Below are 119,471 nucleotides of genomic sequence, written 5' to 3' on the forward strand. Positions count from 1 at the left end.
GACAGGGTAAAAACATTTCAGAAAAACAGAACAGCCTGTTCAAATGCCAACAGAAGATCTGAGAAAGCAGAGTTTGAATGCCATGCTTTTACCAAATGTGTTTAGTGTGTGCCCCCAAAAGAAAATCAAAATCTCCCCTAGTCTCCACATAGAATACATATAAAAATTATTTTATTAAACCTACTGGTCAATTTTATCAATAAATAACTGGAGGCAAGTGGGAATAACCTAGACATTCATATTTGTTTTAACAATGAGCACAAATACCAGCTTTCCTCAAAAGTTTCCCCTGAATTACTCCAATCACAAAGAAGCTAGAGAAAGATCTTAGGGCACCTCTAGCAAACATGCAATCTCATTAGTGTCCTTTTTTTTTTTTTTTTTTTACTTTTTTGGTAAATATGCACATAAATTTTGCATTTGACCACATATCACTATCTGTTTTAATACAAAAGTTTGTAGTATTTTTGAAAAATCTTTTCTACACATTCTCATTTAGACTTCTGAATTTTACAGATGCATAATCAGAGGATCAGAGAGGTTTTGAGCTTGCCCAAAGTCATGCAGTTAATAAATTAAAGATCTGAATTTGTATGATCCAAGGTCTCTATCCTTCCCCATAGACTTTCCAATATTAATCTGGTCGTTAAAGGTAAGTAGCCACTTAATTGAGTCTCACAATTAGATTTTAGAAATAACTACAAAGAAAGTACTTGACATTCCCTGTGATGTATGATCTTAGTGAGATATGGAAGAAACACAGTGTCAATTGTCCAGAGAATCTCGTTAGTTGAGTTATATATCAGCATGTATCCTAAAGTACAATTCAAATTTAGAAATATATTTAAGATAACTATGTTGAGTATTTTTAAATCCAATTTTACAACCCACAATTTAAGGCAGATTTCCCACTTATTAACACCATTGTTTCTCTGTCAATCATGACAAGCTCCTCATTGCCCAAACCCCAATTTACCAAAGGGATAGAAATATTTGTTTAGAAATACACACACACACACACACACACACACACACACACACACACACACACACACACACACACACATGTTCTTTGTAAGTATGTCTTGTCAGTTACATTAAACTATAAGCTCCCAGAAATGCAAAATTGTGTAGTACATTTTTTTTTATAATCAAGCTGGTTCCAGGAAGTCTTAGCATGTTTAGAAAAGGTGAATTCAACCTAAAGGGGCCATTTTAACATCAATCTCAAATGTGCCTTGGAGTTAGTTTATTTAAAAATAAATTATTTTGTCTTGAGACCGAAACAAGTACCACTCCCCTGTCCAAATGCTAACCTGCAAGTTTAACTGCTTCATAGTCAGTTCTTTCTTCTTAAATGATCCCAAAACAGACACACTCATTTTTCTCACCATTTCTTCTTTACATAGGTACCAAGCCCCCCTTTTCCTATCGATTGCAGTTTTCTTTCCCAGTCCAACAGCCAGCAGCAGTCACAGGATGGGTGGAGCAAGTTCCCAGAGGTGTCCTGAGAAGATCTAGAAAGGCAGACAGAGCTACACCATTCCTCAAACTGAGTCACTGGCCGTGCCGTCTCTGTACCAGCTAAGTCACATAGCTTTAGGCTTCATTTCCTAAAGAAACTGAGAGGAGAGGAAGTCTAGACCTAGCTTATCAAAGATGCTCAGCATTTTCCTATTTCTTTAGTTAACACCCCCTGGAAAAATATATGTTGAAGACACTGAAGGCAGCAGTTGAAAGTACATACACACACACACAACTCACACACACAACACACACACAAAACACACACACACTTTCCTCACTACAGTCAGGCACATGTCCCAGCTACCAACTACTTTAAGGACTTAGCTCAGCCACTCCCTGAAACTCACATCCAGCTTCTTTCCCCCTTTCTTCCCTCCTCCTCCTTGTTCTACTTTCTCTCCTCCTTCTCCTTTTTTGTTTGATTTTTTAAATTCTACAAAAATCAAAGCAAGGATAGAGAAAATCTTGGGATGATTAGTTGGTCTTGAGACTCACTAAAATTATAATCCATCCACTCAAAAGTTTTGATCAGTGTGGACTAGAATCTAACACTGTACTAAAAAATTATCCTCCAAATGAGATTTAATGACCAATCAAAAATAAAACACTCAATGGAGAGCTCCTGTTCACCAGCAGTGCCATATGGAGAACCAGCACAATGAATCTCCCTCAAGGGTTTATGAAACACCTCATGCCCATTTTCCCTATATTTCTTTCTGTCACAGGCATCAAAAATCAGTCAGGTTGGAGAAAATTTGAATAACGCAATTAGAAACCTTTCTCTGATTGTTATTACACCTTAAAATTTGAAAATATTATTTTCAAATATTATTAATTTCAGTTTTCTCAAGCATAGAAAGAACATTTATGAAAACTAACCATATACTAAGTCATAAAACTAGTCTACAAAATTCAAAAAATTAATGTCTTACAGACCGTGTTTTCCAACAACGTGATCATAAAAAAAATAAGAAAATTAAAATTTCTTATATCTGGAATTCAATAAACCTACTTCTAAATAACTGAAGGGGTAAAAAGAATTAATATTAAATTAATTAAAGTATCTAAAACTAAATAACCCTAAACTATTCATTAAAATGTATGGAATTCATCTAAAATTATAATTCGAGAGACATTTATATCTTTAAATACTTAGAAAGAATTTAGAACGAAAATTAGTGAACTAAGCACCCAACTTAGCAAAAGAAATTAAAAGAAGAGCAATAGGGAAGAAAAGTTAAAAGAAGAACACATTTTAAAGAAAGTAAAGGAAGGAGATAATTAAGATTAAAATTTGTTGACATGTAGAAAAGAAGAAATGATCAATAAAGCCAAAACTAATTATTTGAAAATAATAATAGTTCAATGACACAAACCCAGGCAGGCACAGTGGAAGAAATAGCAAATGACGATGAAGGTGGTGGCAATGGGACTTTGGTGCTGATTATACCAGGAGGTGGGAAACTTGCTCAAAGATGACAACTTTACCATGACAAACTGAAAGTTATCACATTTTTGCAGACAATCTTATGGTTTCCATTTCTTTCTCCTATTGTAACAAACATGAACCATCTCAAGAAAACAGAACAGCTCAGGCCTTTTGGTCCCATGGTCTAGAATACTATTGGCAGTTTATTTATCAAATTCATATTTTACAGTGAAAAGCCACTCCTGCTCAAGATCAATGAGGAATAATGAGGTGGCGCCAGACAGGAAGCTCTGCCTCCACACATACCCCCGTTAGAGCAGGACCCAGGAGGCTGTTCAGCCTCCACACCCACCCTGAAACAGCAAAGCAATGTGGATTTGCTCTTTTTGTACTCTTCCAGGTGGCAGCCAGGCCCTGTGTGGAGATAAGTGTACCCTCCCATTAAGAGGAAACAAGGTAGTAGAAGTCATTGCCCCACTGACACCAGAAAGGTGTCCGAGGAACTGTGGGAGAAACCGAACTCCACCAATGCCACTATCTGCATGAAGGCAACATAATCCTGTGCTCTTTTTGCCAGAGTGGTGTCAGCAGGGCCCAGCAGCAAGCTAAAATACTCACCCAGCCCTCAAGCTACACCTCATCAAGGAGATGACCTGTTCAAAAAGCTTAGTAATACGATCCAGAGTCTCATAATATAATATTGAAAGTGTCCAAGATACAATAAAAAACCACCATCATACCAGGAGTCAGGAAAATCAAAGCTTGAATAAGAAACGACAATCAACTGATGCCAATATCAAGATGAATCTGATGTTAGAATTATCCGAGAAGAACTTTAAAAGCATCCATCATTAAAATGTTTTAACAAGCAATCGCATCTTCTCTTGAAACAAATAAAAAAAATAGAAAATCTGAGAAAAGAAACAGAAGTTATAAAAAAGGACCAAATGGAAATTGCAGAATGGAAAAATACAATAAAAGAATTTTAAAAATTTGTTCGTGGGTTCATTACAGTGGAGATGACGTAGGATAGAATCAGTGATCTTGAAGAGGGGTCAATGAAATTTACCCAATCTGAATAACACAGAGAGAAACTAGACTGAAAAACAACAGCAACAACACAGTTTTAGGGATTTGTGGGACAACACAAAAGAGCTAATTTTCATGTCATAGGAGGCAAAGAAGGATTGGAAAAAAGGTGGAACTGAAAAGGTATTCAAAGAAATAATGGCTAACAATCCCCAAATTTAGCAAAGGACATACACCTACTGATTGAAGAAGCTAAGCGAACCCCAAATAAGATTTTTAAAAAGCCATGCCAAGAAACATCATAATTAAACTTCTAAAAACAGAAAAAATATTGAAAGCATGGAAAAAACAACGTATAACTGGTAAAGGAACACCAATTTGTCATTTGAAGCTATAAAAGCGAGAGGAAGTGAAACATTTTTCTAGAACTAAAATTTTTTTAAAGAAATTGTCAATCATAAGTTCTAGATCCAGTGTAAATATTTTTTAGGAATGAAAAGGAAACAAGTATTGTCCAGTGAAAGAAAGTGAAGAGAATCTCTCACGAGCAAACCCATTCTTAACAAATAGAAAAGGAAATTCTCTAAAGAAAACAACAAACAGGTAAAGGAAATTCTCTAAAGAAAAAGGAAACGACTACAAAAGAAGGCTCGGAACTTCAGGAAAAAAAAAAAAGAAAATAGAATATTTTTTTATAAGCTTTTTAAGTCATGTTTGATAGTTGAAGCAAAATTTTTAACATCATTGATGTGGTGCTCAACATATAGAGGAAATATATATATAATATAGAGAGGAAATATTTAAGATAATTATAGCTATAGAAAAGAAGGAAATTCTACATTTGTAGCAACATGGATGAACCTGGAGAAAATTATTTTTAAGTGAAACAACCCAGGTACAGAAATAGAAATACCGCATGTTCTCACTCATAACCGGGAGCTGAATCCATAAAGAAACAAATGAACAATAAAGAGAGACAGAGAGAAAGAAAGAAAGAAACAACAATCACGGTAATACGTTGAACTTTCAGAAAACTAGAGTGGAAAAGGGGAGGGGGAGAGGGCAGGGGGCTGATGAGGAATCGGTCAATGGACACAAAGAATGGCTGAGTATTGTAATGATGAATAAGCTAACTATACTGATCTAACCACCACACATTGTACACAATTATTGAAAATCAACATTGTACCCCACATGTATGTATAATAAAAAAGCAATTAATCGTAAAAAAATAAAAATAAAAATTTTTAAAAAGCTGATATTTTACATGTGTTTGAAAACAAACCAGGGCAATATTTTTCTAGGAAAAGGCTTATTTGATTAAACAAATTTTGACCTTTAAGAAGTAAATAAAAAATAAAAGAAATTTTTGCATTTATTAAAAAAAAGATAATTATATTTCAAAGGTGGGGAGGACAAAGGTACCTAAGTAAAAATAAGGTGGTAAAATCTTGATACCAGTAGACTGTGATAAGTTCCATGTGTATTGCTATGATTTGAAAGTCCCCCAAATTTTATGTGTTGGAAACTTAATCCTCAAATTCATATAATCCTGATATTGGGAGGTGGGGCCTTTGGGAGATAGTTAGGATTAGATAATGTCATCAGGATGTGGCCCCTAGAATGGGACTGGTGGCTTTATCAGAAGAGGAAGAGAGACCTAGGCTGACTTGCTCTTGCCCTCTCACCATGTGATGATGCCTTCTCCCACGTTATCACATAATAAGTAGGCCCTCACCAGCTGCCAGTGCCATGCTCTTGGACTTCCCAGCCTTCAAAACCATGAGCCAAATAAATTTCTGTTCATTATAAATCACCCATAGTAACAGAAAATGAACTAAGACACGTATATTGCAATACCTAGAGCAATCACCAAGAAAACTGTCCATAATAATATACCCCCAAACACTATAAATAAATCAAAATGGAATCCTAAAAATGTTCTGGACTTTTGTAATTCACAAAAAGGTAAGAAAAAAGAAACAGGAGAATGACAAACAGAAGAAACATGAATATTTATAGCATAATCAAAAACTGGAAACAACCCAAATGTCCTTTGATGTGTTGAATGGTTAAGCAAACTGTGGTACAGCCATACCATGGATAACTATTAATAAAAGAACAAACTGTTGGTATATGGTTTCAAGGGAATTATGTGGAGTGAAAAAAAGCCTATCTCAGATGGTTACATACTGTATGATTCCATTTATGTAGGTCTTGAAATAAAACTGCAAAAGTAGGGAACAGTTAGTAGTTGCTAGGTTAAGGAGGAGGGTGGTATTGGGTGGGAAGGGATGGGTGTAGGGTAGGGCGGCAGTGAGAGGGAGGTGGGTGTGGTTATAAAAACGCAAGAAGGATCCTTGTGGTGATGGAATTCTGTATCTTGACTGTGATGGTAGACACAGAAATCTACACATGCTATAAATATTCACACACAAATGAGTGCATGTAAAACTGATGAAATATGAAGAATGGATTGTTTAACATCAATTTCCTGGTTCTGATATTACACTACACTATAATTATGCAAGATGTTACAATATGGGAAACCAGGCAAAGGCTATATGGGATCTCTCTGTATTATTTCCATCTACATATGCATCAACAATTTTTTCAAAATAAATAATTTAATAACTAGCTATTTTAGGAGACCTTTTAAAGGCCCAATGCCAATATGATTTTTCCCTCTCTTGGGAAAAGAATGGAAACAAATTGTGGACATAATAATTCAGTAGTTGCTATGGGCTGAATGTGTCCTCCCCAAATTCATGTGTTGGAAACTTGATCCCCCTTTTAATGGTGTTAAGAGGGTGGGAAATCTGATTATGGTATTTGAAAGGTGAGGCCTTTAGGAGGTGATCAGATCATGACGACTACACTCCCATGAATGGATTAATCACCCACTGGACTGCGGACTTCTTAGCCTCCAAAACTGTATGAAATAATTTCATTTTCTTACAAATTACCTAATTTCAGGTATTCTGTTATTAAAGACAGAAAACAGCCTAATAGAGCAGTAAATCTCACCAGGGTCTCTGCACATGTTTCTCAGAAAGAAAAAGTCCACATTATTACTATAAATGGAACATAAAATGCTTTCAGAGTTCTTATGTGTAAACTCACTCTTCCTAAGTTGTTCTAGGTTATCCTTAAAATTGTTGCTAAAAATCAAAAAGGAAGCTACCCATTGAGTCCTCCTCAAGGAGGATAGGCATAACTCCCCTCTTTTAAGAAGATTCCAGATTGCAAGAAATAGTCTTATTCTCCTCCTAAAAAATAGGAAGACTGGCTCAGTCATTTGGGGGAAAAAATCTGCATGTCATACTCAGACTCATGAAACTACAAGTAGGGAGTAGAATCAAATGTGACAATATCTTAATATTGTGTATCATTGTTGAGTAGAGATTAAGGGGCAGTAAAAACCACTTTAGTTACCAAGACACTTGGAAATGGAAATCAGTGTAGTATTTATTTTAAATAATGAAAATGGGCTTAGCCCAAAGAAAATACAGATCTTTAACATGGCACATGAAATGATGGGTTGGTTCCAAGGATCAGAACATTCTTCTGCATCTACACAAAATGAACCATGGGCGTTTTTCCAAATCAATGAAATCTATTTATAAATAATGTCATACAAAAGATCATTTTTCAGCAAGATGTCTGGGTAGTAGGAGAGAGCAGACCTTTTGCTCTGAGTATGAATGCTCTTTGTTCAAGTTTAGGGTGGAAAATAGATTCTAGAATTATGATCTGAGTCTGAGGCTAGAGAGTGAAAATGATTATATATAAACTATTACATATATATAGTGCATAAATGTATGCAAATAGATTGACAGATGCATGGATTTAACACAATGAAACCAAGTAAACAGATTAAACCATTTTATTTATTTGTGATTTTCCAGTCACTTATATACAATTAAACAAATACAACTCAAATAAAGCAAATCATGAGCAATATGTTTTCTTTTAAAGCATCACAAAAGTGATACCAAAGCTCTCATTTATATTTTCCTTTTATTTATTTATTTATTTTTATTGGTTATAAATATTCATGGGGTACAAAGCAATTGTCACCACTTGTGCTTAAGATGTGAAAGCCAGATCCATACTGGCAGCATGCCCATTACCACAAATTGTGGTTATACCCTGTGTCCCCCACCCAATTATCCCCGACCTCCTCCCATCCCCCTTTCCCCACTCCACTTTGTATCCCCGGGTATGTTCTCTCCCTCTGCAAGTCCAGCGCACCACTGTGGTCTTTCTTTCCTTCCTTCTTTCTCTCTTATCTCCCACATTTGAGTGAGTACATACAGTATTTATTCCTCTGTGCTTTGCTTACTAACTCAACATAAGTTTCTCCAAGTTCATCTATGTTGCTGCAAATGGGAGAATTTCATTCTTTTTTATAGCAGAGTAGTATCCGATGGTGTATGTGTACCACATTTTCCTTATCCAGTCGTCCATCAATGGACATTTAGCTTGGTTCCATGTCTTGGCTATTGTGAACAGAGCTGTGATGAACATGGGAGTGCAGGTATCTCTTCTACATGATGATTTCCATTCCTCTGGGTATATACCCAGAAGTGGGACTGCTGAATCGTCTAGAAGATTCATCTGTAGTTGTGTGAGAAAACTCCATATTGTTTTCCATTGTGGTTGTACCAATTTACACAATAGTGTAGGAGTGTTCCTTTCTCTCCATGTCCTCAACAGTATTTGTTATTCTCTGTCTTTTTTATTATAGCCAATCTAGCTGGGGAAAGATGATATCTCAATGTGGTTTTAATTTGCATTTCCCTGATGACTAGTGATGTTGAGCATTTTTTCATAGACATTTTTCATTTATATTTTCAAAAAGTAGTTTAAGTTTACTAGAAGGTAGTGTTTGAATAAGCATATATCTACATCATGTAATCACATTTATGTTAATTGGAGAGAATATATTTTTCCTTCAGGGTACCATAATAATTTTTTTAAGGCTTTTTACAAATCTTGACACTGAGAAGAAGAATATTAAGAATATAATATGTTTTTAGGCCTCACAGATTAAAAGTTGTTCTTCAGTCACATACATACAAAATGTTTGCATTTTCTTATTCAGTTCTCAAACTTACCAGAGGTGTAAGTGTAAATACTCAACTAAAAACAGAAACTAACATTCAAATATTGTAAACAATATGTCCAAGTGTACTTCTGATGGAACATGGCAGGTGTGACTGCAACTCTGTTTGAGTCCAAAGGGCTTGCTCTTTCCACTTCATCATAGATGCACAACACAGGAGAATCAAAAGTTGACACGTAAAACTCCTATGGTGATATTTTAAGTGTTTTTCATAGACTTTGTTTTTAGACTTTTTCAAGTTTTCCCATAAAGGTTTTACTAAGTTGTTCAAATGCTAAGACAACACTGTCACCTTCATCTTCACATAGTTCACGCAAGGAAACACTGCAAATGGGAAAAAAAATATATACAGCACCTATTTTAATGAGATTAAATATTATAAGAATGACTTTTTCTGGGTAGGCAGAGGTAAGTAAATCCAATTAGATGATGACGAATAATGATAAGAAATATATTCACTCTAAAAAAACTTATAAAAAGAAATTAAGGCCAACCCCCATGCAATTCCATGCCTATTACCAAGATGGTTTGAAAGGCTCTCAATTCCATGTAACTTGATCCTTCCTTCCTTCAATAGCACAACACAAATTACTTTTCCTTTCTCTATACATCTCTTATGGAGTCATTCTGTGTTTTTTCTGCTACTGTGTCCAGTACGTACTGAAACTCACAGGTAACTACCTCTATGAAGAGGAAAATATTCCTTTCTTTACCTAGATGTAGGAGAAAATTAGAAAAACGGGATGTGATAAGCAGAATAACGGCTCCCCAAAGATGTCCACATCCTAATTCCCAAAAAGTTATCAGTACGTTAGGTCACATAGCAAAGGGGAACTACAGTTGCAGAAGGAATAAGAGCTGTTAATTGGCTGACCTTGAGATGGGGAAATAATCATGGATTATCCAGGTAGGCCCAATGCAACCTTATAGTTCCCTATAAGTGGAGGAGGAAGGCAGGAGAGAGTCAGTGTCAGAGGGATACAATGTAAGGCTCCACCATCCATTTGGTGACAGAAGGGAGCCACAAGCCAAGGAATGCTGGCAGCCTCTAAAAGCTGGAAAAGACAACAAAACAGATTGTCCCCTAGAGCCTGCAGAAAGGAATGCAACCCTGCTAACACCTTGATTTTAGCCTAGTGAGACACATTTTGGACTTTTGACCTCCATAACTATAAGATAATAAATTTGTATTGGTTTAAGCCACTAAGTTTGGGGTAAGTTTGTGCAGGTGACAAGAAAGAAGAGAAGAGATCCACAAATGACCAGTAGAGCTGGGCTAACCAAGGACTGAAAGCAATCAGAATCTGACATCTTATTAGCCTTTTATTATTTGGACCTACCTTGTTTCCACTTGCATTTCAGTTTATTTCCTACTGTTTTCACTGACCTACTACAAAGAATGATCACACCTGTATCCACAACACTCAAACTCCTGAGCTACAGACTTGTAATTGTGACTACTGGGCATTTCCTCCTGAATGACATCCCCCAGATATCATGTGACAGGTGTAAATTCTAACTCACTGGTTTTGGTTTTCATTCCTAAATATCATCCTCGCCCCACATTTCTTCTGTATGACTAACTAAAACAGAAACCTTGGTTATGTTCACCACCTTCATGAAATTTATTACTGATTCCTTTGAATTTCACCTCATAAACATGTCTCTAACCACTGTTCTGCATCATGACTTCTGTTTCCTTTAATTCAGACTTTCACTCATTCTCACCTGCCTGCCTACTATAGCCTTTGAGTCAGTCCTACACATCTGCCACATATATAAACCATAGACCCGTGTCACACTTATGCTATGCACTGTCCATGCATTGCTCAAAATATTAAGCTCAAACCTCCACTGGGACAATTAAGATCCAAATTTCCTTTAAAGTCACTTACAGCAACTCAGCATCTTCTCTCATACCTATCAAAAGCCCCATGTTCTACATGTCAGCGTAGCAGGTTTGAAGACTGCCCCTGACATATCAGGCCCTTTTTTGTTTCTGTACTTTGGAAACATTACATCCTCTGCCCCGTTGCTATAGATTGGATCCCCAACAACCGCCCCCCACCCCCACCACGTCATTGAGGCTTAATTCTCACTGTAACTCTTGAGGGTGGGAAATACTGTTAGGGTAATTGAAAGGTGGGACCTTGAAGAGGTGATTAGATTGTAGGACCATGGTGTAGTGAATGAATTAATCATGATGGCCAGGGGCATGGCTCTGAGGGATTTAAAAGGAGAGCACATGAGAGGTTGGTCTCTCTCTGCTTCCACCGTCTTTCAGTGTGAGACCCCTGGCTCACTGTTGCCACTATCAGATGTGTTCCTTGGACTTCAGACTTCCCAGCCTCAGAAACTGTATGCGATAAATTTAATTTTCTTTATAAATCACCCAGTTTCAAGTATTTTGTTATAAACCACAGAAATGGACTAATACCCCCATCCTTCAAGTCTTGGTTAAAAAATTACTTTTTCTGAGACTCCTTCTCTGAATACAAATAGAGATAGTCACTCCCTTATCTGCCATCACAGCACTTAACTATGTTTGTAATGTCTCTAAGTTAATTTCTTTCACTGCACTAAGATTTTTTAAAGTAGAGATAGATTTAATGATTCTTTATATCTCAAATGCTCAGACGTGTCTCAAGCCAATAATACTTCAATACTTGTTAGATGAATACATGAATGAATGATTTTCATAAACTCAGCTTTTGAGATGGCTGCAAAGTCTCTGGAGTTTCTTGGGCTGCTCTGGAGATTAAAACTCTGGCAACTAGGAGCCACTCAAAAGAATACCCTACTAAAGATATTCCAGGCAGACAAAGCAGCTCTCTTCTGCTCTAGCATACTAAAAGTGTCACTCTCTGTATAATAAATCCAAACAGGCCTGAATCAGCTCAGATCAAAGAAATAAAAAACAATGACCTGATTGGCAAGAACACAATAATGAAGGGATTTGTTTCAAATTAAATGCATATGAGTATAAGTTAGTGAGAACAAAGGAGCATCCATAGAGTATTGAAGTGCATGCAGATTGGAGGCTTTAGGAAGATGGACATTTATCTAGGCAATATTAGATCGTCAATGGAGCCTAAGAACGGGAGTATCCATACAGAGCTTGGTATTGTGTATGTTCCTAGTGGGTTCTCTTAAAGATGAAAACAGGAAGCCAATATGAGAAATCAGAGTCAGATAAAGCCTGGAGAAAACACTGGATAAAGCAAGAGATTTAAGGGTATGTAAGTGGCTATAAACCAGAAACCTGATGGAGCCCTAAGGGTCCACCTGAAATAGCATGTATCTGACACATACCGCTTGTGGCAATTGAGAATACTAGGGTCTAGGGGTCACTGGGGCTTTGGAAAATTGCTGTCTGTTGGTGAACCGTGTCTGAGCCTGAGACTGTAGTCTGGATGGAGCTTAATCTCAAATGGATTTTGGAATTAATTCTATTATAGAAACAATGCAACATGGTGTTGAAGAGAAGTTCTCCAGAGCCTTTGGTGAGTTGAAATGCATAGCACCTAAGAGGCTCAATGGCACCTTCAAGTACCTGGCTCACAGTAAAAATGAAACATTTTCAAATTACAATTAAATTATTGAAAATCCTGAAATCAATATTTAAATATATAACACACCTGATAGCTTCAATGGTGAGTGCAAAATCTTTCAACAAAAGGTAAGCTTCTCCTTCATTCATCCTAAATAAAACAACATGTAAAAATTAATGGTACAAAAATAGTAAAGAGATTTTATATGTTAATGTTGGATTTCTCAATAATAGGTTACTTTCGTCTGTCAAGACATATTAACCAGAATCACTTCTGCCACAGACTCCCTGATGATGGTATTGATGATTCTATGGAAGTGATGATTCACCTTCAAAAGGTGAAATATCACAGCCACAAATAATCAATAAATACAGGAAGCTGACCATCTCAGGAGAAAACCAAAATAGAAAAGTAAAGCTCAGGAGAATGAATGGGAACTAGAGAATCAAAAAGGAAAAACCACATGTATTATTTACTAATGTCATGGCTACATTATTCACAATAATGAGTCAGATTTAAAAAACAAAAAACAGGAAAAAAAACCCAAAGCTCAACTTTCCCGGAGAATCAACATTTTTATATATGAGTACAGTCATATGCTGCATAATGATGCTGCAGTCAACAAACTGTATATACGACAGCGGTCCCATGAGATTATAATGGCTATACCACATTGCCTAGGTGTGTAATAGGCTATACCATCTAGGTCTGAGTAAGTACAGCTTACGATATTTGCGCAACAATGAAATCACCTGACAACTCATTTCTCAGGACCTATCCCACCGTTAAGGGATGCTTGACTGTATCTTAATCCAATACATATCACTGAAAATTTTATGTAAAATATAAATTAAATTCCTGCTTTGTTATGACAGAACACCCCTCAACACATCTACGTACTCAGTGCCCAAATCAATTTCTCTATTCCCAGGTAAATCCAAGTTTGTTTATCCCTGCTTACTATTTTTGAAAATAGTAATTCTCAAGTAATTGTCATGTACTCAGTCCTCAGATGTGTGAAGTATATACAGTCCTCCCATGGTATCCAAGGGGGATTGGTTCCAGGACCCTCCATTGATACCAAAATCTATGGATGCTCAAGTCCCCGATATAAAATAGCATTGTATTTGCATATAACCTAGGCACATGCCCTCGTATACTTTAAATTATTTCTAGATTATTTATAATACCTAAAACAATGCAAATGCTATGTACATAGTTGTTTTACTGTATTGTTCAGGAAATAATGACAAGAAAAAAGTATGTGCATGTTCAGTATGGACACAAGCATCCATATTTTTAAAAACATTTTCAATCCAAGGTTGTTTGAATCGAGAGATTCAAAACCTATGGATACAGAGGTCCGACTATACTCCTCTCAAACATTGGAGAGAATGGCATTATTTGTTATTATTTGTTACTTGGTTTTAAAATATCTAATAATGAATAAATAGGATGCCAATAAATAAAATTTATCTGTGAGCACATGCAAACATCTGTATCTTTAGAGTATATTTTTATTTCAAGTGAGCTGGCCTAAGCATCAAGATTTTGCTTGTAAACCACAAATGAAAATAATACAGTTTGTTATTCTCTCTTGCCGTTAGTCTCTAAGAAAAAAATCCATTATGTTTAGTATGATTAACCTATACTTGAAACTATAAAAAGGATTTTTTCTTAATATTCATTAAATTCATTGGTTATATATAGGGATGGAAATGGAGAGGAAGGGAGAGAGAAAGAGAAAGAAGGAAAGAGAGAGAAAACATACCTGTTATCCTGGACTAATCCTACCAATGAACCGTGTTTGTAGAAATCAAGCGCATAAGCATTAAGTGATAATCTTCTTCCACGGCTATCAAATTTCTGGGACTGCAGCACAGGAGCTTGAGTGTGATCAATACCAATTGTACGTAGAATGACCTGAAGAAATACAACTCTTCTTACTTTGTTGTTTATATGTAAAGAAAGTTTATAATTTCTTGTACAAGAGTATTTCAAAAAGTTCATGAAAAAATGGAATAAAAAGCTAATATGAATTTTTCCACAAACTTTTTGAAGGCCCCTTGTATTGTGTTTTGTAGTTACTCCCCTTATCAATGTTTTTAAAACCCATTCTTTATGGTGATGGAACAGGGTGTCTTTCACACACACTGGTGGTGCCACGCTAAGCAGGTCTAGAGAATAGCTTAGCTCCACCTATGAACATGTCGGCCTCCATGGCTTACTGATGGCAATTCTACCATCCAGCTCTAGAAAACAGCAAGACTCAGTAAGAAAGAAAAGCTAACAGAATTTTATCATTGTCTTTATAGGTGCAGGGAATTCCTTTATAAACAGAATATCACGGATCTAGAGGCTTGTATTTCACAAGAAAAAAAATTCAACTGAACACCTCTAAAAATCTTTGGAACTCAATTATCTGAATAAAAAGGAGCGGGAAGAGGGAGGGATGAAGAGAAGGAAAGTAAAAAGAGGAAGAAAGCAAATAAATAGTTTTCTATGTCTGCTAATGTTTTGAAACTATACTTTATGAGGCCAATTGGAACTCTAGCATACTGCTAGTGAGAGTGTAAATTAATACAACTACTTTCTAAAAGGAATTATTAGTAGCTTGGAAAGTTAAATATTTAAATATTCTTATGATCAAGAAAATCCTTTTAACCCAGAAAAGTTATCCCCAAGAGAAACGATTGACATGTGCACCAGGTGTTCATAGCGACCCTGTTAGTAACAGCGATGACTAGAAACAAACACAAACACTTATTAACAAGAGAATAAATAAACAGATTGTTTCATATTCACAGGATGAAATATTATCAAGCAGTAAACATAAAATAGGGTTTCACTTCACAACATGAATGAATCTTAGGAGCACAGCATTGAATCCAAAAAAAACCACAAAAAAACAAAACAAAAAAGAAACTTCCAAGAGACTGCAGTAAATACTCCTTCACTCTAAGTAAAATTCAAAAGCAAGCAAACAAACAAAAAAAAGTGATATTTGGAACACAAAAACTTTTAAGAGGAGATGAAAAACACAAAGTTTAAGATAGTTGATTAACCTGGGGAAAGAGGGGAGACAAGAAAATGAAGCAACGAAGGAACACGTGGGTCCTCAGTGCATGGGTGTTAATTTTAGTTTAATGCTTTCTAGCTTATCTATATACTATATAAAGATATATACGTATGCATATTTAGTATTACACTAAAATGTAATAAGTAATAAAAGTAAAATAGTTTTAAGAGATTATAATTTACACTAACTAGTAAAGTAGGTTTGTATAAAATGAGTTGGGAAAGGCAAAGGGCATGTTACCATCAAGCAACGTTCAGTAAATATTCACCAGTGCAAGATGCTTCAACATAGAACCAGCCCCTTCTCTCTAGAACACCATCAGAAGCAGCTGTGAGTCTGATTCAGTTCATGCCTTGTGAATTAAAGGTCTCTTCCAAATGATAATTGTGTAGCAATAAGATACAGACATTATGTCCTATTACAACCGTATCAGTGTCCCTTCAAAACCCCATGAAAAACTTACAGTGGAAAGGAAACAAAAGTCAATGGTATATACTGTCCATAATATGAATTAATTATACAATAAATAGAAAAGGAAATTATAATACTTAACAATTAATGTATTTTTTTCAGTGTGGTTAGCTACAAATCTCTTACATAAGTAATTAGTTGCTTGTAATCATAAAGATAAAATACAGAAAAAAGCTTCATAAAAATTACTGAGTCTATAAGCTAAAGTGCAGTGCTTTATTATTCATATGCCAGATTCCCACGATTCCACATTCTTCAAATGCAGTACATTGTAAGACACCACTCAGACTGGGGTAAACTACAGAACTAGTCTAATAGGATTCCAGACAGGATCTGGAGCAGTGGTCTTCATCTGTTTTTTAACCACACACCTTATTAATTTTTTTTTTTTAAAAGAAGCTTTATTCTAATAGCTATAGACCAAATGAATATTAGAAAAAGATGATATAAACAAATTATGCAATATTTAAAGTATGTTTTATTTCATATTATTAATAGTACAAAAACTTTTTCCACTCCAGTTGTTATTGTTATTATATTATTAATCTAAATATTAATTTAAAAACAATTAACAATTACCTTAATTGTTGTAGCTTCATACTATTGCTGGCTAATATATCAAGATAAAATGCATATTTACATGGGTCAAACATCACTTATAACAGTATATATAAACATAGATTTAAAATAATTGGATAATTCTTAGTTTGGAGGCTGACATCTCAGATCTGGTTAAATAGTCTTTTTAAAAACTTTAAAAGCTCTTGTAAGAGCTTCTTACAAGAAAATCTGTCATATTCATAGTGCTTATTTATACCTTCATGATTTGAATTAGTTTTAATCTACATTTACTTGTCAGTAATAATTTTATAGTAAACGTTCATTTTTTTTGAGAGTTAATTTAGTCAAATTACATATTGGTAAATGCCCTTGGTAGGCACACAAAAATTGTAATATATGTCAATAACCAAAAGTGAATAAGCAAGTGAATCTGTGCTATCAGCACCACCATATTATGCAACTCCCACTTTAACCCCAATGTGCTTTATAAGCTTTACATTAGGGTGCATGTACCCTGGAGGGTTGTAGGGGTGGCTAATGCGGAAATTTCCTAATGGGAATGCAGGCATGGATAATTGCACAAAGTCATCTCCAGATCTTCAACTTCCGTATGTATACTTTCCTAAAATTGATCTGCTTGGGAAGTTACCTAAGCTGAGAGGTCTTCTTTCATGTATGCTTTTTTCTCACTTTGTAAAACAAAAAGCCCTCTTCTCACTTACTATGTTACCTTTCTTGGGTCTTGAAGATGTACAGGGTAACAAAAAACATCAATATTGCTTTCCAATAAGAGAACTAATGACCCTAAAGACTGAGTAAAACAAACAAACAAAAAAAACTTTCCCAAATTAGGTTGTCTCCAATTATGTAATTTCAACAAAATCAAAGGTGGATCCCATCAAGTAGTTAATTAAGAGAACATTAAAAAATATATTTTGAAGATAGATTGCTAGGTGATTTGGGGCATGTAGCCCAGATGCAGTTCAAAGAATTGTGTAACAAATTTAAAAAGTATTACAAAAGTTTTCCCATTACCAGCTGTATTAGTCTGTTTTGTGTTGCTATAACAGAAATACCTGAAACTGGGTAATTTATAAAGAACGGAGGTTTATTTGGCTTATGATTCTAGGACAGCTGCATCTGGCATGGGCCTCAAGCTGCTTCTACTCATGGCAGAAAATGGCAGGGAGCCCATGGCAGGTACAAGCAGATCACATGGCAAGAGGAAGCAAGAGAGAGGTGCCAGGGTCCTATAAACAACCAGCTCTCGTGGGAATGAATAGAGTGAGAACTCACTCATTAATCCCCTCTCCCCCAGGGAAAGCATTAATCCATTCCTGAGGGATCCAGCCCCATGACTCAGTCAGTTTCCAACACTGCCACACTGGAGATCAAATTTCCATATGAGTTTTGGAGGGGACAACACATCCAGACTCCATCACCAGCCATATATCTATTTGAACAAGATTTCTCAGCACTCACATTAAGAATTGATTCTGAAACCCTGTCTCATTCTAGAAATAAGTAATATTCATCCATAGTTATAAAGACTACTTTTTTAAAAAAAATTCATCTCACTAAGATATGCATTTCCAATATATAATATTTATTTTTAGTAAGTTCTTACCAAAATTTGTATTTTACTTAAGTTGCTGTGATCAACAGGAAATAAACATTAAATTCAAACCAGATTGTTATTTTAGCTGTGTATGATACATGGAGTAACTGCATGGTAAAAATTTATTACCTTAAGATAAAATTATGTGGGGAAATGCAGGAAAAAAAAATGCTGGTTTGAGGAAGAGAACTATGCAAAATTTTAAATCCTAATTTTAAAAAAGTTTATTCCTGATTTATTTTAAAGTTGATGACCATGGGTATGAAAACACCTTGGTGTTTATGTTCCACTTTATACAATTATAAAAATGATGTAATTTTAACACATCAACATTCGTCAGAAACTGGAAACTGTATCATTAGAAGCTATTTAAATTTAGGGTAAAAAATGGATGTGTCCATTTAAAATGTACAAGGGTATATGCAGTTTTTCAAAATTATTTTAAGTGATATAGGGCTGCCTTACATGATAGAAGACTATTTGATTTTGGAATGAAATGGAGTTGAAACACCAGTGTCAATCCATAATACGAAGGTACATTCAGAAGTTCATGGAAATATTTATATTACCTTTCAATTCTATTTTTCCACAAACTGTCTGAAGTACCTTCATATCAAATGTAATAAAGCTTATTTTCTTTCTCAAATTTTGTATTAAAATGTATATTAAATTTCTATAAGTTTATTCCTACATTCAAATGGACCATCCAGGATCTTCCAAATGTTCTTTGCTCTCCACTTTAGACATTAATAAACCAACGCATAAATGATGTTTACAGTGTTTATAGCAGTGCTGAGAAAGCTTGATGATGGTTTTACATGCTATTCCCACAGCAAACTGGTGTCAATTTCTGTAGTCTTCAAAGGTGGAAGAAAAGTAGTGGTGCTTGGGCATTCTCTATAATAGAGCAAGGACCCTCAGGCCAAGTCTGAGAAACTGAAATCTTACTGGCCTCAGAGCACCTTTTCCTGGATATTTCTGCTGGTACACCTGTATGTTTGTTTGTCTTTTCAGTTTGGGATATTGAAGACCCTCCTAAGCTGCCTAGAAGTATAAATACATTTTTTCCTTAAACACCTTTCATTATTAAACCCCATTGTTCACTTACATGGTTTGGAGTATCTGGTTGAAGCAGATCACAGTCAGAGTTCCCAGAGAGACAAGCAAATGGTGAAACGGCTACTCTTCCTTCCTTGCAGTTCATCAAATGAGACACAAGCTGGGAGTCTTTACACTCATTACCTGTGAAATCTGACCATAATAGATTGGGATAGATTCATTTTTAAAAATCAGCGAAATTGTCAAATTTTACCTACTTCCTCTAGACCATGGTACAAGGGGCCTATATCACAATGAAGACTGCACGAGCTACATCACATAAAGTGAGTTGTACAGCCCAGCACAGAATCCATTCAATAAAAGTTAGCTATTAGTATTTGTATCACTATTATAAAAATTGGTATTATATTTTGGTTGCTTTGCTCAATAGGAAATAAAACACTAAATTTAAATTGCATACTTTTTAATAGAGAATTATTGTTACTACTTTAGTACTTTTTTCCACTGAACCCAGAGCTGGCCTCAGAGATTTTCTAGAAAGGGTGTTCCAATCATCCACTATTAGTAGGTTTGGAAAGGGGATATGAGAAGAATACATTTTCCATTCATGATCTTATAATACACGAGATTATACATTCACACTTGGCTCTAAGTTGTAATTGAGGCAGAATATTCACACAATCCCACTTCACCTCCCCTGTGATGTTCACAGTGCTCCACTCTTATTTTCTACTTTTGTTCATGCTGCTTCCTACTCTAATGGAGACCAAAAAAAGCTACAAGCTCAACCACCTTGAATTTTTCCTATTGAGGTTGTTACGGTATAGGAAATTACTACCCACAGCTCAACCATTTCCCTTTATTCTCAGTCACCTTTTCCTGTTTATTTCCCCTTAGAAAGCTTCTATCTTTTAGTTCGTGTAAAAGAAAAATAAGAACAAACACTAATAATAGTGTTTACCATGTGCTGACCACAATCTTAAAATATTCACATATATAAAGTTGACCATTATAGCTCACCAAAACTAGGTAGATAACGTTATTCCCTTTTAAATATATCTTTCGAAAAAACTAAGGCATAAATATGGAGTCGCTTGCCCCAGACTCACTGCTAGTAAGTAGCATAGCCAGAGTGTGGACCCAGGGAACGTGTTCGGAGTCTGTGCTCATGAACATTGAGCAAACTTACTCTCAAGAAAAACAACGACAATTAGTCTCTAGTTTCCCCTCATCTCATAAATATCCTTCCTCCATTTTCCAGGCTTGACTCCAAAGCAGGTTTTAATCAAGATGGCTTATAAATAACTCCATTTAGTTCCATCCTCCATTGCCCTTTTAATTTCTAATAAGCACAGTTTCTTTCGAGGGGGGAAGCAGAAGAGATCCTCAAAGGCAGGCTGACCTTTTGGGGACTCCACTACTCTTCTGGGATAAACTGTTCTTAAGCAAGATTATGTATTCTTTAAATTATTCCAAAATGGAGCTATAATATACTTACTGATTTTTGATAAAGGGAGTTGATATTCCTGTTTCATATCAGCCAGTTTGGAAACAATAAGTAGGAAAGAGGCAAAATCCTTTGTAACTGCCATGTTATACTCATGTAAAGCATCACTGAAATCCTCAGGGAGATCATCAAGGAACACCTAGAAGCCAAATATTTTTCAGAGATACCTATATATCTTCCTTGGAAACTGAATCTTTGGACAAAGAAAGGTAAAGAGCAATGCAATGTAATTCCATAGTTACCTCTTTATTCAATAATGCCACTGTTTCATTTCCTTATTGGTGAAATTGAGGTGAAATTCACTTTTGTTTCTTTTTTTGCACTCATGAAAATCTTACTCTTCACTCCTAAAATTTTTCTTTGACAATACATGCCACTTTTTAAACAGTAGCATGCCCTCAAATGACATTAGACTTGTGAATATTTCTGAAGAATCTACTGACACATTTAGAGAGAAAGCAACAAGATAAAATACACTTGCATGCCTAGAATAAACCTCACTTGGTTCTGAGACTATTTAATACCTCACTGGATTCATTTTTTTTTTCTTCAAAATTTTATTTTATTTTGTCAATACACAATGTGGTTGATTATTGTGGCCAATTACTGAAACCTCCCTCCTTCCTCCCTGTTCCCCATCCCTCCCAACACTGTCCTTTCTGTTTGCTTGTTGTATCACCTTCAAGGAATTGTAATTGTTATGTCTTGTTCGCTCCCCCCGCCCAAGTTTTTTGTGTATTTATTTATTTTTAGCTCCCACAAATAAATGAGAACACGTGCTATTTCTCCTTCTGTGCCTGACTTGTTTCACTTCATATAATTCTCTCTAGGTCCATGCATGTTGTTCCAAATCGCATTATTTCATTCTTTTTAATAGCTGAGTAGTATTCCACTGTGCAGATGTACCACATTTTCCATATCCACTCATCTGATGATGGACATCAGGGCTGGTTCCAACTCTTGGCTATTGTAAAGAGTGCTGCGATGAACATTGGGGAACAGGTATACCTTCGACTTGATGATTTCCATTCCTCTCGGTATATTCCCAACAGTGGGATAGCTGGGTCGTATGGTAGATCTATCTGCATTTGTTTGAGGAACCTCCATACCATCTTCCATAGAGGCTGCACCATTTTGCAGTCCCACCACAATGCGTGAGAGTTCCTTTTACTCCGAAACCTCACCAGCATTTATTGTTCACAGTCTTTTAGATATTAGCCATCCTAACTGGGGTTAGATGGTATCTCAGTGTGGTTTTGATTTGCATTTCCCGGATGCTGAGTGATGTTGAGCATTTTTTCATATGTCTGTTGGCCATTCATATATCTTCCTTTGAGAAATGCCTATTTAGCACTTTTACCCATTTTTAAATTGGGTTGCTTGTTTTTTTCTTGTAAAGTTGTTTGAGTTCTTGTATATTCTGGATATTAATCCTTTTTCACATGTATATTGTGCAAATATTTTCTCCCAAAAAACCAACTTTTTGATTCGTTGACCTTTTGTATCATTTTTTGGGTTTCAATTTCATTAAGTTCAGCTCTGATCTTAATGATTTCTTTCCGTCTGCTAACTTTGGGTTTGGATTCTTTTGTTTTCCTAGTTCTTTAAGGTGAAGTGTTAGGTTGTTCACATGCCATCTTTCCATTCTTCTGAAGTAAGCATTTAATGTGATAAATTTCCCCCTGAGTACTGCTTTTGCAGTATCCTTCAGGTTTTAGGATGATGTTTTCGTTAGTTTCAATAAATTTTTTGATTTCCTGCTTGATTTCTTCTTGGACCCATATGTCATTAAGTAGAATGCTGTTTAATTTCCATGTGTTTGTATAGTTTCCAGAGTTTCGTTTGTTATTGATTTCTAGTTTTAATCCATTGTGGTCTGAGAAAATACATGGGATAATTCCAATTTTTTTGAATTTGTTGAGACTTGATTTGTGACCTAATATGTGATCTATCCTGGAGAATGATCCATGTGCTGATGAGAATGAATATTCTGAGGTTGTTGGTTGGAATGTTCTGTAGATATTTGCCAAGTCCAATTGGTCTAGTATGTTGTTTAGATCTTGTGTTTCTCTGCTGATTCTTTGCCTAGATGATCTGTCTAATATTGGCAGTGGGGGGTTCAGGTCCCATGCTATTATGGTATTAGTGTCTATTTCCTTCTTTAGGTCTAATAGAGTTTGTTTTATAAATCTGGCTGCTCCAACATTGGGTGCATATACATTTATGATTGTTATGTCTTCTTGATGGATCAATCCTTTAATCATTTTGTCTTGGTCCTCATTATCTCTTTTAAAGGTTTTTAGTTTAAAGTCTATTTTATCAGATAAAAGAATAGCTATTCCAGCTCGTTTTTCATTTCTGTTTGCATGGTAAATCTTTCTCCATCCTTTCACTCTTAGGCTATGTGAGTCTTTATGGGTGAGGTGGGTCTCTTGAAGGCAGCATATAGTTGGGTCCTCCTTTTTAATCCAGTCAGCCAGTCTGTGTCTTTTGATTGGGGAATTTAATCCTTTTTCATTAAGAGTTGTTATTGAAAAGTGTTGATTTACACCTAGCATTTTGTTGATTATTGTTTGGATGTCTTATGTGTCTTTTGTTCCTTGCTTTCTGATTTACTGTTTGTTTTCGGTATTTGTTGGTTCCTTGGGTTATAGATAGCCTTTTTGTGTGTTTATTTTCTCTTCATGAATGCAATTTTTATTATACTAGTGGGTTTTGATTTTTCTTGGGTTTTTACGGCAGTGGTAGTTATTTTTCAGGTACCAAACCCAGTACTCCCTTGAGGATTTCTTGTAAGGGTGGTCGTGTGGTAGTGAACTCCCACAGTTTTTGTTTGTCTGAGAAATATACTATTTCCCCTTCATTTCTGAAGGATAGCCTTGCGGGGTAGAGTATTCTTGGCTGGCAATCTTTGTCTTTTAGTATTTTGACTATACCATCCCATTCCTTTCTGGCTTTTACGGTTTGAGATGAAAAGTCTGATATTAGTCTGATTGGGGCTCCCTTACAGGGGATTTGACGCTTCTCTCTTGCAGCTTTTAAGATTCTCTTTTTGTCTTTGAGTTTTGCCAATTTGACTATAACATGTCTTGGAGAAGGCCTTTTGGGTTGAATATGTTTGGGGATCTTTCAGCTCCTGAATCTGAAGATCTGTGTATTTTCCAATAACTGGGAAGTTTTCTGCCATTATTTTGTTGAATATGTTTTCAATGCAATCTCTTTTTTCCTCCGCTTCTGGAATACCCATGACTCGGATATTTGAGCGCTTAAGGTTGTCTAATATCGCTCCGATTTTATTCAATCCCTTTAATTCTTTTTTTATTTTTTGTCTGCCTGTGTTATTTCAAACAGCCCATCTTCAAGGTCAGAAGTTCTCTCTTCTACTTCTGCAAGGCTGCTGGTTAAACTCTCTGTTGTGTTTTATTTCATTGAATGAATTCTTCAGTTTTGCAAGCTCTGCTTCTGGTCAGTGTCTACCTAGCATATTTTTTTCCATCATTCTATTCTTAACCTTTCTGTGATCTTATAGCTAAGATGTGATTTGTATAAACAGCATATATGGTCGTGCATCACTTAACAAGAGGGACACATTCTGAGATGACATCATTAGTCAATTTCATCACTGTGTGAACATCATAGTGTGAATAACATTGTGTTAACTTACACAAAACTAGATGATGTAGCCTACTACACACTTAGTCTATATGGTATAGCCAATTTCTCCCAGGCTACAAACCTGTACAGCATGCTACTATATTGAATAATGTAGGCAATTGTAAAAAATGGTAAATATTTGTGTATCTAAACATATCTAAATAAAGAAAAGGTACAGTAAAAATATGGTAGTATAATCTTATGGGACCACCCTCATTTAAGCAGTCCATGGTTGACTGGAACATTATTATGTGGCACATGACTGTAGTCGTGTGCATTTTATTTATTTTGTTTTTTGGCAACTGGCTGGTTTGGGCATCTGAATGTAGTCGTGTGTATTTTAAAATACAATCTGAGAACCTTAGTATTTTACTTGATGTATTTAGTACATTTATATTTAATGTAACTTTATATAATTGAGTTTTCTATATTATTATTTGTTTTCTATTTGGGCCATCTGCTATATATTCTTTTCTCCTCCCTTCTTGTATTTTTTCACCCAATCTTTTTTCATTAACATATATTTGTGAGTTATTTTACTAGTGTTTCAGTTGTTATCCCAGAGATTACAAGATACATTTTTAATTTTACATCTCAATATTTCCTAAACTTTAAAACATTTAAGTCTATTTATCATTCTCAACTCTTGCATTATGATTGTCATGAATTTTAGTTCTACATATATTTCAAGTTTTATAATACATCACAATTTGGGGGTACAGTGTATATTCATTTATGTCTACTCAGACACTACCCTTTGAAGTGTACTTCACTTCATCTTGCATTTTCATGTTTCTAAATTTTGAATTTTTTCATCTGCTAAAGTTTATGATATTTCTGTTATTGCAGACCTGATAGCAGTGAGTAACCTCAGGTTTAATGTGTCTGAAAATGTTTTAACTTCATCTCTATTTTGAAGAATGTTTTCACTAAGTGTAGAATTCAGGGTTAGGAGTTATTTTATTGAGCACATTAACAATATTGTTCCATTGTCTTCTAGCTTCCATTATTTTGGTTAAAAAGTCAATTATTATTTATTATTGCTTTCTTTATGTGTGTGTCACTTTATTTTCATTTTAGCTGATCTATAATTTTCTCTGTGGTTTTTTATATAATAAATGTTACAAGAATTCAGGAATTTTTATTTATCCTTTAAAGTGTTTTGGTATAGCACCTCAACATTTCATGCAGATCTGTTACCCAACATCCTACGGTGAGAACATGCTACATGTTTGTAGTCTCTCAAGTTTCTCGTCCATGGAATCCACTGGGCTTTTTTAATCTCATGAAAGAAGCCCTCTGTGAATGCTAAATCCAGTTTTCAAGCCATGTCTGGAATTGACACATTCTTTCAGACAAAAACTATGGCTGGAGATTCCTATCATGCCTTGGAAAAGCTCTTGCCTCTGGACAGTTTTAGCACATCTACTTCTCATTGCATCCACAGTTCTCTATTGCAGTAGTAGTGGTGGCTGCCCACCATATCCTACCTGGAATGGACCAATTTCCAATAATCTTTAAGAGAAAAAGAGACAGCAGGCTTCCATTCAGAACTTTCTTGTGTTGTATTTATTTTTATGACAATATCTTCTTTATTAAAATAGAAATACTGACTTTTATAAGTTAAATATAAATTTATTTAAACAGAACAATTCAATAACATTTAAAGAATGTATATGTGAAAAAGTGCGAAGAGTATGGGTCAGTAATTAAAGTCATGTTCGCTGGTGTACAGGACATTCTGTGAGGGCATAGATTTGTAATTCAACATTGTGGAACTATTTTTTTGTTTCATAGCACCTCTTTTCTAAGATTATTTAGTATAAACCAGCCTATCCCACGTTCTCAGATTCTAGTGAAATACTGTAGTATTCAATGTTGATTTAACAATGGGGAATCATGACCATAGAAAATGTTTCAAATAAAATTGAAAAAGACCTTCTTTTGGTTTCTGTGAGTCGAAGCATGATTTCTTAGATGACAATTACAATAATCTCTCAGTGAAGACATTATAGTTCACAACATATACTTCCTGTCCTAGTCCTAACTCAAGGTGAAAAGGTGTAGATTTAGCAATGGGGATGGTAGTTTCACTTAAATGCATAATTACCTACATATATTATTTAATCACTTAATTCTGTAATTTGCTGCAGTCAAATTAAAAACATGAGTAAGACTGATCCCATTTTTTCCTCAAGACATTTAAGCTTTTGACAGATTTTTAGAGGAAGACTTAAGAATTACAGATTAAATATCACACTGATTACAAAAAGAACAAATTATTCTGCAAAACAAATGAACGATCCTATATTTAATAAAATCCTATTGCTGCTGAATCAGTTCTGGTAGGATCTATTTAATGATCCTAATTATCAAATTTTATCAGAATCATACACTTTACCTTTGATTGATAAAACTTGAGGTTAGCATCTTGGAACTTTGATGGAAAATGTTTCCTTCCAAAGAGATGTGCCAATACTAACACCAACTTTTCCATAACATCTTGAGAAAAATGTTTTGAACCTATACAAAACAAAGTTGTAAACATGAAAAAGTGTAATTCCAGTTTTTCATGTTTACATTGAATTTTATATTACATTTCATTTCATGGAACTAAAAATTTGAGACAAATATAGCAACTGAGGAATGACTATGTCAGCTGACAGCTTTCATCTATTCCTTCTTTTCCATTCTTGCTATCCACACCCTAGCTCAGATCCTAGTCATGCCAACCACAAATTGCTTTATCTCCTTACCTAGACTTTTCTGGATGATCATCTCTCCTAAATAATTTTATGATCATGTCTCATACCTACTCAAAAAATCTCTGATGCCATTTCAATGCCTTATAAACAAAATCTAACTTTCTTAGCTTAGAACTTAAAGCTTTCCAAAATTCAGAACATAAATAACCTCCCAGTCTTATCTCTCTGTCTTACCTTTCTACCATTTATACTAAGTTATTGTCAACTTGAGTTACTCTATTCTTCATAACACATGAGCAATATACTGTAGTGATTAAAAAGTTGCTACACTTGATAACTTGGGCTCTAGGGTCAGACTACCTATATTTGAGTTTTGGTTCTGACATATTGCAATTTATTTAACTTCTTTATGCCTCAGTTTCCTAATTTACAAAATAAGGCTAGTCCTATTATCTGCCTCATAAAGTTATCAAATTTTCTATACCCATGTTTAAAACCACATACACCTACCCACCCTCACATAAATTTTAAAAATACACTTCAGATCTAATGGCCTGAAATTATTTCTCCTTTTTACAGAACTTTTGAGAGACATAGAATTTTCTGAGTAACCTTGTTTCAGAACAAGGCATATTCAGAGCCTAGTAACTCAACCTATTGTGCAAAGTAAAGCATTCTTATCAATTAATAATAGAATATAAAGTAATATTGTGAAAGGCATTGAATTCACCAGGCATTAGGAAATATAATAACATTAGGCACAAATATTACAAGAGAAAAACATTTATTTTAGGTGCACTGTATAAGGGATTTATTATTTAAATGTACCAATCAAAGGCTTTTAATAAAAATTGTATTAAATGGAATTTATTTAAAATTTTACACAATATGTGCAAAAATTATGATATGTTTGGGGGAAAACAAGATTCTAGATTATACAATTAATATAATATCAGCTATGTAACTATATCCAAATAAAATATGATTGGAAGAAAATGTTCACAAATATTAACAATGATTATTTGTGGATAGTGGAATTATGGATAATTTTTTATTTCTAATGTAATGCTGTTATATATCATTTTTTACGATGAGCATAGATTATATTTAAGTAGAAGAAAATATTTTTTAAATTGTATATATTTTAATATGTTCTGAATCCTGAAAACAAAGAATCACTAAAGTTAATACTCTAGTGAAGTTGACATTTTAAAATAGTTATCACAAAATATGGCTGTCTCCCATATAATCTGTTATTAGGTATTTTATTTTATTTTACCTGGGAATCTACAAGTTGTCTACATATTAACTGTATTTTCTTTACAGAAAAAATATTCCTGAAGTGTTTACTTTCTATAAATTTGTTGCTATTTTTGGACTATATGTATATATTTCTATATACATTTATAGGAAACCTCAAGCTTACCTTTACTGGTTGGCTGACAAAGATTGTGAAAAAGGCCTTTTACAAGAAAACTGACAAAAACAAGATTAGAAGGTTCATGATAATGCAAATGTGATACAAGTCCAGCAAACCCCATAGGATTGGCTTCTTGATCTAAATAGCCCTAAAGAACAAAAACAATTTATTAGTTTGACACAACTTGCCACATAATTAATAAATGGCTTATTAAGTGCAAGTTTTAATAATTATATCAATTATAAGTAACATTAATCAATCAAAGATTACAATTAATTCGGTATGGTAAGAATCTAGATGGTAGCAATCTCATTTTACCAAAAAAAAAGCACAATCATACCTCCTTCACCAGGAACTGCAGAGTAAACAAGAAGTAAAGTTTTAACATGTGCACGGTTCTGGGGCGTTTGAAGGACAGCAATGAATGCTTTAGCACTGACAGCACCTTTAAAAAAGAGCACTGTTATCCACATAGTGTTAAGTGTTATGAAATACATTTGTAAATTATAATATAATATAGCTGTTAGCCATGTCTATTATTCCACACTGATATCAGCAGTACTTAAGATTCAGTTAGATTTTATAGTATGTGCTTTGATGCATTCTTCCAGGGCACATCCTTCCTTAAACAAAATAGAACACATAAAACATAATAGCAGAAATGAAAAATATTGCCAGACAATCTGATAATAAAAATCATTTCAGTTTAAGAGCTTATAGGTCTTGAATTGTTCTGGGAGAAAAATATATATATATATATTTACATATTATATATATATAGTATTCCATGTCCTACAGTATTGTTGCAAAAAATAATGGAACTAGGTTGATTAAAACCAAAGTAATAAAAATATTGCTTGGTATCTGGTGTAAAACAGTACTGAGGTTCACATATCTTTCAACTTCCCACTAACATGTCTATGAAGTCCCGAAAAGGAAAACTTCCCATTATCACCAGAAGTTAAAGGCCTGAGAGTTTATAGAACCTGGGAAGAATCTCAACTTACTATAAGGCCAATGGACTAGGAGGAAGGAAGGGAAGGTGTAAGGGAGGAAAAAAGGGGCGTGCTCTCCATCTCCTTTACCATGGAGGGATTCTTTTTGAGTGCACCAAAAATGGCCTGTCCTACAACCTCTTCTCTCTCATATGCCACATTTAGTCAGAGACAGCAATGTTTAGGAAACAGCAGAGTAAGGGGGTAAGTAAATAAGTAAGTAAGGGGGTGAGGAACTCATGGGTGGTTCACTGTAACCTTAGAGGTGTAAACCCAATAATTAAAGTCTTACTAAGATGGTTAAAATCCTGATAGAACTGCGTACTATAGTGTATAGTGATTAATGACATCCTTATGACCAATGTGTTGGTAAGACTGGCAAAAGTAGAAGATGACCTTTTAGTCCTACAAATCTACATAAAATGAAGATCTGCTAAGTACTGATATTTGGGTCAAAGCCTATTCATCCAGCCTCAGTTTTGAAAGGGTATTTGAGCAGCATTTAGGTGGACAGAGTGAAGCCAGAAGAAATTTCATACATCCTACTGCTGGGCCAACCATCAGATTTGGATGAATGTATCTTCCTTAAAAAGTGAGAAAATAGAAAAACATGCAACAAATCAATTCTTTGTATGAAAATTGATGACCCTCCTAAAATTATTCAATCATGCTGCAAATATTCCTACATAAGAACATTAGACAAACAAACATTATTGGCCTTAGGGTGCTTACATTCTAGTGGGAAATATAGAGAAAATGAATAAAAACATAATAGAGAGATAAATATAAAGATGGATGGTATATGGATACATAGTTAATAGATAGATAGATTTGATGTTATATTAGAAGGAATAAGTACTATGTATAACTGAAAAAGAAACATTGTCAATGCGGCAGAAAGGGGAAACATTTACAATTTAGAAGGGTGGTGAGGGTAGTGTTAGAGCAAAGAATTTAAAGGGAGAGAGGCCATGCATATATCTGAAAGAAGATCTCAGAAGCAGAAGAAATTATAAGAGCTGTGGTCTGCAGAGTGGAGTGTTCATTCAGCAAGTAGCGGGCCCATGTGGGAGAGTAGAAGGAGGTGAGTTCAACAGGTTAATCAGACATCAGATTATGTAGAAGCTCATAGACTATGACAAGAACATTGGCGCTTACTCTAAAGAAAGAGCTCACCTATGAAAATCGTCTTGTGTTTTCAGTAAAAAATTGCTTTGCAAAATTATATATTAACCCATGCCATATGATATGGCCTCTATGAGACAAGGCACAACAGCATATGGCATACGGACAATATAAATTGACATTTTAAAAGAATACATTATTATGATACAAAAGAGTGATGTAGGAAGTGGCAAAACTAAAAGTCCAGGAGCAGAATTAAAATCCACATTTAGTAGTAAAACTAGTAATCCACATTTTAGTAGTAAAACTACAAGTCCACTAGCAGAATTAAAATCCACCTTCGTATTTCTAAAGAGCAGAGCTGACATTTGGAGGTGTGGATGATAAATTTTATGTTCTATCATAATGAAAAAAAAAGATAACAAGGGAGAACAGAAAAGAGGGTTTCAATTTAAAAATTATGAGTCCTAGAAGAATGCTCACCTCAGAAACCAGTATTTCATTTAACTGGGCACACTAATCAATATACAAAAAGAGGGAAGAGTAGGGCCCTTTAATGAGGCATCTTCATAAAGATGAAAAAGACACTCAACAATAAAATGGAAGCAAATAAAGATAGAATTTAAGAAATCTTTTCTTAGTTTGGAAAATATCTGAGCATTGCACACCAGTGTGAATGTACTTAAAACTACTGAACCGTACACTAAAGATGGTAAATTTTATGTTATGTGCACTTTATCACAATAAAAAAATCCAAGCATAAAGATTAAAAGATCTCATCATATAATAACCAAAATATCAATTTTAGCAAGGACCTATACAATAAAAAAATCCTAGGAAAAACAATTTGAAATAGGATTTAAAAAATAAAATTCATATAATTACATAGGCAGAAAAAAGTCAAATTAACTGCAACAGAACAGATATTAACATGGCCCCTTCAGATGAGACTCCAAAAGGAGCCTGCTCCTTTATAACACTAAATTCAGAAGGCAAGAAAGCTTGATGTGATAACTGAAGAGCACATTCTAAGAATTTTATGCCCACACTTTAGTTCTATACATGTGAAGATTACAGATAGGTCTTCTTAAACATACAAAAGCAAAGAAAATGAGACACCCTCATAATCTTTTTGAGAAAATAATAAACCTTGTTAGAAGTACTCCTTTCTATAGAGAGGTAAAAATTAAGAACTCTCAATTTAAAAATAAACATTGATATAAGAAAATAAAAACTCAAAAATGGGGAGGTGTGGGTCTAAACTGATGTATGCCTGCTCCGTAGCACCAGCCAACTCATCACAAGAGTCCTTGAAGAATCCTCACTTCAGGAAACAGTATCACATTTAACTGGGAACACTAATCAATATAAAACAACAGGGAAGAATCGGCCCCTTTAACAAAGCATCTTCATAAAGATGAAAATCAAATTAATTATGAATTTTAAATCTCTCATTGTGGGATTGGACACAAAATAATTATCTGAGCAAAACACATCAAGAAAAGTATAGAATCCTATTCTGAAGTCCAATTACATGTAACTATATCAATGTTTAAAAACAAAATGCACATGCATGACTAGAAAAATGGCTGAAAAAATGTACCAAAATGATAACATGATTAATTATCTTTGAGTACATTTTTCCTCTTTTAACTTTCTACATTTCCCAAGTATTCTTTAATAAATTTGAGTTACTTTTTTAGAAAAAATAAACATTTTTATTACAAATTCATAAAAAACAAACCTTTTCATTTCTACATAGTAGAAACAGGAATCTAACCCAAATCTTTTTCAATCCATAGTTCATACCCTTTACTAGACAGCAATGCCTATCACACATGAAAACAGTAAGCCTGGGTGCTCTTCAATGCTCATCAGCCACAAATTCCATGTCTGATAGTGGAAACAAACAAAAGTAATTATATTCTTCTCAGCTATTCCTCATCCTCTTCTATTCAAGATATTACAATGCTCTAAAGGACTAATGAAACTGAAGAGTTACTGCTACAGACTTTTAAAAGAACAGCAGACCTGACTACGGCCAGGCCAGGGAAAAAGAACGTCGTCAGTGAACCTCAGACAGTGTCCAGCCCTGTACCTTTGCCATGGCATCCTCTGGGTCATCTCCTTTGGAGGCCAGTAGCATGAGTCGCAGGACCAGGGAAATGCTCAGAGGGAACTGTCCTCTCAGCTCAGGAACTTTAGATTTTATGAGTTTTCCTATTTTGGGCAATGGAATATCAAAGAAATATACATCTCCCAACAGGTCTTGACCTCGTCTTCCAGCACGACCAGACATCTGGAAACACAAGACAATCACCATGTAAAACCTCCCTAAATATTATTCCTATCAGTACATACAGGAATTAAGCCTTTTATATTGGTTTGGAGCAAGAAAATGGTGCATATGCCCATCCATTGATGAAGTGAAACTAATACTAATATGGGGCTTAGGAAATTTACCATGACTGAGACAGAGCTGGAAAATGAGACATTTATCATTATTATGTACTTATATCTTGCCATTAATTGTATCAGGCATTTGTATAATGATACACAGAAGAAACAAAGAACAACAACAAAAAAAGATTAGACCCTGAGGTCAAGTTCACTTGTAGCTGAACTCTATTATACCAACTTTCCCTCCCTCCTCACCTCCTCTCTCTCTCTCTCTCATCCTTTTCTCCCCTGCCCTCACATACACACACGTGTTGAGTTACAAATCACAAAATAAAAGCTGTCGACAAATGGAGGAAATAAAATTTACTGAGTGATAAAATTCAGAAATGTTATGTGTGAAAAGCAAGTTATGAACAAATTCTTTACAGAAGTTTTGTTAATTGGCATTTATTGAGTACTTAGAATGTGCTAAATCCCTTATACTTTTTTATACAGACCTCACAACCACATATCAGGTATATATCATCATTATCCCCACTGTATAATGTGGAACCTCAGGCGTGAGGAATATGAGAAAATTGCCCATAGTCAAAAAATCAGAAAGTAGAAGTTCCAGGATTCAAATCCTGGCATTTTGATTCCCCAGTCCATTGTCCCAAATATATCATATCATCCTAGCTCCAGAGCTGTGAATATGAGATTCCCAAAGATGTGACAGAAGATTTCATGTAGGATGTAGCAGCAGGAGTAGAAATAAAAAACACAGGGGTTGGTAAAGTGTGTATGTGTCTGTGTGTGTGTGTGTGTGTGTGTGTGTGTGTGTGTGTGTGTGTGTGTGAGAGAGAGAGAGAGAGAGAGAGAAATTATAAGTATGTCATATTGGGTAGGAACAAGGCCTATAAATAGATTAAAAAGTGTTTAGAGAGGAAGGGAGAGAGGCACTTTGATAAAAACTTGAATGTTGGCTGACATATCTAAATTTGATGCTGCCAGGAGAAAAAAAATCATCAAATGATCCTGAGCAGGGAAACCGTATGAAGACAAACTGTGCTGTCTGCAGGACATGGTAGAATAAGAAGTGAGAATCGAGGAAACTGTTCTAATAATACAAGGCCAAGAATGTACAATGAAAGATGGTGGATTCTGAAGATGCAAGCAAAAATCAAATACCACTATAGGGGAGTAATGAAGTAGGCTTGGTAATAGATTGTGTGTCAGGAGCAAAAACAAGGGAGGCATCAAAGATAACTTCACAGTGCCAAATCCTGTGGACAGTAAATAAATGAGTAAATGTTTATTGAGCACTTTTGATATGTATCTTTCTTACAAATCATTTTAATTCTTGCCAATGTCATGGGATAGTAATTATCACCAATAATCTGGAGATAGGAAAGAAAGATCAGTGTAGATATCTCATCCAAGGTCATACATCTGGTTAGTAGGAGTCACAAAATCCCAAACTCATGTGGCTTTCCACTATACCACAGCTAAAAATGACAGCCAGGCATGAATGGATGCCAAGGTATGTTACACTTCCCACTGTGTAACACAGACATAAAAAGGATTACTCAAAGCACCATGAACGCATTGAGAAGCCCAAAGTGTCTATATCCAAGAGAAAAACTGGGTTAAAGCACCCATTCAAAGTTAGCTTCTGTCTTTTATTGTAAAAACAAGAAAGTTTAACAAGAAAATTCAGTTTATTCAATTATTACAAAAATACTGAAGGACATGGGCAGGGTTACAAAAGTTATCTATGGCTAAGTATAGCTTAACAATGGAAACTAGTAACATCAGTAAAATAAACAAAGGGACATTCCAAAGTAGGATTAGTGAAAAGCTAAATTGGTCAAACTGGCTTATTATCTAAAGTATAACCTCTCCTTAAGCAAAAGTAACATTCTTATGGAAAAATCTAAATACAATTATCTCTAAAGTTTCCCCCAACAGACAGCCTGCCCCTAGCAAACATTTTTTCCCCAACTTTCCCTTCAGCAATTCTTAAAATCTCTTAACAGGATTGGTATGACAACCACCTGTTATCTCTAAAAACATTAAAGTATGCAATCTCATACCTAAACAGTGATTAGAGTTTATTAGATGGGCTTTTGCCACGCTATCTTTAGGCTGTGGCCCCCTACCTGAGGGCTTTTGCCTTATGCATGCATTTACCTAAAAACCCTATTCTAAAATCAAATGAGAATCAACATTATTTAACTTAGAATGGTTTAGATATGCTATCTGTGGGCTGTGACCCCCTACCCTTAGGGTTTTTGCCCCATACAGGAATTTACCTAAAAACCCTATTCTAAAATCAAATGAGAATCAAGATTTCTAACCCTTCAACAAAGGTATGCTAGACCATAAATTGCAGCATGTTTGTAAACTTAAAGTTTCTGGGGTTTTTTTTATTATTCTATGGTCATATTTTAACAATACAACAAGCACGCTTATGCATATTACAATACCTGTCTGTAATTTAAAGCATCCAGATAGACTGAGTTTTGAGCAAAAACCACAGATTTACAAGGCATGTTGACTCCTAAAGCAAGTGTCCCAGTAGCTGTCACCACCTGGAAAGAGAATAAAACAATTATTTTATAAAATAACACCGTGCTAGAATGCAGGTGTTCCCTGCCATATAATTTCTGAAAAACTCTTTGAATTTCAAGTAAACCATAGTGAGAAAGCTAGAGATGCTAGACACACTGGTATTCTTGCTGTTTCATGAATACAGCAAGCACATTCCCCAAACTGGGACATTACAGCTGTTTGCTTTGCACAGAACATTCTTCCCCCAAATATTCATTTCTCTGACTCCTTCAGTTATCTGCTGAAATGGCACAGAGGAATTTGTGGACCATCACATTTAAAATAAACACTCCCTACCATCATCACCTCTCTCTCTGTCCTGCATTATTTCTTTTCATAGTATTAATGACGACCTCAATAATATTAGTAGTTACTCTGCTTGTCCTATACCAGACTTCGACACCGTTCGCCATTGTATCTCTAGCACCAGGAAGAGTACCTGGCACATGATAGATGTCCAGTAAATATTTTTAAATAAATGGCTGAAAGGGGAAATTCCCTATGATAGGACAATAATATTTTTCCAAACCCATTGGGAAATTACCTACTTCATTTACAATAATTTTTTAAGATTATATCTATGGAAATATCATCTCAGTAATAACAGAAAAATACAGTTTCTTTCTTTCCCCTGAATGATCATGATAACTGACGAGGACAGGAGTAAGGCAAAGTTTAAAATTTATTTAGATAATTCACCTTTTTGCTCATTTTTTCTTATAATGCTGGATATTTCTAATTGTCCTCTATCTTTATATTGATTGTCATACATGCCATAGTTAGTGTTAGTGTTTAAGTATATGGAGGAATTTTTTCTAATTATTCATTACAGATGTATACATCTGTCAAAATGCAACACACCACTTATTAGCTATTTTTCTAAAGTTCCTTAATAAGAACAAAAATGGGGAAAGTAAGAACATTAAATTTAGAAAATACTACAATAAATACCTTTTTAAAAATGTGTTCTATAGAGCAAAGCTATCACTGTTTCCATAATACCTTTTCTAGAGTGACCTAGTTATTCATCCACTAAACTATTAGCAATTGAGCAACTACTGTTTAATAGATACTATTTTAGACACAGGATATGCTGATCAAAATAGGTGTGCCACTTTTCTCTCAATTCATATCATGTAGAAAAAGTTGTCTCTGGTTATTAACCTTTAAAATAAGTAAATAATTTGTTGTTTGTTAAGAGAAAAACTTAGCAAAGTTGTTAATGTATTTTGATTGTTTTTTCCAGAAAACAGAATTACTCTTTAACTGTGGTGTCAGATTTTCCTCAACATTTAGTTTATTAAGATTAAAAGATGGTACCTAGAGCAGCAGAACCAATCTCAATCTCTCTCTCTCTCTCTCTCTCTGTCAATCCCTCTTTTTTTCTTACATACAACCCACACACCCACACACCCACACACATGCACACATATGAATATAAGGTACGTCATACAAAATGTAATATGGATAATTTTTAAAAGTCAAGGTCTATTTTTATAGATATTTAATGGATATTTTTTATAATATTATTAAAGATCCAAATTTACTAGAAAATTACATAAATCCTCTTTGTGAATTTATCCAGGTGATCCCCATGCACCCTCATGGGACGTACTAAACAAAACCTAACAAGGATTTGGTTTGCATGTTTTTTAAGTTCATCTTTCTCTTGTCTACTATCAGTGACAGGAGGAGAACATTTAGGAGCAACACATCTAAAAATTCTGCTGAGATATGCAGTGGGCCCTAAGCAAGCAATACATTCTTGCTCTTATTTCAGCTATTACATTAGAAAAAGGCCTTACCAAAACTCTATTATAAATGTCCTCCAAACCCATGAAAGAATATCTGTAACCAAAATTATATGAAGAGCTGACAAAATTCCCTAGATACTATAAATGAAAAAAGAGGTTGTGCCAAGATCAGCATAGGTATATTTCATTATAAGAATATTTGGAAAAGTACCTGTTTAGGAAATATTTTTATTTTCATGACAAATAAATAAACGGAACGATACACTTTAAACTCCCTTCCCCAATTAAATGAAGGAATATACAGTCATATCATAGGTCGTTTAAAACCCAAAAGAGGCAGGGAGAGAGAGGGAGGAAAAGGAGGAATTGGTAAAGGGACATGAAAATCAACGACATTGTATATCGATAAATTAAAATTTAAAAAACCACAAAAGACATAAATACATGAGCAAAAATGAAAAAAAGTGGTTATAGTTTTTACTTTTCATAAACATTTAGTTTCATATAATCACGTCTTCGATTTTTAGAATGAAAAAATTTACCTACCCTGATAAATCCTTTTCTAAAGAGAATTTCAACTAACTGTTTTTCTTTGAAGCTCATAGATCTGTGATGGTATCCAATACCCCTTTCTGCCAAAGCTTTCAGTTCTGCACCTTTTCTTTGAAATTTTACTCGATCAAACACCATCTGCAAAGTCTAACAGAAGCAAGAAGTTTAGGGATTTTGATAATTTCTTATGTAATTTTAATTTAAATTATAACAGGAAAATGTTTAAATGAAAAGAAAATGCATACTATGTAATAATTTAGCTAAATAAGGCAACTGGTTGAAATCCACTCTACATAAATGCAAAAACCATTTTCTGGTAGCAGCAGTAACTACAGGATCTTCCCAATTCTTTGAACAGACTATCCAAACTGTCTTTCCACACTTCTGGGGTGAAAACTAGGACAAAGTAGTAGATAAAGCACCCCAGGGAGGTGTGAGTGTGTGACCTGCTCTTGCCTGAGGCAGCCGAACTCCTTCTGGAGACTTAGGAGTTCTCCCCAGAGAGAGAGGGACTTCTCCAGTAAGGCCGAGCAGGTTCCTTACCCTACATGGTCATGGAATGCTTACTTCCCACTGCAAATCAGTCACAAATGACCTTAAAAATATGCATGCCCTAAGGAGGAAATCCGATTGTGTCTAGAGCTATATGTACAAAGAAAAACACTGCTATGGGGGGAAGCATGGGGCACTAAGTATCCAAAAGCAAATGAGTGGTTGCTGGTTACTTCAGTTATCTCAATTATACCGTCATTCATACAATGGAATAGCAAGGATCCATTAAAATGATGATGTAAACACACAGTTATGAGAAAGGAAGAGACCACAACATTTATATAAGAAGGTATACGATAGAATAAACACACACACGTGTAGTCACAGATAAAAGAGATAAAAGTTTCATCTAGAAGGGCCATGATTACTTTTGAGTGATGACATTGCTTTTATCATTACTGATTTGTACTTTTGAATGTGTCTACCATAAGCATGAATAATGTACCTAGCAAAGAGTTTTCGAACCAGAAATGGCATACTATTTCTTGATATTCCCATGCCTGTATGGTGGAATGTTTTAGCTGTAGTATAGAAAGCCTCTGATTCTGACGAATTCTTTCAATATTATTTGAAGTGTATTGGACCACATGTACCCATTTTTTTTTAAATGAGGCATGTGAGATTGAAGTCTAGAATTCAGGCTGCAAAAAACAATATAATAGAAATGATGACAGGGCAGACACCCTCAGGGGTGAACTGGTAACAAGCTAGAAATAATCTACAAATCTTAATCATGTCCTTTTTAGATATATGCTGTAGAGCCGTCAGGAACTATGTGTAGCCAGAAGGTCCGACACGGAGATTTCTCTTCTGGCAGGGACTGAATTTAGTTAGCATGTTAAACACTGCCTATAACGGAGAAGCTGTGGCTGATGAATGAACTCAGCTTTTGGAGAACTGTTCCATTCAAGTGCTTACCTCAGCATCTATCACTTTTTGATCAGCATGGGTGCAGTCCTGAGGGATTTCCAGGTTCTTCTCTAGACTCTTCAGTAGATTATCATGTTCAGCTTCATGTATTAGGCTTTGGTCCATTTTTCTGGTTTTTTTCTGGCTTTTTTCATCTCTGTTCGTAAAGATAAAATTTTAAGTAATGAATATTCACGTTTGACCACCATAGGAAGCTCGTCTTCCCCAAACCCTCTGTCATCCAGACTTTCACGGCTCCGTACATCTGTAATATTGTAACTTAGTCTTGCTCCTCTAATGAACTTCCTCTTCGGCCTCTAAAACTTACGACCCCTCATGAAAAAATTCCTCTACGTATTCATATTTTCTATGATGTTCCCTTTCTTTCTTGTTGTAGCCTTCTTACCGAGTCCAGTTCTCCCCACATGTCCCTGCTTCTCCTTGATGAAGTGATGATCATTTCCTCTTCCTCAGCCCTCATGACACTAGGCTAAGGTAAGACAGGTGTTCTCTTTGCTCCACGTTGCCAATTCCAGGCCATTCTCCTGCCCTCCTTGTAGTGGATGCCCCAGCTGCTCTGGGTGTGGTTACTAAAGGCTCACAGCTGCACCATTCCCTACAGAATTTCCCTCAACCAACAGGAGCCTTCTAGAAATGCTTCAGAGGTTGCAACCTCTTCTGGCAGTGGAAAAGGCACACAGCCAATAACTGACTGATATGAGGTATAAAAATCAGCCCCCTTGACTCAAGATGAGACAAATCTGTGGTGCCCCAGATTTCCCAGTAGGGTCAGGTTCAGGCTATATTCTAGCAAAGCCCACGTCCTTGCTTATCTTATTCACCTTCCCTTTCCTGCCTCCCTCACTTTCTTACAGGTCCCTCATGAGTGCACCCCTTTAATAATTCAGTTACACAGATATCTTCATCTCAGTGGGTGCTACTGGAGAATCTCACCTAAGGACCCCTCCATAAACCCTGGCTCAGACTCTCGTGTCATCAGACTGTATTATCCGTTACCCTTCAGTGTAACAGCCTTTCACACATACCCAGATCACATCTCCTTTGATTTTTCAGTTTGTCTCTTCACTGTGCACATAAGACCATTCTAAATGAGAAGATGTGCTCACTTGTTAAGTGTTTTCACCTCCAACTAACATTACCCTTAACTCAGGAGACAATGCCATGACTATGGAAGCACCTGGCCCTAATGTTTGCAGAGGATGGGCAAAGCATTTACACAGGCCCACATATTGTTGTCTAAGTTTTTATTCAAGGTGAGAAAATGTCAAATAAAATACATTCTATCCTCCTACCTTGACAAATACAGCTCCATAACAACTGGGAATTTAAAAGGGTGAGAGTGGTCTCTGAGTGGGCATGTCTCCTTAGCTCCTGACTCCTCATTTTATGGAAATGGACACAGATGAAAGAGGGCCAGAGTGGTACTCTCCAAAGCACAGGGCCCAATGCAGGGCCGCCTCACCCTCAACATAATCATGGTCTGAATAAGATATTTAAAAACGCTTTATTTTTACAGCTTGAATTGTTGGTCACTAATTCAACTTAAAATGTGGCCCCTAGTGTCCTGAAAAAAAGTAGTCTGAGCTCTTCACTTCCCATACATCGACGGACACAGTAAAATGGCAGAAGGATCAGGAGCAAATTTTAGTCTGCTCTAGATTTTGAGAAATCTGAATCAGAGATGCTCCAACAGCTGTTTCAACTTGGAGGGAAATATATACCATTCATTCTAAAATAGGTATGCAACAATGATTACCTGCCAGTCAATATGCTAGGCACTGGAGATTAAAAGGGGAAAATGGATGCTTCCTGTGGTAAAGGAGCTTAAAATTTTAAATAAAAATAATGTATACAGACAGGCAACAACAATACATTATAATAATTGATCTACTAACTATTGAAAGTGTAGCAAAGTGAACCCAGGAGAAAGAATAATAAGTCTAACTGGGGGAATCAGGGCAATATTCAGAGAAGAGATTGCAAAAATTGTAAGTACAAGTTTTAGGGGCAATCAGGATGGAGGGCACTCCAGGAAGATAGGTCAGTTCATGGAAAGAAAGAGCTGGAAGAACAAGTCACAAGTCATGTGAGGAGAACCATAAATGTCGAGTATTGCTATAGGGGAGTGGTAGGAAGTGAGACTGAAAAAGTTAAGGCAAAGACCAAAATATGTAGGCATACCAACAGTAGTCAAGGAATTTAGACTTCAACAGCTTAAGAAGGAAGAATATTGAGTGTTTGATAATTCAATCAATTTGGATGTCTGCAACATCATTTTTTTTGGCTAGATTGGAAAGTGGTGAACCTCAAGGCTCTTGAAGTCCAAAAAGAAGACCTCTACAATCAAGACATGATATGATGAGCATCTAAAACCAGACAGTGACTAAAGATGGAGAGGATCATTGGGAGAGAATAAACATTTTGACCCTACAGTTGACAGAATTAGACATAGAGAGCAAAGGAAAGGAGTTACAATAGCAAAGTCCTTCCATGAATAAAATTGGCATTTTATTCCATTCTCAAACTCATTCTATGATCACTTATAATACTGTGATTGTATATCAGTGATACTTCTTTGTTGTGACCCAAGACAATGGGCATAGACTATGTTTAAGCTTTTTAAGGGCTGACTGAGAGTCAGAGTTTACACATGCCAAAGACGAGCTTATTTTGAGGGATGATTATGTCAGGTTACATAATCTACCAAGGCTGATAGACTGTGGTCCTGCCTTTCCAAAGTTTTAAATGAGGCTGATTTATGCACCTAAGGAATGTATGGTTATGGACATTTATCTTTTCCCACCCAAATTTATTCACTTTGCAAATAAGTCCAAGTACTACATAGAGCTTCCTTGTAGAGCACATTCAATGAATGCTTCCTTCCAGGACTTAGGAAGCACTTTAACCCTTTAATGACCAATTTGTTCAGTTCAATATTTACATTATCTTTTGTTTGTCCATGGACTTTTTAACTTTCCGAAGTTTGTTCGCTATGTCATGGGCTGCTTTATCAGCTTTGGGAGGCCTTTTTCTCTCCTGCTTTTCTTCCAGGAAAGTGCTCACACTTTTAGCTCTTTCTTCTACATCTCTTAGTTTGAATCTGGAAACAAATGAAAATAAGAGCAAAATCCTAAGGGGGTAGAAGTAAAATTTTGCTTCCCTTAAATATGTATGAGTATATGAATAATGAACAGTTATTTTGGCATTTATACTTCGAAGTTAGACTTTCAGAAACATCTCAGAGGTATATAATTTTTTTGATTTCTAACTGAAATCTTCAGCCGTACTGGAAAGCAAAGTAGGTGATCTGTGTAACTTCTTGGTGGTACAAAAATTTATTTTCCTTGCCCCAATAACAAAGACAAAAGGAACAATTTTATTGCAATGCCCAGAATTTTCAAATACAACCTTATATTCATCTATTATCATTATTTTAAATACATATCACCAATGGTGATACATTACTACATGTCCGTTTATACGTGAACAAGTTTAGTTAAACTTTACCACCTGAACAAGACTCCGTGGCTTTATTTATGAGCTTCCATTGTTTAAGTGTAGTTTAAAATTATCTAAGTAAATAAAGTATTATATTCTAATCCCAAACTATGTTACCAAGGTTAATCTAGGATATAGAGTGTTATCCATTGAAAAAATTATATTTTGGTGTCACTTTATCAAAACTGGACTATTATGTTAAATTTTAAGCTATTTTATAATATGACGAATAACATTTAGCAAGATATGAATGCCTCTATGTCATGGTTATCATTACTATAAATTAAAAATAATAAAATACCCTACCAATATATATTCTAGAATATTGTAAGGATACTCTAATTTTATGTGGGATACTTGCGTGCATATACATTCAATTTGTTTTGCAAAGAGCCTAGGTATGTACTAAAAATAACAAGATCTAAATAAAAAATAATAGTTTACTGTAAAAAAGAAAACCACAAATTGGAGTAGTGAACTAAACAAAGATGGTGAGTTTCTTTTTTTTTTTTTTTGTCGTTTTTTCGTGACTGGCACTCAGCCAGTGAGTGCACCGGTCAGTCCTATATAGGATCCGAACCCGAGGTGGGAGCGTCGCCGCGCTCCCAGCGCAGCACTCTACCAAGTGCGCCACGGGCTCGGCCCAAAGATGGTGAGTTTTAATAGCACAAGTAAAAATATTTTATAAGACCTGAACTAGAGAGGTGTTTTTTTAAAAAAATTAAAAAGGCATTTGAATAACAAATGGGCACCACACAAAACAGTAAAGTTTGCATAACTCTCCTCAACTTAAAGTGACTGGTCTAATGCAAATTATAAGCAAAAGCAAATTAAATTAAGTAACTTACAAAAAAAATAGTGCAGGTAACTTGTTCATTTTTCTTAGCTTTTCAACGAAAAATGGAAACATTTTTACCATATTTTCTGAACTAAAATCCAAATCAGGACTAAGATTTTCCAGTACCATTTTAACCTGCAGCAGTGAACCAAAAACAATTTGTTTTAAATTCTGCATAAGAAAGAAAGGGAATTACTACTTTTGCCTAAAATATTTTTATAGTTGTCTTATCTATGCTTCTGTGGTTTTTTAAAATAGTCATATGAAAGTTTATTATAAAACTATGTAAAGAACCATCAAAGAAATATGCAAATCAATATATATTTTGCAGTAATATATATACACACAAATATATGCAATTTAACATGCAATTTTTTAAGGCAACACAAATCAGTCAGGAAGAGAAGGATTGTTTCAGAAAATGATGCCTGTTCCACTATGACAAGAGGAGAGGAGTGACTCTGTTTCTATCCATGTCATGTAGAAAAATCACTCCCAATATGTTTTCAAAGTTTTTCAATAACAAAATAACTAGAAGAAAATGTAAATTAATTCTATTACATTTTTGAATGGGAAGAGATTGTTAGACTAAAATGGAAAAACTCAAATGAGAAAAGTAATATATGTCACTCCTAAAGAATCAGAAACCCAAGTTGTGACAATAAAGCAAACTTCAAAATATAATGACCATCAGCTTACTTAAAATAAATGCATAGCTTAGACAACAGCAGGTTAAGGTTTTAATACACAAACAGTTCATACTGCTTGAAATAAAAATCATTTTAAAAACCTCCAAGATGACAAAAGAAAGAGGAATAAAATATTCATCTCTGCTACTGTTACTGTGAGTTCAATCTCTACTGCTAAGGCATCAACACCACCACCACTACAGATCACGAACCCTCTATTCTTCTCTGTTATAACATGTCGGAGGAACGAGCAACCTCTGGCACATGTTTTAGGAGACAGTGAGGATAAGACAAAGATCAATTTCCTTTTCTCTTTTTATTATATCTCAGAATTACTAGACTTCATGTTCAACTTAACATTCTAAAATGAACGTTGAAGATTTAAAAAAGAAAATGATATTAACTGCATGATATAATTCAAGAAAATAATAACAAATACAGAGTGCTTTGCCAAAAATGTGTAAAAATTACCTCCTGTATATTGCCTTCTTTAGTCCATCTTGTTAATTCTTCCTTTAAGCTCTCTTCATATTTTCTGGCATCTAACTTTTTAATTACTAATTTATTCTTAAAATGAATGAAGTTCTCTGGACACAGTTCCTTGAAAACAAATATCACAAAATTAAATAAAATCATTCAAGAAAATCTAAAGATGTTTCTCTATTATACTGTACATCTCATTAATAGCATTATAAGCTTCTTAAGGGTAGAAATAGCTGAGCTTCTTAATACATAAAACTAAAACATAAAACTATTAGGGTAAATGAACTCTTCCAAGGAAAGGATGCAGAGCAAAGTCAGGCACAAGGTGGAAACAGAGAGCAGGACAGAGAAAGGAGGCTAGTGTAATGAACGAAAATAGAAGAAAATAAATCCAGGCATAAGAGGTGACTAAATATTATAATATCCCAGAAGCCAAAAGAAGAAATATTTTCAGGTATTAAAATAAAACACAATTTAAAACTCATTAAAATAAAACACAAAATGTTAGGAAGAAGAATATATGAGAAAGGTCAGTTTTATTTTGGAAACAGTCCACTAATTATTTTAGAAGATCCCATGCAAGTGATTAGAAAGGCTGAGAGTCTTTCGAAACAGCAATGTTACCATCCTATATAATAGCATTAATTCCATGATTATTATTTACCTGGGCCCGGGGCCAACTTTCCCAGGTTTGAAACATGGTATCATAAAGCTGGATGCTTTCTCGAGGTGAAAGAGTAAGATCAGAAGGGAATCCGTATTTTTCAATCTATGTTTAAAATAAAATTGAACTTTTTAATATTCCTTTTATTTTATCTTATCCTTTGCTTCATAGTCACTATCATGAACCCAAAGACATTGAAAGATATTAAACTAAGATGTTCAAATGCTGATAGGTGCTAAATGTTAACAGAATACTATCCATGAGTGTCTCTGAATTACTAAAGTAGAAAAAACCCAAAAGCCCACCAAAAGCTTTTATATTATTTCCTAAGACCTTTTAATTGGATTAATTTTCTTATGAACTGTCTTCATAATTCAAATCAGAGTACTGGGAAGCTGATAGATTTGTGGACTCAATTTAGACAAGAAGACAGAACTCTACACTGAAGCTGAAACTAAAATTGATTTAATTATGAATTGATTATTTACTTTAATGTGTACTAAGCCAGGCAAATCTTCTTTGCTTAAGTTCAAAGATAAGAACTGGGTCAATTTCAAGATAAAGTCTCTCAGACCACCGTTAAGGCACTCCAAGAAACTTCTCCCACAGTTTGCTGACGTAGGTCTGCTTTCAGTCTTCTGGATGTGCACATCGTTCTTTTTTTCCACAAATATGTGCAAATGGAAATAAAAAGTTCTTGCTTTCAGAAAATTTCACTGTAGTATTTTCTACTGGTTTTAACCACTATAGCCTACAAACCAATTGCATATAAAATCATGATCTCTGAGATGTTGATAGGTATTTGCTATGGACTGAATGTTTGTGTCCCCCAAATTCTTTTATGTTGAAACCCAATCCTCAATGTAATGGTATTTGGACATGAGGCATTTGGGAGGTCTTGAAGGTGAAACTCTCATGAAGAGGATTAATGCCATTATAAAAGAGATCCCAGATAGCTTCCTCACCCCTTCTGCCATGTAAAAACATAGCAAGAAGACAGCTATCTATGAACCACAAAGCAGGCCCTCATCACACTGCCAGTATCTTGATCCTGTACTTCCCAGCCCCCAGAACTGTAAAAAATAAATATTTGTTTTAAAGCTACCCAGTCTATGACATTTTTGTTATAAGCCTGTTGAACAGACTAAGACACTATTCTAGAAAAAGAAAGAAAGAAAGAAAGAAAGAAAGAAAGAAAGAAAGAAAGAAAGAAAGAAAGAAAGAAAGAAAGAAAGAAAGAGAGAGAGAGAGAGAGAAAGAGAGAGAGAAAGAAAAAAAGGAGAAAGGGGGGAATTTTATGTATTCTATTAAGTAGAATTACTTGAGATTCCTCATTAGAAATGTTAAATCCCAAAGAAGTGACTATAGTATGCATATTTCTCCAGAATAATTTGACAATAGGGTACTGAATTTAGTAAATAGCTGTTAACAGGAAATGAAACTCAGGTTTGTAAATTCTTGGCTGAAGGAGCTACTCTAAACACAATATAATTGAAAAAAACTGGAGATGATTTGGTAGAATGGAAAGTACAGAAGAGTTTGAATCAGAAGATCTAGTTTTAATTCCATCTCTAATGCCAGCTCTTCACCCATAATTTAGAAATGAAAAGGCAGTATTTGTACTTCCACCTTGCAGGCTGTGGTGAGATCAAACAAAGTAATATATCACCATATGTTCCTTAAACTTTTAAAACCATAGGATGCAAATATATGCCTGAAATCATCATTTAGCATCCCTCAGTTTGAGCATTGAAAGCTAGCTAAATATTAACAACTACATCATGCCAAAACACTAAATGAACATATTATTTTGAAGTGTTAGTATTTTGTTCTCTTACTGAGAGATAGACATTATTTGAAAGTGGTTAATTATTCTGCCCAACTAAACTAAAACATAAAATAGATCCAAGAATTATTATAATATTTTTTATTGGTTATGAATATTCATGGGGTACAAGGCTGACTGTCACCACTGGTGCCCAAGAGGTGATGGCCAGATCCACACTCGCAGCTTATCCATTATCACATATTGCCATTATACCCAGTGTCCCCCACCCAATTATCCCCGACCTCCCTCCCTCCTTCCTCCACTCCACTTTGTATCCCTGGTATGTTCTCTCCCTGTGCAAATCCAACACACCACTATGTTCTTTCTTTCCGTCCTTCTTTCTCTCTTAGCTCCCACTTATGAGTGAGGACATGTGGTATTTACCCCTCTGTGAATTGTATATCCACATGCAGAAGAATGAAACTAGACATGCACCTCTCACCATATATTAAAATCAACTCAAAATGGATTAAAGACTTAAGTATAAGACCTGAAACTGTAAAATTACTAAGGGAAAATACAGGGGAAACACTTCAGGAATTAGATCTGGGCACAGACTTTTTGAACATGAGCCTGAAAGCACAAGCAACAAAAGAAAATATAAACAAATGGGACTATATCAAACTACAATTTTTAAAATATAAATTTTCTGTTTTGGTCACTAGAATACTTATTATTTCTTAAGTCTCAACATTTCACAGAGGCCTGAGTTTCCTCATTTCTAAACTGGAGGATAATTCTACCTGTGTCATAGATTTGTTGTGAGAATTAAATTAGAGAAGGTACATAACAGGCCTGGTAAAATGCCTGGCATGTGATTGATGCCTCAGCTGCCAATGCGATTGATTAATAATCCACTTATAGGTCTTAATCTTTTCAGCTAGTTGAACACGCCTATGGCTAAAAGCTTACAATTCAATCCAGTTGTCCACTACACGGTAACTAATGAACAGGCAAAACCTGAGCCAGCCCAGGCAGAGAAAGAAGAGAAACAAAAGGTCATAGTTTTGTACCATCCTTTATTTATAAACACAAGAGTATTATACCATTATGCTATTTTTGTAAACCACATTGTCTCTAATACCCTCGGTGATGGTAAGCATTCACCATGCTGAGCAGACAGCAGTTCCTTCAAGGACTTCCTGGGGCTGACAGCTCTCCAGGAGTCAGCAGCTGTTCCTGTGTGGCACAGTAATTGGTGGCAAAGGCCAAACAACTCTGCTCTTAACCAGAAACAAGCCATATATGGATCGAAGGCAATCCCTCACTGCAGTTAGATTAAAGCCAGCTCTCCTGTCCTGCCCCACCCCTTCCCACCTCAAATTATTTTTATGATTCATCTACAGAGGAAAGGACCAAGGTGAATGGTTCTTCTCTTTATGTTACCACAATTTATTTTTTTTTTCTTGCCTCTCCCTTTTTTCATATTAATCTGAAGTATGCTGCACAAAATCAGGAATTATTTACTTATTTTGGAAGGTCTACTTGGTTTTTATCGTTACTAGTTTAGGAAATGTCCTATGTAAACACATGCTAGACAAATAGCTGTCAAAACATATTTAATAATGCCCAAGCAATGCGTTCATCCTGCATTTCTGCTACAAAAGTCTAAAAGTCTTAAGAAGACGCGCACATCATCACGACATTTGCAAAAGTCATATGGGGTCAGAGCACACTGCAGCAGTTCTATTGCTTTCCAGTTACTCCATTAATAGCTACTGAGAATAGAGGAAAGGCACTTGGACCAAAGTGACAATGTCAGCAAGTGCTCCAAACCACTACGCTCATTGCTGCTTAAAGATAACCTGCCTTGAAACACCCTACACAGAACAAATATTTTTTAAAAAACACTACGTTATTTTAAAAGTGCCCATTAATGATGAAAATGTCAGATAATCCCTGGATATCAGAAAGCAAGGGAGAGAAGGAGAGAATGAGAGAGGAAGGAAGGAAGGAAAGAAGGAAAGAAGGAACGAAGGAAGGAAGGAAGGAAGGAAGGAAGGAAGGAAGGAAGGAAGGAAGGAAGGAGGGAAGGAAGGAAAAGAGAAAGGAGTCATTTTTTACTTATGAGGGGCTCATGATCTACACTTAGGTTTGGGGTGTGAGTGAGGTTACAAGATTTTTGTCCATATTTTAGTTTTATTTAGAGTTTGAATTGGGCCATTGCCACACAAAAGAGAAGCTTCCATAATAAAATCCCATTAGAAAATTGCTATCATTCAGATTCATTCAGTTTCTTTTAGAAGCCACTTCATTGTGGCCCAAAGGCTACACAGTGATTCTCTTTCACTCAGGTATTTGTTCAACGGCACCTTCAGACAAGTGTGGGGACAGAGCAGGCTCTGGAGTCATCTGTCTGAGATTGCATTGTGGCCCCACCATCTACTTAGTGGTGCAACACTGAGCTATTTAGTTAAATTCTCTTTGCCTCATCTTCCTCATTTGTAAAATGGAAACAGTGACAGGACATTCATCATAACATTGTCATGATGAATAAAAGGGGTAAAACATGAAAAATTTTTAGAACACAGAGTAAGTGTTCAATTGAGGTTGGCTATCCTTATTTAACATATATTTAGTAAGTACCTTTTATATACGTAGCAATTTATTAGGATGATAAGGACACAAAATTTGCCTTCAAGGAGTTATTTTAGTAATATAAAGAATACATGCATGCAAACAACTTTAGCAGCAAGCTGTCTATGATTGTTTTGTTTTGTTTTTTTTGGCTAAACCCGTGAAAAGCTGACCGTGATTGATGCCGTATAAGAAACACAGACAAGGTGCTATGGAAATAAGAATATTCCATACAGGCAAGGAAGTTACAAAAAGTTTCTGAAAAGGTTTCACATTAGAAGAGTCATGAAAGATGAACAGGATCTGGACAACTGGCATTTGGCCCCTGGCATGAAATATTCCGGAAACAATGTATAGCATGAGGGTTTCCAGGTAAGATACACCCAGTGGATGAATGGAACGGACATCATAGAAGACCATGGTTGTCAAGCTAAGGAGTTAGTCTTTTAGCTTTTTCCACGGGACCTCATTAAGGACTGGAAAGACCAGAATTATGTTTAAGGAAAGATGTTTAATTATGTTTAAGTCAAATTATGTTTACTTTGTGCTCTAAAAATTTTACATATTTTACCTCTTCTAACCACCGCAGCAATTTTATGATGGAGGTCTTATTATGTTTAGTATGACAGCAGAATCTAGAAAATATTTAACTTTTCAGGTTTTATAAGGAAGGCAAACAATTGACTAATCACTTTGTGAGTCAATGGGAGGTTAAATGGGCCATTTGTGGGGATAGGATGAGAGAGGAAGAAAAATACGCAATTAAAAATTAAGAAATCAGCCGAGCCCGTGATGCACTTGGGAGAGTGCGGCGCTGGGAGCGCGGCGACGCTCCTGCCGCGGGTTCGGTGCACTCCCGGTCACGAAAAAGACAAAAAAAAAAAATTAAGAAATCTTTCCCCATTTGCATCCTAGTGCCCCAACTGAAATCCTCTTAAGGCCTCTACTTTATTGGTTCACCACCAGAAAATCATGTTGTGATTGCTTTGTTAGTGAAAAGTGTCTTTTCCTTCTTTAACCTAATTCATAGTGATCAGATTTTCACATGTACAATAGTCTGCCCACATAAAGTTGTAGCTGCACTGGGAGCAGAGTTGATTTCAGAGAGGTGGACAGAGACATGTTGAGAAGAAAAAAAACAGGCAAACATAATGTCCAAGAATAAATAAAATTAACAAAAATTCGGATTAAAATTTGTAGTAGTTTTTAAGCTTTGTGGATCCATACACCACTGAGGAACCAGTGAAAACTAGGAAAAACATTCTTGTTATTTTTTTAAATGAAGGTTAAAATATCTGTTATAAAGTATCTATTTTGTAATTTTGATAAGTATCAATTAGGCAGCTTTTCAGTTATGATGTATACAAATAATTTATATTACTCAGAACAAATCTGGCTAAAATATTACTTACATGGTCTGTCGTTAGTGCAGCACATGGGTGAAAATGATCAAAATGAATGTCACCATGTCTTACTGAACATATATGCTTCTCTAAATCATTGTACCTCTCTCCATAGAGCACTAAAAATAAAGAGCAAAAATTTCCAAATCAATGAAAATGTAATTACTGTAATAATTTTAAAATAATAGCTAAATTTCATATGAATAATTAAACATACCAAGTCTAACTTTATATGATTGTTTTAATTGCAGGTAGTCTTTGGGAACACTGGCATGATAGCCAGCATTTCTCTTAGAAGCAATATTTTTTTCCATTCTATTATTTTCTTGTCTCCAGTACTGTTTCACTGATTGTAGCCACCTTAAAAAATAAATTCACGTATTATTTAGACAGAATGTGGAACTACTTGCCATGAAATTTAACAGTTTAAAGAAAGTTTCATGTGCATTAAAAATTGCACTTAAGGAAATAGGATCTGAAACCAGACAACTTGAGATTGAATCCCAGCCTTCTTACTACTAACTGTGGCTCTTGGTTGAATCACTTAATCTTTCTGTGCCTCAGCTTCCACATTTTAAAATGTAAATAATTGTAGTAGTTGGAAGTGCTACTATTTAAAACCAGTAATGGAAATTATAATAAAACATAAGGGATGCTGAGCATTTCAAATAAGATATGCAAAGCACTTAGAACAGTACCTGGCAAATAATAGGTATTATAGGAGTCGTTGCTATAATTGTTATTAATGGGCAAAAATCAAACCCAATGACAAAATGATATAAGACTTTCAACTAATAGAGTTTCGCTATCTTTCTAAACATCTCTACAAAGTGGAACAAAGGATCTCAGGGTCCATGGCTGAGTGTGTCATTATATTATTTTACTTTTTATTTCTTGGGAAAGGACAAAAAAAAAAAAAAAGAATAAAAGTCTGTCATTTCTGATGATTCTTTTTTCTGATGTGGGTGCAAATTTCCTACTCCATTGCAGATCTGGGGGGCATTCTTGATTTTTCTTTCCTGAGGGTGGCTTTTCTCAACACCTGCCAAGAGGTGCTAAAGAGATGCTGTCCTTGAAGATCTAGAGGTAAGCCATTAAATTCACCAGAAAGTTATGAAACTCTTCAGAATCCATACAGAAAGTATGAAATTCAAAAATTCAAAATAAGTAAACATTCTGTCCAAACTGGAACCCAATGCCTACTCAGTGAGATGTTCAGGGTTACTTATGGTAGCTGAAAGAGCCAAAAAGGGACATCGGATCATGACAAGGATGTGTTCCCAGATTTCTGCTCCAATTTCTCCACCCAGACAATGGACCTATTAAAGAAAAAAAAATTCCCAATTGAAAAGTTGGTTTTAAAAATGGCAAATAAAAATAAGACATGGAATCTTGAAATTCTCATACATACTTTCCCATTACCTTTCATTGACGATGCCAAGTTTAAATAAATTCAAGCAATAGAAAATCTTGACACCTGAGTTTTCTTCAGTCTCCAAAACCAATCCACCAATAATTCCTCTTTATTTTACTTTCATAAAAGTCCTTTCAATCTGTGCATTTCTCTTCATGTCTACTGATAATCAAGCCACCATCACATCTCAGTTTCACTATCCTCCTGACTACTGTCCTCGCTTCTCTTCCCAGCCCTTACATTCTTCACATCATGGCTAACATGATATGTTCAAAAGATGAATTAAATTGTGCCATGTCCCTTATTAAGTTTCTTTGAAATCACATGGAACAAAATGTAAACTTCTTAATAGGGTGCATAAGGCCTGGCATAATTTGCCCATTGCTGCCTCTCCAGCTTCATCTCACCCTACTCTCCCCAACCTTTCCCACGCCCCACACATAATGACCTTTTCTTAGTTCCTTGAATACACACTTCCTAGCCAAGAGCTTTCACATATATCGTTTCTTCTGCTTAAAATAATCTTACCTCCTTTTATTCAACCTGTAGCATTTGGCTTAACATAACTCTGTAAGAAAGACTTCTCTGACCACCCATTCAAGATCTGTCCTCCTGCCACCACCCTTCCATTACTGCAGTCATGACAGCCTGTCCTTCTCTTCACTGTATGTACCATTGTGGACTGGCATGGTCTTTTGTGTGCTTACTTGTTTAATTCCCTTTTGTCAATTAAACTGTAACTTTAGACCTGAATATTCCTAGTACTGACACAATGCCTGGTGCTGAGGATGCACTCCCTAAATATTTTCTGAATAAATGAATGAATGTGTTTTGACCAAATAAAGCAAACTGAACTAGATTCAGGAAAGGTTCTCAAATATGGTCTTCATTAAACAAATTAAACTAGACACCTGGCAGTCAACCAAAAGGACATACTATCAGAGCCAGAAAATTTTATATATATATATTTTTTTTCCGCTGCCCATTTGGGTTTATCCTGGTCAGATGACATACCACTTCACCAAATATTAACTTGTTCTTTGTTCTAGATAGTACTTTTCCCTGACCTGCCAGAATAAAGATTAGCTTTCAAAATGTTGCAGTTTACCCTTATATAAAATTGAGAAAGCTGAAGTACCAAGTCCTCATGATGGAATATATAGAGATTAAACAAAAATAAATATGAGGGGCCTTCAAAAAGTTCATAGAAAGATTCGTATTTTCTTCTATTTTTCCACAAACTTTTAGAAGTTCTCTCATACAATAAATCAGTATCAAACAAATCAAAAACACAGCCGTTTTAGTAGCTCCAAGTTTACAACAAGGAAAAGGTAAGTTAACTATAACATGGTTATCTTTTTCCTGTTTAAATTGAAAATTCCTTGGAGCAAAAGAATATATCTCTTGGTAATGTTTTAAATTTCTTTGAAGAAATATTCCTAATAATGCTGTTTTATACCTTTGCTAAATATTTTCCAGTTGCCCCTATAAATCTACACTGTTTTTCTTCCTGCTCTCTCTGCCCAGGGAAACTGACCTATAGGGACTACCTCAAAAGGGCTCCCATGCTCTGCGGTACCACTGGATTTGGCTAATGAAGAGCCTTGGCAAGGGATCAGAAGAAGAGAAGAGACTGAGGTGGAGGTCATTGTTCCATGGGCTCCCTTCCAGCATGGTTACCTGGAACCAGCTATGTTCCTCGACTAAGGTAACTACTCTTTACAATGTGGCCAACTCAATCAGACTCTTCTTCAGAGTTCCACTAAATGCTTCCTCACCTTGTCCCTTTTAAGCCTTGGGGTAAACTACTAGCTCTGGATTACTGCACTAACCCTTATGGAGTCCCTCACATACAACCTTTGAAAAACACCCCTCTTGAATTACTGTATTTCTAAAGTGACTTTTGTAATTCCTTATGCAATTGACATCATTGTTAGAGCTGAAAATTCTTTGCTTTAGAGATCAAAGATTAGATTTTGAAATATCTGACCAGGGAAACTTATGCCATGGTATTTGAATTCTGTTCTCCCTGAAACAGTAGTCACCAACGAAAGATCCCTCTCCTATACAGAACTCTGCAGGGTGTATCAAAATACCCTACAGGAAAAGGGAGCCAAAAGATTGTGATTCACTGGGGAAACCATTCAGCAGGAATTGCCTTCTCAATCTGAACTCCATCCAAGCACTAAAGATCTTCGTTAGAGTGAAGTTTGATCTATAGGATTTACACACAGTAGGAAGTTAACCCAGAGAAATAATACCAAACCCACCTCATCAAATATAACATATCTGATCCTTTTTACCCAGTGTTGGCGATGAGGAGCTAGCAGCAGAATTTCAAAGCAGGCAGGAACTGTAATAAGCACCTAAAAATAATAATATCATGTGAACTAACAATTTCAGCACTTTCTATGTGCAAGCATAGTTATATAAATATATAAGATAGACTTATGAGTCCTGAATGTACCTGCTGATAATTAGGATGTAGTATTGTTTCTGATAATTAATTTTATTAAAATTATGATGTATTGGTTTGCACCATATGAAACTGTAATTTTTGTGGGCCCCAAATAATAGAATATCAGATCTGAAGTTTAAATTCTTGTTTATGAGGATTCAGGGTTTAAAAATAGAAATTGTTCATTGTCACAGGTTTGGTTTTTTAAAATCTGACCGTGACATGGAGTCTGGTTTGAAAGATGTTTATTAAGAATTAACTATGAAAGGAGAGGGGTAAGCAGGATTGGATAGAGGAAGAAGCCAAACTGCAAACTAGGCCTGATGGAGCCTCAGACAACCTGGCTCAGAATTCTGAAGTGAATATCACCTGTCAGTGTCTTCCACATTGAGCCAAAATGGCCCAGTGTTTATACCCCTACCTAGCTAAGTCACAGGATGTGGTCTACTATTCGATCTTCTATAATCATGTATTCACTTTTTGTTTAGTCCTAATTATTGATTTATGAGTTCAGTAAGGAGGAAAACTGTCTATGATTTAGTTAACACCAGATAATACTATCCATAATACAACATTTTTGAAATTTTAATGAGTATCCTTAATGGATACTTATCAAGAAAAAGTTTCTGATCAGAACTCGGTGGTTGTTAATTTTTTATAACTTATAGGGCTCCTTAGATCATTTTGAATTCGTTTATAAACCAAAATAATGCAATGAACTATAACTGAAATCTGAAATCAAAATATAAGTGTCCTTAGAGAAAGGTGAGTTCTACTTCTCACTCTTTGGACTATAACAACATCACATTTTATCTAAAGCTATTTTGTCTTTCATAAATTCAAGGAAATTATTTTCACAAAGCTTTGTGAAGATGTTGAATTTTTAGTCAAAGATACGTATACATACTGTTATATAATTTGATAGCAAGTTTAAAAATTAATGTGCCCTACCTGACAGTTTAGGGCATAATGACGGTAGTCCCTTGTAAAAACACCACATAGAGCTTCACCACCTGGCAGATTTTTGGTAAAACGATTCTGAACAGTTGCTGCCACTTGATTAACAAGAGCCTCATTGACAAGAAAAGAGATCCATTAGTGACATCATAAAGTACAGAGAGGTGAAATCTCAGAGCACAACAGGAGCTCTCTAAAAGTATGTCCTGCTATGAATGCAAAAAACTTAATAACCTCTTTCCTCTACCCATCTATTCTAAATGCACTAATGTGCTCTCTTTGAGATACTTGACTAAGCATACAAGCCTCATTGATAAACTTCACCCTAAAGTAAAATAGGAAAAAAGTCTTCATCAGAAGGAAAAAACAGGAAATGTTACCCACACATCAGAAAAAAATAGCTGAATACTGGATGACCAAGGCTTAGAAATAAGCTGTGAGTCTACCACAGAAGGAAGGTCAAACAAAGAATAGCTAAGATGGATTTGTGTTTCCTATATTCGATGACTTCTGCCAGCTTTCTAAAGTTTGAATAAATGCGTAAATGAATAGAACAATGCTCTGGATCAAGCGAGTAGCCTGTCCAGTGGAATCTGAGTGTGTGGAAACCTACAAACATCTATTTTGTACTTTATGCCAAAAAATTTTTTAAATCCACATAGATGAAAATGTAAATTTAAAAACATAACCATAAAGACTTTAGAAAGTAAACATATTGTATTTTCATACTTTTGAGCACACTTATGAAAACCCCAAATGAAAATATTGATAGATCTGACTATATAAAGATATTAATATTGTTATTAAAATGACCAGAATAATGTCAAATGACAAAGTGTCAAATGAAAGTATACATTATTATAATTTACGTCAGAAAAAGATTTAATATGTTTACCATATAAATTTTTTTATTAATTAATAAAAAGACAACCCTCCTCCAAAAGAAAAAGTAGGCAAATGCATCCATACATAGGTAGTTCACGAATAAATGTATGCCAATCCTCAAAATCATAAATAAAAGTGCCCAAATTACTAGTGATCATAGAAATACAAATTTTAATGTGAGATAGCAGTTTTCGCCTGCCAGTATGGCAAAAACTTTTAAAATGACAATAGCAATGTTAGAAAAGATAGGAGAATGTCTGAAAAACAAAAAAGCTGCAATCAAAAATAAAATGCTAATTTCAATTAATCATATTGCTCAGTTTGGTTCTGAGGCTAACCACAAGTCACTCAACACTACACATTTTCCTTGAAACTAAAATGCAGTCTGAGTCCATTGTAGTCTACAGAACTAGAGTCACCAAAACTAAATTTGTCTGTAAGAGTAACCACATTAAAACAAAGAGCTGCGAATGAGGATATGCAGACTTATATTTCCTATAAATCAAACTTTCTCCTAAATGACAAACATCATTCTGTCGAGGTCAAAATTAAGCAGTACTAGACATAAAAATAAATATGGTCAAATAGCCTGGCTTGAGAAGCAGGCCAGTCATTGATGACCAACAGCAGATCACACACATTCCATAAACCCTGCAGAGGCAATGCTAGGTACTTTAGATAACTTAACGTTGCCCAGCAAAGTGAGGATCTTTCTTTCAAGCCAAGCATTATGCCTCACAACAAGATTGCAAGACCAGACTTTTCTCTCAAAATGGTTCTACAGAAAGTGTTACTTGAGTCTCTGAACCTGGAATGTGAAAATGCAGGTTAAAAAATAAAGTAAACTAGATCTACCACATAACCACGTACATTATTTTTAAGGAGGAGGTTCAGAAATGAAAGAGAATGTTACATTCACTGGAGCTCTACCTTTGTGGGTGCAACATACACAACCACCCCTTCATCGCTCTCCTTCAGCACTTTCTCCATGCAGTAGTAGGAAGCATAGGTTTTGCCTGAGGACGTTGGGGCAACAATCACTGCTGACTCATAATTATCCACAACGTCGAGGAGCTCTCGCTGCAGGGTTCAGAGCAACATTTGTACCAATAACGTGAGCATGTTAGCAAACAATGTAGTATATTAATACACTGTCAATATGATTTTCTGAACCTCAAATGAAATGACTGGGAGTTATAAAACATAGAAAGATTTATAGGAAAATCTGAAGAATTCATGGCATCCTTTCAGAAGAGATCATTTTTATGCTTTTAAGCATAAGGAAGGTAGATTTTATGTGTGAAAAATTCAGAGTGAGTTTGAATAAAATATCTTGTTACTAGGAAGGTTTTTTTTTTGTAATTATTTGTCATCTAGTTAGTGCAGAATTGCTTTGAGAAAGTAAGTTCTAAGAAGCAACCGGTATGTATTTTTGTAATGAAGAAAAAATGGTTGAGGAGAAGAAATACAAAAGATTCTTGATGTTGCTACTTATCTTCTACTTTCTATAGAAGAAAATGCCAGGTGCCTACTCTGGAGGGAATGTGGGAGCTTTATCCCTTCAGCCTGTGCTTTAATTCATTAAAATGATGACTAGTCAAAGAATCATAAGCCTACATGATGGGCAGAAGATGGAAAAACACCTTACAACCTCACCCTTGGTCCATTCCCAGCCACACCTCAGAGTGAAGTGAGCATCAGAAGAATTACAATGTGCATGGAATTAATTTGGCTGTTTTATGTCTGCACTGAAGTAAGGAACTAATCCTCCTACTCGGAAAAAGGTGGCATGAATTTTTTAAGGTATCCCACCATCATTAGCATAAGAAAGGTAATGTCAGATTCTGAACGGGATAGTCTATTAGATTGAACCTATAAAAATTTTCAGAAACTTTATCAGAAACTTTTATATGACTCAATGTATGCAGAAATGCATTCTTTTCTTCCAATATTTATGTCCATCAATATTAATTTTACATACAATTATAGAAGAATAGCTACTATGGTGACAGGTGCCACGTGTAAATATCTAAACAATGGTCTCTACTATTTAAAGCACTCAAATTTCTCTGTGCACATTTGTATATTTACATATGAAATCCTATTGACACAGGAAACCTGGAGGCTGCTCCATAATGATACATCTGGATGATACGGACAAGGCTATATTCGTGAATTCATCAGAGTAACTTCAAGGAAATGGTCTATATATTAAACGAAAATTTTACTTTCTTTAAACATGAACAAATAGTCTACATTTGACATTTTCAATAACAAAATATCTTTAAATGACATGACTCAATATTAAGAATTTCACACCAAATATAATATGTAGACTCACAGTATTTGAAACTCTTGAGATCATATATAATAAGAAAATACAAGAATTTTTTGTCTCATTCACATTATTACCTGCCATGTGTCAGGAATAAAGTCCTGGACCCTGGGATCTGGATCATTTCTCTCATCTCGTATCAAATAATGGCCCATGTATTGTAGTTGAAACCTAGCTGGTCCAATGCCAATTGAATATTTATTCTTTTTCCTCTTCTTTATGTCATCTCCTGTATCCTACATTATTTTAAAAGTCCATTTTGAAAGTGATTTAAATTATAACATTATTTAAGTAATTAAAATATTTGTTACTGAGCTTCTATGTGAAAAGCATTTTACCACCTTTTAAATTTTATGAAGCCTTTAGCACTTAAATCATCATCTTAACTATGAATAAATTAGCAGACCTCAAGATTTTCAAATATACATCATGGTATATGTAGCTACAACCGGATATATTTACAGACAATTGAATAATCACACTGTAGTTTTGAGATGCCTTGCTAGAATTCAGGTTAGTGTTAAGGGTCTGCAGAGATTATCTAGCATTTAATCTGTTTGTCCACGCAAGCAGTTGTACAAATTTTCTAATTCCGGATTACTTCAAGATTAGGCAGCTGGATTACTACTACTAATAATATTTTCAGTAAAAGCAATACAGAGGAAATGACTGTACATGCAAGATACTTTATGTTTGCCTCACAATTATTCTATTAAAATGGAGCTATTCTGCAAATATTACCTGGGTTGGATATAAAGAACTTGCCAACTCATCAAATCCTAAATACTTAAGGCATCTGACTATGAGATGCCGATCTGCTTCTTGCAAAAGTTCTGGGTATTTTTCCATCAAGGAATGGATCCTTTTCATCATTTGAACAGCTATACCTAAATCCTTTGTGGTTTCACCTTGGTAAAAAAAAAACAACAACAGTAAAATTGTGATAAAGGCCACCAAAAATAATAAATTTTGATTATCCAAAATTAATCATCTGATCTATTAATCTTAAACTCATTATCTTACTTGGCACTAATGGAGGTTTTGGAGTAGAGAGGACTAAATTAAACAAAATTAAAGTTCAACTATCCTCACTTCATTATCTCCATGGATTATTGAGAAGTAGCTGTGTCAATGTTGGGGAAAAGAGAAAAATCTTGTAGTTCATGATAGAAATAAAATCATTAAAGCCCAAGTTTGTAGAAGTTTATGGATAATAAATCTTTTCTCCACCTATTATTTTCATGTCTCTTTTACTAGGTTCAAAATGAAATCTGTATGAGTCAATATCTGATTAAAAACTTAGCCATGTTTATTGAGCCCTACTGTTGACCATAGATATGTATTTGGAATAATCATTGTAGCCCTTTAATTCAATTCATCTATTCCACCTGCGAAATTCAGACTTCACTAATCCCTCTCCATTTCTTTACAGTCGTACATGTTCTTTTTATTCCTCTCCTGTGTTACTCTTTTCATACTTACTACATCAGGGCTGTTTTGACTCCACCTTTCTTCTAATCAACCTATGTGTGATCTTTTTAACAAATATTACCAAACACCTACTAAATGCTTATAAGAGGCTACAAAAACATTTAACAGAGTTCTTACCCTTGAGAAGCTTCCAGTTCACTATGAAGACAATGCATAACACTTGATCAGCCCAAATTGAGCAATAGAAACAGCAGGTGTTCTGTGAGCTGGATTACTTAAGGAAGGTTTTATGGGAAGATATTTCATGAAATAAATTTGAAGGAGATAGGTAGAATTTAAGTAGGTGAAAAACAAGGATGAAGATATCTGTGGCAAATACTACTAGTTGTCTACTCGACAAGTATCACTCCAAATTTCTTATTTATCTCTCAATAGTATTGAAAGCTACGGTGTTCCCAGGTTAAAGTCTACACTTACCAGCACCTCTTGTGGCTAGATGTGGCCTTCTGACTAAGTTCTGACTAATATTTAAGCAGTTGTTGATGGCAAGGAAAGCTCCTTAAAGGAGAGACACAGAGCTGGAATGAGACAATTTTGCCTTCCTCTCTTTTTCCCAGTATCTGCTAGAATGTAGTCATCTAAGAATAGAAGGCAACTTGAAGAATGGAAGCCATGTGCCAAGGATAACGAAATACAAAGAAGGAGGAACCTAGGTCACTGAGGACACTGGGGAACTGTCACAGCAGCCCTGGACATGTGAACTTCAGTTAAATGAGTGAAATATACTTTTATATTCTTTAAGCCACTGTTAATTCTGATCTCTATTAATAGTAGCTGAATGTAAATCCTGATTCAACATCTTGGTTGGCAAGTAAAAAACAAGTTAAGTCTTATGCCCCCCACTGGGATGGACTGCACAGTCAGAGGCCGGCTTTGCTAGAGCAAGTTGAAGGTAGTAGAATGAAAGGCAGGCAGGAGAGCAGGGGGAGAGAAGAACCTGGTGATCATGTGTTAAATGGACTCTAGGGTGGATGGAGATGCTCAAGACTGACAGATCAACTAGGTTTACTCAGAAGAATTGTTTGTTTGGAGGTATTATGGAACATAACCACTTCACCTGCTATTAATTTACACATCTCTACCTAGTCCCATTCCACCCTTATCTTCCTCTTATTGTCTCTTCTTTTCCTTTCTACTACCTGCTGTAGAAATTGTAAAGTAGAGCACATGCAATCCACAACAATTTTGGAAGAACTCAGCATGCGAGGCAAGCATAAATACAGCTTCTCCCAGGGGAAAAAAAAATGTTTACTCTTCGGATCACAAAGGTGAATGACAGATTCTTCCTGGGTGCCTCACCATCTTTATTGGTTCCCTTAACCACGCCCACAACTTTGTAAGTAGTTATTTTTAAACCTATCTTTGATTGTGCTTATGAATGTGCTGTCTATTTGCTACTGGTATCCTCTCTAAGATTTCATAGCTCATTGATAAAATACACTAGTCCACTCTCTTCTGCAGTTTCAGTTACTGGCAATTAACCACAATCTGAAAATATTAAATGGAAGACTCCAGAAATAAACAATTCATAAGTTTTAAGCGGTATGCTGTTCTGAGTAGCATGATAAAATCTCATGCTGTCCCATTCTCTCCCGCCTGTTTCATCCCTTTTGTCTGGTGTGTCCAGGCTGTATATGCTACCCCTTTACTCACTCAGTAGCCTTCTCCATTATGAGATCGACTGGTTACTACAGTGTTTGTGTTCAAGTAAACCTTATTTTACTAAATACTCATAATAGCCCCAAAGTGCAAGAGTAGTGATGTTGCCATATTGTTATGATTGTTCTATTTTATTATTAGTTATTGTTTTTAACCTATTAATGTGCTTAATTAATAAGTTAAACTTTATTATAGGAATGTATGTATAGGAAAAAACAGTATATATAACAATTTGGTACTATCGGTGATTTCAGGCATCCACTACGGATCTTGGATAACGGGGGGATACTGCAGAGGTAATAATACTTACATAAAATTAGATAATGCGTGTAAGTCTCCAACACACATTTCCAGTTAATAAATGACACCATCATCATTACATTTGTATTAACTCTCCAATTCACCAAAACAGGAAAACACAGAATCACATACCTTCACCTCGGCAATGTTCTTTCCACGCTTTCAAGCAGGCAGCTAACCCTACCATTTCAACTTGAAATTTCACTGAATTACTTTTACATGATTTCAAAAAATCTTCCAAGTTCTTTATTCCAGAGTTTAAATTGTTTTCCATTTCCTCTTCAATAGAAAATGACAGAGCATTCCATTTTTGCTCTTCTTTCTGTTCTTCCTTGGCAAATAACCTCTTCTTATTCTCTCTAATAATCGCCTCAGTCTTGGTCTCCTGCCCCAAAGGAAAGAAACATATCCTGAAACAAGCTGGAAATACTCCAAGATAACATATCATGAATGAGATAATATTTTTAAGTTTATATTATTACATGATATTAATCTCATTATTAATAGACATGATGAATGTTTGTTTTTAAAATTAAGCTTTCGTTAATTTAAAACTTATGACATATCAATGTAGTGAGTATAAAGGGTTTCTGTAGATAATTTCCTTGATTTCTGAATGGTGTAGATTATAAATAAAGGAGTAAATGTGATAAAAATCAAAGAGACATCATGCCACTGTTCCTTCATTTCTCCATGCAGTGGTACCTGCTGCTCTGTCTGGAATCTCCTTTTCTCTTCTGTTCCTTCCAAATCACTTTCCTGTTCCCTACTTGGTCTTCAAGATATTTCTTCCATGGAGCATTCCCTGACACTCTGAAGCCTAAGTCATGTATTCCTCCTCTGCTCAAGTATCTATCTATTCAACCACTCATCAACATGTACTGTAGGTGTGATTTCACTTGCCGTTCTTCCTCTCCAGATCAAGATTCTTGAGACAAGAATGTACCATTGTTGTCTGTATGTCCCAAGCACAAAGCATTTAGTCCATAATGTTTGATGAGTGAATGAGGAAAGAGAAAGGAAATAAAGGAAATGGAGTAGAAAGCAGAAACAACACGAATACAACTGATGTGTTCTATCTAAGTAAGCATTCCCAATTGACTTAAACAACAAGTGGACCCACTTGTACTATGCTTTTACCAACCTGGCTTAATATACAAAAGCAAATGAGAAAATTGTTGTTTTAAAAAGAGAGTTCCTACAAACCACTATTCCGGTTAGTCATGAAATTAATATGTAAACATTGGCTTATATTGAAGTCAATTTTAGCTGTCATCACCCTCTAAATATTTAATCTTAATCAATAGCATTTGAGCTTTCCCAGCGTTGAATCTCCCAATTGTATTATGTAGGGTCAATTCAGGATGGTTCTGGCTCCATAGCACCAAGGTGACTCTTAGTCTTTACCATGTACAATGTTCTCTTTATCTTGTACATGCAGACTTATCAAACTGTTCCTAGGAGGGTATATTTATACAGTGCTAGAGATGTTTTAATTTCCTTGAAATAACTTTTTTAACTCCTAATAATGGAAAAGTTCAGTATTCATACCTTGTACTATATAATGAGAATTTTTGCAAATTTACTATTTTACAACATCTTTTTTTAAAAAAGAGGAGGATCATAGTTAGAAAACTCCTTTCTAGTTTTTGGCAGAGAGTCCTGGGAGCCACAGTGACCACCACATGCCCCAAGATGCCCGCATGTGCCAGAGAAGGTATGCACCGAGGCAGGACCATTGACAGCCCAGGCAAGTGCGTGCTGCCCAGAGAGGGCACTAAGAGAGGCCCGGGAGCCACTGTGACCACCACACACCCCAAGATGCCCATGTGTGCCAGGGAAATTAGTTGCTGCTGCTGGACTCCCATCCCAATCCAGTCCCCACAGCCCAGAGAGGCCTGAGCCTCCCACCCAGAGGCACTCAGACAGCCATACCAAATTGGCAGTCCTTGCAAGATCCTAGCCAAACTGTAGGGCCAAACGAGTGCACCATGAATCCCCCTGCCACAATTACTAAACACCAAAGGAAAGATACCAGAAATATGAAAAGTCAAGAAAGTACACCATCAAAGGGTAATAACAACTCTCAAGCTCTAGATCCTATAGAACAAGGAGCCTTTGAAATGTCTGACAAGGAATTTCAAGTGATAATTCTAAGGAAACTGAATGAGATACAAGAAAACTCAGATAGACAACACTATAAAATGAGGAAAAGTATACAGGACCTGAAAGAAGAAATGTACAAGGAAATCAGTGCCCTGAAAAAGAATGTAGTAGAGCTTGCAGAGCTGAAGAAATCATTCAACAAAATAAAAAACACAACTAAGAGTCTAACAAGCAGGCTTAAAGAAGCAGAAGAGAGAGTTTTTGACCTTGAAGATGGGCTGTTTGACATAACCAGGCAGACAAAAAAAAAAAAAGAATTAAAAACATTGAGGAAAATCTAAGAGAAACAACAGACAACCTTAAAGCACTCAAATATCCGAGTCATGGGTAGTCCAGAAGGGGATGAAAAAGGAGATTGCATTGAAAACATATTCAACAAAATAGTGGCAGAAAACTTCCTAGGTATACAAAAATGCACAGATCTTCAGATTCAGGAAGCTCAAAGATCCCCAAATGTATTCAACCCCAAAAGGCCTTCTCCAAGACATGTTATAGTCAAATTGGAAAAACTCAAAGACAAAGAGAGAATCTTAAAAACTGCAAGAGAGAAGCATCAAGTCACCTATAAGGGAGCCCCAATGAGACTGACATCAGACTTTTCATCACAAATCCTAAAAGCCAGAAAGGAATAGGATGATATAGTCAAAATACTAAAAGACAGAGATTGCCAGCCAAGAATACTTTACCCAGCAAGGCTATCCTTCTGAAATGAGGGGCAAATAGTATATTTCTCAGAGAAACAAAAACTGCAGGAATTCACTACCACATGACCACCCTTACAAGAAATTCCCAAGGGAGTACTGGGCTTGGTACCTGGAAATTAACCATCACTGACATAAAAACTCAAGAAAAACCAAAACCCACTAGTAAAATAAAAATGCTAACAATGAAGAAAAAAAAAAGAAAAGAAAAACTTTATCTATCACCCCAAGCAACCAACAAATACAGAAGACAAACAAAGAAAGGAACAAAAGACACTTAAGACATCCAAACAAAAATCAATAAAATGTTAGGAGTAAATCAACACTTTTCAATAACAACTCTTAATGTAAAAGGATTAAATTCTCCAATCAAAAGACACAGACTGACTGACTGGATTACAAAGGTAGATCCAACTATATGCTGCCTTCAAGAGACTCATCTCACCTGTAAAGACACACATAGAGTAAGAGTGAAAGGATGGGAAAAGATATACCATGCAAATAGAAATGAAAAACAAGCCAGAGTAGCTATTCTTATACCTGATAAAATAGACTTTAAACCAAAAACCATAAAAAGAGATAAAGAAGGCCACTATATAATGATAAAAGGATTTATCCATCAAGAAGACATAACAATCATAAATATATATGCACCCAACGCCAGAGCAGACAGATTTATAAAGCAGACACAATTAGACCTAAAGAATGAGATAGACACTAATACCATAATAGCAGGGGACCTGAACACTACAATACCAACATTGAACAGATCATCTAGGCAAAGAATCAGCAGAGAGACACAAGATCTAAACAACACTTTAGACCAATAGGACTTGGCAGATATCTACAGAACATTCCATCCAACAGCCTCAGAATATTCATTCTCTCATCAGCACATGGATCATTATCCAGGACAGATCACATGTTAGGTCACAAATGAAGTCTCAACAAATTAAAAAAAAATGGAATTATCCCATGTATTTTTTCAGATCACAATGGATTAAAATTAAAAATCAATAACAAATGAAATTCTGGAAACTAGGCTAACACATGGAAATTAAATAGCATTCTACTTAATGAGATATGGATTCTAGAAGAAATTAAACAGGAAATCAAAAAATTTATTAAAACTAATGAAAATAATGACACATCATCCCAAAACCTGTGGGATACTGCAAAAGCAGTACTAAGGGGGAAATTTTTCACATTAAATGCTTACTTCAGAACAACGGAAAGATGGCAAGTAAACAACCTAATACTTCACCTTAACAATAAAACTTCTTAAAGAAAACATAGGAGAAACACCCCAGGAAGTAGGACTGGGCACAGACTTCATGAATACAAGAACAATCCAAACCCAAAGTTAGCAGATGTAAAGAAATCATTAAGATCGGAACAGAACTGAATGAAATAGAAACCCCCACAAACAGTACAAAAGATCAATGAATCAAAAAGTTGGTTTTTTTAAAAGATAAATAAAATTAACAAACCATTAACAAGGCTTACTAAAAAAAGAAGAGAGAAGACCCAAATAACAAAAATTAGAAATGAAAAGGTGATATTACAACTGATACCTCAGAAATACAGGAAATCTTTAGTGACTACTATAAACAATTATATGCCAACAAATTTGAAAATCTTGAGGAAATGGATAAATTTCTGGACACACACAAACCACCAAAACTGAGCCAAGATGTAGAAAATCTGAACAGATGGATAACAAGAAAAGAGATTGAAACTGTTATCAGAAGGCTCCCGACAAGGAAAAGTCCAGGACCAGATGGTTTCACTGAAGAATTCTACGATACCTTCAAAGAGGAAGTCATACCAATTCTTTACAACCTATTCCAAAAGATTGAAACAGAGGCAATTCTCCCAAACTCATTCTATGAAGCAACCATCACCCTGATACCAAAACCAGACAAAGATACAACAAAAAAAGAAAACTACAGGCCAATATCCTTGATAAATATAGATGCAAAAATCCTCAATAAAATACTAGCTAACAGAATACAGCAACACATATGCAAAATTATACACCATGATCTGGTGGGATTCATCCAAGGGAAGTAAGGTTGGTTCAGCATATGCAAATCAATAAATGTAACACACCACATCAATAAAATCAAACACAAAGACCATGTGATCATCTCTATAGACACTAAAAAAGCATTTGACAAAATTCAACATTGGTTCATGATAAAGACTCTCTACAAGTTAGGTATAGATAGAAGTTATCTCAACATAATTAAAGACATGTATGATAAACCCACTTACCAATATCATCCTGAACAGGGAAAAGTTGAAAGCCTTTCTTTTAAGAACAGGAACTAGACAAGAATGCCCACTCTCACCACTCCTATTCAACATAGTGTTGGAAGCACTAGCCAGAGCAATCAGAGAAGAGAAGGTAATAAAGGGCATCCAGATTGGAAAAGATGAAGTCAAACTGTCCCTGTTTGCAGATGACATGATCCTATATATCAAACAGCGTAAAGTCTCCACAAAAAAAAATCTTGGAGTTGATAAATGATTTCAGCAAAGTTGCAGGATACAAAATCAACACACAAAAATCAGTAGCATTTCTATTCTCCCATAGTGAGCATGCAGAAAGAGAAATCAAGAAAGCTAGCCCATTTACAATAGCCACCAAAAAAATAAAATATTTGGGAATGGAGTTAACCAAGGATGTGAAAAATCTCTATAACGAGAACTACAAACCACTGCTGAGAGAAATTAAAGAGGACACAAGAAGATGGAAAGATATCCTATGCTCTTGGATTGGACGAATCAACATTGTGAAAATGTTCATAATACCCAAAGTGATATAGAAATTTAATGCAATCCCCATCAAAATTCCAATGACATTTTTCTCATAAATGGAAAAAACTATCCTAACGTTTATATAGAATAACAGAAGACCACGTATAGCCAAGAAATTCTGAGCAAAAACAGTAAATGTGGAGGTATAACACTACCTGACTTTCAACTATACTACAAAGCTATAGTAACCAAAGCAGTATGATACTGACATAAAAACAGACACACAGATCAATTGAATAGAATAGAGAATCCAGAAATCCACCATACACCTATAGCCATCTGATCTTTGACAAAGGCACCAAGTCTATGCACTGAGGAAGAAACTGCCTCTTCAGCAAATGGTGCTGGGATAATTGGATATCTATATGCAGGAGAATGAAACTAGACCCATACCTCTCACCATATATCACAATCAACTCAAAATGGATTAAAGAATTAAATATGCACCCTGAAACAATAAAACTTCTTAAAGAAAACATAGGAGAAACACCCCAGGAAGTAGGACTGGGCACAGACTTCATGAATACAATCCCCAAAGCACAGGCAACCAAAGGAAAAATAAACAAATGGGATTATATCAAACTAAAAAGCTTCTGCACAGTAAAAGAAATAATTAACAGAATTAAAAGACAACCAACAGAGTGGGAGAAAATATTTGCAAAATATAAACATCTGACAAAGAATTAATTTTCAGAATATACAAGGAACTGAAACAACTTTACAGCAAAAAAACAAGTAACCCAATTAAAAAATGGGCAAAGGAGCTAAATAGGCATTTCTCAAAGGAAGATACACAAATGGCCAAAAGACAGATGAAAAAATGCTCAACATCACTCAGCATTCAGGAAACACAAATCAAAACCACACTGAGATACCATCTCACTCCAGTTAGGATGGCTAATATCCAAAAAACTGTGAATGATAAATGCTGTCATAGTCATGGAGTAAAAGGAACTCTCATACACTGTTGGTGGGACTGAAAAATGGTGCAGTCTTTATGGAAAATGGTATGGAGGTTCCTCAAACAATTGTAGATAGATCTACCATATGATCTAGCTATTCCACAACTGGGACTATACTCAGAGGAATGGAAATCATCATGTTAAAGGGATTCCTGTACTCCAATGTTCACTGCAGCACTGTTTACAATAGCTAAGAGTTGGAACCAGCCCAAATGTCCATCATCAGATGAGTGGATACGGAAAATGTGGTACATCTATGCAATGGAATACTACTCAGTTATAAAAAAAGAATGAAATACTCCCATTCGCTACAACATGGATGGACTTGGAGAAAATTATATTAAGTGAAACGAGTCAGGCACAGAAAGAGAAATACCACATGTTTTCACTTATCTGTGGGAGCTAAAAATAAATAAATACACAAACAAACGGGAGAGGGGCGGAAAGAAAACACAACAATCACAATTCCTTGAAGTTGTTAAGACAAGCAAACAGATATGAGGTTGATAGGAGGGAGGGGGTAAAGTGAGGGCAGAGGGAAGACTCAGTAAACGGACACAAAAATCAATCACATTGTATATTGATAAAATAAAATAATTTTTTTAAAAAAAGGAGAGAGAAAAACAGAATTTTTATTGTAATCCTTGAACATTTTTTGATGTTATCTTGAATAGAAAATAAAAGATTTTTGATAAGTCCTCAAACTGATGGACTGATGACTGTCCCTTGGAAGTTATGAAACTTCTACTTCCTCCCTGTGAATTAGTTGGAGGCCTGGCAAAGAGATGGCCCACTTTCCTGATCTTGCCAAGATTTTCCTAAAAATAAGTATTCAGAAATGAGAGCAGAAATGTTTCTTTGTTTTCTTTTTTGAGTCTTTATATATTTCATTTCTGACAACTTCACTATGCTTACTTCAATTTGATAAGGCAGACGTGACAAACATCTCTGTCTGTGATTGGTTTTGTTAAGTTGGTAGTCTCTCTCTAATATATTAAAACCTTTGATAAAATGATAATAAATGCCCTTTTAATAAAAATAAATGCCCTTCCCTAATCCTCAACTTTGAGGCCCAGGAAATAGACTAAAGTCTAAGTGAGTTATCCATTTTTAAAAAGGATAACATGTATTTTCTTCCCCTAAAGTCATAAAATCAATAAATCCAGTTTTAACATAAAAATTTCTGTACTTAAATGTTAATATTATCAGGAATATTAACTGATAATTTTCACATCATAAGCTATTAGTATTATTATTCCAGAAACAGGTTTGAACTTTCCTTTCCTTATTTACTCCCTGTACTCCATCCCTGATTATGGCCCCTGGGAAAAAGTAGAAAAATGAAATCCCAAGAAGGAAAAAGTTGAGGTTGCAGGAATCCAACCCACATAGAAAGGGAAAATAGAGAGTTCTAAACTTGTACCCGAAAAAGGTGGTGGATTATTTAATTACTTAAATGCTTTAGAGAAGTGTGGACAATCTTTACAATATAAGCAAAAAAATAAGCAGATAGGTATTTCATACCTATTTTTGCCACCTATATGAAAAAGATTTTCATTGTCATTAATTAATAAAGAACTATATTTTTAATGCTACTTCAACATTTCTAAATCTAAGCCTTTAGTCACCTAATGCCTTATATTCTTTTTCCTTTTTTTAGCATCTATTTTGAACTAATTTATATTCTATTTCAAATAAATACATATTTATTATGCATAGAGGACCATATATAACTTTCTATATGCAGGTTAAACTTTCTTAATGAGTAAGTAAAATAAGTAATCATATATAAAATGAAGAATCATTGCATGGAAAGAAACCATCAAAGGAATGAACAAATATCAATTTAAGAAAAGAAAAAGAAAAGTTATATATTTGATAGAATTTGTTGAACCTACATGTGACTTTTTGCTCTTGGGTCCACTAAAATTCTTCTTTGGCTTAATAGCTTGAGTCACGATGATTTTGGAAGACACTGATTCTAATGAATTCCCATAATATCGTTGAAAAACATGATACTTTTGCACAGCTCTAAGAACACGAGGGTCTCTAGATTTTTCTGAAAGAGAAAACACTTAAAATGTAACTTTACTATATTTTTTCAGTAGCACCCTCACTAATTCTTCACACCATTTCCCCACACATGCACTCTTCTTTCTAGTTGAAAACAGTAACTTAATCTGATTGCCTTTGATAAGAGGAAATTTTTTTTTTTTTTTTTTTTTGTCTTTCTGTGACCGGCGGCGCTGATATAGGATCCGAACCCGCGGTGGGAGCACCGCTGCACTCCCAGCGACACACTCTCCCGAGTGCACCACGGGGTCGCCCGATAAGAGGAAATTTTAAATCAGTGTAAGAACCCAAATGCCCCAAGGGATCACACGGAGGAATGTAAGAACCCAAATGCCCCAAGGGATCACACCCTGATCACATAAGTCCTTCTCAGCCACACCCCATCATGGCGCTGGTTGCCCTTCTCTTCCGTATTCTCCTTCCCGCTGGTGCGAATCGCACACCAATCAGCTCACCCCAAGCCCCATGCGGTATGCTAAGTAGGGATTGTATTTTAAGCCAATCAGCCTTCCCTAAAAGCCCCATATATATGTGTGTGTGCCGCCTAATAAACGAGCTCTCTCCGGTGGATCAGTGGATCGTCAACTGGTGTCGACTCCTCCTTTCAATCAGGCTATCTCTTGTCTGTAGAACAATTCCTCATCTTACTTAAAAGCAGAAAGTGACAAAACACTCTTTCATGGTCTACCTTCAAAAGAAAATATCATGGTGCCACAAAAAAATGACAGATATGGGCATTACCTCTACCTTGTGCCCTGTGAATGAGGGTAAGAAGAGGAAGGTAGAGACAGAGTCAAGAAGACAACTATCTAGTATATTCCAACTTCTTGCATCACTGGATAGAAAACATCCTTATTCTGAACCATAGCCACAGAGCAAGAGCCTGACAGCTTAATAAAGCTCTCCCTGATGCAGGAAGCCCTAAGTAAGAATCAAGATATGACTTACTCTCATACCCTCAAGAAAGCTGTAATGCTCACTGAAGTGCAACAACTAAGCTAGTTAATTTTCCTATGTGTGTATCTACATACATCAAACCAAACTACTTTGAAGGACGTTAATGGTTAAATTATCCCCACACATCTTACCTGATCTTGTTAGTTATTTACATAAGCAGACTGATAACTATTTCATACAAGCATGCTTACTATGCACAATCCTAGATTATTCTGAAAGTAAGTTTTGTCAACACTAAGGAGGGTAGGGGTCAGCACAGGGATAGACAAAGGTGAGATGAAGACAAAGAATGAGCCAGGGAGACAAGATCCCTACTTCAGTCTCTGTTGATCTACTGCTAATGGTTTCAAGGACCTCCTTTTGTAGTTTCAACCACCCTGAACAGGATGGCAGATATAATGCTGGTGCTTGTCACAAGCAGTCAACTGGGTGGTGTGAAAATGGCTGAAATTACTTGAAAGACCATGGTTTTAATATATTTGACTTCAAGGAATACAGAGATTTCTTAAACTACAAACCATCTTTCCTTTAAATAGCTTCTACCTTTTGTGGGACACCAAAGCCATATTAATGTGCTTCTTCCTAACACATCCACATACTACATATGTACGACCATCAGCAAACCAAGTGAGAATTTTTCATTACCATCTTTCCTGATGTAGCTCTAAATATCTAGTAGACTCTTCTTATTCAAAAATTTGATTTGTGGCTCATAATATGATAATTTTTCAATATAAAATACAAGGCAGAGAGTGAAATTGCTTTGAATTTATTTCACCAGAGTCACAGATCTCACCATCAAATTGACACTTTGTCCTGTCGTAATGATCACTAAGGGGTTTGTGAGAATGCCAGTGCACGAGTTCATCAAATTCCTTTTGTTTAATCAGTGAAGTAACAATAGGATCGTTGCTGTGAAACAAAAGAAATATTTGCATATTTTAAATTGCAGTCCTCCAAATATAACACACCACAAATTTTATTTTATAATATTTTTGAAAATCGTAGCTCTTTTTCTCTTTCTCTAATATGATACGAGAAGTAGAATCCAAAAAGCAGTTTATTAGATTCTTAAGAAACCATAATTAATTCCATGTCTCTAACAGTCCCTTCAAAATCAACAAATATTCATTAATTAATTCATTAATTAAAAACATGAGGCTGAAATGGTTTACTTTAAGATTAACACCATATAGATTTTTACCTAACAGTGGTCAAAGGGCATTGAAAAACTTGATATTAAATTTATTATGTGTTACAAACACATATTACTTGTAATGGACTCTATTTAACCTGCTGCATTTCAAAGGATCTTTAATAAGTAACTCATTCGTCCCACGCAAGTGTTTATTGAAACACACTTTTGGCCTTATACCTCTTTAGGAATGGCAAATCTTTCAAAATGTCTCCAGCGAACTTATCAACCACCTTAGATGACACTGGAATAAAACCCAAATTAGGCATCTTTTTCTTGGAGCTGTCTGTAAACAAAAAAATTAAGACAAGGTCAAATATGAAAATTTTGTATGGGAATATTACACATTATTTTCTAAAACCACGTTACATTTTACATTGATCTTATACACATTTATCAATTCCAGCCCTTCCCATAAAGTTATTTCCCACATTAAAACATTTTAGAACACACAGATTATAAAGAAATAAACAGCATTTAGGCAAAACTGTGGGTAGGTAGATAGCTTGACGGATAGATGAATGGGTGGATGGATGACTAGGTACATAAATGATAGACACCTAGATAATCATACAGATCATACACAGGTATATGTGACTATACTCCTGTACAAAATGGGCTGATGAATTACTTATTTAATATCTGGTTTATAATTCTAGGTACCTGCCATTGCTCTGCCTGTTAGCCTCGTGGTGCTCACTGTTCCTGTGTTTGCCCTGACACTTTCCTATGGCAAGCTCCTGCAACTCTCTGCCTGAGTACTTTTCTTCATACAGACCAGGTGGAGCAGGTCAGAAGTGTTAAAGACAGCCTTCAGCCAAAGTCATCACAGGAGTTAGAGGATCAATACCCCCACTATCCTGTTCTTCAGGTAAAACATCTCCAAGGTAGTTTTACACCATTTCAAAATTACTAGGGAAATTTACTTCCAGTTGCCGACAGTGGAAACCCACTCATTAACATGTCCTGCATTGGTTTACTTCTCTTCCTTTCCTTATCTAATCACTCCCTTATTGGATCTTCCTGGGATCAATAAACTACTTGCACTCAAGGGTCTTTTGTACGGTGGAACTTATCCCAATGGAAGGAAAGAGTGTATATATTCTTCCCTCAAATTCTGAGATATCCTTATATTGATATACCCTAAGTTCCCACTAGCTTTCTCTCTCCCTTCCCTCTGGGATCATTTTCTTTTTCCTGAAATTTGTCATATAGAAATATCTTCAGTGATGCTCTGATAATGGATAAATTTCTGTTTTTCTGAAAATGTACACATTACTCCTTCATTCTTAAATTGTATTTTAAGAATTATATATAATTCCACTCTCTTCTGACTTCTGTCATTGCTATTGGGAACTGTGTTGTTAGACTAATTTTTTTTCCTTTGTAGGTACCTCTGGTTCTTTTAAGATATTTCTTTATTTTTGACATTCGAGAATTTCACCATGTTGTGTCTAGCATATGTATTTCTCTATGAGCATATATATGCATGTGTTTAATTTATCCCACCTGAGATTCATAACACATCCTGAATATGCAAATTCTTGTTTTTCATCAATCCAGGCAAATGCATAGTCATTAACTTTTCAAAAATTGTACGACCCACATTGGCTCATTCTCTCTTTATGAATCTTCAAATGACCGAAGGATTAGACTTCTTTCTATTTTCCATGTCTTGTATCATGTCTTTTTTTTCTGTGAAATTCTGTTTATTGAATATATTTAAGGTGTGCAACACTGTTTTTGTATACTTATCTTGATATACATACACATAGCAAAGTGTACTACAGTCAAGAAAATTAGCATTCCCGGCATCTATCACCTTTCTTTTTTTGTGATGAGTACCTAAAATCTACTCTCTTGCCAGATTACTAGTGTACAATAAAACATTATTAACCATAGGTCTCATGTAGTACATCTAGACTTCTTTATCCTAAATATCTGCAGCTTTGTACCCTTTGACTTACATCTCGTTTCTCCCTACACAGGCAGAAGTAACCACCATTTTACTCTCTGTTCTCTTGTTTCTGTCTCTTCAATACATATATATTCTACATAAAAGTGACATCTTGCAGTATTTTTCTGTGTGTGGCTTATTCCACTTAGCATAATGACACTTTTTCATTTCTAAGTGTGAGTAATTCAATCTATTTCTAGTTCACAAATTCTCCTTTTAGCAATATTCAATCAGCTTTATAACCCATTCATGGACAATGTTTTCATGTTTACAAATTTGGTTATTTTAAAATGTGAATTCTGTTTTACATTCTTTGGTTATTATCTTATGACTCAGATTTCATATTTAATTTCCTTAAGCATTTTTAAACACACATATAGTACATTCTACTTTTGATAATTACAAAATCTGAAGTACTTAAGAGTTGTAGTTCTGTAGCTGACTGTTATCTTAGTGACTTATTTCCTCAGTTGTTTTATAAATGTGTATTTGCACTCATATTTGGCAGGGAATCTTATAAAACCAGGATTTATGATGTGTTCCACTACAGAGAATTTGCCAGACCCCTTTGATCCCTTTAAGTTAATTTTTTGGCTTAGAGTTGTCTTGACCCTGCTAATAGTTTAAATCTAAACCCCAGATTGTCAGAGCAATTTATTTTGATCCACCTACAGACCAGGCCCAGTGAGATTAGTTCGTTGTTTTTCCTTTCTGAAAAGCAGGTTTGAGAAGATCTAGCCATTTAGTTATGCTACTAAGGATCCTGGATCCTGGCTTTGCGTAGAGGTCTGAATTCTATCATCACCTTCTTCTTTGACCTTGTATCCTGTCCCTGCCCAGGGCAGCTAGGATGCAAGCCTCTGGATCACTGAGATCAGTAAATACTCCCCACGGCGGCAACAACTAGGGCATTGACTTTCCACAAAGCTTTTAGCTCCCTCTTCATTTTTTGACCCCCAGGATCCTCCTTCTACTGTTTTGAGCTTAGCTATAATTACAAAAAAGATGTTTGGTGTCTCTTATCTAGCAATTCCATGTTTGGCACAAAAAGATTTTCGGTTGATCTATACTGCCATACTGCTGGAAATGAAAGTCCAGGCTGTTTTTTTAAACTGGCAACACCATTAATTACAAGCAAAACATAAAGCTTCAGAATAGTAGTTATAACATACCACCCTGAAGATATGACAATAAAGGTAATTTATTTTTATTACTAAAATGCATAGTGCTAGAAAATCATTTATACTTGAAGCATTTAGTGGTATTTTCAAAACATTTTCAGAGGAACAATGCTTTCATTTCAAATTAATTTAGAAACTTACTACCTCTGATTGGTGATGGATTATTTCCAAGAAAATGAAGTTTTGTTGTTCTCAAAGGAAATGGCTTTCCAACATCAAACTTTCCGACTAACTTTGATACGGTATCCCAGAGATGTTCATAATCCTTCATAATGACTTTTCCCAAATCCAAATGCAGCCCTATGTAACAATTAAAAACACTAACTATTAAAAGTCATCCACACATATACAGAAGCACACGTTTTGATTAAATACACACGTTTTCTGAAATACTTGTCAAATAGTGAAATTTTCAGTGAGTTCCATACTGGACCTAAATGAAAATAGTCATTTAGTGTTGACTATGAGATGGCAGATTCTAAAGTTTATCTTGTTTTTCTATTTGATAACTACATTAAAATTATAACTATCTCAACTGACAATAACAGATGGTGAATATTTATTCTTTAAGGTAATAAAAAATATTATGCCACACACAACTTTACAATCAATAAAACTGAATAAAAACTATGATTTTTCAGAGAATAGAAAACTTGTAGAGGATTGTTAAATTTATATGTCACCAATTCATTCCAATGTTTACAATATGAAGGAACCAAATCCTAGAGGTCAAAGGAGGTTTAATAATGCTCAATTATAGTTCTCTCAAAATGTGTTTTATTTTAATTTGGCTCTTAAGAAACATCAGAAAACGTTTTCTAAGAAAAAAATTCAGAGAAAGGAAAACAAATTACATACAACAAATATGCAAATCAGCTTTATCTTCTGGAAAATATTTACAATTTACTAAACATATTATAGTAATGGTATAATTACATTAATTAGAATACTTTTATGAAGAAATATTATGCATATGATTAATTGGAAAATTCAGCTGTTAAAAATTACCTGGAAATGCCAAACACATAAACATATTTTTTCCAAAAACTACTTTTGAAGTAATATTAAATGAAAAAATATTTTAGAATGCAAAATTCATTCTGATTGTGAGTAAATAGAAGTTATATACGTATGTAAACGAAGATTGGGAGAAAAGAAAATTCTTGCTATGTTATATGTTGGAAGTACAGAAAAATTATTCTGAAGTTTTAAATCCTTTATAATGTTTATCTCTACATGAATATATAATTATAATATAGTAAGATGGTACCTTGTACAGTCTCATTTTCATAGTAAAAAACAATATTCTTCAGTAAAGGCTCATCACTTAAGTCAGGCAGGTGAGTTAAATTCATATTCCAAAATTCAAAAATGTTTATATTACTTAGGATGAAATATTCACACCACCTTTTCTGAAAATTGAAAATAAAACCAAGTTATTGGCAATTTTTATACTAGAAATAAACAATAGAATGACTTTATAAGTTTCCATAGTCCAACTGAAAGGCAGTGGACAGGGCTGTTTCAATTCTTATTAATGTAAGCCCATTCAGGCTGGGTAATGATGTATGCTTCATATACCTTAGAAGATTAAAGCATAAAATAAAACCAATATTGACCAAAACTTGAATTCAGTATAGTTCCTTCTCCTGAATCAGGAAAGTCGGTATTTAACTCAATACAAGTTTGTTCTCATGCTTTGATCCACAGATAGAGTCCCAAGGCTACAGAAATATTTCTGTTTCAAATGCACCTCTGTTCTTTACTTAGGTTTTAATGTTTTCCAATTGAACTTTCAGATCAAAAAAAATATTTAAAAGAAAAAGGCACTTTTGATTGTTCAGTGATCTAGGAGATACCAGAGCCTTCAAATTCAAAGATTCCCGTCCACCTCCGCTGGTATCAACCTAACAGGTTTATGATAGTCAGTCAGGCTGTGCGGCTTTGTTCCCACCTAACACAGGCAAGTCAAGCTGTCTTCACTGACTACACTTCAGGGTAGACATGGGCAAGCAGCATCAGTGAAGTGAGAACCTAGTCAAGGTTTCAGTCAATGAAAAGCTTCCAGTGGCCAGAGGAGTTAAGTTAAAAGAGAGAGACTGAGGCTTCTCTGCCCCACATTCCTTTAATAACAAAACACAAGTGTGTTCCAAATGTGAACAATTGATCTGGTTTGATATGGAACTTTAACCCAGTGTTGTCCAGTAGAAATGTAATATGGGCAAGCTGCATGTTATTTTAAATTTTCTAGAAGTCACATTCAAAATAAAAGCTTAAATTACTTTTTATAATTTATTTCATTTAATACATATCCAGAATATTACCATTTAAGCATGTAACCAGTGTAAAAATATTAACAAGATAGTTTGCATATTTTTCATGCTAGGTGTGGAATCTGGTATTTCTTTTAAATGAACAGACCATTTCAGTCCAGACTACCTACATTTCTATATCCATTTAGGGCAATTGGCCATTGCTCTTAACATCCCAGCTCTAACCAGACAAATTAGGGAGGCAACCCAAGGTTCATGACAAAGTTATTAATATCAAAGAAGCAAGAACATCCCAACCACCGCATACGAAACACTATAGAGAACTCCGAAGAGCCACAGAACCATGGTTCTAAGACTTCAGCATAAGCCTCACCTAGAAAGGTTGTTGAATAAAACACAGATTGCTGGGCATCAGCCCTAGACTTTCTGGTTCAGTAGGTCTGATGTGAGGCCTAAGAATTGGCATTTTTAAGAAGTTTCTGGGTACTGCTGATACCGTTGGTCAGGAAACTACTTTGAGAACCACCGCTATGTAGGTTTTTTTCGCCTGATCCCACTCCCGTAATACCGCTGACTTACTAGTAACAGGTGAAAGCCGTGCAGCAGCAGTTCCTCATTTTATTCACTGCGTACAAGAAGTGCCTCTAGTGTGGTATCTATGTGTCAATATTCAGAATAAACCTAATGGAACTATTTTCTTCTATGATCTGCTTAGTTGCTTTCTTCAGAGACCTCAAAAAATTTCCTTTATCATGAAAATTTCAGAGGCTACCTGAAATTACACTTCAACCTATCAAGTGCTACCAAAATGAAGCACGGAGTATGGGAAAGGCAAGAGGGTGGTTGACTATGGGATGATCAGCTGTCACACTGTAGGGTATATATGCGGAAGCTGAACAGAGCAGAAATCAGATATCAACTTGGTCATTTACTAGCTGTGCCAACAGACCACATAGTCTTTCTGAGTCTGAGATTTTCATTTGTAAAAGAGGACATAAGAGGACTGTTGATGTGTTTAAATGAAATAATCGAGGTAGAGTAAACACATAAAACAAGTGCAGAATAATAGTAGCTACCCTATAATTTCCAGCAATCCATGCCATCCTAATTAAGGATTGTTGTTTTCTACAAACTAAAACCACAAGGTCATCTTAGAATATTCTAAAATTTACAAAGACTTTTGTAATGTCCTTTTCAACTAATGCTTCACTGTGTGTAAAAAAAAAATGTAGAAAAGTTTATGTAGAAAATTCTTCATAAACAACAATTGTACATAGAGAACATACATTTCAATCTGAAATCAATACCATAAATATTACATTCATACCATTCAGTAGTTGAGCACAAACAAGTCAACCTATATAAAGTTGACAAAAGAAACAAATATTTCTGAGAAATAAATTCACATGTCATAGCACAATATCGATGCAGTACTGTATTATTTCAATATCTGTCATGTATTATCAACAGGTTTAATGTATTAACCTGAAATGACATATGTTAAAATATCTGAAGTAAATTGAATAGAAGCTAGAAATGGAGTTTTGCTACCCTTTTTTAGTTAACATAGTCTGCCACCTCCTGTCAGACTATCAAAACACCTAGAGGAAATTTCCCCAAAGGGATTGGCAATACAGGAATGTATTTTCTCACCCAAGCATCAAAAGAATCTACACAGGACTGTGTTTACCACATCTAAAATTACTGCATCACAAAACCTTTTAAAACTTCTGTTAGAACAGTTGGGTGTTTATAGATACAAACTCAGATATGCAAGAAATGTACATACCTGAATTTTATGATAATATCCTAAATATAATCTAAGCACTACCAGGTAAAATAGGTCCAATGCATTTACTTATTAGTCCCACTCAGATCTATTCCTTTTATGAGTCTCCTCCACCAGTCCCATGCCAGACTTTGACAGGGGCATTTATACAAGTGCCATCCTTATTTCAGCAAGAAAGGGGTACCCACTGATCAGTCTGGTTGTCTCCAGTTACACATCACTCTCCAGTATTCTACATAGGCACATACCCAGATCCCTTGAATGGAGAATGAATGGATGGTCAATGGCCACTGAATGGCTTCCTGTTGGCTCCCTGGAGCCAGCAATCTACTAAAATACAGCCCTCCCATTCTATTCTGTCAACGGGCTTTCGAGAACTCTTTGAAGACTAACAGGTCCCCTCTCCCCTCTCAACCAAGCAGCATGACTCACTTAGAGCCCACACGAACTTCCAGATGCCCTCCCACTGGAAGCACAGGAGACCGTCTTCCATAACTTCATGCCTAGACAACACACTGCCTTTTCTACACAGTTCTCTGGCATGTGGAACCACAGGTCTCCTAGGTGAAGCTGTCTGTCTCCCGACCTACAACCTGAGGACTGCAGCACAGCTTCTTCTTATGCTCAGACTCCTGAAACTTCAGGGGAAACTCTATCATGCCCTTCCCACCCTACTTATGGCACCCCTTCATTTGTTCTCCAACTCTCTCCCTCTCATCTCATGGACATTTAATGGGGGTTGAGAGAAGGGAGGAAATGCAGTAGGGGCAGAAGGAGGTAGTTGGCTGCATACTTTTTTCAATAATATTTTTATACATGGATCAATAATTATTATTTTAGAAGCCAGGAATTTGGCATATGTTTTTCCAATTGGTAAAGTGATGGCATATGCCAATTCAGCTGGAGGAGGGGGCTGCGAGAAGGGAGGTGGTACAGAAAAGAGGAGTTCTTCAACTGATAACATTCAGGGAGTTCATTAACTTAGATGTGAAAATTATGCTTTCATTTTTGTTTTTGCTTACTAGTGACAAAAATTATATTTTCCTCAATTATGAACCCAGACGATACCACCATCCTGTGTAGTAGCTGGGATTTGACATCAGTAGAAATCACAGATACTTTTCCATTACAAGTGTTACAAATATCTAGAGATACGTATTGATACTTATCACTACATTGAAAGTATGGTAGTTATTCGATTATCTAATGTAGTAACAAAGAAGCAAAGTAGATCATAAATATGTTTTAATTTTTTGATAACCATATTTCAACTCATTCCTTCCAAACTCTTCTTCTTCCCTGTTCTATAAAAGCTCGTCGTCCACCTGTCTGTACTACTCACAGTCCTCCTCAGCATGCTCATTTCCCACGTTTCTTGCTCTCTTAATGATGATGATTTCCACACCTGGCTCACATTTGTCCCTCTGCCTCAGTCATATCAGCATCACAGATAGCTTCAACCTCCCAATAGACAATTATTTCAACATTTCTTTAACTTCTTTCGTCCAGTGACCCCCACCACTCTATCCCAATTTTGTGTTCTCACAGACACACCCTAGATCTTAGTCTTCTAATTACAATCAACAGTGAGCCCTGTGCCATTAAACTCAGTGTGTACTTTCCAGTCCTCCACTTCCTACAATTCTCTACAGTATTTGGTACTATTAACCCACCTTTTGAACTGCCCAGTTGTATTGGCTTTCAGAACAATTCACTCTCTTGGATTCCCTTTCCATCCATCTAGAATTCATTCTCTGTGTCTTTGGCCAGTGTCTGAACCTATACTTAATTGCTTAATATTGGACTATCTCAGGTCTCTCTGTCCTAAGCCCCCTTATTATACCTCTCTCCCAAAATTATTTCATCTATTACCATAGCATCAATTAATATCCATTGGCTAATAAGTCCAAAATTTTTATCTTCAGCTCATTCCAATCTCCTAAATCCAAATCAGTATTTCAAATTACTAGATATTAGTAGATATATCCATATGGACATTTCATTGGCGATTTGAACTCAGTATTTCCAATGAACTTATGCTGTTCCTCCCTTTCCCTGGTGCTTCACATTCGATGACTACACCTGTCAATTCTAACCCTTAAATAACTCTTGAAAACTGCTCACTGCTATTCATCCCTACTTACCACTTCCTTCGTTTCTAACACCATCAACACTTTATGTGACTAAGGTAAGAGTCACGTAATTTCCCCCAATCCACTGTTTTGCCTTTACAGTGCATGCTGTGCATTGCAAGCCTGAGAAAGTTTTAAAAATAGGAGCGCCATGCATCTGCTTGAAACCATTCAATTGGTTCTAATTGTGCTTACATCAAGTTATATCTCCATTCTTTTTTTTTTTTTTTTTTTTTTGGACCGGTAAGGGGATCACAACCCTCAGCACGGTGTGGTCTGCACCACTCTCAACCAATGAGCGCACCAGCCATCCCTATATAGGATCCGAACCAGCGGCCTCGGCTCTACCCAGCACCACACTCTCCCGAGTGGGCCACAGGTCCTGCCCTATATCTCCATTCTTTTAATAGGACATGTAGTGTCTTACATGATTTGTCTCTTACCCACCTCTGCAGCTTCATCACTCCCCCATATTCTTTCTGTTCCCATTCACTAGATGTATTTCAGTTCCTTGGTCATATTAGATTGGATGTATATCATGCTGTTTGTTATTACTACCAAACACACTTGTTGAAACCTTGATTTAGGACATTAAAACTTTAAAGTTCCCAAAGGGCTAACATTGTTCTCATATAAATCTATTTTGAAGGTTATTGTGTTTTTTATCTATCAAACAATTGAAAAAAATAATAAACTAATAAAGAGTATATTTACCATTTTTAATGAAGTCTGAATGTTATTAATCCAGCGAGAAGTGATGACTCTAGTACACGCTCTTTGAGAAAGAGGTAGGTGGAGTAGAAAAACCACACTGAGACAATGCAGTTTACATAAATCTTCCATCTCCTGCAGGGTTAAGCAATTACTTCCCATCTGGATAAAATAAAGAAGGTAAACCAGAGAATAGCAGGCTGTGACATTGCATAATAAACATGCAGCACCACAAAAGCTAGCAGCATGCTTTGCTGTGCAGGAATTGTGTGTTATTACATTCTTCAGTCTATATTTTTTAGACAGTCCTCTTCTTCATACATAAACTTGACTGCATTTATACAGATGTGATATAAAGGGAAGGGAAAGCTCCCAACTTAATAGTAGTTAACATAAAACATTTCAGGATTTTCAGTTAAGCCAAACTTTACATAAGCTGATCATGCAGCTAATGAAGTCACGATCCCCCAGGATTCTGGACTGATGAAGCCACACACTCAATGCTCTATCCTGTCCAAGTCATCATATTTTAAAAGTAATATTGAAAATTGCCAGGGTGAGCACACCAGATAGCAACATATATGCAAAATGTGCCCAGTGAGAACACAGGTGAAGAAGTGGACATATTTGATATGGTGGGACAAGGATGTCATAGCTATCTTCAAATGTTGGCAGTCATCCGTGAAGCAAGAGTAAGACTTCATCAGGGAGCCTCCAGAGGGCCACATAGGGTCTAACAATTGATTAGAAGTTCCAGAGCGAAACATTTGACTCAGTGTCATTTTTGTGAGAATGATTTAAAATAAAATGCCGAATCATGTAGAAATGTTTCACTGAAAGTATATTCAAGGAAATATTGGAAAATAAAAATACATTTTTTGGTAAAAGTTACTAGATAGAATATGATGGGGCCTAAACATTTCTGAAATTGTGGATGAAAGAGACAAAACTTCACTTTTCTTCAATAGGAATCTTTAGCCAAGAATCCCCCAGTAATCAGATTGTATACAGAATAGTACATGTAAACATGTATGTCTGAGTGTGTGAGCATGTATGTGTGTGTTCATGAATGACCATGAGCACATATATGTAGAGATGACTGCTCAGCTGGGGAGTGTATTAGTCTGTTTATTTTGCTTATAACAAAATACCTGGAACTGGGTGATTTATAAAGAAAAACGAAATTAATTGCTTACAGTTTCCGAGGCTGGGAAGTCCAAAGCCCATCTGGTGGTGGTGACAGTGACCCAGGGGTCTCACATTGCAAGATGGTGGAAGCAGAGAGAGCAGAGAGAGAAAGACAGACTCTCCTCTTCCTTTAAAGCCCTTAGAACCACGCCCTTGCCCACCATTTTTAATCCACTCACTACTGCACGGTCCTACAACCCAATCACCTCTTCAAGGCTCCACCTTTCGATTACCTTAATAGGACTTCCCACCCCCTCAACAGTCACAGTGGGGGCCAAGTTTCTAATACATAAAACTTGGGGGACACAATTCAAGCTTCAGTGAGTTTGGGGGAGACATAATTCAATCCACTGCGGAGAGAGAATCCAGACTGGCCAACAGATTCTTGATGCACCCTGTCAGTCATAAAGAAGTTTAAGAACTTTGGTATCTCTCCACCAAGACACTACAGTAGAAATGTTCTTTTAAAAGATAGTTTGATATTGTGGAATCGCACAAGATACAATCCACACTCCTGTTTAATACCTTTGCTTTGAGGAATGTTACCTACCTGAACTATTTGAACCTCTGTGTTCCCATATGTGAAATAGGATTAATAGCATCTTATTTGAAATACTCTTGTGAGAATTTAATGGCAAAATGAATACAAACGGCCCAAAACATTGTAGTATAGTAGGCACCCACCGAGTGCTAATATCCTGTTTTGTTGCCCCTCCCTTTGTATGATTTAGACTAAATATGTACCAAGTGAAACATCTTTCTATACAGAAAACACTAAATGATATAATGGCACAATAGATATTTCCTTATAAACACAAATCTAGTTTTTTCCCTATTTTTTGTATACAAATAATTAATTTTTATTCAAACAAATAAAGGAAAAACAAAAAGTACCAAATGAAGGAAATAGTAGATGAAAATCAATAAAATTTCATAAGTGGAGGGCAATGGTGTTTCCCAGTAAAGTTATAACAATCACACCTGCTTGACGTTACTTTTCTGGTTAGAGGTGGTCTTCTTTCTGTTTTCTAAAAAGTTATGGTATATTCTTAAAGACAATGAGCATGAAGTAACACAAAGGACACGCCGAATGTCAGATCCTTCTGGCCAGAGTTGCTTCAGCAGCAATATAGTCTCACATGCCTATCACAGAAAGAAATTATAGCATGGCATGATATTTAGAAAAATATTTTTATTCGTAAGTGATCTTACTAGAAGAAATTATACAGAAAAGATACATAGCTATGACAACATAGAACTCTAATTATTTCTGTTAAAATATTACAAGCAAAATTTTAAATGGGAAAATAATTTCAAGAAATATTTCAATGAAATCACTAAAAACATAAACATGTAAAGAACTCCTAAAAATCAATAAGAAAATGCCTAAGCCTTTAATAATACTATACTCCAATAAAGAAATACAAATACGAATAAAATAGAAAAAGCGTTCAGCCTCTTCAGTGATAACAAAAAACATCAATTAGCGTATTTTTACTTTCAAGTTAGCAAAGTACTTTTTAATGATAATAGCACTGGAAATTACAGTGTGATGTGTCATTTCTCTTATACTTTGCTAATGAGAGTGTGAATAGATACGGACTTAATGCAAAGCCATTTGGCAATACATACGATTATCATTAAATATGCTGATATGTTTCCACTGGCTATTTCAAGTTCCTGGGATTTAACCTAAGTAAATAATCCAAAATGTGCACCAAGATTTATGCACCAAAATATTCATCACAGAGTTATTTTTAAAAGCCAATTTTCAAACTATCACTTAGCATAAGGAAAATGTTATGTATCCAGTAAAAGTAAAATTAGTGAATAATTTTTAATTAAATCAAAGAATGTTTATATAACGATAGCAATTTAGAAAGTGAATTAAAAAGGTAAATATAACACTGTCAATTCAGTTAAAATATATAGAACACCTCTAAAAGAATATATGCAAAAAGTAGGAGTTTCTACCTCTAAGTGGTGGTGCTATAAGTAATCTTGATACATGGAGTATGAAAGGTATTCAGGGGAATAATAAGATCATGATACACTGAAATCTAGATATTATACTATTAATGAACTTTGAGGCACCCTATGTTCCAATGTGAGGCACTGAATTGCTCACAGGACATTTTTATATTTTTCAAATTCTGTCATGTATTTTCACTAAATACATACATAAATATATAGTTTTGTGGGACACTCATGCAGTTAAAATCAAGAGTCTGTAGTAATCAACTTCCTTAAAATACTAAGTATTTTTACAAGTATAAATATTCTGTGCAGAATCACACCCGCGGCATGACTTAAGAAGAAAAAACAGTCATACTGCAAAATAACAGTGTGTGAGGGGAAAAAATATTCCAGCTCTGGAATTTCTCATGCTCCTTCACCACACTTGCCCCAATTCAAGATTCTGTAGCTACCAAAGAGAGATCAACTGTAGGAAACATAAAGGAGGGGCATTAGTGAAAAGTGAAATGAAACAACCACTAAAAATATTAAATATTAAATCCCGTGGCTTACTCGGGAGAGTGTGGTGCTGATGACACCAAGGCCACGGGTTCAGATCCCTACATAGGGATGGCCGATTGCTCACTTGGGAGAGCGTGGTGCTGACAACACCAAGTCAAGGGTTAAGATCCCCTTACGGGTCATCTTTTAAAAAAATAAAAAATAAAAATACTAAATCTACCCTAAATCTGAAAATACTAAAAAGGTAACCAGGTAGAATAGAGCACAGAATACACAAAAGGAATTACAAACATGCACAGTTTAAAGCCTCACATGACGTATAAGGGGATCAAACAAGTGATTTGAAGAGACAGATGCCCTATAAAAGGGCCAGACACATGATTTAAAGAGACAGACTCAATTTATGGGGATAGAAATGACTTAAAAGTATAGCAACTATCAGCCAAGAGAAAGAAATAAATGGCATAGTAATAGGAAAGGGAGAAGTGAAATTGTCTCCATCTGCTGATTGACATGATCAGCATATCATATGCATAGAAAACCCTAAAGATTCAACCAAAAACTGTTAAAACTGATAAACAAATTCAGTAAAGTTCCATGGTACATAATTAACATACAAAAATCAGGAGCATTTCTATAATGAACTATCTGAAAAGGAAATTAAGAAAATAGTCCCATTTACCATAGCAACAAAAAAATTTAAATACTTATGTTTAAATTTAATTAAGGATGTAAAAGACCTGTACACTGAAAACTATGAGACACTGATCAAAGAAACTGAAGAAAACACAAATAATTGGAAAGATATCCCACATTTATAAATTAAGAGAATTAATATTGCAAAAATGTCCATACTACCCAAAGTTATCTACAGACTTAGTGCAATCTCTATCAAAATTTCAATGTTGTTTTTCACAGAAATGGGAAAAAAATCCTTAGATTCATATGGAACCACAAAAGACCCTTGAATAGCCAGAGCAATCTTGAGCAATAACAAAACTGGAGGCATCATACTCCCTGATTTCAGAATACATTCCAAAAGTGATTGTAATCAAAACAGCATGGTACCGGCATAAAAACAGAGACACTGACCAATGGAACAAGATAGAAAACCCAGAAATAAACCCATTTACCGTCAACTGATTTTTTGACAAAAATGCCAGGAACACACAATGGGGAAAGGACAGTCTCTTCATTCAGTGATGTTGGGAATACTAGGTATCCACATGCAGAAGAATGAAATTAGATCATATACAAAAGTCAACTCAAAATGGATTAAAGCTTTAATTTAATACCTGAAATTGCAGAACTACTAGGAGACAACATAGAAGAAAAGCTCCACAACATTGGTCTGATCAATGATTTTTTGAATAGGACCCCAAAAGCACAGGCAACAAAAGCAAAAGTAAACAAATAGGATAGCATAAAACTGAAAAGCTTCTGCACAGCAAAGGAAACAATTAACAAATGAAGAGACAATCAATGGAATGGAAAAAAATATTTACATACTATGCAGCTGATAAGAGGTTAACATTCCAAAATATATAAAGAATTCAAACAACTCAATAGCAACAAAACACATAATGCGATTAAAAAATGGGCAAAGTATCTGAATAGACATTACCCAAAAGAAGACATACAAATGGACAACAGGTACATGAAAAAATGGTCAGCATCACCAATCTTTAGGGAAATGCAAATCAAAACCACAAGTGAGATATCATCCCACACCTGTTAGAATGGCTTTTATCAAAAAGACAAAAGATAAGTGTTGAAAAGGATGCCAAGAAAAGGAAACTCTTATTTACACATCGTTGGTGAGAATGTAAATTAGTACACCCATTATGGAAAACTGTATGGAGGCTCCTCAAGAAACTAAAATAGAACTACCATATGATCAGACAATCCCACTTGTGGGTATATATGCAAGGGAACTGAAATCAGTATGTTGAAGGGATATCTGCACTCTAATGTTCGTTGGAGCATTACTCATGATGGCTAAAATATGGAAGATATAGGTGGGAGGGACCCAATATAAAATACAAACACTAACCAATGAACTTAACAATATCAATAATGAATAAACACACTGAAGGAGGTGGGCAAGAAAGAACTAATCTGAATAACTTTGGGAAACAATTTATTGACCTCTTCTATGGCTACAAATAAAAAGAACTGCATGTAAATTCTGTAATCTATTAAGTAAATATGTTTCTCACAGGGTATGGTTAACAATTCTAAAACTACTCTACGTGTATATTAGAATTGAACAAATAAGGAAATATATTGTAGGTAACGAAAGCTGAATTTCTCACAATTGGAGAAAGAAATTACAAATGAAGAAAGGGGAGGCACAAAATGAATCATGTGGAGTTGAATTAGAATAAAAGTTATATATGTACATATATTTCCTTGTTCTGTCTTCTGAAAATTCCTAGTAGCAATAACATCCCAGTAGCAATGAACCCGCTTAGTTTTCACATCTGGACTTCTAAATGCTATTTTCCAATAAAAGCAACCAAAACACCTTGGAAAAGTAGTTAATGTCAGGGTGGGGCTGGGAAAATGAAAGAGGAGACTAGAACATCTTGTAGATTTCAAAAAGTAAGAAAGTACTCAAGAGATGGAGACGTAAAAGAACGCAAGTGCCAACCTAAAGGATCTTCTAATGTTCAAATCTGGCACAATTTTGATGAGCAGCAAAATAATAATAATATTGGATTTTATAATATAAAATAAATATCCATTAATCCCTACTGATATAAATAAATAAACAAATAAATGGCAGAAGCTAGGATAGCTCTCCCTTACAACAGAATTCCACTAATAAATGTAGAAGGAAAGAATGAAATAGAAAATCACCATTAGGCCAAAACATCAGTAATAACCGTCGCAGACAAAATCCACTGACGGAAGCTAAAATTAATCAGCAAAAGCTTGAAAAGAAGCATATTTGCATAGCCACAAAGTATTTCCCTAAAGATACGTATTAACTACAAAACTGTCAGGCATCAGCTTAACCAGTGTTAAGATATATCTACATCATGAACCTTTTGATACCATACACTGAAGACACGGCATCGTTACAGGACATTCTTGCCCAAAATGCATAATTTCATTCCAATCATTAGAAAATATCTTTAAAAATGCCAAGGTCATGAAAGACAAAGAAAGACTGAGAAACTATTTCAGACTGGAGGAAACTAGAGAGACATAACAACTAAATGGAGGTGGTACTCTAGATTGAATCGTGGAACAGAACAAGACGTGGGTGGAAAAATAAGTGAAATTCAATAAGGTCTGAAGCTTTGTTAATAGCAGTGTGTCCTGTTTTTCATCATTGCACCATGGTTACTTAAAATGTTAACATTAGGAGAAGCTAGGTGAGACGCACAAGAGTACGGAAACTGTACTACTTTTGCAACTTTGCTATAGTTAAGAAATGAGTTCAAGTAAAAAGTCTTTTGTAAACAGAGCTGCGATGAACATGGGAGTGCAGGCATCCCTTCGACATGATGATTTCCATTCCTCTGGGTGTATACCCAGAAGCGGGATTGCTGGATCATATGGAAGATCTATCGGTAGTTGTTTGAGAAACCTCCACACTGTTTTCCATAGTGGTTGTGCAAATTTACAGTCTCACCAACAGTGTAGGAGTGTTCCCCTCTCTCCACACTCTCACCAGCATTTGTTATTCACAGACTTTTTGATTAGACATGGAACCAACCTAAATGTCCACCAGTGAATGACTGGAGGAGAAACTGTGGTATATATACAACATGGAACACTACTCCGCCATAAAAAAGAACGAAATACTCCCGTTTGCAACAACATAGATGAGCCTGCAGAAACTTACGTTGAGTGAAATAAGCAAAGCACAGAGGGATAAATACCACATGTGCTCACTCATATGTGGGAACTAAGAGAGAAAGAAGGGAGGAAAGGAAGACCACAGTGGTGCATTGGTCTTACAGAGGGAGGGAACATTCCTAGGGCTACAAAGTGGAGGAGGGGGGCAGGGGGGAGGGGAGGGAGAGGGAGGTTGGGGATAATCAGGTGGGGGACATGGGGTACAAATGCAATTTGTGGTAATGGGTATGCTGCCAGTATGATCTGGCCCTCACATCATGGGCACGAGCGGTGGCAATCAGCTTTGTATCTCATAAATATTCATAACCAATAAAAATATATAAAATAAAAATAGAAAAATAAAATAAAGTCTTTTAAACGGTTTCATTACCTCTTCCATCATATTTTCCCATTTTAAATTTCCAAAAAGAGATGATATTGCAGAATCTCTACAGTTATTCAACTGTTTAAGCAGGGTTTTATAAGCATCTTCAATCTTGTTTTTATTCTGTAAAACAAAGGAAAGTCAGGTAAATTGTCATAGATAAAATATATGATTACTTTCCAACTACAGAAAATCAGATATTTAAGGTGTAATTATGTTACAATATATTTCTAAGTAAAAAAATATTATACCAATGTAATTGCCGATGGTCAGCACAGTTTTTAAAGCCTGCCAAACATCACTATTTTGTCTTTGCTAAACTAACTTTGTCTGGTTATATGGTGCGTTTTGTTTTTCAACACCTTCATGAAGGTAAAATTAGCACAATGTAAAATTCACTCATTTTAAGAGTATAATTCAATGTCTTTCTGTAAATTTATCAAGCTGTGCATCCATCATCACAATCCAATTTTAGAATATTTCCAACACCCCCCAAAAACCATGATGTGCATTTAGTGCAATATATTTTATTATGATAAATTTCAAACATACCCATGAATAAAGTATAGCATCACCTCCGCACTGGTACCTATCACTCAGCAACAGCCATTATCAACATACATTGCATTTTTAATTATATTTCATGTAGTCATCAAATTGGTTAATAAAATAACTTCTATAAGGTGAATGTTCAACGAATTAGAAAATAAATTATTTTATGAGCATTAAAATACTCCATTAAAAAATTCTTCTTAAGGAGAGATTGGGCAGGATGTTTGTAGGGCACTCTTAAAACTCAGATTCAGAAATTGCTCTAACAATAAAGATAGATCAATCAATAACAGTACTTCCTTGAAATATAAAAATAAATTCCAGGGCTGTTCCTGCTAACAGTAGGCAGCCAGAGTTGGAAATATTTTAATAATAGGAGCACTAACTAAAGCAATATAAACTACCTTACCATTTCATAACAGCCATGTGCATGTCCCCAAATACATGAGGGCTGTGACACAATGCTCAAAGAGTGATAAATGTTAACTGACTCAAAAATTATTTTGATGAAATATAAAATGGTCTTCTTAATCAGAATTCATTGCAAGTAGTGAAAAATAAGCTGAAATTAGATTTATTAATAAAGTCCATTTGCATTTTTAACTCCCAAAATTTCAATATGGTAATTATCAAAATACCAATATAGTAAAATTATAAGGTCATAGAATGAGAATTCTAAAGACTGAAAATTCTCCTGTTAATGACTTAATATTAAGAAATAAACTTATTTCAGTTCTTTTCCTTCTTCATTAACCTTCTCCATTACTTTCTCATTAAAGTCCACCATATTAACATCATTTCACTAGTACGTCTTGGCAGCAGAAACATAAATTTGCCTCCAATTTAATGTATTTCCGGCCTTCATTAACCAGGAGTCAATATACCACACAGGGGTTAAGAGCATGGGACTGAAATCAGACTGCATCTTTGTAAGCCCGTGTTCTATTATTCATTTCGTGTTGATGGTGAGCAGATTACTTATTCAAGTATCTATTTCCTCATCTATGAAACATAGATGATACTAACACCTACCTTACGGGATTGTTGTGAAGGTTAAATGAAAATAATTCAAGAGAAGTATCAAGCACTATTGTTATAACAATAAGTGCTCAATAAATGACTACATTTGTGTCATTATTACCAATATTTTATTATTATTAATTTTTATATTTCTGTTAAACTTATGATAATTTTCATTGAGAAGGTTGGAAAAACTGAATCCAGTAATTTAAAAAATTTTCTAAAAATCTCAAAGAAAATTGTCTTTTAGAAATAAATTACCTCCTTGAAAAATATCTGGTTTCTGTTCATGCTTGGCAAAAAGTATGCGTAAAGTCGAAGAATATTAGATGCTTGCCCTGAGAAAAGCACAACATTGACCTTCATTGCCCAAGACTGAATGATTAAAGAGCTGAAAAGTTGTGTTTGTAGACTGTTAAGGCCTTCATCTGCAACTATTAGGAAATATGGGCAACTCTCTTCCAAGAAAATTTTCCACTCCTCTGATAAGCATCCAGAAAATTCAGTTCGAACATCAATGGTAGTATTATTCTGAAGATGAAGAATTAAAGCAGTTCTCAAAGAAAGAAGTTCAGGGAAGCTGAAATATGCATCCTCTGCATCCTGTGGAGGAGGAGATTAAATACATTTTTTCTGAAGTTATTTGACACATTAGTTACCTCTAGGGAAAGGATTAGGAAGGAGTAGTAGTGGTTCTACATATCTATATCTGAAATTGGTAAAATTGTATTAGTTATACCCAGAATCAAAAGAGAAAACCAAATACAGTATTCTCTTGGAGATATTTATCATACAACAAACAATAACGAAGCAGGGTTAGTGAGTTTGCCTGGGTTCAAATATGTTTATGTTAGGCTCAAATAAATTTACTGCTGAGTTCTGAAGACAGAAGCAGTTCTCAGAATTGGAAGACTAAAATGCACAGATCGACTGGTCTGCTGTTGAGAAGATTTCTCATCCTCCCTCATAATAAAATTCCATTATTGCAAATAAAAAATAATCTCAAATGTGGTAATTTCCAAATACTGGAATTATCGGTAATTTTTTCTCTTCTTCCCTGCAACTTTTCTGGAGTTTTATATAAGTATTTTATTTTGTAACAAGAGGAAAAATATTTATAAAATAATTTAAGAAATTTTAGTTTTAGTTCTCAAGTTATAGAAAAGAATTCAACTATCCCATATTACCTTGAAAAAAACTATGGCAAACTGTCCTCCTTTACTAATAATATCCACAAAATAGTGTTCAATCAGATAGAAGAAGTGGAGATTCTGCCCTGGCTTTAAAGATTTCTCACATATATGTGTGATAAGTAATGAATCTCCATCAATCACAAAAAATTCAGATTCAACAAAATCATTGAATATACTGGAATATCTAAAATGAAAAACAGACTGTTAAAACAAAAATCACACATAGAAAACCAAAAAAAAAGCAGTAGGATCATTATTATTATCCCATTATCATTATTGTCAACAGCTAAATTTGCCAAATAATTATTTTATGGCAGTCTCTATGCTCAATAGGCACAACTATACTTCATAAGGAGAAAGCAGGCTCATTCCATCTTACAGATGAGGAAACTTAGGCTCAGAGAACTACAGTAAATTTTCCAAGGCCATATAGCAGCACCTAAGTTGGATTTAGGGATTTAATCCCTGTATTCTGAATATAGACTTTTGTTATATTTCCTTCTTGCTTAATCAATCTCATTCCCTTATAAAACAATGGGTTCATAGATGTTGACAAATGAAGCAACAGAAAACTATTTCCACCCACTATGAAACAGTTCTAAACGTGCTGTTAAATCATATATATATACATAGCTTTATGTAGTTATAGATATAGTATACATTGTTACATACTATATACTGATATATACTATATATAATATACAGATATATATGTATATATGTACACACTGACATATATATCAGTATATCATATATACATTGTATATCATATATACATATATACATATACATATACATACATACATACTTATACATACATACATACATATATATATATATATATATATATATATATATATATATATATATATATATATCAGTACAAGGCCAACTAGATATTCAGGGAATGTGACATACAATTTCACATCTCTTTATTACTACAAAAATACTCACTCAGCTTTTGGCATTTCACTCAAAATTAACTGTGACATTTTCTCTGAAATCATCGTGCTTTCTAAATGTTAAAAAAAGAGAGAATGGATAACTTTCAATCAGTTCTTTTTAAGGGTGCTCTCATTTATTTAGTTATTATTTGAGAAAGAAGAAAGAGTAATTAAATTGTTTTATTCCATTAAGTTTATGTAGCTTACAGAATCATTGTTTTATAATCTATAAATACTTGTATTTTAAAATGAAAATTACCCATTTTTACCACAAGTGTCTCCAATCTGAGCTGCAAGTATCAAATATAGCAAATATTTTTTACTTTGGTTCCTCTCAATGGCAGTTATTAATGAAAATGGTAGATCTGCAAAGCAAAAAGAAAAATAAGAAAGTCTTTATTCTGTTAACAAATATCTACTGAATGACCACTATGTATCAAGCAATGCATTAAGCACCCAGGATACAGGAATGAAAAAAGCCTGCATGTGGTCAGTTCTCATGGAGCTTAAAATTTATAAGGAAAAACAGTCATTAATTATATAAACAATGAAAAATTTCAAATGTGACAAATTCAAAGAGGTCAGAGGAAGCATCCCTAAAAAAGTAATGCCTGATTTGAGAAAAAACCAAACCAAAAACAAACAAATAAATAATTATGCTTATAAGTTGAACTGTCAAAAGAAGAGAGAACGGTGGTTACTGAAGAAAGGGCACTGGGGAGAGGGGACAGTGAGAGGTTGGTCAATGGGCACAAAATTACAGCTAGATCAGAAAAATATATCCTATGGGTGTATAGTCGACCCAGGAATCTATAATTAACAATGATTTACTGCATGTTACCAAATGATTAGAACGCAAGAGATCAAATGCGCATGTCACAAAGACATGATTAAGTTTTGCAATGATGAATATGCTTATTACCCTGAATAGATCAGCACACATTGTATACATGTACTGAAATACAACTCTGTACCTCCTAAATATGTACAATCAATGTTTCAAGAAAAAAATTTTTTTAATGAAGTAATTATTGAGGTGAGTTCTGAAGGATTAAACAAGAATTAATTAGGCAAAAAGGGGGAAAGTAGTATTCCAGGCAGAGGGACTAGAATACCATGTGTAAAAGCCCTAAGGCAGGAAGGAATGGGGACAAAACTAGGTGACTAAAAGAGGCCAGTAGGGCTCCAGTGGAGACAGCAAAGGGAAGGGCTAGCTGTGCTAGATATGGCTAAAGAAATATAAGGGCCTGCAGAGCTTTTGCGAGCATGTTATAGAATTTTCTCTTCATCCCAGAATCAAAAACTAGCCACCGATGGACTTTAAACAGGTGGTATTATGATTGACTTTGCACTTTGAAAAGATTACTCCAGCTACAGTAGAGAGAATAGCTAGCATGGGAGCAAAGTTCTTGTTAGCAGAGCAAAGGGAGCTGTTGTTCGGGACAGTAACTGATGGCAATTTGACGCAATACAGTCTGATGCAAAATAGTTTGATCACTACCATTAATGAGCTTGCTTAGACAAGGAGCGATGGCATCATGGGAGAAGAAGACTAAAAATCCAATTTTGAGGATTATCAGTATTTTATAAATGGCAGGAAAGAGGAGGAAGAGTCTGCAAAGGTAACTGAGAAGGAACTGCTAAAAAGGCAGAAGAAAATGCACTTGAGTATTTTGTCATGGAAACCAAATATTAAGACATCTGCCATTCAGTACATTAGAGCTGTGAAACACAGATACATAGATGCATAGATTCCTATTCCATAACATTAAAGTACATTCAATGGTGAAGCACACACTGATAATAAATTTTAAAGTGATAAGGCAAGGAAGTATATGAGTGTAAAAACAAGTAAATTTGAAGAAAAAAATCACTGGGGGTTGGAATGTTTAGGAAACACTTAATGGAGATCGGAGCGTAAGCCTGGTCTCTCACTTACCCAACTATCCTGTCTATTTCAAAGATTTATAGAGCACCCACTCTTCACCAAGCATTGTACTTGCTGCAGCATATGCAAAAAGCTTCCTCTCCTCTTACAATCTTGTGAAAGCTTAAAGAGAATTAAGTCAAACATCACAGTATAATGTGTGGAATGTTCTAGCAGAAATGGCACAGGAAGCCATCAGAGAATTGTGAAGGAGTTCTTTGGTCAGACTAGCGGAATCAGGGTCCTGTGTTCTGAGGTGTCAAGGACAAGTTGAAAAAATGATAAAGAATTATTGCAAGCATGTCAGGAAAAGGAAAAGAAATAGAGGATTACATTAAGGTAGCAAAAATAGCACCAGTTTATTGCACAGAGACATAAACCTACATGACAAGTTTGAGATTCTGCAGCTTATCCTACATGGCATAGCCCAGGGTGACTGATGAGAGATGAAACTGGAATGATAGGTATGGACCATATTATAAAAGGTCTTGTGCATAGGTAAGCTGTTTAGACTTTTCTATGAAAACTTTCTGTGGGTACCAGTTGGACACTGCACAACTCTTCAACAATAACCATTGTGGCAGAATAAAACCCTCTCTAATTTGACAATTAAAGGATTCCATAGCCTGCCAGCCTACTCTTCTCTCCGCTACTCTACAGGAAAAGCTTCCCTTTTGAACTCTACCCCAAATACATACGTGCCTTAACACTTAAAACAGAATTCACAATCATTATCCCCACTTCTCTCTCATTTAAGGAAGAGGTATGCTAGAGAAAATAAAACCAGCCACCTGTAGTGACTGATGAATGAATACACACACACACACACACACACACACACACACACACAAATTAGTATCAATAGACATTTGATGCCAAAAAATTAATAAGTAAGAAGAAGCCAGATGAAAAAACAGGATTCAAGGACAGGCTAGACCTTCAAAAAATTCTATTTAGTGCTCTCAAAGAGTCAAAAAGATATTACCTAATAAAATAATAGGTTGCTACAGAGAGAGAAGGAGAGAGATCAAGTGCTCATAAAAATTAAAAACATAGTTTCAGAAAAAATTTCATCTGCAGAAAAATAAAATATACTTGCTGGAATCTCAAGTTAATGATCTTGGGGTTCAAGTCGAGGAAATTTCTTAGAAGACAGAATTAAAAGACAAAGAGATGAGAAAGAGAAAAAATACTAATAAGTACAGGAGATGGATCAAAAAGTCCTAAATCCATCTAATAGTAATTCCAGTAGGAGAGAACTAAGATTCCAAAATAGGTGGGGACATTTTTTTAAAGGAATATAATAATATTAGACCAGAACTAAAGAAAAACACACATGTTTAGACTGAAAAGTTTCTCCAAGTATTGAATGGAAATAATGACAAAAGAGCACACTTAGGCACAGCTCATCAGAACTGCAGAGCTCCGAAAATAGAGAATGAGCTAAAAGAAGTAGAAGTCACGAGGCTGCATGGGAAGTGGTTAAAGGCATGACCACTGTCGACAGACTGCCTGGGTTTTAATCCTAGTTCCGAAATGTGCTATAGTTCTATAAGCTTTAGCAAGTTATTTGCCTTCTCTGTCTCAGTTTATTCATCTATAAAATTGGGACAATAATATTCCTTTCCTCTGGTTGTGTTTTCAAGCTACAAAGAACTAATTAAAATAAGCAACATTACTGGATGTTTTGATGAAACAACATTTTCAAATTTCTAAGGGGAAAATATTTTGAACCTAGACTTTTGCATTCAAAGTCATTCAATTCATTGAAAAGGCAAAAAGAAGTAATTAGAATTTTAAGATGTCAGAAATTTCACCAACCATATAGCTTAAATGCTAATTTTATTGAAAAATATAATGCAGAAGATTGGAGAAAAACAAGCAATAATGAGGACAATCAAGAAACAGTGGAACTATGTCTAATCCATAAGAATTAAAGGAACCTATAAAGAAAAATAAGAGAGTCCATGATACTTTGAATTTAGGATAGTCTGTTTCAAACAGTAGTCTTAATGATATAAAACTACATTTCCTGACCAAACATGCAGATTGCTCCTACAGTGAATAATGTGTACACAACCATAATTTTGTAACTGCTGTTTACTTGTTTTTCATTTTTTACTCAACACAGAAATAAATCACAAGAATTAAAGTCACAATATACTGTAATATATGATAAACTTTGACAATATAAAAAAATAATATAATAAACCAAATTGGGAGGTCCAGAAAAGAAAGAATAGTAGGAAAAAAAGAAGAAACATATGCTAATTTCCTTATCTTTCACAGCAGGAAGTCCAGAGATAGCATCTAAAGACGATCTATCAAAAAATAATGGTTTGTGGAATCAAGAAGTTATCCTGCCTTTCTTAAAAGTACTGCACCATTGAGTTATAAAATAGTAACAGATGTGGGAGAGTTTCATTTCTACAAGTAAACAGAGAAAAAATGATAGAATTAGAATATCACCATTTTACAACTCCTAATGAATGAACAGATCTTGATGTTTTTATGTGATAGCACAATAAAAATAGAAGCAAATGTCTACACCATCACTGAAGAACTCTATCTTCCACCCCAATCAAACTTAAGTCTGATTAAAACTCACATAGTAATGACTAATTTACAAGATGTTTAGAGGACATAGAAAGATGTTAAATGACACCACAAAGACTATGAGAATCTCTACAGGACACACGAAAATACAAACAAAAAAATTCACATCTTATTAACCAATAAATTACAAGGGGATGAAAGAGATTGAAAGAAACTTACAAGGTATATCATCCAATCACAGCAGTGTCAGCACTGAATCATATTTGGGTTCTGATTCCAACCAGCTTGAAGAGGAAGAAGAGGAAAGAAGAAAGTAATGAAGGAAGGGAAGGAGGGAAATGAAAGGGAGAAAAGGGAAACTAAGATAAAGGAGGTGAGGGGAAGTAAAGGAAAGAAAAAGGGGGAAGAAAAAGGGAATCATAGAGTATGCATTGCAACAAAATACTGGAGACACTTTGAGGAAGGCATCTAGCTCCTAAAGCCCTTCCTACACAAGAGCTGATCAGTATTGGGTGGAACTTTAAAATGGTCTCCAATACCCTGTATAATCACCTCCCTTAGATGTGTGGGCAGGACCTGTGAATCCAATGGGATAGTCTGTTCCACAACTAGGTTACATTATGTAAGACTCCATCTAGTAGACAAGGGAGAGATTCTCCTGCTGGCTTTAAGGCATAAACCACCATGTTGTGAGAGGACCACATGGCTGGGACCTGAAGGTGGAATCTAAACGCTGAGGGTCACCCCAGCCAACAGCCAGCACAAGAACAGGGCACCCCAATCCTATAGCTGCGAGGAGCTGAATTCTTTCAATAACCTAGATGAGCACCCATGGCCTCCGATGAGAAGGCAGCTCCCGCAGACACCTTGATTTCAGCCTGGAGAGATGGTGAACAGAGGACTCGGTTAATCTGTGCCTGGACTTCTGGTCAGTGAAAATCGTAGCATCTATAATTAACAATAATTTCCTGCATGTTATCAAAGGGCTGGAAGAAAGGAGATAGAATGTCCTCATCACAAAGAAATGATTAAGTTTTGTAATGATGAATGTAATTACCCTGATTTGATCATCACATATTGTATACATGTACTGACAATTCAACTCTGTACTCTGCAAATATGCATAATCAATATGCTTCAATAAAAAAAAAATTGTAAAATAATAAATTTGTACTGTTTTTAAGCCAGTAAGTTTGAGATAATTTGTAAGGCAGCAATAGAAAATCAGTGCCTTCCTATTGTCTTAAGTCTAAACTTTCAGGGTGCGTAGGAATCGCCCGGGTACCTCTGTAAGTGCAGATTCTGATTCTGCAAGTCTGAAGTGGGGATTGTCTGGAGGAAGAAGCTACTCGCTGCTGTCAACGTCCAGGTTTCGTCGGCCGTGCTCAGACCTGCCGTCCCTCAGTTTCTCCTCAGCAGCCACATCCCCAGCGCCCCGCTTTGCAGAGCACCCCTTGAATGCCTGAGCACCCTCCTCTCTCCTGCAGACCTCAGCACTCCGCGATCATCAGGGCCGTCCCTTTCCTCTGCCTCTCCCCACGCCTGGCTTCCCGGGACAGCAGGGGGCAGGCCACCTCTCCGTCGGGCCCATCCACATGTTGAAGGAGACCTAGAATCCTCGCGGGACAGCTCCGCCCCAGGACCCTACCTCAACATCCCAGAGCCCCAAGTGCACGCGGGGCCCCAAAGCGCCCCCCACTCCTCACCCCGACCCCAGACCCCGGACCTGCCGAGTCCAGAGAGCGGCTGAGCTGCGAGCCCTGCGGGGAGGGAGTGGAGGAAGGGGACCGAGCGCCGAGCCCGAGCGGAACCAGGGGTACCCTGGCGGCAGGCGTGGTCGGACTGAGCGCTCCCAGCCACTGCAGCCCGTCTTTTATGCCTAGAGTGTGAGTTTCGGTTTCCTTTCTTCTCTCAGAAGCATTTGAGTTTCAGTTTCTCATCGTCATGAATTGGGTGAGGCAGGTTTGGGGAAGGTGAGCTTGAGCATCCTTATCCTCAATGGAGCCTTAAGCGGGGGGATGGGAAGAGGTTGCTCAAGGGGTACAAGGCTGCAGTTAGACAGGAGGGCCAAGTTCTCCTGTTCCCTTGTGCAGCAGGGTGACTATAATTAATAATATATTGTATATTTCAAAACGGCTGGAAGAGAGAATTTTGAATGTTCTCACTGCAAAGAAATAATAAATGTTCAAGGTGATGGGCCCGATCATTACCCTGATTGGATCATTATACACCGTACACATGTATCAAAACATCACATTGTACCCCATAAATACGTACAATCACTGTGTGCCAGTTGAAAGATAAGATAAAACTTAAAAAAAGAATCTTAAGAGATTTAAGAGCAGAGCCAGTAAAAATGGACTTTGGAATTTGGGCATAAATATAGAGGGAACTAAGGAAGAGAAATCTGGGACATTCAAACAAAATAAAATCAAGAAGAGGTGGAATTTAGAAAGAGATGAAACATAAGACACTGTAGAATCTGAAATTTTCATGGTGAGATGTGGGGTCTTGCTGCTTCCACTTATATGCAAAAAGAAGGGGGGAAATTATGTTTTTGTGTTTCCTTTATGAGAAGCTAATGATTACTGTTCTGTGTGAACTATACTTGTAAATTTCATGGGCCAAGAAACACCATTAAAAAATAAATTAAAAATTCAACATACTTTTATTTCTGCCTTAATCGATGCTATTTTCATTAAATTTTTGCCTGTTGATGTGGGCAAGTTGGGTTTCAACATTGGCCTTTTTTCTTTCTAGTGTCTTAGTGTGCTTAATTTCATGAGTGGTAAAACTGGGCAAATATATTGGAATTCTAAGAGGAAGTGAGGGGAAGGGAACAGCAGTGGCTTTAGGTAATCATGGTGACAATGGGAAGCCATAGACTGCTTTGTGTGCAAAGAAAGGAAAGAGCAGATGTGCAGGCACTGTTCCACAGGGAAAACAGAGGACAGACAGAGCAGTGGATGATATATTTTTGTGTCATAAATTGGAGGAGAGTCAAGGTGTTAAGGAAAAAGGTGGGGATGGGGAGAGAGGACATTTCTCATATTCATCACGTATTTACTTAGTTGGAAATTTGTGATGTGTTTGTTAATGATGATATTGAGAATGAAAATTTAAAAACTAGAATTTGGCATGTGATTTATCTTAAATTACCTTATATTCCATCCTTCACTAATATCTCTAATGTACCTGCCTGTGGTAGGCTAAATAATGTCCCGCCCTCCTCCCACCAAAAGAAGTCCATGTCCTGATTCCTGGAACCTGTGAACATGTTAACTTTCATAGCAAAAGGTACTCTGTAGAAGAACTAAATTAAGGATCTTGAAATGAAGGAATTAACCAGGATTATCCAGGTGGATCCAGGATAATCACGAGGGCCCTTATAAGAGGGAGACATAAGTCAGAAAAGGCGATGTGATACAGAAGCAGAGTAAGTGACAGAATGCGATGACACCACACTGCTGGCTTTGAAGATGGAGGAAGGTACGTACCATAGCCCAAGGAATTAGATGGTCTCTAGAAACTGGCAAAGGCAAGGAAACAGATTCTCTTCTAGAGCCTCTAGAAACCAGCTCTGATGACACCTTGGCTTTAGCTCAGTGAGACTAATTTTGGACTTCTGACCTTCAGAACTGTAAGAGAATAAATTTGTGTTGTTTTTAAACTAAGTTAGTGGCAATTTGTTACAGCAGCAATAGGAAGCTAAAATGCTAAACTAATATAGAAGGAAATCATAAACTAATATAGAAGGAAACTAATCACACATTTGCTAGCAGCAGAAATAATGGATTGTGTTATAAGAGGTAGTATTAATTCAGGAGGCTACTATGTGCAAAGTGACATGCTAATATCATTACATTTACTTTCATATTAATTCTCACAACAATTTCATGATGCATGTACTATTATTTTTGTCATTTTATGGAAGAAATAAATGAGGATTAGAGTCATAACACAGGTAGTAAATGGTGCCAAGATTCAAAACTTAAGTCTAACTCAAAGGTCTACCTGCACCATTATTCATTACATAATCTCAGACAAATGCTCCAAATTCTACAACTGAAACTCTTTCAGCTAGCTAATGGACAAAAGATTTCATTTTCTTTTTTTTTTTTTTTTGGTTAAATTGTTAAGATGTGAAGTTTTGTAGTATGTTCTATGGTTGTTTTAGCTTTTAATGACTTTAGATTTATAAGGCAAGAACTGAAGCAATCTTGACTCATCCACCTGAATTTACCACCCCAAAGTATGTAAACAACACACCGATGCCCTAGCCTAGTTTTTATCTGCCACTTCAACAACCTCCTCCCATGACCACATCCTGAAACTTGTGCAGAAGATTAACACCATTTCTACTTTTCAGACCCCTCCCTCTATGTCCTAAGCTTTATTTAGGCTGCTCGGACTCCTAAATGTTTGTTTGTCAGGATGAAGTCCACGGGCCCAACCCTTCAACTTTCCTCTTAATAACCTGTTCAACTGCTTGAGCCTCCTCCTGACTTACCTCTCTACACTTGCCTGCAAGTTGATAATCTGGACCAATACAAATTTTCTTTTATTTTTTTGCACCTGGACAGTGAGGAAAATAAGCCAGTGTGTAGCCCATCAAATTTATTGTTTACAAACACAGTAAAGGTGTTTGTAAACCTGTTCTTCTACAACTGAAACTCTTTCAGCTAGCTAATGGACAAAAGATTTCATTTTCTTTTTTTTTTGGTTAAATTGTTAAGATGTGAAGTTTTGTAGTATGTTCTATGGTTGTATTAGCTTTTAATGACTAGATTTATAAGGCAAGAACTAAAGAAATCTTGACTCATCCACCTGAATTTACCACCCCAAAGTATGTAAACAACACACCGATGCCCTAGCCTAGTTTTTATCTGCCACTTCAACAACCTCCTCCCATGACCACATCCTGAAACTTGTGCAGAAGATTAACACCATTTCTACTTTTCAGACCCCTCCCTCTATGTCCTAAGCTTTATTTAGGCTGCTCGGACTCCTAAATGTTTGTTTGTCAGGATGAAGTCCACGGGCCCAACCCTTCAACTTTCCTCTTAATAACCTGTTCAACTGCTTGAGCCTCCTCCTGACTTACCTCTCTACACTTGCCTGCAAGTTGATAATCTGGACCAATACAAATTTTCTTTTATTTTTTTGCACCTGGACAGTGAGGAAAATAACCCAGTGTGTAGCCCATCAAATTTATTGTTTACAAACACAGTAAAGGTATCATTTCTCCTCAAGTCTTTTTAAACAATAGAATATCTCTTTTTCAGGGAGAATTCTCTCTCAACTTTATGATAACTCCATATACCGTCCTAACATAGAGTCTGGTAAGAATACATGGCCCACCACATATATGCAATATAACTAACCCTCTATGAACTGGGTTTGGTTCTGTCCTCAGTCGTCCTCACCCATTGTTCTTCAGTCTGTTGTGTCTTTAACTTCTCCCTATCAACTACAATGTACTATTCACTCCACTAAAAGACTCCAGTCACTTCCATTTTGAAACAGTAATGAAAATGATCTCATGTCTATTTTTTACAAAAACAAAATATTTTAAACACATTATTAAGAAATTTTTGGATCCCAACCTATTAATCAGTTTACTTTAAAATTTAGGACAAACAGTCCAATATTCTGGGGACTGTTTCCTTTTAAATACTGATTACTTTTTAATAGATTTAATTTTAAGCACTTTCATCCTTGCATATATGTTTTCACTATTGTGGAAAAAAAGTGTTAAGTACCAAAGAAAAGGGGCATTTGGAGTAAATCTTTTCAGGGACAACTCAGAAATATCAAATAATAAGGATACTAATAACATAGCATTAATACCCTTACAGTTGTGTTTTTGTTGTTTTGTTTACTAATATTGTTAAAAATCAGTTCTGGCTGCCACTTATGTCAGAAGAAATTAAAATTTATGTTACTGCTTTTAGAAAGTGTTCTTTTGTAATAAAATAAATTGATTCTGAATTTCTTTCAAAAAAAAAAAAAAAAAAAAAAGAAAATGATCTCATGTCCTACTTCATCCCTTCTCTTCTAAACATAGTACCCTTTAATGGTCTATACTCATTGTCCACACTTCTTCAGCTTGCTTTAAATTCCTCAGGCCCTGTTCGTCCAAATCGACCTTGAAATTGCTATGTCAAAGATCATCAGTGATGCCCACTGATTGACAAACCCAAACAATGCTTGTTGAGTCTATGATTGACTTAACTTTCCTCTTTGTGATATTTGGAAGATTTTTCTTTGTTTTTACCAATCCCTCTTTTCCAAAGAGCCTCTTTATTTCAGTTACAGTATTCTCCTTCAAATCTATGTCTCTTCCTGCCTTCTCTGTCTGGATTAATGGGATCACCACATAACAACTACTCAAGTGAGAAGCCTGGGAGCGTTGTTGAATGCTCACCTCCCTCAAATCCCAGTAAACTTGAACTCCTAACACTTATGGAATCTGGAATTTCTTCTCTCTCCCATTTTCCAAAGGCTAGAGCAAGCTCTGTCATTTCTCATCTGAGTTATTAAAACTTCCTGCCTCTGGTCTGTACCTCCCATCCACTTTCCACCCTGCTGCCAAAGTTATCTGTTAGTATGTAAACCTGAGCACATCAAGTCACTGGTAAATAATTCAACACATCTCATTGCTTCTGGAGATTAAATCTACCTATTAGTATTGCCTCTCCTTTTAGATTCCTCCAACTGTCTTGCTTGCCTCCTCTTTACCCCATTGGTGAGGGAGTAATTCCTGCCCTAGGGTTAAAGAATGGCCAAACACGTGACACTTAGCAGTGGACAGGTGAGACTGACAGAAGTTTATTAGTCACATATACTTACAGCCTAGGGAAGGAGAAAACAGCACGCCACATAGGGCCACATGTGGGTTGAACTCAGGAGTAAAGCAAACAAGCAAAGACTATGGGAATTAGGCTTTGTAATAACCAGTGGGTGGGGTGATCACCGGTTTCCACTGGAGGATCTGATCGTTTTACTGAATTACTTTGCTGGCTGGCAAGGAAGCGAAACCTGTGAGGTAAATGCAACTAGTCCAGCTGACAGAGGAACTGGACAGGTAGGGAGCCTTTCCTGCTGGATGGGGGGGCATATCTGATGACAGCCCACACGTCTTAGCTAGGCCTTTGGGGCTGTGGGAGGCTCGAAGATGTGGAGGAGCCAAATGAAAATTTAGGCCTTTACATCAATTTCAACCTTGGTGATGACTGAGACTTTTAGAGAGTAGAAGCACCTCCCTGAGAAGCAATGTAGGCACTTAATCAGCAGGGAGAGGACCAAACGGTGAGGTGGTCATCAGGAACATAAACTTTAAAAGTGCCCCTGTTTCTGGCCAATAAAGGCAATTGAGGGACAGGTGTGGCACTGGTATAAGGAGTGCATCTACCGAGGGACATACATATAGATTAATCAATGCCTGTGTCAATGGTGACACACATCAGGGGATCCATTTGCCAATTTGTAACTTAAATAGGAGTTCTTTGAAGAGCTCTTTAGGCCTCTTAAATTAAACCAACTGCCAAGGGCATACAGGGAAGGTGGAAGTCCATTGAATGATTTCTTCAAGACCCTAGCATTAGGTATTCTGGGAAGTGAAATGTGTCTTGGTCCCTATCTGTAATGTCTGGAACTCAAAAGGGAATAAGAAATGTCCTGCTGAGGGCTTATATTGTGGCTTTAATATATGTAGAAATATCTGTTACCTTAATTTATATTTTGTGGCAAGAAATTTCCAGAGTTATTTGCCTCCCACCCGCAAAGGGAGAGACTCTAAGGCCATGGCCCAAGAATATGTAAAAATGTACAGATGTGGCCAATTATTGGCCAGGGCATCCAATTCTGAAATGACTTTTTTTTTCCAAAAGTCATTTTTCCAAAAAGACTTTTCTCTGCTTCAATGGACCCCAATTGACCAATTGGGTCCCATCCTTTATTAGGGACATCTTAGTTAAGTTATGGAAAGTAGCAACATCCCACCAAGTTTTATCACATATGATGGTAATAATTTTGTTTATAAAATCTATGAACTCTCATTTCTGTTCACACAGTTTATCCCAAGGGCATCCCAGGTAGCTGAGGGGTCTGAGAGAGGGGAAATCTCCTCCTGCACTGTGGGGTCTGATAAAGGACTGAGGACAGGGGAGATCACCCCTTCCTACAAGTGGGATATGCCAGAGAGTCTAAGTTTGGCTCTGTCCTATATCAAGAAGGCCTTAGTAGCAATGCCAAACTTTCAGGGTGCTGCTTCCAATTGGGTACGGTGAGTCACAGGCTCAGAGTCTGTGGGAGCCTCTATTTCCAGGACAGTTCAGTGTGTGGCCAGTAATGCTGCTCAATGGTGTATATCACAGGGCTGAGGAAGGGCAGTATTTTGTATCAGAAGTCCACAGAAACTTATGGCCATCATAGGTGATCCATAGACTCCAGGAGGCATGAAAAGAGGTTGTTAAAGCTTCTACAGTAAAGAAGTCTCTGAGAGCATTAACAAATTGTAGATTTTATACCATTTTGTTGGGGGTGGTTCATTTAATGTGGACTGATTTGCAAGCAACAGCATCAGTGAGATTGAGTAAAATTTATAAATGCAGAATGTTGCCTCCAGAACCCAAAATAACTAAAAGATGTTGAACTTGTATTAATATTGTGGGTGCCGAGAGGGACAATAGCTGTGTCTTGACAGAGTCAATGATGGAGCAGCTGTCAATTCACAAATAATTTTCAGGAATTTAACCAGGGTGATAGGGCCTTGCACTTATGTGTGGAGCAATGGCCCATCTTCTCTGCTAAGCCCCTCCGTGAGTATTTGCATGTCCTGAGTGAGTGTTTCAAATGAATCCTCTCGGAGGAGGACATCATCAGTGCAATGTCATACCTGTACTTCTGGAGAAAGGCAGCTGCGGCTAGATCTTGCTTGCAAAGATTTTGTGGGACGGAAGGCTGCTGCTGAGGTTTCCATGGGTAGCCTGGCAAAGGTGTACAAATGTTGCATCGCTTCGGAGGTGAAGGCACACAGCAGCTGAGAATCTATTGAAAGAGGCTCTGAATAGAACATGTTAACCAAATCTATAACAGCAAATTATTCACAAGTTCTGATTGAATAGAACTGGTAATTTTAATATTATTGAGTATTAGGTATAAAGGTCTTAACGGGGTCCACAGCACTAAGGTTGTGGTAATCCACTGTGAACCTTTCACTGTTTTCAGGTTTAAGAACAAGCCACACTGGGCTGTTCAATAGAGAAGAAGTGACGATAATCACCCCTTCTTCTCACTAGGTCTTGTATAATAAGCTAAGAGTTTAGCAATTTAACACTATATTGTTTGATTCTTTGCTTTTTCTCTGCTTCTGATGTGGTTGCTGTTTCAGGAGCTTACCTGACATTGTGGCTTTTGAAGAAAATTCAATATTACTTATTTCTTTAGCTATAATAGGTTAAAATAAAGAAAAAGAAAAGCCAAGATAGTTGCAGGTTTTCTTAAAATTGTAATGTCAACACTTTTTGTTCCCAAAAGAGTTCATTGTGGAGAAAGAGGAACTTGTTGATGGGAATATAAATAACTACAGACACTAGGAAAACAGTGTGGAGGCTTCTCAAAAAACTACAAATAGAGGGCCGGTCCCGTGGCTTACTCGGGAGAATGCGGCGCTGGTAGCAGGTTCGGATCCTATATAGGGATGGCCGGTGCGCTCACTGGCTGAGTGCAGTGCAGACCACACCATGCCGAGGGTTGCGATCCCCTTACCAATCAAAAAAAAAAAAAAAAAAAAAAAGACTACAAATAGAACTACCATACAATCCAGCAATCCTACCACTAGGTCTACATCCAAAGGAAAGGAAATCAACATGTCAAAGGGATACCTGCACTCCCATGTTCACTGCAGCTCTATTCACAATAGCCAGGACATGGAACCAACCTATGTATCCAGCAACAAATGACTGGATAAAGAAAATGTGGTATATATACACAGTGGAATATTATTCAGCCATAAGAAAATGAACGAAATCCTGCCATTTCCAGAAACAAGGGTGAGGTTGGAGAAAATTATGTTAATTGAAATAAGCCAGGCACAGAAAGAGAAATACTACATCTCACTCATATGTGGAAGCTAAAAAGGTTGATCTCATAGAAATAGAGGGTAGAACAGTGGTTATTAGAGATTGGTAAGGGAAAGAGGAGGGAAGGATTGGGAGATGGGATCAGTAGATACAAAATTGCAGCTGGGCAGGAAGAATAAGTTCTAATGTTCTATAGCACTGTAGAGAGACTGCCCCATAACAACCAATTACTGTATAATTTTAAACAGCTAAGAAGATTTTGAAGGTTCCCAACATAAAGATGCAGTTTTCTGGTGATGGATATACTAATCACCCTGATCTGATCATTGCATACTGTATACATGTACCCAAATAGCACCATATACCCCATAAATATATACAATTATTATGTGTCAATTAAAAAAATAAATTTAATAAAATGGGGGAAAACAGTTTATTCTCTACTAATGTTGTTTACTTTGAATTGTGTAATTATAGCTTCAATATTAAACTTACAAGTCAGAAACAAATCCATGGTATTAATAAATTTATATTCATACCTATAGAAAAGTAATTATGTCAACAACAATTTATTTACCTCTTTATCCTGCAGAAAAAAAAAACTCCTTGTTTAAGAAGCAATACATTCAAACAAACCCACAGATGCAGGTGTAAAATTTAAACGAGCACACTGGATCTGTGATATTTCTGCCACAGGCTTTTTCAACATCTGTTGATCAGTCAATCAGTGGAAACACTGGGGACTGAAGACAGGCCAGCTCTGTGGGAATTCCTTCCCAAAATAGTTCTGAGCAAATTGCTAGGCTGACAGAGGCAGACAATGCACAGACCTCGGGACTGGGCTTGGCAGAGCAACTGTCTTCAATGGTTGGCATTTTTAAAACACGTAAATCCTTCTTTAGTTCAACAGCTGATACCCTCCTTTGTCATATTCTTTGTTTTTCCAGTGAGTGACCACCACATTCTTCCACACTAGACTTCTTTGGTAGGCAGCTTCTGAAATTGTTATACAGCTGTCCGTAGCTGTCTGGCAGTAACCAGTTTTGCAAGTTTGGTATTCTCTCACTAAGGATATCCATAAGGCACATAGAATGCAAACTTTAAGAGAAACAAAAGGCCATTAGTTTTCATTTAGGTCACATAAGTGTCAAAGCCATTTTTAAATATCCAATTATCTTGGTAGATTCGTCTCTCCCCTCGAGTGGAGGAAAAAAATCAAAAAATAAATCAAACTGTTTCATTTAATCAAGACTTTATTTGTCTTTATTCCAACTTAATTAAAAACATTAAAACCTTCAATCATAAAAAGGTGCCTACATTTCTAAATAATAAATCCATAGTGTAAATACAGATGATTTTTTTCTTTCCATTAGCATTATATAATGAGTTTTTTCTATTCTATTATACATATCATTTTCTATGACCACTGCAAAGTTTCATGAGTTTACTTCATCATCCCATAAACAGGAGATATGTGTTGTTTCCAAGTTTTCGCTATTGTAAGTAATGTTGGGGTGAGCATAATTTTACATATGTCTTCAGAATAAAGTAGGCTAGAGTAGTTCAAAGGATATGAACACTTTAAAGCATGAACATTTAAAATGTGCAGAAACTGGTCCATTTATAAATGGATCTAAAGATTTGTAAATCTGCAGACAAGAGCTGGCCTGGAATAGAGAACACCTTGTTTCAAGGATTTAAAATCAAGGGTCAAGCTCTAGAAAAAAACATACTAAGTTTATTTGTATTGTTTTAAGCTATGCTGTGGTTTGAATGTCCCCCCAAGCTCATGCTGGAGCTTGATCTCACTATAACAATGTTCAGAGGGGGGGAAGTTCAACTGTGATATTTGAAAATTGGGGCTACCCAAAGGTGGCCTCATGAGATCATGAGGACTGTGCCCTCATAAATGGATTAATCCTTTCATGGATTAATGGGTTAATGGTTGAATGGGTAATTGGGGAGTAGACTAGAAGCTTTATAAGGAGAGCAAGTGAGCACGGTAAGGTGTTCTCACTCAGCCCTCACTGTGTGATTCCCTGCATCACCATGGGACTCTGTAGAGTCTCCACCAAGGAGGCCCTCGCCAGATGTGCTCCCTGGACCTCGGCCTTCCCAACCTCCAAAACTGTAAGAAATAAATTCTGTTTCTTTAAAAATCACCCAGTTTCAGGTATTCTATTACCAAGGACAGAAAACAGACTAATACAAAACACTAAATTTTGGATTAATTTCTAATCCAGCAATAGATAATTGATACACATTTTGATTTAGAATTTTGGAAGCAGAGCATATCCAAGTGTGGCTGTGGAACGAAAAGGTTGAATATGAGTAGAGATGAAGATCAATAGATATAAACAGGTTAAAGAGCAAACATGAAGTAATACATTAGGGTGTGAAATAGATAGATAAATGGGTGCTGATGTCACACAGGGTAATAGCAGGACTTGGGGTGAAGAAGAGAGACAATAGCCCAACTGGTTCCAAAGTCTTGATTAACCCAAATGGCAAGAACTTCAAAAAAGCAGGACATTTTATAAGAAGAAGAGAAAGTAATCATTTGGAAGCTGCACCGGCCCCAGCAAAAAGGCTACTGACCCCACTTCCCAAGTTCAGATACATCTGGAAATGGGCTCCAGTGGTAAGTGCGAAAATGCATGAGAAACTCAATTTAATCATATTATGTGGGTAAAGTATGGTAAGGCCAGATGCAGAGCAAGAGAGAAAGGCTGGAAAGAGTTTCACAATTTTGTCACTTCACAGTTTTCTGGGGACAGCACAGCCATGCAGGGCCACTCAGAGGAAGCAAGGGGTGGTCAAGAAGCAGAAGGAGAGGGAAACTGTGGGCAAGCACCTTTATTGTGGTTTCTGTGAGAAGAACAGGCACGGCAGGGTAAGCAGGTTTAGGATTGGCTAATTTGAAGAATTTCAGGGGGCTCTGGGGCATAGGGGTTGTCCCTGGTTGTCTGGTACCTGGCCATGGAGTGGTTAGGGCGAGTGATAATGGCCCCAGGTGGTTGGGGGTACGGGCTTAATTAGCCACTCAAGAAGGGGATTTGACTGGCTTCCAGCCAGAGCCTCAAAACTAGGTCAAAACAGCATTTTAAAAACTATACTGCAAAATTGTATTACTCTCCTGGCACTACTCCCATCCTTAATAAATCAACCAAACCTTGTTATAGTATCTTAAGAGCCTTGGTTAAAAGTACTAGTGTAAATTTTGTAAGGAAGAGAAATTTTTGTATTTAGTTTCTTATAATATTTTAAAACAGGTGTTTTTTCTCCGCTGTACACAGGATGAAAGAAATGTCATGCTTCTTTATGTTTTTTATTGAAATCATATCCAGTTTTGAGACCTCTCAGGAGCATGAGCATATTTTTTTTTCTTTTGTTCTTCTTACGGATTTCTCCCTTCCTTGGCTTTATACTGGGCTTTAAGGACCAGGTAGCTCTGGGAAATGTGGCAGAAGCCACCTCTTGTCAGTAGTCCAGCATGATCACTGAGATTCATTGTGAGACTCATCGCTCTGGCCCCATGATCTGTCAGAAAGAAGAGGCATCCACTTCTTGCACTGTAGTTTCTGAGGCTGTGATACTTAATGCTCAGTGCCTCGCCATCCTGGCATCTTTTACTTACCCAGACTCTGCTATGGCTGGGCACTTGCTCTATCTTACGTGAGCATCCTGGCCAGCCACAGAACCCACCACCCCCTGTCCTTTCAGACTCTGAGAACCCAACTGTTGTACTGTAACCAGCATCTTCTCCTAGAGGCGCCGGCCCCATCTCCCGGTAGATAATCCAACAGGAATATTTCGATCGTACGTACAAATCTATGTCATTTTGAAGAGTTTTACTCCTGCATTTGCAATTTTTTTGTTCTTATGATTCAGAAACCCCTGGGATACAGGAACTCTAAATATGATAAGACTTGGCTAGACTTCCTAGGAGGTAGAAGAGGAAAACTACATTTTTATACATCCTAAGAGGAAGGGGAGTTTCTTCATTCATTTTTAAATAAATTCACAACAGCAAAAAGAAATGAGTAATGTTTTATAGAAAATATTAAAACAAGAGAGAATTTCCTCAACAAACACATTGAGATGTGGTTGTAAACTTTACCTGGGATTTGCCGAAGTTATTGCCTGTGTCAGTTTAATCGGGGGAAAATAACTCAGTGGAACTCTGAACAATGCACTGTTCATTCAACAATAAAATGTCTAAGAATGTTGATATGATGGTGGATTAATATAATTATACTTCTGTCAAGAAAAAAAGAATCTTTATTTTATTTAAGAATTAATAATACATTGCATATATGCTATAATTCACCCTTTACCTAATTAGTCCTGATATTCCATTTCCTAACACAGCATCACAAAGATTTTTCAAATGTTCACATTTTTACATATTTGTATCATGTCTTGTTTAAAGAAGTAAAATTATAGGTACTGTTGAAACTTCTATTTTCCTCTCTTCAATCTAATTCCCCAGACTTCTTCCAGCGATTCATCTGCTATCTTCTGGTTGTCGTGTCGTTGGGTCTAAAGCTTTCTGGTTTAGTTTTTTAGGAGAAAAGTGGGGAAGGAAAAGTAGGGTCTAACTGCTTCTTAAAGATTCTTTCAACCCTGTTTGAAGCTCCGATCTCATGCCGTATATAACACAGTTTGCCAAATAAAAGTATTTGCAAAGAAGCGCCTGACGCCTCCGATTCCTGGGTCTCTCTGGGCTCTAAGACAAATAATCTGTGTGTCATCAGCGTTTCTTTCTGAAGGCTGAAGGGGTTTGGGTTTTGACCTCCTCTGCTCTCTAATTTAGTCAGACCACTGCTTCATCTGTTTGCCATTTTCCAACACTCTCCTTGATTCCTGGCATCTTTTACTATTTCCTGCCCCAATCTTTGTCCTTACAGGTTTATACTATTACATTTGGGAAGTTTTCAGAGAGAAAAAACATGTTAAATCAGCAAGGTCACTAAGAAACTCCTTTTGATAAGAAGCTGGATTGAACGTGATGAGGTATCATCCAAGTAAAGGACTCAGTACTTCAATTCCAACTTAACATAATCAAGAGTTTTTAATTGTATCTTTGTCTTTTATTTATGGCTGTGCTACGAGACTTTGGGACAGCAATGATTTTTCTTCTTATTACCTATATTTGCCGTTTGAAAAATTAAAATGTTAGACTATATTACAAGGAGATGCTACAGAAAAGGTAATACAGTAGTTGTGGAGCAGTTTTACAACCACAGGGAGGCCTATAATTATGAACAAGTGTTCTACCCTACTGGCTATATGAGGGTACGTGAAAAAATTTGTGGATAAAAAAGAACTGAAAGATAATACGGATCTTTTCATGAGCTCATTAAAGTACCCTTGGGTTTTATTCTGACCTCCTCTGACAGCTTGTGGTCTTGTATTTATTAACAATATAAAGAAATCCTTAATCACACTAGTCTTATATTATTTATTTATCAGTTTTCACAATCCCATTTAAGATGCTGTTAATGTATGAAATAAAATGGAAAGCTGAGTCATTATCAACTAAATTAAATCAATATAGACAGGTAATTGCTTGGGCTTCTTATTTTGACCCAATAGACACAATCTTAGAGAGCTCCAACTTAAAGGGTATAGAGTTTCTTGTAAAAATATGCAAGATGGGTTCATCCTTCATTCATTTATTTATTCTTTCAACAAACATTTTACTGTGGATTGAATGCCCCCTCCAAAACTCATTGAACCCCAATTGTTACAGTGCTAAGAGGATGGGAAATCAGATTATGGTATTTGAAAGGTGAGGCCTTCAAGAGGTGATTAGATTGTGACGACCATGCTCTCATGAGTGGATTTATCCATTCATGGAGTCATGGACCTGGTTCTGATGGCTTTATAAGGAGAGCATGTGAGAAAGTTAGTTCTCTCTTGCTCAGCCAATTCTCACCATGTGATGCCCTGCATCTCCACGGGACCCTGCACCAAGAAGGAAGCTCTCACCAGATGTGTTCCCTGGACCTTGGACTTCCCATCCTCAAAAACTGTAAGAAATAAATTTCGCTCTTTTATTAACTACCCAGTTTCAGGTATTTTGGCATAAAAAACAGAAATGGACTAGTAAACATTTTTCAGATGCTCTTGATGTGCCAAGCATTTAGCTGAGAAATAAATGTAACAAAATGACTTATACTCAGTCCCTGTATGATTCCTGACTATTTAATCTTCTTGTTATGAACTGCGTCTATAATATTCATCATCATTATATCTAACCTAACCATGTGAGTTAAATAATTAGCTATTTTTTAACAAGTAGTTATTGGATTACTATTTTAAGATAATCTACCACTTGAATAAAATTTAAATGCATCTAGCAGATTATACTAAGAAGAGTTTTCATTATGAGTGTTACCTTTTCTAGTTGGAATTACATACTATAATTTTAATTGATTAAGAATATGTTAAAAGGGCAGATGGTGATATCCAGCTACAGGGTCAGAGTATAGAGGAATATGTGTAAATCTTATGGTAATTAGATCCATAAATATAGTCCTTTCTACGATAAGGGGCTTTAATTTCCAAGAACCCAGCACTCAGTCCTAGGGTTGCTTCCCAGCCCGCTGCTGGAATTCCTGATCATGGTGGTCTGCTGAAACACGAGTTTAGTTGCCAAATATAGCTGTGGAGTAAGAGGACAGATGAGGCCACATTTGCCTCAAAGCAACCACAAACCAAGCAGTCTTAACGAACAGGCAAGGCCAACCTCTGCTGTCCCAGAAAAGAAGAAATGCTCATCTGAAATTCATTACGTTCCTGAAGTCTTCACATCAAGCAAGTGTTGAAAAGGTTCTGTAATGTATATCTTAAAATGTTAGCAAATCATGTAAGAGAGACTTTTTTAACTAAAGGTCAAATAACCCAGTTTTTCGGAAGTTACAACAACATCTAGAGGATGGCTTGATTTTTTTTATTTGGAGAGAAAAAAATAATACTAACATTAGAGCCTTTTCAAACTAGACAGTACATAAGATGCACCTGTAGACTTTATATCTACCTATGCTGTCAGAGAACTACATTTCTCCTATAATTATAAGCATGCTACTTTGATGCTCTCAATCACAAAAGGATTAAATGTATTCACAGAATTAACTTTTGTCAAGATTATGCATATATTATGTTTCACAGAAAATAAGAATGCAGTTATAGAAACCCTCACCCACACTTGAGCTAAATACTGATGGATAAATATTGATATATTGTATTTTTTAGTAACATCTCAAGTTGTGGATTATACTTTCAAAGGACTTTTTAAGTGACACACTAGATAAAATAAATCAATCGAGACACTAAATATAGGTATTTTAAATTACAGTCATGCATCACTGAACGACCAGGACATGTTCTGAGAAAGGCATCATTAAGTGATTTTGGCTTTGTGGGGGCAGCATAGAGTGTATTTACACAAACTTAGATGGTATAGCCTCCTACACACCTACATTATATACTATAGCCATTATAGTCTGTGCGACCACCATCATATATGTGGTCCATCATTGACCAAAACATCATCATGTGACCACGACTGTATATCGATATATGAAATTTATATATTTGTCTTTTAAAGAGTTAAAGCTTACTTGAAAATAACACTACTACACAGTCTCTGGCTTTCAGTTGAATTAAAGCATTTCAGTATAACATATCACATTCTTTAAAAGTTACATGTGAAATTTTCTTGACTCCATCATCTAAGGTGAATAGAAAATAATTTCAGGCTCATTTCTTTTTTGACATTTGCTAAAATTCCTAATTGCCAGCTAGTATGAAGAATGTAAGAACATATAAATGACAAGGGTATTTCAAAAAATTCATGGAAAGATGCACATTATCTTTTCTTGTAAATTTATTTATTTTTTAATGGAAACATATTGATTATACATATGTATTGGGTACAGAGCTATGTTTTAATATATGTGCACAATGTGTAAAGATCAAATCAGGGTACTTAGATTCATCATTGCAAAAACTCATCATTTCTTTGTGATGAGAACATTTAATTTTATTTTTCCACAAACTTTTTGAAGTACCCTCGTATTTCTAAGAGGTCATTTACTAGCAACATAAAGCCATTAAAAATCAAGTCAATCATTTTTGCACATAAATTAAATTCTCATTACACGGCAAATGTCCCTTTCCACAATTTTATATGATCAAGATTTTGAGAAAATAACCCCAGAAATTAAAAGAAGAACTCTACAGCTCAATTATCCAGAATGATAAAATCAGGAACCACTTATCAAATTATTGCAATTGTAGACAAGGACTGAGAGATTTATTTGGCCAACCAGCTAATATATTATTCACATTCCTAGCAAACATATTAGATGCCATATTTACCTGGCAACAAAACCACGCCAAATCCAATTTCAGAACAAAGATGTCATCGATTTGAAAAGGGGAGTGAAAACAGCCAAATAGCTGTTTTATAGAAAATTTTAAAAATAAGAATTTTTTTTTTGCAGAAAAATTATAAAATAAATGTGGCTCCAAATAAAAGTTTAAATAACTACCTTACGAATTACACAGTAATCCTTTGATTGCAAATGACAGATATCCTGCTCAAATTAGGTTAAGCAGTGAGGGGAATTTATTATTAGGATTCTAGAATGTCTCACAGAACCTAAGGAGTGGAACTTGTCTGGAATTCAAATGAAAATGCTACCATCTTCCCACCAGCAAACGTATTAGACTGTCAACATCAGTACTTATGACCCTATTACAGAGAAAGAACTACCCCATTTCTGTCTAAGCCTAAACCCTCTCATCTGGCCAAAGGCATTGCTCCTGGAATCATCTCTTTTCTCCTATTGTGATAGATTGAATAACGGCCCCTAAATATGTCCACTCCCTAATTCCCAGAATCTGTGAATATTGCCTTATATGGCAAAAGTGATTTTCCAAATGTGATTAAATTAAGATCTTGAAATGAAGAAATCATCCTGAATTACTGGTATGGGCCCTAAATACAGTCACAGGGTTCTTGTTAAGAGGAGATTTGACTATAAATGGCAAAATGATCATAGAATCAAAAAAGAGATTTGAAGTTACACTTCTGGCTTTGAAGATGAAGGGGGGGGTGGTGGGGAATGGGGCGGGTCATGAGCCAAGGAATGCCAGAAAAGCAGTGTAGAAGCTGGAAAAGGCAAGGAAACAGATTCTCCTCTAGGGCCTCCAAAGGGTGTGCAGCTCTCTAAGCCCTTTGATTT

At 35.8% G+C, this 119,471-nt stretch overlaps 1 protein-coding gene across 5 annotated transcripts; it reads right to left on the reverse strand.

Moving 5' to 3' along the window:
* Positions 1-7,898: 7,898 nt before the first annotated feature.
* On the reverse strand, positions 7,899-101,643 carry DDX60 (DExD/H-box helicase 60). Of its 5 annotated transcripts, XM_063076888.1 has the most exons (39): positions 101,415-101,643; positions 100,349-100,413; positions 95,906-96,011; positions 95,657-95,717; positions 94,697-94,886; positions 93,771-94,112; positions 91,944-92,060; positions 86,207-86,368; positions 84,041-84,199; positions 78,403-78,544; positions 77,277-77,432; positions 74,175-74,280; positions 73,596-73,711; positions 71,668-71,828; positions 63,250-63,502; positions 60,409-60,575; positions 59,745-59,903; positions 58,263-58,412; positions 56,442-56,561; positions 55,303-55,398; positions 52,822-52,937; positions 51,836-51,978; positions 51,628-51,737; positions 45,811-45,915; positions 45,135-45,263; positions 43,985-44,109; positions 42,580-42,738; positions 39,627-39,774; positions 38,151-38,303; positions 35,727-35,831; positions 32,957-33,157; positions 29,079-29,183; positions 28,745-28,886; positions 27,015-27,136; positions 20,951-21,098; positions 19,502-19,644; positions 14,436-14,587; positions 12,752-12,814; positions 7,899-9,437 (listed from the first exon to the last, which is right to left on the reverse strand). In XM_063076888.1, the coding sequence occupies exons 3-39, from the start codon at positions 95,907-95,909 to the stop codon at positions 9,338-9,340; spliced, it is 5,130 nt and encodes a 1,709-aa protein (XP_062932958.1). In that variant the 5' UTR covers positions 95,910-96,011; positions 100,349-100,413; positions 101,415-101,643; the 3' UTR covers positions 7,899-9,337. The 5 variants fall into 5 exon arrangements, with proteins under 5 accessions (XP_062932958.1, XP_062932959.1, XP_062932960.1 ...); XM_063076889.1 differs by lacking the exon at positions 101,415-101,643 and having other exon boundaries at positions 95,916-96,011; positions 100,349-100,622; XM_063076890.1 differs by lacking the exon at positions 101,415-101,643 and having other exon boundaries at positions 84,041-84,172; positions 100,349-100,622.
* Between the last annotated feature and the right edge of the window lie 17,828 nt (positions 101,644-119,471).

Source organism: Cynocephalus volans, chromosome 13 (assembly GCF_027409185.1).
Source record: "Cynocephalus volans isolate mCynVol1 chromosome 13, mCynVol1.pri, whole genome shotgun sequence".
Lineage (NCBI taxonomy): Eukaryota > Metazoa > Chordata > Mammalia > Dermoptera > Cynocephalidae > Cynocephalus > Cynocephalus volans.

Bases quoted from the DNA above. Each gene is read 5' to 3' on its own strand.
- DDX60 (XM_063076888.1), bottom strand. The intron at 52,938-55,302 runs GTGGGTTTGGTA...TTTCTTTAATAG, and splicing joins GATATGTTATATTTGATGAG to GTCCATTGTCTGGGTGGAGA. The intron at 51,738-51,835 runs GTATGTTTAATT...CTTTATTTTTAG, and splicing joins ATCATATAAAGTTAGACTTG to TGCTCTATGGAGAGAGGTAC.